This window comes from Physcomitrium patens, chromosome 20 (genome assembly GCF_059467195.1).
Source record: "Physcomitrium patens ecotype Gransden chromosome 20, ASM5946719v1, whole genome shotgun sequence".
Taxonomy (NCBI): Eukaryota; Viridiplantae; Streptophyta; class Bryopsida; order Funariales; family Funariaceae; genus Physcomitrium; species Physcomitrium patens.
This window is the reverse complement of record NC_143429.1, coordinates 2,248,520-2,392,698: the sequence shown is the minus strand read 5'-3', so window position 1 is coordinate 2,392,698 and position 144,179 is coordinate 2,248,520. Positions and strand designations below refer to the sequence as shown.

The 144,179-nt window shown below is 32.9% G+C and overlaps 10 protein-coding genes and 1 long non-coding RNA gene across 31 annotated transcripts; 6 read left to right on the top strand and 5 right to left on the bottom strand.

Annotated features, from left to right (window-relative positions):
• Positions 1 to 40,128: 40,128 nt before the first annotated feature.
• LOC112273005 (tubby-like F-box protein 3) lies at positions 40,129 to 43,914 on the top strand. 6 transcript variants are annotated; one of them, XM_024501297.3, is made up of 5 exons: positions 40,129 to 40,498; positions 41,113 to 41,678; positions 41,888 to 41,975; positions 42,236 to 42,365; positions 42,731 to 43,914. In XM_024501297.3, the coding sequence occupies exons 2-5, from the start codon at positions 41,151 to 41,153 to the stop codon at positions 43,434 to 43,436; spliced, it is 1,452 nt and encodes a 483-aa protein (XP_024357065.1). In that variant the 5' UTR covers positions 40,129 to 40,498; positions 41,113 to 41,150; the 3' UTR covers positions 43,437 to 43,914. The 6 variants fall into 6 exon arrangements, with proteins under 6 accessions (XP_024357065.1, XP_024357060.1, XP_024357064.1 ...); XM_024501292.3 differs by having other exon boundaries at positions 41,110 to 41,678; XM_024501296.3 differs by having other exon boundaries at positions 40,906 to 41,678.
• A 649-nt stretch (positions 43,915 to 44,563) lies between these two features.
• Positions 44,564 to 45,316, top strand: LOC141044584 (uncharacterized). Its single transcript, XM_073529364.2, has 2 exons — positions 44,564 to 44,731; positions 44,919 to 45,316. The coding sequence occupies exons 1-2, from the start codon at positions 44,701 to 44,703 to the stop codon at positions 45,314 to 45,316; spliced, it is 429 nt and encodes a 142-aa protein (XP_073385465.1). The 5' UTR covers positions 44,564 to 44,700.
• Positions 44,781 to 49,006, top strand: LOC112273007 (tubby-like F-box protein 3). Its single transcript, XM_024501300.3, has 4 exons — positions 44,781 to 46,436; positions 46,935 to 47,022; positions 47,586 to 47,715; positions 47,882 to 49,006. Exons 1-4 carry the CDS (start codon positions 45,909 to 45,911, stop codon positions 48,585 to 48,587), a joined length of 1,452 nt encoding a protein of 483 aa, XP_024357068.1. The 5' UTR covers positions 44,781 to 45,908; the 3' UTR covers positions 48,588 to 49,006.
• Positions 49,007 to 59,377: 10,371 nt separating this feature from the next.
• Positions 59,378 to 65,013, top strand: LOC112273407 (uncharacterized). 3 transcript variants are annotated; one of them, XM_024502136.3, is made up of 5 exons: positions 59,378 to 59,498; positions 59,938 to 60,035; positions 60,569 to 60,991; positions 61,505 to 61,716; positions 62,002 to 65,013. In XM_024502136.3, the coding sequence occupies exons 3-5, from the start codon at positions 60,690 to 60,692 to the stop codon at positions 64,620 to 64,622; spliced, it is 3,135 nt and encodes a 1,044-aa protein (XP_024357904.1). In that variant the 5' UTR covers positions 59,378 to 59,498; positions 59,938 to 60,035; positions 60,569 to 60,689; the 3' UTR covers positions 64,623 to 65,013. The 3 variants fall into 3 exon arrangements, with proteins under 3 accessions (XP_024357904.1, XP_090101098.1, XP_024357905.1); XM_090244972.1 differs by having other exon boundaries at positions 60,564 to 60,991; XM_024502137.3 differs by lacking the exon at positions 59,378 to 59,498 and having other exon boundaries at positions 59,848 to 60,035; positions 60,564 to 60,991.
• Positions 65,014 to 66,625: 1,612 nt separating this feature from the next.
• Positions 66,626 to 74,368, top strand: LOC112273562 (ATP-dependent DNA helicase Q-like SIM). Of its 5 annotated transcripts, none has more exons than XR_016498779.1 (16): positions 66,626 to 67,540; positions 68,403 to 68,622; positions 68,826 to 69,084; positions 69,456 to 69,675; positions 69,775 to 69,885; positions 70,113 to 70,780; positions 71,048 to 71,232; positions 71,351 to 71,407; positions 71,656 to 71,736; positions 71,924 to 71,987; positions 72,269 to 72,325; positions 72,494 to 72,577; positions 72,793 to 72,880; positions 73,099 to 73,263; positions 73,382 to 73,456; positions 73,690 to 74,368. XR_016498779.1 is itself a non-coding variant. In XM_073529333.2 (16 exons), exons 1-16 carry the CDS (start codon positions 66,825 to 66,827, stop codon positions 74,050 to 74,052), a joined length of 3,441 nt encoding a protein of 1,146 aa, XP_073385434.1. In that variant the 5' UTR covers positions 66,626 to 66,824; the 3' UTR covers positions 74,053 to 74,368. The 5 variants fall into 5 exon arrangements, 4 of the variants coding, with proteins under 4 accessions (XP_073385434.1, XP_024358257.1, XP_073385435.1 ...); XM_073529333.2 differs by having other exon boundaries at positions 72,269 to 72,353; XM_024502489.3 differs by having other exon boundaries at positions 72,226 to 72,325.
• Positions 74,369 to 78,663: 4,295 nt separating this feature from the next.
• On the bottom strand, positions 78,664 to 85,179 carry LOC112273514 (uncharacterized). Of its 3 annotated transcripts, none has more exons than XM_024502407.3 (18): positions 85,083 to 85,179; positions 84,093 to 84,359; positions 83,703 to 83,772; positions 83,180 to 83,363; positions 82,735 to 82,787; positions 82,440 to 82,528; positions 82,040 to 82,276; positions 81,800 to 81,864; positions 81,555 to 81,615; positions 81,230 to 81,347; positions 80,988 to 81,069; positions 80,761 to 80,833; positions 80,380 to 80,441; positions 79,969 to 80,064; positions 79,537 to 79,691; positions 79,237 to 79,333; positions 79,018 to 79,095; positions 78,664 to 78,893 (listed from the first exon to the last, which is right to left on the bottom strand). In XM_024502407.3, the coding sequence occupies exons 2-18, from the start codon at positions 84,319 to 84,321 to the stop codon at positions 78,789 to 78,791; spliced, it is 1,854 nt and encodes a 617-aa protein (XP_024358175.1). In that variant the 5' UTR covers positions 84,322 to 84,359; positions 85,083 to 85,179; the 3' UTR covers positions 78,664 to 78,788. The 3 variants fall into 3 exon arrangements, with proteins under 3 accessions (XP_024358175.1, XP_024358176.1, XP_090101115.1); XM_024502408.3 differs by having other exon boundaries at positions 84,093 to 84,308; XM_090244989.1 differs by having other exon boundaries at positions 84,093 to 84,294.
• A 13,417-nt stretch (positions 85,180 to 98,596) lies between these two features.
• On the bottom strand, positions 98,597 to 102,282 carry LOC112273527 (L-ascorbate peroxidase 1, cytosolic). Of its 6 annotated transcripts, none has more exons than XM_024502423.3 (11): positions 101,837 to 102,282; positions 101,302 to 101,387; positions 100,891 to 100,924; positions 100,525 to 100,699; positions 100,272 to 100,337; positions 99,972 to 100,020; positions 99,671 to 99,756; positions 99,434 to 99,513; positions 99,210 to 99,312; positions 98,965 to 99,023; positions 98,597 to 98,852 (listed from the first exon to the last, which is right to left on the bottom strand). In XM_024502423.3, exons 2-11 carry the CDS (start codon positions 101,384 to 101,386, stop codon positions 98,837 to 98,839), a joined length of 753 nt encoding a protein of 250 aa, XP_024358191.1. In that variant the 5' UTR covers position 101,387; positions 101,837 to 102,282; the 3' UTR covers positions 98,597 to 98,836. The 6 variants fall into 6 exon arrangements, with proteins under 6 accessions (XP_024358191.1, XP_024358189.1, XP_024358192.1 ...); XM_024502421.3 differs by having other exon boundaries at positions 102,052 to 102,282; XM_024502424.3 differs by having other exon boundaries at positions 102,072 to 102,282.
• Positions 102,283 to 109,566: 7,284 nt separating this feature from the next.
• On the bottom strand, positions 109,567 to 111,060 carry LOC141044626 (uncharacterized). Its single transcript, XR_012216252.2, has 2 exons — positions 110,858 to 111,060; positions 109,567 to 110,712 (listed from the first exon to the last, which is right to left on the bottom strand). It is a non-coding gene; the product is annotated as an uncharacterized LOC141044626 (long non-coding RNA).
• Positions 111,061 to 115,416: 4,356 nt separating this feature from the next.
• Positions 115,417 to 119,066, top strand: LOC112273010 (uncharacterized). 3 transcript variants are annotated; one of them, XM_024501307.3, is made up of 3 exons: positions 115,417 to 116,250; positions 117,011 to 118,141; positions 118,240 to 119,066. In XM_024501307.3, exons 2-3 carry the CDS (start codon positions 117,125 to 117,127, stop codon positions 118,474 to 118,476), a joined length of 1,254 nt encoding a protein of 417 aa, XP_024357075.1. In that variant the 5' UTR covers positions 115,417 to 116,250; positions 117,011 to 117,124; the 3' UTR covers positions 118,477 to 119,066. The 3 variants fall into 3 exon arrangements, with proteins under 3 accessions (XP_024357075.1, XP_024357073.1, XP_090101158.1); XM_024501305.3 differs by having other exon boundaries at positions 116,992 to 118,141; XM_090245032.1 differs by having other exon boundaries at positions 116,558 to 118,141.
• Positions 119,067 to 121,282: 2,216 nt separating this feature from the next.
• LOC112273380 (L-ascorbate peroxidase 1, cytosolic) lies at positions 121,283 to 125,590 on the bottom strand. The gene is made up of 11 exons (XM_024502078.3): positions 125,512 to 125,590; positions 124,078 to 124,163; positions 123,690 to 123,723; positions 123,271 to 123,445; positions 123,019 to 123,084; positions 122,719 to 122,767; positions 122,418 to 122,503; positions 122,181 to 122,260; positions 121,957 to 122,059; positions 121,712 to 121,770; positions 121,283 to 121,583 (listed from the first exon to the last, which is right to left on the bottom strand). Exons 2-11 carry the CDS (start codon positions 124,160 to 124,162, stop codon positions 121,568 to 121,570), a joined length of 753 nt encoding a protein of 250 aa, XP_024357846.1. The 5' UTR covers position 124,163; positions 125,512 to 125,590; the 3' UTR covers positions 121,283 to 121,567.
• Positions 125,591 to 127,912: 2,322 nt separating this feature from the next.
• LOC112273012 (isocitrate dehydrogenase [NAD] regulatory subunit 1, mitochondrial) lies at positions 127,913 to 131,236 on the bottom strand. The gene is made up of 4 exons (XM_024501310.3): positions 130,279 to 131,236; positions 129,368 to 129,607; positions 129,143 to 129,221; positions 127,913 to 128,818 (listed from the first exon to the last, which is right to left on the bottom strand). Exons 1-4 carry the CDS (start codon positions 130,786 to 130,788, stop codon positions 128,544 to 128,546), a joined length of 1,104 nt encoding a protein of 367 aa, XP_024357078.1. The 5' UTR covers positions 130,789 to 131,236; the 3' UTR covers positions 127,913 to 128,543.
• Positions 131,237 to 144,179: the final 12,943 nt, after the last annotated feature.

Below are 144,179 nucleotides of genomic sequence, written 5' to 3'. Positions count from 1 at the left end.
GGCTACTTCATCGCAAGATCAAGACCACTCATCCTTGTGACAAGTTGGACTATTGAAGGCTGGGACCATTTTCTATTTCTGCACAAATCAATCCAGTTGTATATCGTTTAGATCTACCACAGTCAATGAAAATCCATCTAGTATTCCACGTGTCTCTTCTTGAACCATACAAGACAATGGACATACCAAGAAGACGACAAGCTCCACCTCATCCTATAGAAGTGAACAATAATGAAGAGTTTGAAGTAGAAGAAATCTTAGATTCAAGGCGGCGTCGAAATAAATTAGAATATCTTGTCCATTGGCGCGGATATGGTATTAGTGAACGCACATGGGAGCTAATAAAGAATCTTGTAAATGCAGCAAAGGCGGTGGAGGCTTTTCATTGACGACATCCATCAAAATCAAGATGAAAACCTTCTTTATAAAAGAAACAACATCTAGGCAAGATAACATTCTACTTTCAATTCTTATTCGTAGCTTCATTGTAGTAGTGGCGCTCAGGAGATGGAGAATCAACAAGCAGCGGATTCAACTCAAGAGCCTTTATTTGCTGACCTGCCGGACGAGACATTATGATTGTCACAACCTTCAAGACGACGCAATTGAGATGAAGATCTTCAAGAACGACATGTTCTTCCTCGAATAGATGGTGAGATACAACGCGTTTGGTATCACGATTTGGTTGGGACTCCCGATGTTTGGTGATTTTGCTAGAGGTAGGAACAACTCCTGATGGTGTTCCAAATATTCTATTCGAAGGAAGTTACGAAGGCCATAACAATGATCAAATAACTGGGTGGTCTTCCCGCCCTGGTATTGGACACTACCGATGGTTGAGAGGCCCTATCAATCATCTTCGAAGAGAACAGAGATCAGAATATGTGGCGAATACAATTCGTCGCATCATAGATTTTCTCAACATATGATGACCGCTCCTCGTGGAACTCGTTCCTAGAAGGGGGGGTAATGTCACGGCCATAATCATGTAAGCTAATAATTACATATAGAAATAGATAGAAGTAAGTAAAAGTAGGTAAAAGTAAGTTAATTCTATAATATTTAATATGGAAGCTTCCTAGAAACTTCTTAGACGCTGCTTTGACTTCATAGGTGTCTTTAATTGACTTTTTGGATTAGAAACGTGGTCAACAAGTTGGCCATGTGCCACACATGTTATTAGCTTGAAGATCAAGCTAACTATGTGGCCCACACGTAGAAAAACTTGCCTTGTAAGTCAAGGCATGTGCCCTACAAAGTCAACACATATTGGAGGTCCTATAGAACGTCGCCACGTAGCTCTTAGTTAGATAGTATATATAGAGACAAGAGTGAAGGCTTCTTTACTCTTGTCAACTCCTTTCTTGCTTCTAGTCTAGTTTCAAGGATCTTTACTTTTCTTGTCTTTTGGCAATAGCCATTCTAGTTCCTCTTTCAATATATACACTTATTTATATATATTTTGTTACCTCTCTTTGAGTGAAGGCTCACTTGTCTGAATTGTTTTTTTCATCGAGTTCTTGTCCTTGACAATAGATGCCCAATTTTTTTAATAATGATGTTAAACTTACATATCTTTGTATTTTCAATGTAGTCAAAGATGTAAAGTTGTATAATTTTTTTGATAATTAAGTCAAGCTTGTGTACTCTTGCATATTTGGTGTAGTCAAAGATGTGAAGGTACTCAATTATTTTGGCAATGATGTCAATCCAAAACACCATTTCATATCAATATGATTAAAAATATGAAGTTGTTCAGTCTTTTTGGCAATGATATTAAGCTTGTATATTTTTGCATTTTCAACTTAATCAAAGATGTGAGGTTGCTTAGTTCTTTTAGCAATGATGTCAAGCTTGAATAACCTTCTATATCTAATTTAGTCAAAGATGTAAGATTGCCCAATTCTTTTAGTAACGATATCAAACTTGAATACTCTTCTATATGCAATATAATTAAAGATGTAAAGTTATCTAATTCTATTGGTAAATATGTCAAGTTCAAATACTCTTATATATATATTATAGTCAAATATAAGATATTACTTTATTCTCTTGGCAATGATACTGAACTTGAATACCATTTCATATCTAATATATTCAAACATGTAAAGATGTCCAATTCTATCACCAATGATGTCAAGGTTTTTCAAGCCTATAAATACTATATAGTCAAAGATATGAGATTGCTTAATTCTTTTAGCTATAATGTTAAATTTAAATATCTTTTCATATTCAATGTAGTCAAAGATATGAGATTGTATGATTCTTTTAGCAATGATATCAATCTTAAACACTCTTGTATTTTTAATGTAGTAAAAAATGTAAGGTTGTACAATTCTTTTGAGAATAATCTCAATCTTGAATATCTTATTATATCCAACATAATGAAAGATGTAAAGTTGTCAATTTTTTTTGGTAATAATATCAATCTTAAATACCATCCTATAAATAATGTACTTAAAGATGTCATATTATCTAATTCTTTTGGCAATATTGTTAAGCTTAAATATTATTTCATATATAATATTTTCAAAGATGTAAAGTTTTTTAATTTTTTTGGCATTGATGTTAAGCTTGAATATCTTTTCATATTTAATTTTTTCAAAGAAGTCAAATTTTCTATAGATTTAGATAATGAATCTAAATTTGAATAATACTTCAATTTTAGCTGTATCAATGAAGTCATAAACTGCATCTTTAATCGTAGCTTGATCATGTTGTAATATTATTCTAAATAAAATTTAAATAGTATTGGAATTTGAAAAAATAAATTTAAAAAATTATAAATAAAATTACAATTCTTTCATTCCAAAATATTTAATATCTTAAACTTTTCCAAATTTTTTTTGATTTAGCAACTATAATTCTTTACATAATAATTTTTCTTTATATTTTCTTTTAAACTCAAAATTTAGTGATAAATATTTTAAATTTTTGGATTATTCTATTAAAATAATAAATATACTTAGATGATTTATAATATCATTTTTCCAACTTAAAAATTTAATTTTTTTAGTGTTAGAAAAATAAATCTTCTAATTTTAATAAATATTTTGTTATTTTTATTATTATAAGATAATCCTTTTAATTTTAAAATAATAAAATCCAAACATAACTACTTTAAAATTATTGAACTACTAGTCTACTTATTATCCATGAAAATTATATAATATTTTAAAATTAAAATATATTTTTTTCATTGAAATCTTTTTAAAAATATATAAAAATTATACTATAATATGAAAGCATCAAATTTTTAACATCTACATATTAATTAATATTTTTTATTATTATTTCTATATATTTTATTTTAATAAGAAATAATTAAGAACATACTTTAGTTATAAATCCTTTTGATGGCTCTATATTCATGTTCCACATTCTTATGCTCTTATATTCCAACTCACTTTCAAAAATCTTTTCATCCATGTCTTTTAATTGATCATGCATTTTTATATTTCCACCTTTATTTAATCTTGCCAATAATTGATAAATTAATATAACCAATGCAATTTCTATAATTTCTTCTAAAATATTATCCTCATTATTAGTCCATATTTATAATTTCTTTCTTTTAATATACCTTGGAGTTACAAATCACTATCAAATGAATAACTTATGTCTAAAAACATGTTTTTTTCTTCACTTTTTAAGTTATCAAGGCTTATTCTTAATATATTCTATATCTTATGGTCACTTTTCTTTTCATCTCCATCTAAATCTCTTTTCATCTTCAACCTTTGAAAAAACTCTCTTTCAGCATTCCAATTTCTTTTAGTTTCTTAAAAATGCACTTATGACTTTAAAAGTAAAAAATAGGCTATTGCAAGCTTTTAAAATTGTATTTCCAAACTCAATAAGTTCATTAGATAATGTATCTTGGTATTAACATGTTTGTAAAATAAACAACCTTACACTTGTTTCTCCATTAAGTACTTCACTATTTATCATATCAAATTTTACACCAAATTATTTTCTTAATTTTTAATTTTGAGTTGTTACTATCAATATGCTACTATCATTAGTAAACAATGCAATTTTCTTACAAAAATTGTGAAATGGATCTTCATTTGAAAGAATCTTAGAACAATCTATTGTAAATAAATATATATCTGCTTCAAATGGATACAACTTCATTTATTCTAATTTGATTTTCAATACTTTAAGAGCCATGTATAGGATATTACTATAGATATTATTATTATTATCTATAGCTTTTGTATTCCTTCCAATATCAGCCTTCAACATTTCAAAATCAATCAATTTTACATCAACATATTTAGTAGTCTCATTTATTATTTCTTTTTTTACAATATTCAGTAAAAGATTGTCTAGTTTTAAATCTTCATGTGCAATGTGCATGTCATGTAAGTAGCACATTCTTCTTATAATTTGATACATAATATCAAAAAAAAAAACATATGATTTTATTTATTTATTTATTTATTTATTTTTCAATATATTTTAAATTTTTTTTATAGTAATTCCATTACCAAATATAAACTCCTATTTATATTTTTTATAGCATAAGATTTTCACTTCATTATCATCATCTTTCATTTCAAAATAATTTGTAATCAAATTGAGATGGTTTAGATCTACTAGAATGTTTACTTCTCTAATAAAAAACTTATTATATCCAATATGTATCTTTCTTATTGCATACAAAAGTCTCTATTACTTTATTTTATAATTTTTTTTAAAAGATTATTTATTTATAAATTTTATGCTTTTAATATTTATTATCTTTGATAACAATATTAAAGTATCAAATTTTCTATCTTCTGTGTATTATATGTCCTTCAACTTTTATAATTGATGCTTTGTTAATTTGAAATATTCAAAATTTTCATTTCCATTTCTAAAGACTATCATATATAGATCTCTATCCTTACTTTTTAATTTATTAAAGGTTGAATTAACAAAAGTAGTAGAAGTATTGTCTTCAAATGTCTTTTAATTGTGCTTTTTAAGCACCTAACTTGCCATATCATAACAATACTTTAAATTCTAAAGAAGTTCTCTAAAAGTCTGTTTGTTCTTTAAAATATAGCTCCTTAATACCAATTTTAATCTCAATAATTTTTTACTAATGATTCAATTTTGTTCACCATAAAAAATAATTTATGTAATAAAAGTCCATATTGCATTTTATCATTATTTTAAGTGATGAGCTGCTAAAAGACCTTCATAACACAAATAATTTTCTTGCATAGATTTGTATATTATTATTATTATTATTATTTTATGATCTTTCTTTTCTAATCAAACTTATATTCTTTCAATACAAAGTTGATATTTTTAAAAAATATATTCATTGGTATTTTATATGATGTAGTATCAATTTTTTTAATATTATTTATAAATCTTTAAATCCAAAAATTCACTATCAACCTCTAAGCCATTGATAAAAATTTGTAAATACTTCTAGAAGCTAAGCCATTGTTATAGAAATCTAATAAGAAGATTTTAGGAATATTTTAGAAAGATTTTTAGAAGATCCTACAAGGTTTTTAAAATATTATAGTAGGTTCTTGAAAGTTCTGAGAAGATTAAAGAAGTTGCCTAAGAAGCTTTCTATGATTGCTTCATCTTTAAGCAACATAGAAATTTCTTGAGGAGCTTTCTAAGGTTGCTTTATTTTCAAGCAATGTAGAAATTTCTTAAGAAGTTTTCTAATACCTAGTATATATTGGAATCAAGGCTAAGGAGATCTTTAATCTTAACAATACATCTTTTAAAGCTTTAATTTACCTCTTGTGGTTTTGATCTTGTAATCATGTGATTTAATCAAATTCTTGTTAATTTTTTATTGAAGCTCTTCTATTCAACTTCTTATTTGGTCTCTTGTATAGTATATCTACCATAATTTGTTGAAACTATCTTCTTATCAATACTAGAGCTTAATCCTTCTTGATAGAAAATAGATTGCCCCTCTTCTTGAAGGCATCTAAGCACTTTAGAGGTTGCAAAGTATCCTCTTTTAAATTAGTATTATTTTAGATTTTATTTATTTATTTTAAGATAGTTAGAGATAAAGATATTAATATGGTTGTATCTCTTGAGTCTAAGTTAGATATTATTATGAATACATTAAATACTTTAGCTTGTAGAACTATTGAAATTGAAGGATTTTTTATAAGATTTTATGGAAATATAAGACTTAGAGCAATTCAGCTTGTGATGTAATTACTTTCTCAAGCTTCTACATCCAAGGAGGCACCTATACCTCAAGAAGAAAATTCACTTATTTGATAATGTAATGAGTCTCAAATTAGTCCCCAAATTTTTTTTGATGATACATGCTCAAAGTTCCCAGGGTTTACTAACCAAATTTGGTTGGTAATTTTTTTACAATTTGAGTGCTATTCAACAGAGGAATTATAAGTTTGTTTACAGAAGAAGCCTTATCTTGATTTTCTCCTTTATTTGAGAAGAAATCTCTAATCTTGAGCAATTTTGAGGCTTTTTTAAAAGCATTTGAGGAAGCATTTGAAAAACATGAGAAGGCTTGATAGAAGACAACAAAGATTTGCTGATTATGTCAAAGGTCACTCCTTGTATCAGTTTATGTATTTGATTTTAGGTAATTGACTTCTGACATTAATTGGAATGAATAAACAATTATAAGTTAATTTTATTGGAAACTAAAGAATGATACAAAAGACCTATTATTATCATTATTTGATCTTTAAACACTCAATGAAACTATCAAGTAAGCTATGAAGTATAATAATTGATTATTTTAATATTATTAAGAACAATGCTTGTGGATTTTGATAAAATAATGAATTAAAAATTTGTACTTTATTACTTCAACAAACATATTACTTCCATACTCTAGAGCTAAGAATATACAAGTTGATATAGTATGGTTCAAATTTCTTACAATAGAGGAGAAGAAACATTGATTTCAATAAGGTCTATATTTATAATGTGGTGAAGAAGGTCACAAATCAAGAAATTGTCCATAGAAACAATATACAATCAAGACTAAGGGTACAATCATTCAAAAAAATAAAGAGACTCAGCAACAATAGAGACTATGTGGCTAGACATTTCAATACTTTAAATTCATTAAGGTTCTTTTTTTTTGCCCAAATTTCTTATTATTTTATTATATCTTTATTTCTTAGCCTACAAAAACTTCAAAAAAATACCTTATTAAATTCAAGACCATTTGCTTGTTTTTTAAATGAATATTTTTTCAAATTTCATAGAATTCCCTTAATATAAAAGTCAAAACTTGTACATATAGAAATAATAGATGGTCGACTTTTAACTTCAAGTAATATTACTTATAAAAACATAGTACTAGAAATATCATTTGAAAGCCATAGTAGCAAAATAATATATTCAATATTATTAGAATCTCATTCAATTCCATTATTTTAGCACTTTTGTGATTAAAAAGATATAATCTATTTATAGATTTAAGATTTCATAAGATTGGATTTCTTAGAAAATTCCTTCAAATAAAAACTATCAAAAAATTATTGATAACAAAGCCCTTATTTCTTAGAGCAACGGCTTTTATGAAGATGAGTAAGAAAAAAATGCTATTTATTATTTATGCAACTCTAGCTTGTGAAGAAACAAACTTATTAGTAGCTATTCTACAGCAATATAAAGAAATTTAAGATGTCTTTGAAAAAAAAATACTCACATATTATGAGAGCATTAATTGTATGATTGTAATATTGAACTTCAAGAAATAATTCAACCACCATTTGGCCTAATCTACAACCTATCAGAGAACAAACTTTTGACATTAAAAAATTACATCTATAAAAATCTTGTAAAGAAATTTATTTGATATTCCAAATCTCCAATAGATAAATCAATACATTTGTGAAGAAAAAAGATGCATCTTTATAAATATGTATTAATTATTACAGCCTCAAAAAAATAATGGTCAAGAATTATTATCCATTATCATTGATATTAAGGCTTTTGAGGCAACTTGATTAAGCTAAGATCTATATCAAAATAGGTCTCAGTAGAGCATATAATTTGGTATAGATTAAAAAAGGAGATGAATCGAAGACATTATTTTGAACAAGATATGGATATTTTGAATATGATATCATACCTTTTGGATTGATAAATGTTCTAGCTATATTCTAGTATTTAATGAATGAAATTTTTTAAGAATTCATAGATAATTTTGTTATTTTCTATCTTGATGATATCTTAATTTATTCTAAGATTTTAAAAGAATATAAAGAATATATAAAATTAGTCTTATAAAATTTACAAAATACAAGATTTTATGCCAAATTGAAAAAATATATATTCCATCAATCAAAAGTAGAATTTTTTTAGGTCTATTATATTCAAAGAAGACTTGTTGATAGATCCAAAGAAAATTGAAGCTATAATAAAATGGGCAACTTCAAAGACAATACAAGATGTACAATATTTTCTTAAATATGATAGTTTTTATTAGATATTTATCAAGAATTACTTCAAAGTTGCTACTTCTTTCACTTAGTTTACATTCAAAGACAAATTGGAATGAAGGCTTTTCAAGATTTAAAGGTAGTTTTTATTATAGCTCCAATCTTATTGCATCCATATTTTACAAAGGCCTTGTATTTGAAGACTGATGCTTTTGATTTTGTATTAGAAGCTATATTAACATAGATAGAAAAAAATAGAAAGTTCTATTCACTTACATTATATTCTAAAAAAAACTCAATTATAGAAATTAATTATAAAAATTTCTATAATTAATTATTATAAATTTCATAATTAATTAACATATGATATCTTATGATTGTAGATTCTTTTCAAGAATGGCATTACTTATTAGAAAGTGCTATATATCTTGTGATTTTATATACATATTACAAAAATTTAGAATATTTCATATTTGCTTGGATTTTGAATCACTATCAAGCTCATTGGAATATGTTATTATCTTATTGTAATTTTGTGATTATATATCAATCAAAAAAGCAACAAGGGCTATCAAATAATTTACTAAAGAGACTATATCTTATTCCAAAGGCTAAAAAATCAACATTTGATTAATAATATATCACTCTCTTGAAGCTAAAATAATTTTATCTTTGTGATACTTTTATAGTTAGATTTGTTGATTTAAGTTTAAAAACAAAAATGATATAGCATCAACTAAGAATTCATATCATAGTTTATAATATGAAGTAATATCTTAATAATAACAAGTTCAAGTTTGTGGAAGATCTTTTGTATTTTGAAGATTGTTTGAATATTCCAAAAAGACCAATGCTACTTTATATTCTTCAATTTCATCATGATTTTTCAATTGTAAGATATTTTGGATTTAATAAAACATTGGATTTTATCTCTGAAGATATTTGATGGTGTCAAAGGTAGAAGATTATGAAAGGTTTTGTCCTCTTGTGTAACATCTATTTAAGATCTAAGAATTCTTGACATTGTTCTTATAGACTTCTACTGCCACCACCAATTCTAAAGTGACCATGGTCTTCAATATCAATGGATTTTATCATTGATCTGCTACCATCAAGTATATTTGATGCTATCTATATTATTATGGATTGATTTATAAAGATGATACATTTTGTCCCATATAAAAAGAATTGTATTCAAGAAGAAATGGCAAGGCTCTTTTTTGATAATATATATCAACATCATGGCCTACCTCATGACATCATTTCTAATTGACGAAATCAATTTATATCAAAGTTTTAAAAAAATATTTTTAAAATATTGAAGATGAATATCAAAAAAAAATTTTGCTTTCTATTCTCAAACAAATGATCAAACAAAATGAGTCAATAAATTTTTGAAGCAATATTTGTAATATATCATCAATTATTAGTAAGATGATTTGACTTTATATTTATCTTTAGCAAAGTTTATTTACAGTAGTATTTTTCATGCTTTGACTCAATAAATACCATTTTATTTCAATTATAATTATCATTTGAAGCTTAATTTGTTAGATATATTAAAGGATGAAAATCTAGCAATTGAAAATCTTGCAAAATAATTATCATAGTTCCAAAAAATTTTGAAGAACTATTTATAAGAAGCTCAAGATTCTTACAAAGTATTTTTAGATAAATTCAGAAAAAAAATTACTTTTTAAGTTGGAGTTCAAATATGGCATCTTTGACAAAACATCAAGATCAATTGGTTTTGCAATGAATTGAACTATCAAAGACTAGGACCATTTTTATTTAAAAGAAAATCAATTAAGTGGCTTATTGATTGGAACTACCTACATCTATGAAGGTACATCCAATCTTTTATATTTCTTTTTAAGAGGCTTATTCAAAATCAACTATTTCAAAAAAAATACAACCATCACCGCCTTGCATTGAAATAAATAATTATGTGGAACATGAGGTGGAGAGGATCTTTGATTTTTAATGAAGAAGAAGTAAGTTGGAATATTTTATTTATTGATTCAACTACAATATTAATGAGCATATGAAGAAATTAATAGAAAATCTAATTAATGCATTGCAAAAGGTACATGAGTTTTATTGATGCTATCTTCAAAAATCTAAACTTATTTTAGAATGAATTTTTTATAAAGCTATTGCTAAAATATTGTATATAATAAAAAAAAGTAGATTTTAAATTAATGCTCCTTATGGAACTTGAAATTAAAAAAAGATGTGATATTATGGACATCTATTAAAAAGATTCTAAAAATATTTTAAAAATATTTTATTAGATTTTAAAAATTATAAAAGAATCTAAAAATATTTTTAAAAGGTTCTATAAGATTTTTAAAATATTTTAGTAAGTTCTAAATTTTTTTAGAAGAATTAAAGAAGTTATCCAAGAAGCTTCCTAAGATTATTTTATCTTCAAGTAACATGGGAACTTCTCAAAGAGCTTCGTAAGTGTGAGTGGTTTTTTCTCCCCTCACTTAAGTTCAATTTAATTAAATTATAACTTGGATTAAAGTCCAGTATTAACTAATATAGAGATGCAAACCATAGATAAGATAAATAAAAAAATGATATAATAATCACAATTTATTCAAAAAAATAATAATTAAGTCAATTACATATTTTTATGATTTATTTTTTAGCAATTGCAATTCATTTAGGTAAATGTCTTCCACGACTTACCCAATTAAGCTTAAACTCTGAAACTTATGAGTTAGTAGAAAAATAAAAAGAATTGGTACCACACTGGAGTGCTAGTCTAGGGCTTTCCAAAATGATATCAATCATGCAAATTAGAGTTATATCCAAGAAATTATCCATGGATGAAGTTTTGATAGCAAAACTTCATCTAAAGTTGAAAATTCTTTAATAATTAGCTGCAAATATTAAAATTCAGTATTAATATAGAGTTAATTTTTTTAACATAAAAGATAAAAAATAATAATTATTAAATCTAATGTTAAACAATTTTTCAAACTATATGTAATCTTAAACTAAATTTATTATATTATAAACCATTTGGTTTATTTTCTTTAAATTTAATTATTTTCTACAATTCTATAATTCATCAAAATAACATATAATTTTTTAAAATTTTTAAAATTTTAATAAATATATTTGTAAGTTTTTGTATTTATGTTCCAAAAAGAAAAAAGAATAACCACATTAATCAAATCATACTATAAAATACATCAATGTAATTGATACAAAAAGAACAATCATAGAGAGATGTAAGGCTATAATACATCCAATAAGATACCATGTAGGCACCATATTGTGCAACTTGTTATTTAGCTTTGGTATATTAATCTTTAATTAATGCCTACAAAGATCTCCTCATGCTACCTACATATGATAAACTGTAAATCTAAAATTATCAAAGCTACCAAAATTACTATGTTTTATGAAAAAAAATCTTTTTGAATAGATAGATGCTTTGGAAGCATAAATTTATTATTTTTGGCTTATAATATTAGCATAGCTTGACTTTGCTACAAAATTAGGTAATAGTATATTTAAAAATATTAATTTACTATTTAATATAGATACATGATTATTAACTTAGTATATAGCTATTAAAAATTATCTATATTTAGATAAATTTTAAAGTAAATATCAAGAATACTTAAAATAAGAAGCAAATCTATTAGATAAATCTTAAGAAATTAAACTTATATTATGTTTCTTCAAATTAAACTTCATAATAAAAAGATGCATTAAAAATATTTTTACAAAAAATTAAATTAGAATTAAATAAATAGCTTAAAAATATTAAAAATTATAACAAGTTAAAGTATTATAAAATATATAAATTATATTTTTAAATAAATACTCATTAAATACAAAAAAGATGGATTTAAAGATTATAAATTACATCTATAAATGATTTCAAGTTTTATTTATTTATTTATTTATAAATATAATTTTATTAACCATTAAATCAAATATAAGTCTATTTATTTTTTAATTAAGGTATATTTTAGTATCTAAAATAACATCAAGATTCTTTAGCAAATACTACTACAAGAAAGGATGATAATACAGTAAAGAAAATAAGATAGAAATACAATTGATTGTACTATTGTTGCAAAGTTAAGATAGAAGTAGTAATTAGAAGAAAAAATAGGTATTATAAGAATTATTGAAGAGAAAATTTACTCTCTCTCTTTCCATCTATCTCACTTCTTTGAAAATTGGACATTTAGTTGTGAATGAAAACAATATGATTGCTTGTTACATTTTTGGAAGTTGTGCGTGAACAGATTACTATAATTTTTTGTATGTAAATGAATAAAAGAAAAGTATGGATTCATTATCTTTGAGATATTTATAATTTGATTGTATAAAAAAAAATATTATACTAAAAAAAAATATTTAACTCCAAATCTTATGTTAGTAAAATAATTACTAATCATTAATGAAGGTAATTATTGCATCCACTATTAATTAGCTAGCTATGTATTATTTGTGCAATTGCCAATGCTTGTCATTAGTGATTGTTATTTTTGAACTTTAAATTTTATTATTGTAATAAAATATTATGGCTTAAGATAGGAAGTAATCTTATGTAAGATTAAATACTACTTGTCTTGTTGTAATTTCTAAAAAGATATTAAATTTTATAGATTTTTCTTATGAAGCCAGTAAATTAAGATGAACAAAATAAATTATTGAATAAATATATGATGCTAGGCTTTTTAATTTATATTTTGGTATAATAATTTTTATTTTCATGAAATTCACTAGTTTTTTTATTAATCTATGAATTGTCTTGGAGTACATTACTTTGATTGATTGCTAGGAAAGACATTGCATTAAGATAGAATTTAAAAATTTACAAATTTATAGATATGATAGTTACAAATTTATTTAGTATGCTAATAAATATTTTCATTAATTTCAATACTTGGTTGAAGTTCTATAGTTCTATTACAATTAAAATCATTAAATTTTGATTGACAGTAAGCTTTATGATAATAAATTTAAAAATTACAAATTTGATGTCATTTTAGTGATTCTTATCAGTTTGTGGTCTATATGACTAATTCTTATCACAAATTTGTATGACATAACAATTCAAAGAGTATTGCAACATGAATATAATTATTATTTAATTTAGAATTATATATAAAATTACTTAATATAACTTAGTTGCATGTATTATAAAGAAGTATAATTACTCTAATTTTACTTCATCAATAAAGAACAATGTACAATTATTTAACTTTTTAAAGTAAAAAAATATTAAATTTATAACTTTTAATTATAAGTGCATTACTTGTACATTTTTATGACTTAATCCATTTAAAATTATTAATGCTATGCATAGGCATTACTATATATTATTTTTTATATTCAAAGATATGTATAAAAAAAAAGCATAAAGCATTTCAATAAATCTTGTGAATATTTTGTTATAATATTATAAGATTTTAATATGCACTATATTTTAAGATATTTTGTAATATATATATCTTATATAATATTATGCTTTTTATCTTATAATCTTATATATTATATAAGATATATATAATATTATATATATACACAAAAAGAAAAAAAATTATAATGTACATTAAATACATTGATTTGTTTTATTTTGATGTTATATATTTAGAATATATATATATATATATATATATCAATAAAAAATGACATGTAGATTTTAGAATGAAAACTAAATATTCACAATTTATATTTTTTAATTTTACAAATATAATAATAAATTAAATATGTATCAAAAAATATCGATTAATGGAATAGAAATAATAAAAATAATAAAATTAGAGATTTTTTTATGATATTATATAGTCAAATATAAGATATTTTAAATTTTATGATTTATTAACTTATTTTAATTTTAATTTTTTATTTTTATTAATATTTGTTAAAAAAAATTTAGTTCGAAAATTTTCTATTCCATACAAATAATAATTTAGGTTTATTTTTCTATTTATTATATAAATTTCATAATTATCAATAATTTTAAAGATAAAAATAATAATACTTTCATATATAACATTATATTTTACAATATAGAAGTACTATTGTAAGGTCTATAACCATTTTATTCTGTCAAGTCCTAAAATTAAACTTGTAGTTGTAATTTTATAACTATTCAATTTTTTAAAATAGCACTACTTTAACAAAAGCCTAGAATACTACATTCACTATTTGATAAGTGTCTTTGTAAGTTTTATATTAAAATTCGACTAGATTATATGTAAATATATTTATGAATATAATATTTTATATAATAATAATATTTTATATAATAATAATATTTTATATAATAATAATATTTTATATAATAATAATATACGATATTACATTTTTGTAGAATTTTTTTTTATGTTTTTTCATATTTTGTTTATGTATTTATATTTTACTATTGTCTTTAGAAGTATTCATCTTCCTACTACTTGTTCAACTAGTTTACTATTCAGGGATTTTAAAACACCATCAATCTCTAACTACAACCATCAGCAATATTCCAAAGTCTTAGAAGCTTTAGATCGTTTGCTTTTGATGTAAAACAATTATATATATATATAACAGTTCGACCACAATAGTAAGAGAGAGGACAAAAAAAGAAAAAAGATATATATATATATATATATATAATATTATATCTTTGATAATTTGATTATATTAAAATAATTATCTATGTGTGTTTATATTACATATATTATATAAAATAATATTTAAACTTTTTAGTAAATAGACTTATTTATTTATTTATTTATTTATTTATTACATATATGATCATATGTATGCTCATCATATTTTGAATCTATTTTACAAATTTTAGATAAAAAAATCATATATTATAAAAAAAACATTGTATAAAATAAACAAATTATTTAAGATCTATTGGAGTTGGATTGGATTCTATTGACAAAAGAGATGTTAATTCAAGCTATTAATGACAAGATACTTTCTATATATTTCAAATGTAATTAATTACAATTACTTGTGTCAAATAAGTTATTTGTTTATTTTTTTGTTGATAGTAGTTGTAAAAAATGTACTTAAAGAATTTATTATCTTTAATATAATTGCCACTCTCTATCTATATTTCTATTCTTATTCTATGTATGTATAATATTTATTTAGATGATGCAAAATAATCAATAGGATTTAAAAGATTTGATACTTTTTTTATTCTTCAGATAGATTATAGTATTATATAACACCATTTTATTATTAAAAAAATCAAAAGTTAAGGAATTTATTGAAGTATCAGTATCTACTGGCAAACCTAATATATATTTATAAGAGAATGTCTTTTTTTAAAAGCTAAATGGCAATAGATACAAAAAGTTATAGAAATTAAAACAATAGATATTACATAGGTAAAGTTAGTATTTAGAAAAAAAGAAGGAGAAAGAAACATAATTTAGAACTTTAAGTACAATTGGAATAACTACAAAGAAAAAGGTTATGAAATGATTTAATCAATTAGGAATAGATTTTTAAATAATATGTAAACTACTTGTATATACAAATATATATATATATATATATATATATATTAATTATAATTCATCTTATACTATTATAAATTACCATTAAGATTTATAATAATATGTATTATAGTGTAATAATTTTATAATAAAATATATTATAAATATATTATTATTATTATATTTTTAGATAATCTAAACCATAATTTAAGTACTTAAAATTTAAATAAAAAAACAAAATAAAGAAATATATTAACTTTATTTTATGGTAATAATTTTAATTTTAATTTTTTAAAATTTTAAACAAATAATTATTGAAATACTAATATTAATACTATATTAAATTTATTGGTAAATAGACTTATGTAATACATACTTATATGACTAAAATTTTATATGACTTATACAAATAATAATGTTGTGTTAAATTATAAAATACAATATATGATGTTAAATATTTTGAAGTTGTATTAAAATTGTACTAAACCTTACAATTTTACAATATTAAAATAATAAGTATAAATCACTTACATATTGTGCATACTCTATAGAGTACAAATAAAGAATTTACTAGTGTTTCATATTATAATATTTACTTACTAAATAATTAATAAAATTTGATTATTCTCTCCTAAAAACTTCTTTATGCTATATTTTATCTTATACCTCATTGTCTATATTATATTCATCATTTATATATATATACTTATAAAAACATCAATAGTATTATTCTAAACCTATGATATTCATATAATAAATTATTATGAAGAATATAATATACTTTCATCTAATATACAACATGTGTATTATTTTTTTTTTGTTTTAAATTTAGATATGTAAATATTTTTTACTTTGAAAATTCATCTTTAACATAATTATGCAAAGTTTACTTTTAATTCTTATTGATAGATAAGAAATACTAAAACAAACATTTTTTGTTGTAAATATTATATAGATATTTTAAATTTTATTATATATATTTATATAGATATAGATATTAATATATATATATATAGATATAGATATTTTAAAAATTAAAATAGTAATTTTTTTATTAATTTTTTTTATAAATAATTTTTTTGTATTATATTTTAACATAATTTGCAAAAAATAAATATATAGATGCATGATCAAGCCTTTGTTATTGCTTCTAATAGATATTCAAATAACATTCTTTGTAAAAACTCAGTTTGCCATCATTTTCTAGATAGAGTTGTTTTGTGGTCACCCATCTTAACTTAAGAATTGGATATATATATTAAACTATCTCTATTTATTCAAGATGCCCAAATCCTCCTTTTTGGATGTTAGTCAAATATTCATGTCATTGAATCATATCCTTTTTAGAATAATATGCCCTCAAAATGCTAAGAAAAGAAGTTCTAAATTCTAAATCAAGTATCATAAGTTAAATACTTATCTTTACAAAGATCAATTTTGTGACCAAATTGATTATTGATTGGTTTTTTTGTGGTTGATTTGTTTAAGCTTCACACATGTAAATCTCAACCACATGTTGATCATGAAGCTCACCCACATTTAGTATTGTTCTTCAAATAATTTCACAAAGATGTTTTAAATATTTCATCATAACTATCAACGTCTAATTATATCCATTTTCTTTATTAAAAGTAAGAATGGTGAACAAGTTAATTTGATGAGAAAAAATTGTTTTAGACTTGTTGTTCTTGATTCTCTTACTTGGATTGTTTGATTGCAATTGCTAGATTAAATATAGGTTCTCCGAGATGGAAATTGAATAGGATTCAAATTAAAAGAATTTAATGATTGAAGGCTTTACAATACAAGTCATGGATCCCATTATATAGGATCCACTCTTAAAAGGTATGTCTAGTTATAACAAATGTAGATATTAATTTGACTTTGAACAAAGAATAGTTTAGAAACTTTATCCATCAAGAGACTAGAGTGATAATATCTTGTAATTATACATGCAAATTATACTTGCATATGAGTATGTTGGTATATCTTATGTAAGTTTTCCTCACAGTAATGACAAATTTTGATCTTTAAAGATTTTTCTTCCACTATTCATTTAATGGACATTGTACCATTTAAGTTAGTTGAGTAATATATTTTTGCCTATTTCCGAAAGCTATTGGACATGGTGATTACAAATTTCTCCTTGAATTAATTCATAGTTCTTGATAATAGAGTGTACCTAATTCATCTCCGAAAATAAAATATTTTGAAGTAGCACTAGTAAAAACATGATGTCAAAATATCAATTTCTAAAAAAATAATCCAAAATAATTATAATAATTATAACCATAGTTGCAAATAACTACTATGGATTGCAACAATCTTAGTATAGATAAACAATGATTGCAAAATATAAAATGATTTTGGAGATTTAAGCACATTCATAGCAATTTATAGTAGAGTAACAAAGTTGGCGACAAAAGAATTACGTATCTAACTTAGGCCTTGATTAAATTTGATCCTTTTCTACTTCTTTATTTTGAAATAATACAAAGCTTATTTTGATTGCAATTCTATTTCTAAGTATTGACATACATTAAAGTAATGGTTGACTTGAGTTGTATCTTGACATAAGACCTTAGCTGCTAAATGAATGTAAATTTAGTGTACCATACTTAAAAATTGAACATGTTAAGTCATGCTTAATATCTAACATGTTAACTTCATATGAAGTCTTTAAGTGATAAGAGAGGTATGTGAGACTAAATTTGAGAACCATTTTAGATTTGGTGGAACAAGGGTCATAAGAAGTAGAGAGGGTTTGAGGAAATTATAATTTGTGAGTGTTTTATGTGCGCAAATATTCAGTTAAAAAAGAAGTAAACGAACAAAGTTACCACAATAGCACCCTTACATGGACATTACACCGAGGCTGTCATATTCTAAATTTCGCACAGAACTCTGCAACGGTGCAGCCCCGGATTCGACTCCCGGCCCATCCGTGTACATTGCCACGTCATCTGGATGTACGACGCCTCCATTCTGCTCCTCTTTGCCCCACTGCCCCTTCACTTCCATCCCCGACAAACATGCATCCTGCCTGACACCCCTCTCAAAACTCCTCACCCGTTGTATGCGTTTATTGTTTAGAGGAATCGCTCTTTTCAATCTGTATTTGGTTTGTTCCTTGCAGAATATTATTGTTGGAAGGTTGAATGTGGATAAGGGGACGTTTCCATGTGTATGCATGTGCTGTGTTTGGTTGCAGAGCTCTTTCTCCGCTGTAGATTGGGTGTTGTTTAGTATGTGATTATGTTCTAGTGAGGTCGCTCATATCATTGTCATTCAAATTGGCCTTCACGTTAATACGTTTAAGATATACTCATGACGTCCTTTTTCACCATTCCTCAAATTTACGCAAGGCAGGACGATAGTTCTGGACTCTTCCGTGAAGCAGCGTTCGGTATCGCGTCTATGCAGCAGCATGATTTCAAAATCGACTCACAGAGGCGAATGGATTCTCTCTTCTCCTGGAGTAAATTCACAGTCCAGATTTGTGCAGCAAAATGACGAGTCGCAAACTACTGCAAGCCAAGGGAAGAAGTGTACCTCTGCACTGTGTTATGTCATTCTGACAATATCTGCGTACTTTAAGTGTCGCAGAATGTACTCAGCTCCAACTAATTTGATGAGGACTCGCGATCTACATCCGTTCTGATAATTTACTCCATTTCAATCTCTATGGATCGTCCATTACAAATCTTTCCCTTCTGAAATAAGTTGCTGTTAGAATTCACGAGAACCACACTCATTCTGCATCAATTATAGCCATGGCAGTAATAAACGAATCGTACTGCTCCGACTTTTAGACGATCCTTCACGAATGACCTGCTGCTGAACTAATCTTCCAGTAGGTGTGGCCATGATTCTAACGTCAGAATGACCAGGCCAAGAGATGGACAGGCCTCACATGCATGGTAAGTCCCAGACTCTCAGTGTCCCATTCTCAAGATAGTAGTGCTTTGAGTCCTTCCGCCTTTCCACAAAAGGTGAACTATCTTCTTGCCGATCTCTGTCGATAAAGATAATGACATGAACAATGCCTTCTAGTGGAATCCTATCCGAACATCACATCAGCCATATGACGTTGGAGCCTGTCACCGACGCCTCTGGACACTGATACCGCAAGCGCGGTACATGAAATTTACTTAAATCATTTGCCTAACATCGTGACGCGAAAGAGTTATCAGTATCTAAAGAAAATTGCTTGGAATGTGAGCATGTCGTTGTCCTATGCAGCTGAAGCACCTTCACAACCTGTCGGGGGTTTCAGCTGTCGTCTGCTTAGATCTGAATTGGGAATGCCGAATGGTGACATCAGTGACCAGATTCATAACAGTTTATGCAACCTAGACCTTGACCATGTCAACAGTGAGCACCCCCTGATAAGCAAATATCTTCTGTGGAAATGAATCTGGATGTTCTGGATCTGTAAGCTCGTCGAGTGCAGCAATGGCGAGAGGATACAAGAATCGTAGCGTTCGCGTATCGTGAGTGAAAACACGCGGTTAAGAGTAAGTTAATTGTAATGCTCAGTGCGCGCAGGCTTATGGGAATTTGATGGTGGTGATTAATCCGAGTGTAGCTTGGAGAACCCTGTCGTAATATTCGAAGTAGATGACCAACGACAAATGACTTTAAGGTCGATGCTCTAAATGCAATTTTACACGAGTTCACCACTCACGCAGGTTGCCCTTGAATACCCCCGTCACAACCTCAGTTTTAAATTTATCACTAGAAGATAGGATCGGCAGTAGGGGCAAGAGGTTTGTAGCTTTTTGAATAAAGATAACCTGATCCCTCCGTGCACATTAATTCCTTGCACGGCAGTTCTTCGACCATAAAATAAATATCTCTGGTCACTCAACAAGGAGTCTGAGAAGCACATAAATCATTTGATTCCTCTAAAAACACTATCAATTTTAGCAATCGTCGTCGTGGTAGACAACGCAGTTTGCCTACCATTCTCTTCACATCTGTTCGCATTCAACTCAATGGTTGCAATTGAAGCTCGCAAGACGGCATCATTCAAAATCGTTTTCAATTTTGTAACTCAACAGAGGCGCTAATGAAGATCTGAAGATCGAGCCAATCATTTTGTTCCTTGCATTCAATCCTTTCTTGGTCTCTCCATGGCTCCAAAGCACCATTTCAATAGAAACATGCTTGGCTCCCAATTTGGCATGTTCGCTCAGAGAAACATGTCTTCTAGCCAAAGCTAAACCCCAATCAGGCAGCACCAATCCAACACCTCATAGTATGGGCTGACCAATTTGTGAAGTCCACTGCCACAGATGCCCTGACCAGCGCCTCGACGAATTACTACAGTGCAAGTCAGCCGAATCCTCACAGTTATGCAGGCCGCATGGAGGATGGCTTTATTACGACCCACTGAATACGTCTTAGTTGGAATCGTGGCTTGCGGTAGGGAGTAGATCTCCTCACTCTCTACAACTGTCCGCTAAACCATCCTGTTTAGCAGAACACAACATGGACGGCAGCAGTAATAATTCTACACGCTCAGAGGACCTCTGATCGTTAACACCGCAGTCGTATTTCGCTCGTCATCACAGATCGAAAGCTTCTTTATTTCGTTATTTCTCTTCTTTTTTTGGATAATTCAGCAGTTCTATTACAGAATGGTTGGATGCATGATTTTCTATCATTTTGGTCTATTTGTATTCAGCTTTTGTTTTCAAATTTACTATAGTTCACTTTTTAGTGTAGGATGTTACACAATTTGAGGTATTTAGATAGGATTATTCTTTTTTTTTAAAATTAAATTCAATTATATTAATTTTTTTTGTGCTGTTAATGGTTGGAATCAGCATCTAGAGCTCGTGATTCTTTAAACCGTAGAATTTAGTATACCAGAAATTTCCAGGAGCTCCTTTATTGTACTTGACCAATGCAACAAATTTATAGAAAATGATTAAGCAACAACTTTTCATCTACAAGTTATTGCAGAACAAAACTAAATAATTGTATGAAACATCTATAAAAAATAAAAAATAAAAAATCTTACATTACAATCGTGACATACTAAGTAATTCACTTAGCATTTATGTCATGCTTTAATAGATGGACATGTCTTTTCTAATTAAATTTCCATTTAAATATAGATAAAGATGGTTTATGTGTCAATTACTTTTACACTATTCAAGTGAATTCCAATCACTCATTTTTTATTTATTGTAAATATTTTTTTTGTGCTGTTAATGGTTGGAGAAAAGTAATTATATTTGACAAAAAAATGTCATGAAAAACATTACTACAAAGAAAATATGCCAAAAAAAAAAAAAAAAAAAAAAAAAAATCTTTAACCAAGATCATCTGTCAAACATGCCAAGTAATTATACAAATGGGTGATCTTTTAATGGATCTTTTAATGAAACAAGAACACCAAATTTTATTCAAATTTCTTCTGAGATAAATTAATCATTTGATAAAAATCATGTTGATGTTTTGAAACTAGGTTAAAACTATTGTCTACAAAACTTAGTTTGAAACTAATTTTGTATTGTTGTTAGTTCTAATATTTGTTATAGGTTTTGTAAAAATTTTATATTTTATACCTCATTAGATCATTAATAGAATCATGTTGAATAATTTAATGATGTTATTTGCTCCACTTGCAAAACAAAAATTCTAGCTCCACTTACTGTTATACTACCAATTTTATCTTATCAAATGTACTCATTGCAGTCATAAATAGGTACTAAAATTAACTTATCTTCAAATCAAAATATAAAAACATTGTTGGGCAAGGTTTTAAATTTTGTTACAAACAATATTTTCTACATGTTAATTTTTAACCAATTTTTATGTGTTGTTTTAGAATACAAAACAGTTCATGAATTTAATTCTGGTTTTCAATATCCTTAGGTCTTAATCAAAAATATTTACAATAATTAAAAATAATAATAATAAAAATAAATATAAAAACACACACGCTTAATTGAAATATATTTACTTGTTTTGAGGTAAATACTCCAATAGATAGATAGATGTTTTAATAAGAAATCAACTTTACCATCAAAAATAATAATAACAAACAATGTTTTTGACATAGATAATGAAACAAGAGACATTCTTACACATAGAGATGGTTACAACTTTGAATTCACTATATTAGGAAGAAATTGGAATTTTATGAATTATTATAGAATAAAAAGAGGCATTATACATTATGTGCCATACTAATTTTTACCATAGAATTGACAAGTTAAAAAATAGATAAATAGATATATTAATATTGATGTCTTTTTCTTCTTAGAGTTAGTATAAGATATACAATCTAAAATACTATCATAATTATTTGTTTATAAATTAGTAAATTAATCTTTGGCCAAATAAGATACATAGTGAGTATTATTAATTAACAAATTTCAAAGGTGGACACCAATTTTGTTTGAAGATATATATATATATATATATATATATATATATATATGACCATATTGAGCTAATTTGGGCTTTTTTGCATGTGTTTCTTCACCTTTTGTTGCATAACATTTCTACCTTATACAATTCTATGTTGTAGATTATATTTTATTTTATTATATATTAATTGGTTGCTTTGGTATTTTTTATTATCTCTTATTATTCCAAGCTTTCATCAAGTGTTCAAGCATCCAATACCAAGTATTCCAAATGGATAATCTAATATATTGCTATGATGTGTAGCATTCTAATACATCATTGACAAATTAAAGGCAAGACAAATATTGCTTCAAAAACCATTGTTGTTTAAATATAAAATAAGCTTTTGTTGGAGGTAATATTTATGGAGGTATATATTATATTTAATATAATGTACAATATATTATTTTAAAATAGATATAAAGGCTTCAATAATTATTAAATAACTGATTTTTTTATCATAATATAATACAAATTATTGATTAAAAAAATAAAATAAAGATCAAAATTATTTACTAACACCATCCAGTGGATCTTAGACTTCATCAACTTATGGAGCCATGATACAATTCCTTGTCAAACTTGTTGCTTAGAATGGATGATAATATAATGGATGGCTATATTTACTAATATATTTATTTAGATAAATAGAACATAATAGAAGTAAGTAGAAGTAGATTAATTATTGATATCTTATTGAAAATATTTTTATAAGCTTTGTGTACTTTAGATATATTTTTAAGTGATTGAAAGGTGAAAAATTTGGCCAATAAGTTGACCATATATTGTACATTTAGCCACTTGAATATCAAATTGGCCCCATGGTACACATTGTTGGAATATATTATAAATGCGTAAAGAATATATGCAATCTAGTAGAAAAGACACACAATATAAATGATTCACTTTATAATTGAAGCTACGTCCATTGAATAATATATACAAGAATTTGATTTTACTAGAGAATATATATATTTTGTGATACAATGGTATCTATATGAGATTTGGACTAAATTCAAAAATGCTCTATTCTTAATACCAATGCTTTTACTAAACTAATTCTAAATTAGACTTGAGCCAACTCAAAGGGACAATGCTCTTACACTTCTTCTAAGAATGGAGGGAACTAAGAACAAAGCCCTTGCTCTTGCCTTTCTTCCTCCTTTTCTCTCTTCTTCTTTCAAAATCTCTTATAGAAGCTATAGAAAATCAATAGACAAATCTGATAAAAAAAAATTATACTAATATAATATAAGATACACATTAAAAATCTCCACCTTATCTTGTATTTTTTTCTATCCATATGAAATATTTTATCTATATATTCTTTTATATATCCTTCAAATACATATATATATCAAATGCTCTTAATACTGAGTAGATCTAAACAAAACATAAATGTCTCAACATATACAAGCATTGACAATATATATGTAAGATTATATTGTGTATCTATCTTTTGCAAATTCACTTTTCTACTATTAATGAAAACTCTAACTAATTGATGTTTTATATCTATATGCTTTATTTTAGAATAAAATATCCAAATCTTAACCAAATATATTGTACTTTGACTATCACAATATAATAGAACGTGATCCTGCAAGATATCAATCTTATTTATAAGCATATTGAGCCAAATAGCTTTTTTAGTTGCTTATAATATATCCATGTACTCAGCTTCATTGATAAAAAAAATGCTATGGTAGATTATAAAGCTGACTTCAAACTTACAAATCTATCAACTAGTGTAATTATATATCATGTAAAGCACCTTTTTTTATCTAAATTTCTAACAAAATTAACATCAAAAAAGCCTATGATTTGTTCTCCTTTCTCATGTTTTAGATTAAATAGAATATTAGTATTTATAATATTCTATTAATATAATAGAATCCACTTTATAGCTTTTTAATGTTTTATTTTTAGATTTTCTATGTATTTTTTTACTACATTAATTTCAAATACAATAGTTGGTCTTGTAGATACCATTGCATATATAAGGCAATCTATAATACTTGCATATAGAATTACAAATATATAATTCTTTTTATATTCAATCTTAGAGCATTGTACTAAAGACAAAATAAAATAAAATAAAATAAAATAATCAATGTCTTTGAGTTTTTATGCCAAAATATATTGATATTTTTTTCAATATTCTTTTATTTTAGTATTTAAAATCTAAAAATCTTTATATTTCTATAAATATTAATTTTTGATATATTAATACTCAAATTCTTCATATCGAACTCTCTATTCAATTGACTCTTTAGCCTATCAGTATCAAATCTCTTTTGTTGTAATTTACATATTATCTACATGAAGCACAAAGATAATATAATTATATGGAAGGACCTTCTCTATTTTTTTGAAATATAGATAACAATAAAACTTACTTTTGATGTAGCTTTGATTGATTATAAAAGCATCAAAATACTTATATTACTCTTAAGAACTTTGTTTTAGCTTATACATTGATTTTCGCAATATGCACATATAATTTTCTTTTCTAAGGAGCTAAAAATTATTTGCCTCACTCATATAGACATCTTCTTCTAATTCTTTATATAAAAAATTCATAGTATCATCTAACTTCTATGATTCCAGTTTATAGTTCACAACAATAAAGAATGAAATTTAAATGGAAGTAACTTTTACTATAATAAATAAATTTTTATTGAAATCAATATTTTTATTTAAGAATATTGTTTTACTATAAGTTTGGCCTTTTACTTAAATCTTCCATCTTGAAGATGTCATTTCTATATGTTCTATATCCATTTATAACCAATAATTTTCTTTTTTGTAGGCAATCTCACTAAATCTTATATTTAGTTCTTAAAAAGAGACTTTTTCTCTGCTTCCATATCTTCTTCCATCATTTTTTTTCATTTTTAATGACATGTATCATCTATGGCTTCTTAAAATATAAAAGACTCACTATTTTTTAGAATCAATGTAAAAATAATAGTATCTCAATAGTCAAATTTCTTTTATATTACGTTATAAATCATCATCTTTGATTGTTTCAAATATAAAAATATTTGAAATATTTTCCTTTATACTTACAAGTTTAAGGATATCAACCTCTATTTTAAGTACATTAGATATAGCTAAGTCATCTTTTTTAAAATAGTATATATTTTTTAATATAGAATTTTTATCAAACCTCACATTTTTATATATCGCAATTTGATTTTTATTTTGATCTAATATCTTATATCATTTCACAATTATCTTGAAATTAAAAAAAATAAAAAAATAAAAAAATATAGTCTTAGGATCCAACTTGGATTCCTTCTCTAGTTGCATATGGACATATATTAGGCATCTAATAATTCTAAGTACTAAGTAATTTGCAAGACTATCTCTCAAAACTTCCTTCAATGTCTTATAAATGATAGATATAAATAGAGAGAATTTTATCAATATAATTTTTATAATTATAAATTTTATCCAAAAGATTTTTTCTAATCCTATATAATTCAATAGACTTCAAGCTTTCTTTAGCATAGTCCTATTCATTTGGTTTGCCATTCCATTTTACTAAGGAGTACTATGATTACTAAAGTGATAAACTATTCTTTCTACTATGTACAAAATATTATATTCTCTTCTATTATTAGACCTAAGGCACTTCAACTTCCTACTAGTTTGCTTCTCCATCCTTATTTTTTATTATTTAAAGATGAAAAAACTTCAAACTTCAACTTTTTCATATAAACTTATATTTTTTTAAAAAAATCATTTACAAATAAAACAAAGTACAATAATTCAACTTTAAAAGCAATAAGTGTAGGTTCTTATATATTCAAATTTATATATCCTAAAATATTTTTAATTTAATATATAATAATATTAAATTTTACTCTATAATAATTTTTAAATATACAATATTTATAAAAGTTTAACTTCTAAGATTTCATATTCTTCAAGAGGTGTTATATATGTAATTTAAGAAGTATTCTTTGATTCATGTGATTCAAATAAACATGCCGTAATTGAGTAGCACTCAAAGTATTATTTTCTTAGAAAGACACCGTATTTGCTCTAACTTTAATAGTATCTCTTAAAACCTCATATAAATTTCTAATTCTCTTGTTTTTCATTACCATTAGAAATTTCTTAATAACCTTTGAGATTTTTTCCTATATTGATTACTTATGGCCAATTATATCTATTATTCTTAAAGATATTAGATTCTTTTTAACTTTGAAACATATCTAATATCAAACAATGTCCTAATGGTTCTATCAAATATTATGTCTAGTATCAATTCCTACATTCTTACATGGCAAGTCATTTTCTGTAAGTAAAGTTTTACCTTTATATAAACTACAAGTATGAAAGTAATATTTTTGAAAATATACATGATATAAAAAGCCAAAATCAAGAATCCATGCATTTCAAAATCTAATCTTTTTAGTAATGATATTCAGGATATTATTAAAATTTCTATCAAACTTAGTATTATTAACTTACTTAAAAGATTAATTTCTATCTATATTGAATTTTACTACAAGTTATCTTTTAGTACCCAATACAATTGGTGTTGCACAAAAAAATCTTTTATTTTTAGCTACCACAATCTTAAAAATTTCTTTCTATCAAAAATATTTATTTCAAATTTTGTACTTAAAATCCTTGTTGCTATTGCTTATTCTCAATTCAAGCTCTTGATCTAGATTAGAAATCTAATAGTTTTTAGTGAGCACCTCTTTATTACCAAATACTTTTACCATCAAATACCTCTTTATCCTCATTATCTAAAAAACTTGTCAATGCCAATATATTTTTTTACTTAAATACAATATTCTTCAAAAACTTATCAAACATAATCAAGAATACTTTTTCATGGCTCAACCCTAATTGTTCTTTACTTTTGTTCACAAATGCACCACCAAAATAGAATACATCTGCTTTTTGATCTTAATTGCAGTCTATTGTCTAGCTTTAGGTGCTATTCTTTTTGTTGTATCTTTACTTCAAATAATTTCCTTCACCAATTTATTTTAGATATGTTCTAATACTAATTATTAGAATAAAGTAGAAATGCACATACAAAAAATATATGCAATTGAATAAATAAATTGTACAATACAAGTGATTTATTTTAGAATTGAAGTTATGTTTATAAGGAACCACACACATAAATTGGATTTTATCAAAGAGTGCACACAATATGCAATATAACAATGTCTATATGAAAACTAGACAAAATCCTTAAAAAAATCCATTATTAATCATAGTATCTTTACTAAACTATTTCTAAATTAGACTTGAATAGATCCACATGGATGTTGCTCTTATATCCCTCCTTCTTTCCTTCCTTCCTCGGAAACTTCTACAAAAGCTGCTAAAAACCAGCTAATAAAGCTTGCCAAGAGAATTTATAGTCACATGATACAAAAGTCATATCAACACATATGTTGGAAATTTGCCCTAAAAATTACACATGTCTTGTAAGTTAGACATATAGTATATGGCTTATATGATATTGCCATATAATTCTTTAATTGAAAGTATATATAAAGATAAAAATGAACTCTTTATCATTCTTATTAATATATTTTTTGTATTCTATCTTGATTTAAAACTTTCTAGTATTTTTGAATTTGATAGTAGTACTTCTAATTTTAATCTTATATTTAACTTTTAATTATAAATTTTCTATTTTTAATCATATAAGAAAGTATTATCTCTTTTAGATATTTTTATTTTATTTATGTCTTCATAAATTTGAAAAGAGCTCAAAGCTTTATATTTTTGTGTTTTAGAAGTAAGTAGATAATCAACTTCTTATTGTTGTATTTTAAAGGTTACAAATTGCCTTCTTTCAAATCAATTCTTTTTTTTTTATTTTCTAACATTTATTTTTTATTTAAAATAGACAAAACAAATTATAGAAATTTCTATTTGATATTAGAATTTAGAAATTATCTTCTTTTTTATTTGACATTTTTATTTGTTAAATTTATCTATTAAAGAAATAAAATGAAAACAAATTATTGATGCTACACTTTGCAGAAGAGAAAATAAATTTGTAACTTTTGCAAATCTTCACAAGCTTCTTAATATTCTTAGAACAAAATTTTCATATATTAGTAATGTAAAATATAGAAATATTATTTCTACATTTATGAAAAAAGTCAACAATAAGATTCAATATATATGCCAAAAAAATGTGTGATTAAGAGAAGCAAGTAGACCAAGTTTTCAAGTAAATCCAAAAAGTCTTACTATATAAGTTAATATACAAATAATTTAATAAAATATTGAATTGATGTAGTTTATACATAATAATATAAATTCACAATAACTTAAAATCTTTAAATTTCTTTCAATATTTTTGTGACCCTTTTTTAAAAAAATAACCTAGATTGTTGTAATACTTTTGTAATAATCCTCTTAATTAAATGAAAATATATTATTTTAGATTTTAAATCCATATATCCTACAAAAGAAAGCAAGTCAATAAATCACAAATAATATTTTACAATAATATAAAGTTAATTAAATTTATAAAATTAGCCTATTAAATCAACATATGAAGTAAAATTTGTCAAAATTTCAACATATACATTCACCTTCAATAGGTTTACATGAGTTTACTTAAATTCTATTCATTTCTTGCAAAGAGAGAAAATACTTCATTTGAAGGATTCTTAAGATTTTTTTTGAAATCCTATGTCAATTTCAAATCAAAAAATTACAATTCCAGGAACCCTAATACACAAACTTCACATTTACATGCATATACTCAAACATCTAGATGACTCACATATGTATGTATCATGTTTGCATACTCTAACTATGTATTACTGCGACCATCCTTGACATGACTTTTATTGTGTAAATATATGTAGATACATACAATTTAATATATAATATAAAGTAGATATATAATTCAATATATACAAAAAATGATATACATAATATATATTAAATTATAATAAATTTATATAAAAAGAGAGAGAAAATTATATATGAAATAATAAAAACTTTATGTCAGTACAATTTCTTAATCTTATTGTATAATTATTTGTTAGTATATTGCGGTTGAATTTCTTTCATACATATATATATATATGTATATATATATGTATATATATGTATATATATATGTATATATATATATATATATATATATATATATGTGTGTGTGTGTGTGTGTGTATACATAAATAAGAAACTCTGACATTTTATATAATTTTACATTTGAAAAAATAGGAAAATAACATAAAACCTATATCATGATACATTGGAAAGAAATACATGTATGTATTCTTTTACTTATTCAAAATTTTATTTTATTTTTTATTTTTATTTTTTGTTTAGAAAATATCTCCTTTAAATCATGTATATGAACTTCTTTTACTGTTATTTTCCTTTCTAGCATAAAGTATAATTATAGTTATATAATTTTATATTTATTTATATTTATTTATTCTACTCAAATAACTTAATTTATCTAGAATTTTAATTATATTCTTCTATCTTCATTAGTACTAAAAGAAGAATTCCAACAAATATGTATATATTTAATTATTTACTTATTTATATTGTTGATAATACATTAATTTTTTGTCAAGTTATTTAATCTATCATCAAAATGATATATAAGAACATTTAAAAATATATACCTGTTTTATTTATATATATATATATATATATATATATATATAGTTTTTTCAGAATAATATAATTCTTCAAAAAAATAACTTCTTTTACTTTGATTATTATAAAAATAACAATATATATATAGGTGTGTGTGTGTGTTTGTTTGTATGATTTTGATTGTATGCATATTGAGAATTTGATGAAATTGTATTATTTTATTTTATTTTTGAGACATTTATTTTTAAATATATATATATATATATATATTTTAACAATGATATATATATATATATATAACTTTAACTATAACTTATTGACCAAGCTTTAAAATATTAAAGGCTATGTTAAACATGCTACATTGTAAATATAGTGTTCAAAGTGTTGTTTTGTGTAAATGTCCTCTGGACAAAGATTTAAATAAAAATCATAATGACATTGAATTCATAAATCTTGTATATTTCAGAAAACATTCTTCTAAAATCAACAAAGTAATTTAGTTTGAAACTGATCCAGACTAATCTTATGTTGCATCCATTAATAAATGATAAAATTGTAAAACCTCAACCTATTATTGTACTATCTTCTTAAATGCTGCTGAGTTCAAAACTTACCTATATTTATCCAATAATATATATTTTACTTATTTAAATTTCCTTTCCTTTTAAGGTAGAAAATAAATCACAACTTTAACCAGGCATCCAAAAATAATAATAATAACACACAAACAAAATTTTATCTTGTGACTCAATTTTTTGAGAATGTTGTTTACTTTTGCAGTGTTTAATCACATTCTTCAACCATAATCATATGTGTATTTGTATGTACGGTACTCTTACATAAAAAATAAGAATGATTGTTTGGAGGCTTCAACAAAATTTAACTACTTATAATTGATATAAGAAATTAAATTTACTTAAATTTAAAGTGATCATTTTAGTGTTGTTGATCAGCTGTGCATGACTAAAATACTCCATGATCCTAAACCCTAAACAATTTCTGATATCTTGGCACAAATATGAAGATGTAAATTGGTTCAATTAAAGTTTGGTGTATTTCAAGACAAATTTAGTACAAGCTGGCTGAACCAATATTCGTTCATTCATGCTTATTTTGGAAAATTCTATGGAAACCTAACCCTTAGCCTTACATTCATTATATATTTCAAATAAATCATTAATTCAGTCAGCATACTATAATTTTAAAGACTAAAATGATATTGAATGCATCAAAACAACTAATATTTAATTTTATGAAATTAACTACTGCTTTCATCTTGATATTTTATGCTTAATCTATTGCCAAAGGATTAAAAATATAAAAAAATAAAATATCATCAAGTATCCAAAATCAGTAAAGTTTTAATTTTAACTTTTTAAAGATACATATTATACAACATCATTAAAATTTTATTTAGATAATATATGTATAATATTTGGAATTAGATGGTATTTATCAATGAATTACTTCATCAGTAACAAACCCAGTATGGTCATGAATAAAAATTACAATGTATGTGTGTATGTATGCATGAATATATATGGAAATATAAAAATAAATCCAATTTTTTAAAGTCAAATTAGATTGTAATCGACTTTAAAAGATTGCAATTTTATTAATTTAAAAAGGAGAACAAATGAATCAACAAAAAAATATCAATAATGATAATCACATTTTTAGTGCAAATATGATTGAATTATAGGTGTACAATTGAAAGAAAAAAAATGTATGTTGCAAAAAAGAATGTTTTTTTAGGTTTTGTTTCTGTGTGTGAATGTATGTATAAGAATGTTAAATAGACCCACGTTCCTACTAAATTGACCCACCCATCTTCACCATCATGGGAAAAAAATAAAAAATAAAAAATAAAAAAATTCTGGATTCATTTTTTATCATTAAATCTGTAACCATTTGTGACAAAGGTCAAAAGACTTGTATACCAAATATCTAAATTACAAGTCAGTTCTATGATAACTTTCAAAAAGTAGACAACTTCTCAAAGAATTAATTATAGAGGCATCACATATTGATTAACTTGATTTATATTTAAAAAACTTCTTTGTTTTTTCATGAAAAAAAATCACCTTTTAAACATATTTTTAAATTCTCGACTTAAATGATAAAAATTATATATATATATATATATATATATATATATTGTTATAAAATTACCAACTTAAATACAAAGACAACTAGTTCACACCTATAGATTTTACATATCCAATAACTACATCTCTTATTTTATGCATGAATTATAAATAATATAGAATTATCTATGTACCAGCATCTATTTAGCTTAAACTTGTATGTATGTATGTATGTATATATATATATATATATATATATATATAGAATAAATTCAAAAAACATATGTAATTTTTTTATAATTTTTTTGTAAATCTTGCATAAAATTACATAGTAAGATTATTTTGTAGGAATTGAGCAAAATTTGAATGTATCTTCTATATAGTTTAATAGACCAAAGTAATTTTAAGATTGATGGAGTAAAATAATTTAATAATACTTGAATTTATATATATATTTTAAAATTTTATCAAATAAAGAACATTGTAAATACTGAACTTAACACTTTAAAATATTTATTTTACTTCTATATGAATAAAAAAATTAAAATATATAATTCACAAAATGAACTAGAATATTTGTTAATATTTTATTTAAAGCATGAATATCATAGATTGCATGTTTATATGCTCATTGTACATGTGTGTGTGTCTATAAATATATATATATATATATTTATATATATCCCCTTAATTTTCAAATCAATGGTCAATCTCACTATTGATTTGGAAAACAACTTGGGAGGTTGAAATTTGCTGTTGCTCACCAAACTTGCTGCATATGACAAGGCCACAGCAAATCATAGACCAAATCTGCTGCTTTATGCCAATTTTGATGCTGTTGGTCTGCAAGGAGAATGTCAAATTGTCAAAAGCTACTTGGGCTTTGCAGCAATCAAAAGTTGTGTCCCTCACCCATGGTCCCTTACCAATACTTTAATTTTTTTAAAAAAAATAAAAAAAAATAATTAAAAATATTTTTTTTCTTTACTATAACTGTAAAAAAGATAATTTCATGATTCAGTATTTGATATCAAATAATGGCCTCATTTTAAAAAAACATTCTTTATGCTCATGTACAGATTTGTTCCAATGCATGTAACACAATTTTTTAATATATCCCCAGTTTAAAAAATGATTATAATTATACTTTTTCACATTTTAAAGGAAGAATAGATCTATGTTGTCATGCCAACCATGATGACGTGGAATGGACTGCCAACTCAGCCTGGGACTCCTAAGTCCAATCCAGATTTTTCACTTTATAACATGTGTGGAACACATAGCATATTTCATCCATCGATGTGGATGTCGACGTGATAACATTCATCACATGTTTATAACGGAATGAATCATCCGTCTTCAAGAACCGGATAGACCAGGTCATCCATCCATCAGGTCGTGCTGCCATTGGCTACACTCTTTCATGGGATCTGCGTCGCTTTTGAGTGGTCCAAACCGGCGTGATCGACGGTTCATAATGAGGAGTGTCCCCAAGGCCCAGTCCCATTGATTACGCCCAAGGTTCGAAACTCAGGGCTCAAGCTCAGGTGTCGTTCCAGGTCCCGGCTACCAGGTCCTTCGAGGTCCTCACATTCGACGACCCAAATATGATGTCTATTAATAGAATCGGCCATCACCAACATGTAATTCTTTTTGTTCTTTTTTACTGAATTAAGCATGATTTAAAAAAATTCCAGAATATTTTGATGGAAATTAATGTAACTTGTGGTATTTATTTTTGATATATATATATATATATATATAGACTTAGGCTACAAGCACACCTCAAATTGCTATATGCACCCCAAGCCAAGGAAAAATGGATCTGGATCAGCCAATCAGAGGCATTAGGTGTGTGTATAGACATAATGGGTGTGTACATGGCAAATTGAAACATGCTTGTAGTATAAGTCATATATATATATATATATATATACATGTACATACATATATGATGTTCAGTTTTGTATTACAAAAATCATATATACACACATATGGCTTACATTATAAAATTAATCATCAAAAAATAAATGGCACATTAAATGAATATTGATATTTTTTTGTAAAAATTAAACACTTATAATATTTACTTTTTGATAATGTACAATCATTTCAACATTTTTCTTTTAAATTGAAGAACCATAGAGCAGTTCATTCTTACATTTCACAGTGTTAGTAAACAGCGTTACAAAATCCATTGTGTCACTTCAAGTCTGTTTGCATTCCTCTGAAGACATGTAAGTCATGAACTTATTTTGTTAATTACTTCATATGTGCTAATTTTAGAATTTGGCATCTTCTCCAACAACTAACAACTGTTCATTCCAAGATTTTGTCTAATCATCATTCTGTAATGAAGTTATATACTAATAACTTCAATCAAATTACTCTAATCTGCCAATTTGGATATGGGGTATTCCTTGCATCTTACAGGTTTGTTTTTATACTCAAGTTTAAGTTACTATTAAAGTGAGTTCCATTGATTTTTAAAGATTAAAAAAATAACGAAAAGAAAATCAGAAAAAGTTGTGAATATTTATTTTACAATGAAAAGCGAACTTATAAATATAAATATATTTATTATATGAGAATAATTATTTTTAATTTTTTACGTTAATCTTAATTAAGAGCTCAACATCCTTCATAAATGTTTTTATTACTTTCATGGTTTATGCATTCAGAAATTAAGATATTACACCAGATTGATGTCCTTCACTTACAATTTTACTTATCAACAATTTCATGCACTATATATATATTTTTATATATATATATATATATATATATATATATTATCTATTTAACTTTCATGTTTTCTTCATTCAACCTTCTTACTTTTTGATTTGATTTTTTAAAAAATAATACAAAAAATATATACATTGACACTCACATTTTGTTTAAGAATTCTACCCAATTATCATATTTTTATAATTATTTTAAATTCCCTTTAATATTTTCATCAATTATTTTACTAATTAAGTATTGCTATTTGTGAAAAAAAATAGTTACTATTATATGCATTCAGACCTATGTTATTGTTTTATGGTTTTAATTTGTTTAAGTTTGACAAGTGTTTTAAAGTTTATTTAACAAACTAATAAATTTAATAACTAAAAATTTAACACTTTATAATACAAACACTATTAATACAGTTAAAATACCAAAATTAAAATATGTATTCCTTTTAAATAAAATACGAATTCTAATTTTTAAAATTATTTATCGATGATTAACTTTATAAACATCTATTTTTTCGTGTTTCTAAAATATGATAATGATGAAAAAAATTAATAATATTATTAATATTTAAATAAACCTCACATCATATTGTGGGTATATATATATATATATATATATATATATATACGTATATATTCTAAAAATTTAATTTTTTAAGTCCAAAATTTTAATAATGTCTTATGAACAATACTCAATATTTTAGTTCCTATACTAATGACTTTATTTTACTTTGACCATGTTTTGTTTCATTATACTAGTAGCATATGCAAGGTCATACATACCAAAGTATTTGTCTTTATTTATTGAAACTTTTTTACATTCTTTATTTGATAATTTCACTAGATTTTTAACTAATATCTAGTATAGTGTTAATGGATGTTTAGTTTCTCATATTAATGTATGCATTAACTTTTACTTCTAAAGAATCATGTTACCTTATTGTAATATTTCAAAAAAACAAATAATATCAAATTTTGATGCAAATATAATTATGCAACATATTTTTTATTTTCTACAAATTAATTTTCTAAATTTATCTTCTTTATATATATTTTTAAATAATTTAATAATAATATATATATATATATATAATTATAATTATAATTATTTATAAGAAAATATAATAAGCAAAACTAAATCCTTATTTAAATTATTATTTTTTTAATTCTTATATTATACCTTTTATAAAAAAACTAATAGAAACCTATGACATTGGCCACAAATAAAACATTTTAAACTATATGTTGTAAATTAACCTTTTGTTTGAAGCTTTATATGATATGAAATTCCATGTTGTATGGTAGAATTGCATGTAACATGGAGTTTAGTTTTGAGCTCCATGCTTAGTGATCTTGCAGTACTACTCTCGACAATTTGTTGCAACAATATATAGATTTTGTTCAGTCATTGATTCAAAAGTTGAGTTATTGCTTCACTTTTAATAAAAACAATTAGATATACAACCAATCAAAGATGGATTTTGTCTCCTATGGTTAATTCTATTGGTTTATTCTCCTTGAGCTATTTTACATAAGAAATGTGGCTCTAATTACAAGTACATATCAAAATAATAATGACTATGGTCACAAATCTTAATTTTTTCATAAATATCATATAGTTGTAAATCTTATCTTTAACTTTATTTTGTTGTTGTTATCATATGTGTGTGTGTGTATATATATATATATATATATATACGACTAAATTTTTTAAAACATTATACATTGTAATATATATATATATATATATATATACATATATATTTAATAAAAATTTATAATTTTTTTATTTAAAATTCAACCTTCCCTTTAATTTTTTATTACTACTCTTTTTATCTAATAAATTCATGAGATTTACTTTATTAAAATTTTATTTATAAATTCAACAAGTAAAAATTATACTAATTAAAAAATCCATGTGTCAATGAGATTGTATTCTTTAAAACTTGTCTTATGTTGTAATTTTTTAATTTCACTTATTTGATAGTTTGTAATGTAATTTTATTGTCATAAATACTTATAATGCTTAAGTAAATAAATTTATATAGAAATAAGTAGATATAGGTTTGGTAAATAATACATTTCTTGAGAATATATATATATATATATATATATATATATATACACATATATATATATATAAATTGGATCAAGATGTGTTCTTATGTATACAAAGTGGATGTACAAAAATTTCTTATAAATCTTCTAAATATGAAAAGTTGTTATTATAGCATCCAACAATTTTAATAGTCATTTGGCTAAGATTGTGATTTGTAAAAAACATCAATATTATCTTTAGATTAATAAATATATTTTAAAACAAAAATAAGACCATTTTTAGTCTCTACAATGCATATTTTGTAATTGACTCATATTTTTAGTTTTTATACTTCATTTGTATATATGTATATTACATATGTATATATGTTATAATATAATATATTACTAATGTTATAATATATCCAGAATTTAATTAGTATCATGTTAAATGGTTAAAAACCATAAACTTAAATTGCATTAAACAATCCAAAACAATATGACAAAAGCTATTTAAAAAAATAGTATTTTAAGTTTACAGAGATGCTATAACATTTGAATATAGTCGATTCACAAATTTTAACATGCTCAAACTTGTTATTCATTAATTTGTAAGTCTTACATTTTTCTTTAAAGCTCACTAAGAATAATTCTTTTGATCTGGTATATACAATTGTTGTTAGGAATTTTGACATACATGTACAACTCATTCATCTATCCATTGCCTTGCTTCAATTTTTTATAACTGCAATTTTTACTTCTAGTGTTTAGATAGATCATGCACTTTACTATTATAATAAATGAACTAGATTAAATTAAGATTTGAACTCATGCCAAAAAAAATGAATTCGTGGATGCATAAATAGATATTTTTCCCTTTGAATATATATACCTAGATAGACAAACATATACTTCTATTCTTATTGTATAAAACATATATACAGACGTATTCTAATATTTGGGGCTTACTTTTCTTTGGAAATAGTATAGTGAAGAAGTTACAAATATATAATATTATACAATGCAACAATAAATTACAATCGAAACAATCTAACTAGAAATTATACAATTTTTTTTTCAAAGATAATATAAATTAAACAGTTTTAAAATACACATGCATTTTAAGTTTGTTACAAAAACCAATAAGTTCTAATTGAACAATAAAAACAAGATAATATATTATTATGTAGTAGGTGGAAAAAAGAATGCAAATATTTTTTTTGTTATATTGTGTAGACACAATTCAAAAAAACCACTTTATCTTTTTTCTTTTCCATTGTAAAATCCCACTTTCCCTTCAGAATCTATTTGTTTTTTTTTATTCCAACGAAGCAAAACTCCACCAAAATGTCAGCAGGAATTATAATATCCATATTGTGTAGAAATGACGTGGCATGGTGTTGTTTTCCCGAGGACCTCCAACAGGATCGTGGCAACAACATTACTCAGTGCATGTGCTGAGTCAGCCCTAACCATACAAGTTGCCCAAAATTAGCCAAATTCTATTACCACCACGGATGCGTACCAGTGAGATTGCCACCTCAGCAGTGCCACGTGCATTCATTCGCACCCACTCAGGGCTCCCCACACCAGACCATGCCCCGGCTGTGTGAACAGGGTAGTCTATTCATAAACTAGTTTTAAATTTAGTGGCTGCCCTACTCGATTGGAGACTGACTGGCCCGGGTACATCTCACGGGGTCTAAATTTATCACCACATGAGCATTGCTTCTATTATGGCTCCTGTCGTCCCCTTCCCATACAGTTCCCCGATGTGGACAAAGACGACTTCGAATTTGGCCTTTTAGCGCGCAACATTCCATCCTTTTCCCACTTTTTCACGAATAGCTTTTCCAAAAACAATGCGAAGCTTTGAAGTGACTGACCCAGTTGAGAATTTTCTAATGTTATTCTATTTTTGGGGGACACGAAAAGGAAGCCTAGCGTGGTGGGTATGAGGAATGCTGCGAAGTCCTCGTATTCAAGTCTCCCTTCTCCACGTTGATGTCGTATTGGTGAGCTTCATCCCGCTTTATAGCAATAGTGAGTTCTACGTCTCGGAGGTCTCTTCGAATTCAGCTTGGTTTTAGGGTAAGCAATGGAGCTTCGAAGTTGGGCTAAGTCCAAGTTAAAGTTATTAAAATTACAGTCTGATAAGTTTAGTGGGACTTGCTACCGCACATGACGTTCGTTTCTATCAGGTCCAGGGTCCAGTGCGTCCACGGCGAAATTAACCGCGGTTACGCCACCGTGGGTGGGACAAGAGCCACGGCCACGGGCTCGTTTAGGGCAGACGCCCAAAATGGCAAAGGGCAGCAGGTTGGCTTTGGACTTGCATCCCCCCCCCCTTGCTCTCTTTGTGTTTGTGTACCTCCCCTTCCTTCTTCCTTGCTTCGCCATGTCCAGTTGCCTCTGCGTCACTGCTGTCGCCAGGCTGCCCCTTGGTTTCGGTGGATGTTTCCTCAGATCGTAGCTAGATAGATATCTGTAGAGTGGCATCAGAATTCGTTTTGGCTTCGTTCTGCTTGTGACACCGAAAGAACTTGAGGACCTACGGTTGACGAGACCGTGTGCGACGACTTCGAGGGTCGTGATGGGATATTGTAGGATGCGGGAGGCACTTCGAGGGTGTGATAGGTTGGTGCTGGTGGGCGCGTGGAAGTGATCCTTGTCTTGGCACGGTGACATACGTTGAGGGATCACTTCAGGTGAGTGTAAGGGGTAATGGGAAGGGTTTGATTAGAAAGTGGATTTCGACAGTGCACTCTGAATCTTCGTTTGTAGTGGGCTGGAGCCGTGTTTGTGATATCACTGGCGGTAAAGTTTGATGCTGAAGTGAGAGCAGAACATTCTGGTAAGAGTTGTAAAGAGAGAAATTCGTGGAAAGAAAGGACATAGCTCTAGTCTCTGCGGCTTTGATGGTGGTGCTGCGTCTCAGAATTATATTTCGGCGATTGCAGAGTTGGAGTGAAAGGCGTGAATGTGTGTGATATTCGAGATTTTGTAGTCCGAGGATCTAAGTTAGAGATGCTGATGCTGATCTCTGGAAAGGACAGTACTAGACGCGAGAATCACATCTCTTAGACTGCACCTGAAGGTTGATTTCGTGCCCCAGGAGTTTGATGAACGGAATTCACGTGCTCGAGGGACTGAGAGCCCTAAAACTATGCAGTTGGTGCACGGAAAATGAGGGGGATTTCACATATGACGTTTCAGAATTTCGCCGTTGGGGTCATTTCAGCGCACAAATGATCCTTTGTGCCGATTGTGATACACTGGTCGATGCTGTAGCTGAACCATCTTTGATTTTGCGGTGCAGTAGGCCAGAAATAGGGTGGAGGTGATTGCAATGAGGTATGGATGGTGGCCAACGGGTGTCTGGCGGTGCGCGGGGTGCGTGGGTGGATGCTGGTGTGGGTGATCCTGGTGAAGAGAGCGTTGAAGAGAATCTCGTGTGGGGTGAGCGGCTCTGGGTTTCGGGTGTGTAGGTGGGGCATGTCGGGGCGGAGAAGCGGGTCGTCAATGATGCCTCTGAAGAGCCTGATACGGGAGTTTCAGGAGATGAAGGGCGGGAGAGGGGGCATATCGCGGCGGAGTTTCGAGCTGAAGTTTCCGCACCACCACAAGGGGAGGTCGAGTGGGATGGTGCTGGACGAGTCGCAGCTGAGAGTGGAGGCGGTTGTGAAGCAGAGCTGCTGGGCGAACATGCCGCCGGAGCTGCTGAGGGACGTGATACAGAGGGTGGAGGCGAGCGAGAGCGCGTGGCCGGGGCGGAAGCACGTGGTGGCATGTGCAGCGGTGTGCAGCTCGTGGAGGGAGATAACGAAGGAGCTGGTGCGGACGCCAGAGCAGTCAGGGCGGCTGACATTTCCGATTGCGCTGAAGCAGGTGAGAGATAGCGAGCGAGAGAGAGAGGGAGGGAGAGAGCGAGAGAGCGATCATGTGAGGAGATCGCTATTGGATTGTGCAGAGGGTATATGTGCGCTAGGGGCAGTGAATAATCACGCCGGAAGTTTGTTAGCGTTTTAAGATGTTACGCGTTCTTATTTCTGGTAGATTCGATGGTGTTCTTATCTCTATTTTGTTCTATGTGGCAGCCCGGGCCTCGTGAGAGCACCGTGCAATGTTTTATAAAGCGAGATCGAACTTCTTCTACGTATCAGCTCTATTTGGGGCTTCCTCCATGTGAGTTTTTTTTTTTTTTTTTTTTTTTTTTTTCTTTTCCACAAAGTTTCTCTCATTTGTGCTCATTCCTCTGATCACTGTAGAGCGTGGGTCGATTTTCAGTCTGCAGCTCCGTTATTGTCATGCTGATGGCTAATAATGCTCTGATATTCAACAAGGATAGCCATGACCGGCAATTGGTTTATATCAGTTGGAATCAGTGAATATATTTGTATGTAGTTTTTTGGTCTCAACAGTGTTGTTCGTATGGGTTCTTGCAGCTCTTGTGGAGAATGGGAAGTTCCTATTAGCTGCTCGAAAGTTTCGAAGGGCCGCCAGTACCGATTATATAATATCACTCAATCAGGAAGACATTTCAAGAGGAAGTAACACATATGTTGGAAAACTCAGGTAGTTATGCTCACACGCGTTTGTTCTATTCTAATGCTGGAATGTTTTAGGAACATGGAGTACATTTGGAAGCCTTCCCAGTGTGGTTGCTGGCAAGTGCAACTTAAATGCCTTGAGTTGGATGTGTTTAAATGGCAGGTTTACTCTTCCGACGAATTATTACTGAAATCTTTTGTCTTAATATTCTTTAGAACATAAGATTGTAGGCTAGAGGATGTAGACAACCAGACCGCTACTTTATGTTTAGTCACAGCACGTTTACCATAGTGGTTAATTTTGGTTTCTTCGTTGTTAAAGGCAGTATATTAGGTTTCCATCACTCTTTGGGACATACTAACTGTTTGTGTATACCGATGTATCCACAGGTCCAATTTCCTGGGTACAAAGTTCACAATCTACGACAGTCAGCCATCGCACAACGGGGTGGCAGCATCCAACCGCGGGGCCTGGCGTATGGGAACCAAGCAGCTGTCATCTCGTGTACATTCTGGAAGTTACAATGTAGCGCACATAGCTTACGAGCTGAACGTGCTGGGCACGCGGGGTCCGAGACGAATGCAGTGCACTCTGCATTCAATTCCGGCGTGTGCAATGGAGTCGGGAGGCAGCGCCCCGACACCGACAGAGCTAGCAGCGGGCAGTTTGGAGGAGGTCCACGTCCCGTACTCGAGCATCATGTCGTCCCCGCGGTCGAAAGCGGCGGTGGTGGACAGCAGTGCGTTGGAAAGCAGCGAGTTTGTGTCCGGGCTGTTGAACAAGGAGGAACCGTTGGTGCTGAGGAACAAGGCTCCACGGTGGCACGAGCAGCTGCAGTGCTGGTGTTTGAACTTCCGCGGGAGGGTGACGGTGGCGTCGGTGAAGAATTTCCAGTTGGTGGCGGCGACATCGGTGAAGGCGGTAAGTGCCGCAGCAACGACGTCAAGTTCGTCCGCGGACCACGACAAGGTGCTGCTGCAGTTCGGGAAGATTGGGAAGGACATGTTCACGATGGACTACCGGTACCCTCTGAGCGCTTTCCAGGCGTTTGCGATCTGTTTGAGCAGCTTTGACACGAAGTTGGCTTGTGAGTAGGACGTTGTGCAGTGAGACGGAAGAGCGTTGTTATCTTCATTCCTTGAAGTCCAGTTCTTAATTTTTTGTGAATGACTGGACTCTTTTCGTGTGTCTCGTTGGGTCCACTTCACTAATTGAAAGACACTGTGTCGGGGTCCATAGTGCTACGGTTTATTGAGCAGGTTCGAACACCACGATGGTTCCTGCTTGATGGTGGTTTGTGTCGCATAACGCTATCTCATGATTTCTCATCTTACCATAGAGAGAGCGATGTGTACGAACTGTTCTGGTGGCCTCTCAAAGAAATGGACATTTTAGTCACCGTTGAGACTTTGTGTAGGTTAGGGCCTTGTACTTACCAGGTTGCCCAGGTAAGATACTGTCCCTCTCAGCTATTCGAACTGTACATAAGTTAGCATTCTTTTGTTTAGTTTCTGAAAATTACTCTCTAATTGGATGATGGTGTCTTATTATGCCCATTTTTTGTTCTCAGCAACAGCAGTTGCCTAATTTGTTTCCAATTGAATTAACTTTTGTCCTTCTCTTTTTATATTGGTCTGATGACGAGGAGCCTCGCTTTTATCCCTGTCCTTTTTCTTCTCCAATGAGGATGTTCTTATTGTCTTCAACTACATATGTTAGACCTCGTCCACCTTGTAGTCATGCTGCACATCTGTGTAGAAAAAACCAAGCGATCTATTGGTTCAATCCCCAGAGCAATGAGGTTGAGCCAAGGAACTTGTGGTACGTCACAAATTAAGCGTATTTTATGTCAGAATTTGACGGTCATAACATTCAGCTCCATCTGTTGTAAAGATTCCAACAGGGTACGATAGATCACCCAACGAAACCTACATTATCTGTTTACTAACATGCATTGAGTCAAAGAGCCTCTTCCAACGTCACCACTTCAGAATTTCGTGCCACTGTTGGGTTAACTGGGCCGTAAGGCGTGAGGAGTTTATGACTGAGCAGTCAGTCCTGCTTCAGTGCGTCGCTGTTCGCGAAATCCGAGGTAAAGACATCCTCGCTTCCACATTGGCATCTCATCAACAGGATCAATGCGAATTCGTAACCTCAATCCAACTGAAGTGCTGAACTAATGCGTCAGTAACCTGACCCCACCCAGTTGCAGAGACAGGACCCCGAGAATTGCATATAGCACAGATCCTTCCGCCTGGCAAGCGCGGTTTCGATCTGCCCTTTGCAGCAAACAGTAGTTCCTCACCCCCACCTCCTCGAAAAACCATAACAATTACCTCGCTGTGTCAGCAATGTCTCCATGTTGCAGCTCAGAACATCTCAACAGTCAGGTGCAGTGCCTTGCCTGTCTGGATTCTTGGTAAACAACGATTGAACGAGAGTCCAACGTTAGACTCTAAGGAGGTCTTTTACGACTAGGTAATAATGTATTTCAGGTGTATTTGCATCAATCTTTAAGACTCTAGGTAGTACCATTTCTAACATTGATTGAGATTGTGTATAATCCGAGCCATGCAGTAATCACTCAACTTAACAGAGACCAAACAATTTTAAAGGTAATTGGGCGATGTCGCAGCGGAGTTGGGATCAATCCAGCGGTATTACCGTTGGGAGTTAACCAAGACACAATCGTCAACCAAGACGCGGTCGTAGGCCTCGGAAGGGCAATTGCGAAGGAAGCGTATAGCATTGACCCTGCGCCGAAGCTGGCCCTATCATGCCCTACGCCGAAAGATTTGCCTCCGTCTCCCTCTCTATTCTTCCCTACCATCGCTCCACTGCCTCCATCGTGCTTCAAGCTTCCAGCTCTGCCTTCCTGGGGTACTCCAAATACCCCCTTGCAGCACCTTTCGTCGTCGAATTTGGTTCACTGTCGAATCGGAACAAGTTTCCGACAGTCTTGCTACGTTTTGTGATGTTGGAGGGTGTAGAAGCACGTTGGACAGTGACTCCCCTGAAGTTTTCATTCCTCTTGTTGTGGTGATCAATCTTGCCGGCCTACACTATGGGTTGAAGGCAAGCAGATCTACAGGCTTAGGTTTTTGAAGCCGAGTTGAGGAACGTTTGCTTGAAATTTGCGAACCCAGTGCGTCGAAGATTAGATTGGTATTTAGTTTTCGCGGCTTCATTAGGTCTCTGATCCTACAGAGGAAGCATAGAGATCCAGTGTGTTGGTTGAAGACGCTACTGTAAGTGGTGAGCATGTCCATAGACATAGGAGTTAAGTCTATGGACATGGGGTTGTTGAGGAGAACACTGCGGAGGAGATATTAAGTGACCTAGTTCGCAGTTTGCCATGGCTTACAATCAGTACAGAGAATGGGTGGTTTGTGAGGAGCTGATGGGTTAGGATTTCATTGGAAGCCGTTTGAAGGACACAATGTCCTTTTCCACCAATACTAATCGACTGCTAATCGTTGCAGTTAGAGAGTTTATAATTGTACGTGCACTCTGAAATCGGCAGGGTGGGAAGCAGAATAGGGTGGAGGTGCTCGCAATGAGGTATGAATGGTGGCCAACGGGTGTCTGGCGGTGCGCGGGGTGCGTGGGTGGATGCTGGTGTGGGTGATCCTGGTGAAGAGAGCGTTGAAGAGAATCTCGTGTGGGGTGAGCGGCTCTGGGTTTCGGGTGTGTAGGTGGGGCATGTCGGGGCGGAGAAGCGGGTCGTCAATGATGCCTCTGAAGAGCCTGATACGGGAGTTTCAGGAGATGAAGGGCGGGAGAGGGGGCATATCGCGGCGGAGTTTCGAGCTGAAGTTTCCGCACCACCACAAGGGGAGGTCGAGTGGGATGGTGCTGGACGAGTCGCAGCTGAGAGTGGAGGCGGTTGTGAAGCAGAGCTGCTGGGCGAACATGCCGCCGGAGCTGCTGAGGGACGTGATACAGAGGGTGGAGGCGAGCGAGAGCGCGTGGCCGGGGCGGAAGCACGTGGTGGCATGTGCAGCGGTGTGCAGCTCGTGGAGGGAGATAACGAAGGAGCTGGTGCGGACGCCGGAGCAGTCAGGGCGGCTGACATTTCCGATTGCGCTGAAGCAGGTGAGAGAGAGCGAGCGAGCGAGCGCGAACCTGAGTCGATTGCGGAAGGGCCGTGGAAATGAATTTGCATCATGTGGCAATTCGTACGCTGGATATTTGCAGATGCACAGCTTCTGGAGAAAGCTTTCATTTAGAGTAGAAAAAAAATGTTTTTTATAGTGGGTTTCTTGATTATCTTTAGACGCAAGTTATTCGCTCCCTGATTTTTTAAGGAGATGTGAGTAATCTTGCTTTTCTCTTCTGGGATAGGCTCTTCCTGTTATGGTAATAGGGTGTACTGGTTGGTTGTCATTGAAAGTAGATCGTGGGAGGGTATGGTTTGAAGTTATGCGCGCGCTGAAATGTTAATAGTAGAACCATCGTTTCTCTTACCTTGTGAATGAGTTCGTTGCATGTTTGAGCTTTTGGAACGAGAGTGCGTGATTTAGAGTCTTTAATGCCTTGTTGTCTGTATTTGTATCCCTTGTACCCTCTGACCTGGTAAAGTTTTTGCTCCAGCCTGGACCTCGAGAGAATACTGTGCAATGTTTCATAAAGCGGGACAGAACCACTTCCACATATCAGCTCTTTTTAGGCCTTCCACCTAGTAAGTTCCTATAGATCAAAGCTTGAGCCGATTTATTTGTGTTTATGGTTTATAAAATTTATAGATGCTTGGAGAATGAGGCATGCGTGTTGTGCTCATGTCTTAATGCTTATCTGTTATGATTATGTAGTTGCGTAGAAGCAGTAGCCTTTCCTATGTATTTTCAGTTTTGGACCAGTGTAATTAACGAATGCGATATTTTACACATTTTTATACGAAGTTCATTTAGTGGCTTGCATTTTTCTGTTTTGCCAGTTCCTATACATGTTTTGGGTGTGTCGACTATTTGAACCAAGTATTTGAATCTCGTGGTCTTGTTCATCGTGTGTTGTTTTCATGGATATCAATGATGGGTCTTTTTTGACTGCTAGTTCGAATGATGGGATATGAATTTATTAATGGTTATTACTACAAGCGATAAATGTTGATGCCTTACAAGTTTGAATGGTTGCTCTAAATTCAAGCTTGATATCTGACAAGAAAATTCTTTCCCTGTTGTTGGATTTGTGCAAAGTAGGAAATAAGTTTTTTGCTCATTGTGTTGTTTTCGTGCATTTACCCAGCTTTGGTGGAGAATGGGAAGTTTCTATTAGCTGCAAAAAAGTTTCGACGTCCAACCCGCACTGATTATATTATTTCCCTCAATCATGACGATATGTCAAGAGGGGGCACTGCATACGTTGGAAAGCTCAGGTATCCTTAATCCTATAGTCTTGACATCGTGGACACGGATCTTTTCATTCTGATTCGTACATATGAGTTTGCAACTTGTGCTATTCAATCCTATTTTCATCAGCCTGATGATTTTCTTTGGAGCATGCTAACTGATTATATTATGTGTATGCCCGTCTATCCACAGGTCCAATTTCCTGGGTACAAAGTTCACAATCTACGACAGTCAGCCATCGCACAACGGGGTGGCAGCATCCAACCGCGGGGCCTGGCGTATGGGAACCAAGCAGCTGTCATCTCGTGTACATTCTGGAAGTTACAATGTAGCGCACATAGCTTACGAGCTGAACGTGCTGGGCACGCGGGGTCCGAGACGAATGCAGTGCACTCTGCATTCAATTCCGGCGTGTGCAATGGAGTCGGGAGGCAGCGCCCCGACACCGACAGAGCTAGCAGCGGGCAGTTTGGAGGAGGTCCACGTCCCGTACTCGAGCATCATGTCGTCCCCGCGGTCGAAAGCGGCGGTGGTGGACAGCAGTGCGTTGGAAAGCAGCGAGTTTGTGTCCGGGCTGTTGAACAAGGAGGAACCGTTGGTGCTGAGGAACAAGGCTCCACGGTGGCACGAGCAGCTGCAGTGCTGGTGTTTGAACTTCCGCGGGAGGGTGACGGTGGCGTCGGTGAAGAATTTCCAGTTGGTGGCGGCGACATCGGTGAAGGCGGTAAGTGCCGCAGCAACGACGTCAAGTTCGTCCGCGGACCACGACAAGGTGCTGCTGCAGTTCGGGAAGATTGGGAAGGACATGTTCACGATGGACTACCGGTACCCTCTGAGCGCTTTCCAGGCGTTTGCGATCTGTTTGAGCAGCTTTGACACGAAGTTGGCTTGTGAATAGGACGTGGTGCAACTTGTTTTATAACCCATTTTTCCAAATTATTGCCTGTTACAATCCAAGCATCATGCTCAGCTTTCTCAAAAGTCAACCTGTTTTAACTCATCAGACATGTAAGGCATTTCAAGACAGGGAATCTGACTTCATTATTCAAGACAGTCATTTATTTGGCTACTCTTGCTTGTGGAGGAGTTCGTTTGAAGACGGATCTTTCTTGAGGTTCAGTTTTCAACTTTCATCTGAACACAAATTACTGTACACTTTGATGCAAGTAGTTGTGGATTGAATTATAGGGCTCGATTGATAAATGCGTAGGCAGAACTTTAGTCACCTTTGTCTTTCTTAATGGCCTCTGTAAAAGCTTGCCGCTCGCCGCTACGAAAGTCTGTACATACATGATCTCCTTTTTTCTGTTCCCGGTATCTCTTTGGATCTTCATTCATTATTGTTGATGCTGTAGTCCGCTTTCTCATTTTGATATTCTATCGTATCGGCATTCTTAAAATATTCGATAGGGGGTGTAGAAGTCTAATCTCTTGGTTTCATGGATGTCATCTTGCATTTGGAGCTTGAAAATTGTCTGTGTTTCCTCTTTGTCGATATGCCTTGCCAATTGAAATTGAGATTTTGGGGTCTGAGTATTAGTGTGCAATGAATTTATGTTGACTGACTCACTTTTAATCTTTTTCTTCTCATATGAAGGGTTTTATATTTTTGTTGTGTTCCCATATGATTTTATTTATTTTCAGTGTTTAAATTTGCAACGCAGTATGTTTTTACATGGGATTTATTTGGTCTTTGACTGTGACATCAAAGTTTGTGGAACAACTCTAAAAGCGCATTGTTTTTTTCTTTCTTAAATGTCTAATTCCTAAGAAATAAAATTGTTTCATTTGGATACTGTTCTGTTGCATGGATTTGTATTCATATGATTGTTGAATCTACCTTTCTGTATCCTGCATTTCATGACATAATGTGGTTTATAACACCACTGTATCACGCAATTCACCTCAGTGTGGTGTTCAAGCAACCCTTCACCATGTATTTATATAGAAATGGATGATTATTTGATAGTTAAAACTAAACTACCATTGCCTTCAGCTCATAAAGACCCGTGCCTTCACTTCAAGCAAACAAAATATGGTGAAGGCGCCAAATGGATGGTTTAGACCATAATGGGAACATAAATCTGTTTTGCAGATATGAATTATGGTGCAATTCACATTTCAAGGTGTTGGGCAATAAATCACATCTTTAATTGTTTATTTATTTATTTGTTTTAACACAATAGCGAGGTATATCCTTTGTTTTTTGACAAGAGCAGTCAAGTTTTTGTAGTGAAGATTTGCACTGCCAACCCCTTAAGAACTATTTTTGAACACATGGGTCTAATTTAGCCATAATCCAGCAGTTTAGGGTTTAGGGTTGATCATTTGATTATAGAGTTGATGAAATCAATTTAATTGTGGAATCTTTTTTTTTTCTTTTTTTTTCTTTTTTTGTCAATTTGACTTATGTGAGAACGAAAAATTCTACTTTATTGTAATTTTTAAAATTGAGGACAATTTTAAAAAATATGTTTTTTTAATATTATAAATGAATATAATTCACATTAAAGTACTATTTAGAATGGTTTTCTTTGTTTAGACATGAAATAATTAAATAAATATTAATTTAAACAATTAAGCATGTAAAGAAAATCAGTTAATGGCTCCTTGATTTGAATACATTTTAAAGCCATGCTTAAACAATTATATAAAATAAAAAAATTACATACAACTTCCTAATCATGTATTCTTCTTCTAAGTAAAAACCCTCACTATGGTAATGTGAGCAACTAAGTCTTTATTTCCTTCCATCTTATATATGAAGAATTTTTGGTATACAAAGTTGTTATTAAGAAGTTTATAACTTGTTTAAATGTTGTAAATTATCTTTTAATGCTTTAATTAATCTTTTGCATAAGATGAATGTGTGCAAAGTTGGTGTTATCTAAATTAAAAATAATATAAAAAAGTGTTCTTTGTATGCATGTTGTAACCAATCTTCATATTAAAGTTCAAATATTTAAATAAGAATTCTTTAGAATGATTTAAAAATAAATGAATAAATAAATAATCACAAAAGCTCTAAATTCACCAACAAAGTTATTATTTTTTCATATATTGGTAGATATTGTCTCTACAAAGTATCACAATATTCATCAAATCTTCACCTTCTCTTAAAACCATGTTGTATACAACATACCATCTTTATTCAAGTGATAACTTATTCTTTTTTTAAATTTCTTTTGACCTAATTGAATTTTTTTCCTCAATATTTTAATTTAAAATGCACTTATTAAAATTAAAAAATTCTTAATATTCCTCTAAAGACTCTTTTTAAATTTAAAAATGTTCATTTTGTTTCTAAAGATTCTTCATTACTTAAAATTATGTTCATAATTTTTTTTTTAATTTTGATATTTTTGATATTTTCCTTAAAATAATATTTATTAATGTAAGCTGCTTTAAATTATTCACAACATATATATAAAATGTTCAAATATTATAACTTAGTAATGTATGGAAATCTTTCAACAACAATGTGTAATAAGACCAACAATGTGTGATAATAATTTGTTTTTTAAAATTTACTAGTACAAACAAATAAATTACTTTGGTAACATGAATGATTTTTTCAGAAAATAACATTATTTTATAAATAGCACATGCCTCTAAGCACATTGTGTCATTATGTATGAAATTGCACAGATAAATATACAACCAACTTAGAAAAGAAAAAACTACTTATTTGACCTTTATATTCTTAATCAGAGTAACATTAATCTGCATGTTTATTTTTATGTACATGTATTGCAATAGATTACAACTCTTGAATAATAGTACAAGGTGCTATGAATTTGTACCTAAGGATGTTTTAGATTTTTATTTGCTTTAATTTTAAAAAGTTTTTTTTTTTTTTTTTTTTTTTTAAAATAAGATTCTTTAAATTATTTAGTTTATTTTATATTCTTTGGTAGCAAGGTTAAATTAGACATCGTTTGAGTATTTTTTTAAATATATATTTTTGAATTTATTTTTAAAGTATTGATATAAATGTAGGCAATCTTTTAATATAATTTTAGTATTTATTAATCTTAGAAGAAAGTTAGATATAATTTATTATATATAATATTAAAAAAATAAAAGTTGTATAAATATAAAAAAATTACTTTATTATACTTTTATAATAACTGTTGTTTAGAGTTATAACTTCAAAATTAATTTTTTTGATGTTAGAGGTGTCGATTGATAAATTATACTTAATATTAAATAAATTTACACATAAAATTTTAGAATTAAATTTTAAAGTAAAACTAAAATTTGATTTACTTAATCGTTGCACATTTTACTACTGGGGTTATTATTAAATTATACATATTTATATATAGATTTATAGATATAGTATATATAAACATATACTGTTATAGTTATAATTATTTTAAATCTACATGTATATCGTTAAAATACTTAACTGTAATGACTTTCAAAGAATTATAAAATTCACTTGAAATGTTTTTGGTAGTAATTCTAATGCAAACTCATAATAGCATAAAAAATAAAAAAATAAAAAATCTATTATCTTTATTCATTATATATATATATATATATATATATATATATATATTGTTTTTTTTTAATTTTCATGTTTAGAAATTTCTAGGACGTCAATTAAAATAAAATTATATATTGTAGCATCTACAAGATATAATATTTAACCAATGTTTTCTTCTTAAGGTACAAGATTTTTACCAGAAGATACATAAGTTTAATAATCTATTGTGGCACACTTACAAAGTGATAGCATCTAAAAATTAACTTGCATCCACAAACATTATAATATTAGATTAGTATAATGTGATGACTTTATCAAAGAATGTGTCTGTATTATTTAAAAGATTGATTGTTGCATTAGAGACAAAACCCATGTAGTAAAGTAATTTTAAGTTTCTAACATCCAAATTGTTGCATAATATATACATATTTTTTTTATAAGAATGCTACAAACTGGTTAAAGTTGGTGCAGTATTTTTATATACCAACATGAGAGAGAAGAAACCAACCATACATAAAGTAGACTACTAATTAAAATTTGTTGTGATATATCAAATCAATTATCTTATAAATTATTTTAAAGAATTCATATATATATATATATATATATATTATAATACAATGAAAAACCATATTAATATTAATTGTAAAGTAGATAATTAATCTTGTACAATCTTACATGAAGAACATACTCTTATAAAAATAAGAAAGTATTTTATCATGTTAGAGATAGTAGGGAAGATGCATAAAAAATAAGAATAATCATAATCATAATTTTAATAATCAATGTGTTATTTTCTATCAAATTACAAAATTATCTTCCATTTGGTAAGTGAAATAATTTTTAAAAGACTAGGTCTAGAATTTGGTGTACTTTAATATTTTATGTAGGCTAAAATTGAATAGAATATAACATCAACATGATTCAAAGATGACTTTTATTAATTATTGTACAAAAAAGTAGTAGCTACCAAGATGGTAAAGTAACCTTTTAAACATAAAGATGAATTAATAATCTTATACCAATACAGAATTGACTTAAACATATAAAACTTAAAAGCGTTTTAAAGTTGACAATTATATTGAATCTTAATAAAAAAATCTAATTTATGATCTTTATTTGTGAAGGCTGCAATGAATTAAAAAAAACTAAGGTCATTTGTTTCTACAAAAGGAATCAACTTGTACTACCAATATTGAACAATCTTTAATACATGTTTTTCAATTAAAAAATTTATTTTGGATGATGCATATTTTTCTTTGAATATTATCAATGAATTCTTAATAATAAGATGTATGTATGTCTATTAAAATATGCAGATGTAAAATTTATTTATGATCCAACTATATTCAAAGATGCATTAAAATACAATAATACAAAAAATAAGAAGTAACTATAGATAACGAGTACATTTTTTACTCAGTAAATAAAACAATGAAGTTGGATTCTTTTAAGTGTTTGCTTAAAACCAAAATATATGTAATAGAAGAGATGTGTTTTTTATTTTTTTATTTTTTTATTTTTTTTTGTAGAAAACCTCTAGTAAGAAAATTTTAGAAATGCATAAAGTGAATTCTAATGAGATATTTTTGCCATTGGCTAAATTCACCATCATTGGATGTATGCTAGTCATTAGAGCAACATTAGACTTAGAGATCTATCAAATATATGCAAAATATAAGCTTACATCTTCAAAATAAAGACTCAGAAGAAAAATATGTACATGAAATTGTTAAAAGAATTTATGCAAATTTTTTGGAATAATCTTAATCTCGAATTTAAAAAGTTATTTTGTAATAAAAAATGTCATAAAAAGAGTAATGTTAACTAAAATAAATCTCATAAATTTAAATTCCAATTACAATGACATTTATTAAAGCTTATGTATTGAAATGAAATAATTATATGTAGTAATATTTTTTGTATAGATGATTTAATTATGTTTAAAAACAAAGACTCTATAAATATGTTAAATTTTAGAATAAAATATCAGTATAAATTTATAAATCTTATAAATTTTTAATATAGACTTTAAATAGAATTTACAAGAAGTTAAATTAAGCATCCTACTACCATTTTTCGAACTACATATACTCAAGATATATATACGAAATTTGTCAAAAAAAGTTGTATGATGAGACACGATTGATAAATATAATGAATAAAGAATATGATAAAAATTCACATTAAATGTGAAATCTACAATTAAAATTAATTTATTAATATAGACAATGGTAGATATAAGATTAATCTTAAATTTGCCATTAGTACTACAAATCAGCACATGGCTAGATTAGAAGAGAATTATAAAATGATTATAAAGAATAGTATTGGATATTTGAAAGGCACCATGCATCTATAGTTGCAATTTCAAAGCTAATACAATGACTTCAAGAAAAATTCCAACTTTGATTAGATTGGTGAAAAACTTCTTTTTGTTTATTTAAAAAGCATAAGACTTTTGATCGTATTAAATATTAGTTTTAATTATGCAATTTTATTGACTATTTTTTTATTTTTTTTATTTTTTATCAATCTTGATTTTTTTTTTTGTTAACTATATAAATCTAAAAACATTGTTCAAAGAAAAAAAAGTTATATTAAACTAAAAAAGGAGAAAGATAATAATAATAATAATAATAATAATAATAATTACATAGTAAAGAGATAAAATTGTAAAACATTGGAATAGATGTTATCAAATACAAAAGACTAAAGCAGATTGAGGTAACACTGGTGTACAAAAAAGCATTGACAATACTAAAGATGACTTCAATATTAACTCAAAATATAGTTGATAACAAAAGAAACCATGTGGTAGTGTCTTAAAGGTCAAAAGGCTTGTATGCCAAATATCTAAATTACAAGACATTTCTATGATAGCTTTCAAAAAGTAGACAACTTCTCAAATAATTAATTATAGAGGCATCACATATTGATTAACTTGATTTATATTTAAAAAACTTCTTTGATTTTTCATGAAAAAAAATCACCTTTTAAACATATTTTTAAATTCTCGACTTAAATGATAAAAATTATATATATATATATATATATATATATATATATATGTGTGTGTGTGTGTGTGTGTGTGTACCAACATCTATTTAGCTTAAACTTACATATATATATATATAAAGTAAAAATTCAAAAAATACATGTAATTTTTTTATAACGTTTTTATAAATCTTAGATAAAATTACATAATAAGATTATTTTGTAGGAATTGAGGAACATTTAAATGTATCTTTTATATGATTTAATAGATCAAAATAATACTAAGATTGATATATTAAAATAATTGTATTATCCTTGAATTCAAATATGTTTTTTAAAAATTGATTAAATAAAGAATACTGTGGATACTAAGCTTAACACTATAAAATATTTATTTTACTATTATATGAATAAAAAAATTTATGATATATAATTCAAAAAATAAACTAGAATATTTTTTTAATATTTTATTTACAGCATGAATATCAAAGATAGCATGTATATATGCTCATTGTACAATTATATTCATCACTTAAATTAAGTGTATTTAAAGATAGCCAATATTATTTTTTTAATTAAATTTAGAGTTAAAATCATTTATTAATAGCTAGCTTCATTAAATTCAAATAATTATATTAAAAAATTAAAAAAATATAATTTTTTCTTGGATATTTAACTTGACTATTTTATTTTAACATTCTCAATAAATTTGGTAATGACACATACTACTAGAGTAGTTTTAGGTGGCTTTTATAGAAAATAATATATTTTTCATTAAAATGGTTGAATGATAGTATTAATGAAATATTTTAGGTCTTTTATGTTGTATTCTATATATTTAATATTCTTTCTATTAATAAATCTCAAATCTACTAGATTCAATCTAATAGCTTTTGTTAACCTTGATTATATATATATATATATATATAGAGAGAGAGAGAGAGAGAGAGAGAGAGAGAGAGAGATTTTAAAACTTGTAATTATTATAATAATTATCCTTATATTAATAATTATTAGTATTTGTCATTAAATCACATAAGTTATATATTTACAAAATCTATGCACTATTTAAATATTATATATATATATTCTTGTATATAATCTTTTAATTTTATATTTTAAATTGATGATTTTTATTGACAAAACTTTTAACAATACATTGATTGTATTTTAGATACTATCTATCTATTTTTATTGACATCAAATAAATAGCATCATTCAACTAAAAATAAAACAAATAATAAACCATTTATGTTTATTTACAATATATAGATTTTTAAAGATGATTTTGACTTAATTCTTTAAATTTGATATTTTTATCCAATAGTATGATATTATATATTATCTTATTATGTATTCATAAACATATGCTTTTGTAAAGACTAGCATATATAGTATCTAAAAAAAATTAATTTTATCTATAAATGCGGTTTTATAATATAATAGAAATCATTTTATATACAAAATATCTTTTGTTATAGATAGTTAATACAAGACATACTAAATACATACTAAATAGAAAAAGAAAAAGAAAAAGAAAGATAAGATAGCCAAATGTTTTTTTTTTTTTTTTTTTTTTTTTTATGTTTTTAGTTAAACAAAATATCATAGTATATATATATATATATATATATATATATATATATATATATTTGTATACAAATCTCAAATTTTAGTTTTGAATTCCTTTTGATATTTGTAGTAGAGATTTAAAACAATAATAGTATAATGTGCTTATTTATGGTTGTATTGTTTATAATGTTGTGAAGTGAAATCAAGTATTATTAGAATATATAGTAGAAAAATGTTATTAAAATATAACACAATAATATTTTTATTAATGAAAAATAAAAAATAATCTTATTATAATGTATTATAATATATAATGTCAAAATGGCAATGGTTTTAAATAGTGGTATAAATTTTTAAATATTTACTTATAAATATAATAATGTTTTTGCAAGAATTTATAATGATATTGAATAAAATTATTGAATTTTTTTAATAATATTTTTTTAAGTTGATATTTGATATTTGATATTTTGTATGTAGACAATATTATTGTTAGATGATGCATATTATTGTATTAGATATATTAAAGCCTTGGTATGTTATTCAGATATGTGAGATAAAATTTCTATTTTCTAATATGTATTTTGGTTTAAAAAATATTTAAAAAAGTAACAATAATAATTGGTTACATACTTCATATAATTTCAGAAGTGTAATAGTCTAAAAACTAGTAAAGATTTGTACAAATTCTCTTGATTGGAACAATGTATGTTGTTTAACAAATCTAATGACTATTATATTTATATATTTAACATGTTTATGGTTTGGTCTATAAATATGAGGTATTGTCTAAAAACAGTAGATTTTTCTAACAAAACTATAAATTTCTAAAATCTATTAAATAATTTAACATAATTTGTAAATTTACCTAAACAAAATATTGTCAAAAGTTAGAATTTATGATGTGCTATTATCCTAAAGTTAAGATTTTAAAAATAAATCAGTAAAATATTATATTGGAATTTAATAGATAAATAAGAAATATATTTTTTAGGATTTTTTATATATTTTTATTCTTTTATATTATTAGATAATATATAAAAATATAATTTAATGTAACATAAGAAGAAAAAAATAACCAAATCAAATATTTGTAAGTTTCAAAATTTAGATGAAAGAGAAAGAACTTGCAGTAGATTCATTTCAAGAGTTGGATTTTTATAAAAGAATTAAGGAGTTGTATCAATTTCTTTAAAAATAGAAGCTTAAGTAAAAAACCATTTTTTAATATTAGTAATAGTTAAAATTAATATTTTAAGTTGATATAGTTAGACTTACTATAAAATAATAACTTACTTTATGTTTTGGTCTTTCTTTACTTTATACTATCTCCATGAGCAAATGCTTGTAAAAGGGAGATTTTCTCTACTAACTAAGAGACCTTTATAAGGCTTTTGTATGATGGCATTGTATCATGGATTTCTAGATGTAAAGACTCTCTTGAAGTGTTAAAGATATTCTAGCCTTAACAATGCAAACACTCAAATATTGTAACAAAATATAATTATAAATAAAAGTTATTTAAAAAATATATTGGTATTATTAATTATGTAATTATTATTTAGTAATTTTTTTACAATGGCAATTATACATGCATAATATATATTTAAAATTTTAATGTATAGAAATTACTTATTTTTATTTTACTTTATTTTAAAACACCTTCGAATTCTCTATTCTACTTTTTTATTACATCAATGCAAAATAAAAAAAGTTTGTCAAAATATTACTATTATTAGTAAATCTATAATTCATGATTTGTAGATAATAATAGCAATGATTTATGTTGTATTCATTTATTCAATCTAAAATTATATAAAAATTTATAATTTTTTTTTTATTATATCTATAACAACTCAAAGATTCATAAAGGCTTTGCATTTTTCAAACAGTGAAATCAACAAACTTAAACATAAGCAAGATATGTTAGAAAGAAGAGACCACATTCATGCATTACTGTGTTGAATACTTTCAAGATCTACACCAAATTTTCTTTAGATTAAAACTCACAGACTGAAAATAAAATTTTGTAATGTCTAGAAAGTTGAAAACAAAATCATTCAATCAAGAGTGCCAAACTGATTCTAAAAAACTTTCATAAAACAAGACTGTGCTGCTTGTGTCTTTAACAAAAGTAATGATAAAATGTTGAACTTGTAAAAAGAAAGCATGAAAACCAAACAAAAAAGACAAAAATGAAAAAGAAAAACACACATCATTGTACCATTGTGAATAGCAACAACAAATCATGCACAAAAGTAGTTCACCAATACATCAAAGTCTACACAACATCACTTGCCTTTTATTTCAAATTCATACTTGGAGCCGAGGAACAATGTTTGGATACAAGTCATGCACCCCAGTTGTTGGTGTAGTATTTTATTTAGTTGATGTTGCATTATATGATTGAACCCAGAAAGCAAGACGATTCATGGGGCCTTCTTAAAAGAGCTTGAAAAGTCACGGAAAGCCTCACTCATCCACGCCCAGTATTCGCGGCGATCCTTCTCCACCCGGTGCAAGCGTGGAGCGTGGCCTGTCACTGGCTGGTGGGGGCTCCTGTGAACGGAACCTACCTGGGGCGAATGCATCCACGACGCAGGCGACCCGGCGAAACGCGATCGGGTTGGGGGACTGACGAAACCCTAAAACGGAGGAGGAGGAGGTGCTCGGGGCATGAGCAAGCAACGCGAAGTGGGGTGAGAGCTTTCGTTCGCCTGGCACGCTCGAACGATTGTGGGATTGAAGGTTGTGGATCTGGAAGCTGCGACTTCCCTCCCCCCACTGCTGGTGGTGGTTGTGATGCAGAAATCACGCATGTGTACAGCCCCGTCCGCCATCGCCAGTGTCTGTCATTGCTTATTAATGCCCTGCCCCGAGCTAGCTTGCGCTGAATCCGCATATCTAGACGCGCTACTCGCTCCTGAAATAGCGTAGCGTTTAGAGCGGGACGTTTTTAGTAAAAATATTTTGGGCGTCAGGCGTTGGGTACGGTTTACGCTGAGGAGGGTTGTGTGCCTTTGAGAGCGGGTGGGTCGGATTAGGTAGACAGGGAGTGGAGTGGGGTGGAGTGTAGGGAGTCGATGGGATCTGGCCGCGGGATGAGAGTGTCGTGCTGGTGGGGTGTAATCAAGGTGGGGAGAGCGGAGCATTGTTGGTAATGCCGTGCTGGGATGAGTGGTGACAGTGTTGGAGGAGGTTTGCGAGCAGCAGAAGCCGGGGACGGCGAGGCGTGTGGAGATCGTAGAGGATCTGGAAGAAGACAACGACGTGCCGTAATCCAGGGTACGAGGATATTTCTCAGGGTTTAGAGGGGGATGGGATCAATGTTGAGTTTGGTGAGTCCGTGGTGGTGCGATGCAGGTGTTGTGAACGGTTATTTTTTGGAAGAGGAAGAGTCGGGCAAGGTTTCTTCATGATTTTTTTTGGGGGGGGGGGGGGATTGGGGAGGGGTTCGTTGGGGCGTGAGAGGATGATAGTAGGAATGGAATGTAGAGCGTGCTTCAAGCTCCAGATTCTGAGGGTAAAGTGGCACTGGGAGTAATGTGCGTATCGGGGATGCCTGTAATGACCTTAGGTCAGCTGAATGTGGTGATCAGTTTCTGTGGTGTGGCGGGTTCGGAAATATGTGATCAAGCCATAGTCGGCGGACTTCAGTGTTTTCGTATTTGTGATTTGTTAGGTTGGGGTGGATGACATTGGAGCGCTGGTGATTCGTACTGCCTTAGTAATGAGTCGCTGCAACAAACACGCAGTGAATGACATCCGTAGGAAGGCAATGTCCTTAAGAGTTCTCACAACATTCCTTCTCAGTGCAGATGCGGTGAAATTTGTGAGAACATCTGCAGCTCATTATCATCAATGGCCGAATATAGTGTCTTAGTACAGAGAACAGTGCGGAAGTAGTGAGAAATCATTTTGAAAGTTTCGCAATTGAAAATGGAGGATCAGTTCGCCAACATTTTGCAGCGAAACTATGGATTGAAGGCTGTGGGGAAATCAGCATCCTTGGGGCCTCGGTCAGAAGATAGACCTGCGAGGGCATTGGACAGAGGAAAGAGCGTTGGAAGTGGACTTGGGCGTATTAATCAGTCTGCTGCTGCCGCAGTGTTCGCGGCAGGAGACAGCATCGATGCCTACTCTCAAGGACAAAATGGATCGAATAAATCGAGCACCCGACAAACAGATCCGCCATCGACGTATGAGAGTGCGCCTGATCAGGGTTTTCGCGTACCTACTAAGTAAGCAATCTCTATAAATGATATTCATGTTCAATTTATTTTCCGAGCTCTTGTTGTAAGTAGCAGTACTTTTTATTTGCATTGCACATTGTCGTCACGCCCACTTTATTATTACGAAATTTCTAATATCCTTAAGATTTTCACTATTTCCGGTTGGTTGCTTCCGCACTAACTTACTGGGGTATTTAAGTACTAGGTCTCAGAATAGTCGCAGACAATTGTTCTCTGGAGCTCACGAAGTAGTGTTTTTCCGGACATCAATGAGTTGATTGGACGGCTAATGTCTCACCAGTTAAGAATTGGATATAATTTTGAAGCTTGAGCGTTAGCGCTTCACATGAACTGGGCACTTACTGCTCGATAGAATCCTTCTGCCACTTTGTGCCATAATATCTGTCACTGAAACCGTGCACTGAAAAGATTCGAGGGTTTACAGCTCTCGTTTTACGGTGACAGTTGGCGTGGCTAGGTTTAAGTTTAACTTTGCACTCAGTATGGCTGTTTATCTTTCAGAAGTACAATTGTGGGAGGATATGAAGAGGTTTTTACTGGGCCTAGATCAGGTCCTGCTTCAAGCTCAATCTTAGCTGATGTTTTGGATGGTAGCTTCGGCAAATCAACATCTCGATCTTCTGACAGCCCGTACAGCGAGGATATTCCTGCCGTTTTCTACCAAAATAATTCAAGTCCAGACGAACGTCCTTCTCAAAATATTGAGGAGCAAGGTATGCACCCCAATCTTTATATTAAGTCCGAAAGTTACGTCCGAAGTTAACAGCTAATCAGAAACTTCTTGTTGTCATTGATCGGTTCATCCTTCTGTTATCTTCATCTGGCTGATTCCAGTCTTGCGTCCTTCTTGTAATCCTAGAGCCACTTCTGGTGTGCTTCGTTTACTTTGCTTGAATGCTCTTATGCCATGGTTTCTAACGTGTAAGTGACGTGTCCAATCAGTACTTGATTTGCGAAAGAATGGTTTTTGATTTTCTTTGTTTTGACGATTTGTACAGAAGCCCTAAAAGATGATATTGTGAGAAGGCCATCTCAACCTGAAAATGGGAGACGGTCTACAGAAGAAGAATTCTTAGATTCTCTTGAAAGAGAGTCTAAAATCAAGAGCCAGGCTGGATCAGTTCCCAGTTCCTATGATAGTCCCACGTCGCAAAACTCTAAATACATTCCATCGACAGAGTCTGACAGCCCTCTGAAAGGCAGTTTTATGAGAGGATTCGGACGCTCTAGAACGGCAGGAACAGCGCCACAATCCACTCCTAATGTCGGAGGTTCCCTCTTTGAGACCTCACCTGGAGAGAGGGCGAGTGGTTCGACTGAAAGCAGGTTGAATTCTGAGTCAAATCACATGACAAATTCAGCTGCATCATCCCTTTCCATGGATGGTTCTGAAGCAGAATCCATTGGAAGAACGGATTCAAATACTGGATTCTCGGCACCCGCTTCAAACGACCCTATTTTTCCAGATCTCAATGAGCCTTATGTGCCTTCTAGCACAGATTTGCCCACAAAACGACCCAGTCCGCTTAAGATGTCGAGTTCCGAGCCAGACTCTGGAGGGATATTGCTCGACTCATTGGAGACGTTTCCCAAAACCCCGAAAACCCCTGCGACTGCCAGCACGGAGCAGAAGGATTCTTCCAACTCAGGACCTGGTCCTTTCGCTCCGGACTCTCAAAGCTATCCATCGTCTCATGGAGTGAGTACGAGTGCAGAAGAAGGTGTACCTATTCGAAGGGGTTTTGATTTAAATTCTACTGAGAGTCCTACGGCATCTCCTTCATTTGCACTCAGGGGATCTCGCAGATCTACACGCATTGATGTCAACCGTTCTAATGGTTCTTCGCCGAATATTGATGAGCCCCTTACCAAGTTTGAGGTGAACATGCCCGCAGCTGGAGGGTCTGGAGAATCACGTAGAGCTCGGAGGAAGCAGGAGCCATCAACTGAGGTATGGCTTACTGTTGACCAAATTAGGCTTCTTACTAAGCCCTCGCCTTTCCCACCCCCATCTAGACCACCTCCTCCACTGCCTCCTCTTGCAAGGCAGTATTCTGGCTCCGACAGGCATCACTCTAGTAACCCAAAGTCCTCTGGAACTCCAAAACACCAACCCAGCCAGCCGTCACAATCCTCTGAAACGGATAAGTATTCTAGTTCAAAATCACGATCTTCTGGGACTGAGAGATCTCATTCTAGTCAGAAGGTTCAGCCGCGTGCAGAAGTGGAAAGGCAGTCTTCTAGGCAACCTAGTTCTGGAGAAGAGAGACCAAACGGGAATGTAGAAAAGCAGGCTGGGAACAAGGACGACTTTGTTTTGCCAGAAATCACTATTGTCGACCTGGGACCAGAGATCAAACCATCTAGAGAGGATAGGCGGAGGATGCGCGAGCAAATTGAGAGAGAGCGTCGTCGGGCTAAAAGAGAGGAGGAACGCCTGAGGGAGAAAGAAAGGTTAGAACGGGAAGGTTTGAAGGATTCAATTTTCAGGGATACAGAACCCAACGGCGGCAGAGCGACGTCTCGGCCGAGAGAGAATAGGCGAGAGAAAGTTTTTGATCCTAAAGAGCGTTATTTTCATGACCCAGCAACCAGGAGAGAAGAAAAAGATGTTCAGCACCGTGTTCTCAGGCAACAAGAGAAAGAATTTCAGGAAAGATTAGTTAAGCAAGAGGAGGCAAAAGAAAGAGAGAATGAAAGGTCGAGTGAAAGGCTGAGGAGGTCTCAAGAAAAGGCAGCTCTAGAGGCCCAGGAGCGTGCTGAAAGAGCAGCGGTGGAGAGAGCTGTGCAAGAAGCTCATGAGCGGGCAGAAAGAGCTGCTCGTCAAAGGGCAGCAGCTGCGAGAGAGAAAGAACGCTTGAAAGAGGAGGAGAGAGAGAGAGAAAGAGAGAGGGATAGAGAGGAAGAGAAGTTGCGGGATAGGTTGAGGGAGAAGGAAAGAGGACTTGCTGAACAATTACGCACCAGAGACAATTTCCGTGCCACCAGTGAGCCGCGTCAAAGACTCTCTGTCTCTGTCAATCCACCTCCGGGAGGACTTTCCAGATTTTCCTCTGGTGGAAATCTTAACAACTTGTCAGGAACACCAGAGACACGGAAGTCGCCTTCTACGAAGAGGGGGGTTGACGATTGGACAAATCTCTTCACCCAGCCTTCCTCTGGTTCAGAAAAGTTTCAGGAGATTCCAGGAGAGCCAGCAGATAGGAGGAAGCTGCGTCTAGAAAAGCAAATGCTCATAGAAGAGCGGGCTGCCAAAGCCTTACAAGAAAAGAACATGCGAGATCAAGCGTTGCAGCGCGAGCAGGAGGAAAGACAGAGATATGCAAGCACATTGGATGCAGATGTGCGGCGCTGGTCTGTTGGCAAGGAAGGCAATCTAAGGGCTTTGCTTTCCACCTTGCACCTTATGTTGTGGCCAGAATGCAATTGGAAGGTTGTATCTATGTCAGATCTCGTATCTGGACCTGCTGTGAAAAAAGCCTATCAACGAGCCATACTGTGTGTGCATCCTGACAAAGTCCAGCAGAAAGGAGCGAATGTGAAACAAAAGTACACTGCTGAAAAGGTTTTCGATCTCCTCAAGGATGCGTACGCAAAGTTCAATAGTGAACTGTATTGAGTCATTCACTTCATTATCTTAGTGAAACCTCAACAGGCACTACCTGGACAGCACCTTTGTTTTTACAGGGACATTAGCACCTGACGCAAGTTGTGGGTGTTGTTTGAACACAGTGCTCTAGCTTCTTCCCTTGCTGTAGTAGTCAGCTAATGAGCTCTTCCGTACATTGCTGAGAAGGGCTCAATTAATACTCTTAGCTTTATTGCCTTTCTTTTGAGACTTTCGTGCCTCAATGAGTTTGTTACGGGTAGTGCTGACCTAGAATCTGTGGCACGCCATCCCGTTTATCTCTTATTATGTGAAGCTTCTGTATCCGACTGGTGTGTGGGTAATTAGAAGCTCTAATGTAAGCTGGTTCACCTTGTGAAATACTTGCCTTGTGCATCGACTATATGTGTCCAATCTTTGCCTCCGAGAATGTAATGTTCTGGCAAATCAGGATTGATAACTAGTCTGGATGCTGTTGATAACACGAGCCGGGATTGGCCAATACGAAGACCTTAAAAATGGTTCGTTGTTGTCTTGTCTAAATAATGTTCATAACATGATGACTTAACTGCTTGAAACTGACCCTACAACTGCTCACCATTTAGGAGTTGCGAGTATCCAAGGTGAATACAATGTAAAACCATTCAGCACCCAACTGTATTAACCTACAAAATGCTAAATAATTTCCAATAAATTCAATGCAAGGACAAGGTGTCTCTTCTATTTCCTTCATTCATTCTCTTTTTCTTTTTATATTAGAATTCATAAACAAACACAATTTACAAAATTCCGCATGCGGATATAAACAAACTCGATTTGTATTGAGTTCAACAGTCCCAGACACAACTATTACAAATACCTCTTGTCCCTAAATAAAATATCTTACTGAAGATGTGCGTTTTTCAGAGGCTTTTTCCCATAATATGAAGACAATAATTGAATTGGATGAGTTAATTCGAATAAAGGCGATTGTTTTTACTGGTTAATGACTTCAGAGGCTTTATGGACGGATAAACGCTCAATTTCGAATTGACTAAAGGATGAATATAATTAACGACGTTCGTTCTTCTTGTGGTGATCTAATACAAGAAGGAACGAGAAGCAGGGTTGCACCTCAGTGCACTGTTTTTTTTTTTAATTGTTTTTCTCTTCGCAGCTACTTTTCCTCTGGAAGTTTTTAAATTGTATTAATTGCATAGGTCTACTCATCCTCTCGATACCTAATTATTTCAGAACTAGCGCTTCTTTCACCGGATCCTGTGAAATTTTTACGAAGTTTTCGACCCGATGAGCTTGCTGTTTCCTTAAAATCCATGCGGTGGCTCTCAGTGAAGCATAGGTTGGTTTCGATGCTGTTCGCATTGTGTGTGTCCAAGCGGAAGCGAGAGCGTGAAGTGGTTGATGAGTCTTTCAGAGCATTAATTTCGTGCTGGGTTGGATCATTTGTATGCGATCGTAGCGTTTGAAACTGGATGAGGGAAGTGGGCCTTCTTTTGAACTGGGAGTTGGTTGGGGGAAAATTTTCCAGAATCACGAGTCTGGTGTTTGAGCTTCTCCTGAATCGCACAGCCTCTGGTCTTGACCTTGCTGTCCGTTGATACAATGTCATCACCTTTTATCTTTGGGATTCGCAATTGTCTTGGAGTTGGTAAAACCCGTTGCTGGCAACTTCAACCTTTTAAAATCCTTCCGGGAGATGCAGGTGTTCTGAATTTCTTCGTAGGCAGTGCGCTTAGTAGATGACTCGAAAGCAAATTGATAGAGTCTTTCTATGTTTTGAAGGTTTCATCATGTTGGAAGTTTAGGTCATGTTATGGTACAGCTGGTTATCGTGTTGATGAGTTTGAAGGTTCAGAAACCATCCCCGGGTCCCAGACTAGTAATGTGCTGCTTGTTGAACAACATCTGATGCAAGTTAGCAGGCCCTAATGACCTTTACATGTAGTCGGTTTGGATCAGGCTTTGTGCCTCTGCAATCGTAAGTTCAACGTGTTAACAGACAATTGTGTTCGCAGGAAATTATAGACGTGGAAAAGAGTACCTCGTGCGTCCCTGTATCCCGAGATGGATAGTATTATAAGTTGCTCAAAGATTTCTGTATCATTTTCCAATTTACCAACAAGGCGGCGACTTATCACTCTCACTGGCATGGAGTCCAGAATATTCTCCTAAAATGCCGTAGTGGTAGATGAACATTGTGAAGCCTCGATCGAAATGGAGGCCGCACGCCTTACACAGGACGAAATGGTTGCTCAGCTATTGTCAATGGGATTTGATTATTATTTGGCGCTGGAGGTAATAAGCAACCCAAATCTGGGCTCTCTTAATGACATGGTGGATTTTTTATTAACTGAAGGTTCGAGCCGCTATGTGGAGTGTTGCCTAGGGAAACGTAAGAATGTCTCCAACGATTTGGAAGAGATCGACAGAAAGAATATAGTCAACCCCAATGATGGGTCCTGCAATCTATGGCATTTCAAAGAGGAGGTGAAAGAAAACATCAGGGCAGCACGTTTTGTATGTTCGAACGTAAAAGTGGAGCCTATGGAAACTTCTTCGATCCTGTGTAGGACAGACGCCATGAAAACATCAACAGAATTTTGCGGTGATGCAACGGAACAGATGAGAGAAAATGGTGGTACTAACAATCAGGGGTTCTGGGTGCAAGAAGGTGCATGGGGAGGGTTCAGTGACGAGGTTTTTGATGAAGAAGAACCTCCTCTTCATCAAAGTGATGCAGCTGAGGAAAACATCATCACTCATGTTGTTGTTCCAAGCGTACCGAGAAAGAAGTTGGTCATCGGGCATTCCTCTGAAGTAGTGTGTAAGGGGACAACGACTGCAAGAAGTCGAACAAGTGTTTTAGAGAAGTACAGCACAGATATTGCATCAAAAGAAGCTGACATGCAACGAGAAGAGATGTTGATCAGGCAAGGAGAACTTTCAATTCACTTTGATAAATTTACGTATGGGATGTAGAAGCTCGCGTTCAGATTAACAAGACGCAGTTCGAGCGCGCAGGCAAGCCCTTGTAATGGACTTGTGCTGGTGTCCTACTTAAAAGTCTTGATGCTTTCAGATGTTACCAGGAACTTTGGGTGGTGATGAAATAACGAGCGCAATCTATCATTATTGATGAGCTTAGAATTGTGCATAGAACAAAAAGAGTCATGGAAGGTCATCCTCCAATATTGCTTTCATCGAAAGATGCTAGGAAGCGGATTGCGGTGGGCATGTCTCCTGATTCTGAGGTCATCAGACCTGAGTATTCCTCAACTGGCGGCGAAGAATCATCTGTGTATTCCACCGCCGATCCGATGTGCATGAAACCAATTCAGATTGTGAGCCTTCAAAGTGGTAGACGTAGTAAAGCTTTATTCAGCAATGATTCCTGTCTCTGTTTCCCATCTCTATGATGTGTTGGTATTTCCAAGGATGTAAAACTTCGTGAAATAAGGGTGTAAAGAAGGATTCTGATGAAAGTTGTGGGGTTTCATTGTCTCTATTTCCGTCGTTTGCACTCGTAATTGACAGATAGTCTGATTGGACTTCCTGGTAATCCATGGACTGTATAGAGTGATGTCTAGTATCTTTTTGCTGAAAGTACTTTGAGTTTCAAACGGGAGTCAGAACCTATGTTAATTATTTACTTTGAAATATTCTGTCAAACTTGTAATGAATATCTTAGATCCCGTTTCTCATAAGCAAGTAGAGAGTTACATTCACCGCATATCCTCCTCTGGGTCTATGTTACGATTTTTATAAATGAGGAATTTGTGAATTATATTGCAGGTGTCAGAAAGCTATGCGTGTCAAAGGAGAACTTGTGGATGCTGAATCAGCAGTGGACGTGAAACCCGTCATAGAGAACAAGCATGTTTTGAATTTTGGAGGTAAACTGAATCCAGCCGTTGACACAGGATCTACGGGGGCTAAAGCTGAACCTTTGGAGACCGAAGATGTGAAGCCACGAGGTTCGGAATTACCCAGAAACCGTTGCAGAGAAGAACAGGTACTCTTTTACTCTATGATCATCCCTAGATTACTGAGAATCCTCAACCTCTATACTTATATGGTCATTATGGTTATACTAAGCTTATTGTTGCAATGTTAATGACGTTTAGGTCTTGGACCAGTAACCGCTGAACGTGCATTCCAAGCCATATGTTTCATAATATTGGTTACTCTACAATTGAAACTTGCAATTGTGCACAGGAAAACTGTACTCAGGTGAAGAGAAAGCGAGGATCTATACTTGATCCAGATGGTCTAAGAGAGGGTGGTCCTTCCAAAACCTACATACCTAGCAAGTTGAAAGGTGTTACCATCCCTAAGGTCGAGGATTGGGAGAAAGCAGCTGTTACAGCTTTACGGAGGTATTTTGGCTATCAGGAGCTAAAAAGTTTCCAACGAATTGCAATTGAAGCATGGGCCGATAATCGTGACTGCTTCGTTCTTGCTGCTACCGGCTCTGGTAAGGCATTGGTATCTTTATTGATCAGTTTTGTTGAATTGATTCTTATGTTCAGTACAAACATTAGTTTTTCAGAACTACACTCTTTATATGTACCTTTGCTAGATAAGACCCAAAAGCACAGCCTTCCCTGTCTGTGATCTATTGGGCGGTTTTAGCTGTGCCTAGCGAGTCGCTACTATTTTGAACAAGCTGCTTTGAGATATCACTCGTTTTCACAACTAGTCTGGTTTACTCCTATGTTATATGGATATCCGTTAACATTACAAGGTGTTTAGTTTCCAATGATTTAGTACCTCTATGTTCAATCAGCATGTCATTTTTATCTAATGGTTGCTTTCACTTGATATTCTACCCGTTATATATTGTAGGGAAGTCATTATGCTTTCAGCTCCCAGCGTTGATGACCGGGAAGGTAGTTGTAGTGGTTTCCCCACTTATCAGCCTTATGCACGACCAGTGCTTACAGCTAGCGCGGCAAGGTGTGTCTGCTTGCTTTCTTGGATCTGGCCAAGTTGACAAGACAATTGAGCTTAAAGCCATGGCTGGAATTTATAACATTGTCTACGTCTGCCCGGAAACTCTTCCAAGGTAAGAGTACCATCAGGTCCATCACTTTGTTTCTGTGCTTCATAGATCGAATTTCAACTGTTAGAGATACATGTAAACCCTGAGAAGGTGTGTGGGCAGGCTGGAAAGTTGTTTGCAGAGCCTTGCTCGGGGTAAAGGCATTGCTCTCTTTGCAGTGGACGAGGCACACTGCATTTCCAAATGGGGTCACGACTTTCGTCCAACCTACAGGTAAAATATGTTTTGAGTCTTTGAATAATGTCCAAACAATAATAAAATGTTGTAGAAAATTCTTTGAAGAAATTTCTGCAAATGCAACACTTTGTTGAGCAGTCCATGCAACTTGTGCTAGCTGTTTAGAACTTTTCAGTCTTGCTAAGAGGTTGTTCTCTGACGTCAAACACAGATCAGCTCTGAAAGGCTACATTATTCTAATCATAGCGTTGTGTTGATCGTAGGCAGTTATCTATGCTGAGGGATAAATTTAAGGTCGGCGTCATTCCGGGACTGAATCAACAGATACCCATAATGGCTCTGACTGCCACCGCAACTCCTTTTGTGCGGGAGGATATCCTAAACTCCTTAGGAATAGCTGCTGGAAATCCAAGAATTGTGCTCACTACCTTTTTCAGACCTAATCTTTACTTTTCTGTAAACCACAGTAAAACAACAAAGGTAACATCATATGAAAATGATTTTGCATCTCTTATCAATCTCTACACCAGGAACGGCGATAGATGTCAGCGAGTAGCTTCGACATCAAAAACAAGTTTGCGCAAAGAGAGTAACAGAGTAAGCTCAAAGGATGATAACTACAATCTGAGAATGGGTCTTACTGATCTAATGGACAGTACACAAAGTAATGAATGGCTTAATGCTAATAAAAACAAGGTCCTTGGAAGAAATTTGACTCATAACGATGGCATAGAGGATTTAGTTATCTTGTCTGACGACTACGAAGACGACGACGAAGACGACGAAGACGACGACGATGACGACGACGACGACGATGATGATTATTCAAGTGCGGAGGGTGATGCAATTAAGGACAATGACTGTGATGGTTCTCGTCTAACAACTCAGTTCTTGGAGGACGAAGACGAGAGACTTGGCGGTGATTGTTTTGGTAAGTTGTAGTCTTTTCCTTGATTGAACTTTCCTCATCATTGATTAAAACATCCCTTTGATACGTTAAATAAGTACATACTGTAACGGTGTTGCTGCAGCTGTGATTTTAGTTTAAAGACATTTTAATGCTCGTAGATGCTTCATACCTTCCTTTCTAGAACGAGAAGTGTGCACTTAAACATTAATGGCACATAACTGCACTGAAGTGCGTAGATACCTGAATGAATCATTGTTGAAATTTTGGACCGTCAACCTTTTCTTGCAGTTGAGTGTGGAGAATTTAGAGGTCGTGCTGCTGCACTTAGGGATTCTGCTGGTCAAGACAATGGAAAGGCAACAGAACTGGGGGAAGGCCCCACCATTGTTTACATGCCTACAAGAAAGGAAACTGAGACTCTTGCAAAGTTTCTTTGCAGACATGGTGTCAAAGCTGCTGCTTATCATGCTAAGGTAATGTTACGAGGACAAGGACCACTGTTCGCAAATGTTTCCTATTAATATCCATGCTATTACTTAAAAACAAAAGCTTCGGAGTACCAAATGACTGCTACTGTTTTTTCTTGTCCAGTTACCTAGGACCCATTTGAGACAAGTACACGAGGGATTTCATGGAGATAATTTGCAGGTCTGGATAGCCTTGACTTCTCCATTAATTTGTATTGATGGAGTCTTGTTCAATTCCCGAACTGGCCACCAATGTCGGCAAGTTTGACAAGTATTTAAGACTAATTTCACTTAATCTTCATAAGCCGAAAGCCTGGCCGTACTCGGCCACATATTTGGGTACTGGTCAGCTGGGTTAGACACCACCCTATTTATCTTTTAACATCCCTTTTTTGTTTAGATTTTCTTATTATGATCTCATGCTGGCAGGTTGTTGTTGCTACTATTGCATTTGGAATGGGAATCGACAAGCCAAATGTGAGACGTGTGATCCATTATGGCTGGCCTCAGGTTGGTAAATTTCTCTTTCCGCCAGCTTGTTAGGACGACTTACAGTCAGATGTTATTTCCGAGTGTTGTTCCCTCCAGCTCTATTACCTTCGTAACAACGAACTATCTCTCTACATTCAGAAGTAGTGTGTCAGCTGTTTGATTAACCTCAGGAAGACATGTTCTTCAATTTATGTATTTGGAGCAGAGTTTGGAAGCATACTACCAAGAGGCAGGTCGAGCTGGTAGAGATGGTGCTCGTTCAGATTGTGGTACATTCTTTAGAACTAGAAAATAGGCATTATACTGAGCTCATTCGGTTACAATGAAACGCTCTCTCATGTATTGTGATCATTTTGCGTGTGAGTTAGATCTCCTGTATGATTTTTTTTATTATTTATTGCAATGCTTTTGAAAGTATCTGAAGCTGGTTGTTCTCAAATAGCCTCTGAATGGCGTCCTGCGCAGCATCCTTGTTTTCTTATTGGGATCATTTTCTGCGATTTGCAGAACTATTTGTTGACATGACTGTTCTGCCTTCATTGCTGCCCAGCCGCCGAGATCCTGCACAAACGAAGCATTCACTTGAAATGCTCTCGCAATGTTTCAGGCACCAATCCACCATTTTCTTATTTATGGTACACGTCTTGTCAAGTATGCATAAGGGCTATTATATCCCAATGATAGTGATGACTATTTTGTAGCAATGTGGTGCCAGACATGTAATGAGTTCTGTGGAACATTCATATATTTTTACTGACTCAGGTTTGACTAGCAGGTATGCCATTCAACAAGATTGCTGCAGAGTGCATACGATACTTAAATACTTCGGTGAAGTTCTTGAGGGTGGTCTATGCAACATGTAAGTATCTCTTGGCTCTCGATAATTCTGTTTTAGAAGTGATCACTCGTTTATCGATTCCTTCGATTCCACCTCAGGCATTTAAAATGAATCCTTCGATTCCGCCTTCTTCTGGTGTGATGGTTGTCAGTTGTTGAATAAAATGTGTCGTACCTTTTTAGTCCGATTTCTTGAAGAGTAATCGAAAAAATTGCGGTGTATCGGTTTCATGTCAGGTGTGATGTATGCCTCAAGGGTCCACCACCTGCTCAAAATCTGACTAGAGAAGCCGTGCTGCTACTGACAGCAATTGCTGCCTCTCAGGTGAATCCCTCCCTGGTGCATTTGCTAAGTTGTCCTTTAGTCCCTGCAATGAACATTTACTTCCGTTTGACGAGCAGGTGCTATTTGAAACGTTCATCCGAAGCTTCTCTTACGCAGAACCATTAGTAGCATTCGTAGCTTGAGTCTAAGTCAGAGGCTGAACCACGGATTTGTACTGTTTTCAAAATGATCTAATGTTGGTTGTGCCAACAACGCAGACGGGAGGTACTGCCTTAGGAGCTAGTGTGCAACCAAGAGAGAGAGCACCAAGAGGAAAAGGGATGACAGGCAGGGCAGGACGAGCAGGAAGGACAAGTAGTACTTCATCAGTAGCACCTAAAGGACTGTCTATAAAAGACATTGTGGAACAATTGGAAAAACAGGTGAGGGTTGTTCAATCATTTTGCCATATTGCCAGAGAGACAGTACTCTTTTAGGTTGCTAATTATCACGGTATCAGTTTCCTAACAGAAACATCGTGGGAACGTGTTTGTTGGGCAGGATCCATCGAAGGATAGATTATGGTGGAGGGGCTTTGTTCGTATACTGGCTGACCGTGGATTTATCCAGAATGCCGTGAGTGCCCTTACACCTCACACTTTGCTCGCACGATCCTTCATGGCTTGATAATAACCAAAACTTTGATACAAATCATTGGCTAATAGTTTCCAAACTGAAGGATACTTGGAACTACGATGTATACTTCACCTTCATTAAGCTCTGTTCCATCATAGAGTTCCTTTGCTGAACACTGTCTATGCTTTGATATTGAAGTAGTCTTTTTTAATACCCTTGCAACATCTTTGCAGGCGTCAACAGCCACAAATAAATTGGTAGTGCCCACAATTAAATACCCTCTCCTCACTCCCAAGGGACTTGAGCTCCTACGAACACCCAACATAACAATAGCTTCACAACATGTACATCGTCTTTTGGTTTACTTAGAAGGTGACATGATTCAAGCTTCGAAAATGCCAAGGAACCATAGAACGTCAGAAGAATCGAGGGAATGGGGAAGAGGATGGGCTGACCCGGAGATACGGCGGCAGCGTCTCAGCAAGCGTGGCAGGGGTCGGAGTCGTAGGAGGGGTAAGTCTCGACAGAGGCAGCCAAAAGCTGACTCTACGACTGTGCGGAGTCGTCTTGCAAATAAGTTGGGTCTCAAGAGATGAATATAGAGCACTCATTTAGTGGTATCTTCATGCATTTGTGAAGCTATTCGGACTGGCATACCCCGAGCTTTCGCAACTGTTCACTTGATCCTTAAGGTCTGAACAAAAAATATTCTGGTTTGGATATTAGAGACCCCCAAGGAAAATATTTCGGATGTTATTAGAGTATCCGAATAATGTTTCTATTGCGTCTCCAACACAACCAATAGGAGGAAATATGACCTTATTCAGCCGTAAAATTTAACTATCATATGTTTCTTAAGATTCAAGGAAAAGAAGTCTTCCAAGATTGTGTAAAGAAACACAAAAGACTCAATACCATGGTGTGGATGTGTCACAGAATTGAAGTGGGATTGCTGTGAAATAGTTGCGTTGGCACTTCAAGTGTATGCTTCGAAAATAGTTCATTCTGCATCGTAAGCATTTGTTTATAGGTATTTAATGTTCCAGCATATCACCAAAGTAAGTTTTATTTGTTTATTTGCTTATTTGAGATTATACAGAATTTAAGAATTTTTGCAGGTCAGAAGTTAAACCATAAAAATTGAGATAATTATAAACTCTATTTTAGATTCATTGTACTTTTACTTATTCAGAATATAAGTTTTCTTTTGAAGCTATAACCATTTAAAAAATATTGAAAAAAAATCTTTAGTCTTAAAAGTGACGAAAAATTAATATCGTATTTATTTTGTATAAAAATAATATTCTCGGCTAATTTAGACATGGTATGATGTATTTATATAAAATTGAATAAATACTCAATTTCAAAAAAAACATAAATTAGAGGGTGTGATATTAAACATATTTCTTTTTTATGTATATAAATGTTTTTTTTTAATTACCTTTAACTTATTTAAAATTACACAATCAACATTTACAAATTTAAATGCATTCTTAAAAAAATGGTATCAAAGCATGTACCTTGAAATTTTAATAATATACATTTAATGTGTTTATTTTAATTTATTTAGTATTTTTATTTTTTACCTTTTCTTTAATTTTTCATGCAATTAATTTAAGAAACATGTTGTAAGCTATGCATTCTTTGTGGCCTATACATTAAAAAATAATAAAAAATAAGAATATTTCTAAGAGTTTTCTTCAAAAAGAATTGCAATCATTTATAAAAGTAGCACATAAAACCTCAACAAAAAATAAAATAAATTCAAAATTTCAAAAAGACAAAGAATAATAAAAAAAAAAAAAAAAAAAGGTATTAGTCAAAGGGCCTTTATCAAAAAATTACAAAACTTGTAGAACATTCTAAGTCCATCATTGGATTTGTAGATCTTCCAAATAGCAAATGAAGTCAAATCAAAACTTACAAAATCCCATTCATTTGCAAAATTAATTCAAAATTCAAAATGACCAAATCCTCAATATTTACAAATATGTACACTTTTAGAATAATTAAACAATATCTTTTGAATGGAAAATCCACAAATAGACCTATTATTATTTTCTAAACTCTATAAAGACCCTTTTACATGATTAGGTAGATCCTTTTACAGTCAAAACTCTATAAAGATTCTTCTACATGATCTAAGTCGAAACTTTGAAGCCCAAATCAAAATTGATATATCTTACAAACTAAGAACTTGTAGAGCAAGTTATTTATAATTTTGAAATTAGAGACAACAAAAATAAGGGAGTAGGTTTAGTCAAAATCTAAAAATAAGGAGTTCAAAAATCAAAGACATTAATGGAATTCTAAACCTTAAACCCTAAAATAAAAAATAAAAAATCCAAAATCCAAACTTCTAAATTCCTAAATCTCAAACCATGAACTATAAAATCCTAAATTTGAATTCTAAATTCTAAATTCTAAACTTGGCTATAAATTAAGGGGCTTTAAAAATTAGGGATATCTATATAATCCTAAATTCTAAATTTCTAAATTATAAATCCTACAATTTTAAATCCTAAACTCCTAAATCCAAAATTTTAAAATCTTAAACTCTCAACTTCTAAATTTTTAATGCTATTAATGAAAATCCTAACTTTAAAGTCAATATAGATTGTTATCCAAATAAAGATCTTATAGAGCACAATATTTATTCTTTTAGAATTACAAATCTTATAAAGAAAGAAGTAGATTAAGTCAAAATTAATAAATAAATATATATAAAAATAAAAATTACCTATGTAATTTCAACTCATACATTTTAAATTTTAAATTTTAAACTTTTAATTGATTCTAGAAACTAAACTTGTTAGATAATATGAGTGTCTTTTTATAATAATCTTTGTGTTTAAATTTCTTTGGTATGATCTAAATCTAATCTTCTTTGATTTACTATCATTCTTGTACAATTGTATTTAACACATTTCTTATCAAGTCTTGATTTTACAGTTTTCACTAACTTATAAGACTATTATCTATTGATTTTTAACTTATTTTAAGAAAATGCTTTTTAAAAAGGCATTGACCATTTCTTTTAGCAATGATGTCAAGCTTATAAATCTCTTCATATCAAAAGTAGTCAAAGATGTGATGTTTCCTAATTGATTTGGCAATGATGTCAAGCTTGAGCATCCTCCAATATTAAATGTAGTAAAAAATGTGAGGTTGTTCTATATATTTGGTAACAATATTAAGCTTTTACACAAACTAATATTAAGATTTTTTAAACCAAGAAGACTTTCCATTGATGTTGATAATGATCTTAATCTTATAAAATCTTTTAAGTATCTTCAAACAAGTCATAAACTCCAATTTATTTAGTAGCATAGTTAATTTTGAGCATCCCTCTAAGTCAAGTTCTAATAATGTAGCAATTTTAAAGATTAAATTTGGATTTTTTTTTTTTTTTTTTTAAAAAAAATTAATTACTAGACATTTAAATTCTCAAACTTTTTCAAATATCTTTGTCATTTGGCAATTGCAATGGTTTGTCTGCTAATTCTTTTTTTAATTTATATCCCCTTTGCATGTCTAGTAGAAAATATTTTAAACTACGAAAATGCTTTATCAACACATAAAAGATGCTCAATATTTTTATAAAAATATTGGGTGCAAAAACACCAACATTGCAACTTAAAAATTGAAGTGATAAAGAAGAAGCACCTTTTATTTCACTAATATTGTTAATGTGTATGTTCTTATAAAAAAATCCTTTTAACTATCAATCAATACAATTAAATACACAAAAAAGTTTAGAATTTCTATATTAGTAATATACTTAATATATACACAAATCTAATTATAATAAAAGATTAATTTATTTATATTATAATTTCACATCAACATATATCTAAAAAATATAATAAAAATTACATAATATAGAAATAAAAAATTCAACCTTTAAATTAAATTATATTTTATTTTATTTTTATTATGCCATTTAGATAATAAGTAAAATTATCTTGTTTGATAATCTATGAAATAAATCTTCATTCAAGTGCCACATTTGTGTGTACTTATATTCTATTTTCTTTTCAACAATGTTTCTATCATGTGTTGTAGTTAATTATGTACTCTTATAATGCCATTTTTGTGTACTTTTATCAATAATTGGTAAATCAATGTATCTAGCATTAATTCTATATCTTGTTTATATATGTTGTTTTGACTATTGGCCCACATTTGCAATGTTCTTTCTTTTGACATGCTTTATGGACACACATTATTAAAAAAGAAACAACATATGTCCAAAAACATATTCTTCTCTTCAACTTTCAAATTGCCTAAGCTTACTCTTAATGTCTTCTAAATCTTGTAGTTACTATTGTTTTCATATTCATCCAACTCTCTTCTCCTTTTCAACTTTTATAGAGCTCACTCCCAATATCTCAATCTCTTTTTTTTTCTTAAAAATGCTCCCATAACTTTTAGACTCAATGTTAGACCATTGCAAGCTCTTAAAGTGTTTTTATCAACCTCAATAAGTTTGTTAGACAGATTTTTTGGCAACAAGAATGAATGACAAAAAAAATTATTCTTGTTTCTTTGCCAAGTCCTTCAACATTTATCTTACAAAGTTCTTCATTACAATGCTACATTGCTTTTGAATTTTGAGTTGTTGCAGTTAGTATGCTACCATGGGTAGCAAACATATCATCTATAGGCATAATATCTTCAATTTGACTTTGATACTTCATATTGTCAAAGACCAAGAAGGTTTTGTTCTCCATCAAAAATGATTTCAATATTTCTTGAGCTTCTTTTACATCTTTGGATTCTGGGTAGACTTTAAATTGATCTAAAATATTACAAAAAGTTGTATGGCAATCACTACTAATTTCAATGCACTCAACATATGTGAATTAATTATACAATTGACTAAAATAAATTTATAGTCAAGTACCAACTTAGAACTTGTTGGAATCTAACAATATAAGACAAGAATCAGTTTTTATATCGGCTATTTTAGTTCTTTATGCACACAACAATGTTGGGGAAATTCCGTATGAAGAATAATGATGTTGTGTGGGTATTGGGATTACAACTAGTTACATGGCCCCTACATCCATACCACATCCATACCATGCAGTGTCCCACATTTCCTCCTTACGACTTGTAGACTCTAACCATGAAATATACAAGTTTACTATTCTACATCGTCTCTACAAGTCAAAATAGAAGAAATCACATTTTGCAGCCTTAGATTGTTTCTAAATACATTGTGAGAATATTCAGCTCGCAAGAAATTTATTGACTCAAATTGAGCAAGATAATTTCTAGATCCAGTCAATAATTTGACCTTCAGTAATCTGAGAATAGTAGGTGTGACCTACGCAACATACTTCTGCAGGGCGGAAGTATCTAAAGCCCCGAACTCCTTAACGGCTGAAAGGACAAACTCTCCCAGCTTCTTTGTAGCTTCCATAGACGGGCCCTGTAAGAGAAGAAAATGGAATGTAGGGTCAAGTTTACACAATTTAGTGATGAAAGGTAACAGGAATGTATTTGCACAGAACAGAATCACAGCAGGTACTTGGTAGTAGCATAACAAATTTCACCTCGATGTTCAACGGCAGAACAGGATCATGTAGGGATAATCGAAGCAGAAACCATCCTCCATACCCAGAGACACGAATCTTTAGGAATCCAGGCACACAAAAAGTCAGGCCACTAGTGTCAGTATCTGATATCAAATGGTCTGCCTATCTAAACAAGTCAGGCCAACAAGCACACAATTGACATGCTGCCATCAATTAGATGCAGTAGTAGGCACCTACCCCTTCATGGTTAACAGGTGCTTTCTTCAAATTTGCATCTGAGGCAACCAATTGATCCAATTTATCCAGGACTTGCTCTCCATATGCTTTGAAACCTCTGGCCATGTCAAAGTGATTATTAATATTGTATATTACGATATCATCACATTCCAATCGCATTTAAACTTACGCTGATTATATCAGTTGCATAAAGTAACTCAATTCAGTGATTTATGTACCTATAATCTTGGATAAAATCATTCGAGGTTTAAATATAAACAAGGGTCTCTATAAAAGATTGGAGTTCAAAAATCAACTTACCCTGACCCAATATCAGGATGAGATTGATCAATCTTGAACCTCAACTCAGAAGAAATGGCTGGATCTTCCAAATCCGCAATAAGATCGGAGAGCACTTTACTTCCAGATGCCTCTCCCGACACCTTTGCGGCAGCCAGTTTAATCAATAATTTCACCTGCAAATAATAATTTGGGTCAGTGAATCCATGTATCTGTACATTACTTATCCAACTCGGATCAAAAATCTTGGATGAAAATCTTATTTTTGAAGCCAAAGGCTGGTGGTGCGTCTTAAGTCCTTGAGAAAGGGAATCGACGCACAGACACAAATTATATCATTCGCATTGCGGAACACGGATAACACTTGACAGTAATGTACCACTGACAACACGAATCCACTGGACTTAAGTCTATGGAAAATTTAAAACAGTAAAAGAAAGCTAACATATTCACCATCAAATATGCACCATCGTCCAACCAGTGATTCTCCTTCAGGGCACCATGTCCACTGGTTTCGATAGCCAAATGAGTCTCTTCTCCAACCGTGTTCTGTTCCACGAATGACAATCAGCAGAGAGTCCCGGTGATAAAAAGCATAAAAGGAAAGTCTAACACAATTCAGGTCTTTAGCTACATTAGACCCGACCTATTCATGACAAGCGAAATAGAAGTCTCAATTTATAAACGACTATCCGCATAAATGTATTGTTTTGTTGAGTAGCGTATGCTAGCACGAGGAGAAAGGGAGTAGAGGATGTCATGAAATTTGATAGCCAGATCTCTACTTCGGTTAGAAAAAACTAAAATACTTAATGTGGAATAACAGCATTAAAGTACTTTGTAAATCTGGTGATGTAAACTAACCAGCCGAATGCCTTCATCAATGACATTCTTATAACCCCTCTTGAAGCGATGATGTTTGCCACCTATTCCAGTTCAAAACGAAACATCAGAACAAACAAATCTGTAAGGAAATGAGAGATATTTCGATGGTGCCAAGCAACAGCAACATTTAAACCAAGTAGTTGATTTGAAATGCAAGCAATACTTTATAACGTAAATAAAGAACCCCACCTATCATACCGATAATTGCTAATGGTGAACACCAATCCCAAAGCTTCAAATTCAAAGTAATTTATCGACAAAATATTCTTGTGAAGTCCATTTCTTTCGTTTTGCAAATTACCAACGATCTCATAACACATCAATGAACATAAGTGCAACAAACCTCGTCATCGAACTTACCCAGTTTCTGTTCAATGAAAGTCGTAAGGCCATCCGAGGTCACACTGTCTGTGACAATAGTGGTTCCAGGATGCTGATTATAAAACACCACAAATTAAGTTTAACCACTCTGAGCATGTATACGTTCTACGAAAGCCATGTTAACTTTTGATGTGATAGACAAAGTCGTTAATTTCTTCACCGCTGTAAAATGCTTTAACATATCAGATATCTCATGCTAGTTTTACCTGCTCCAACACAATTGCAGCCAGAAGAGCAATAAGGCGGTTGCGATTCAACTCTTTCCCACTGGAATCTACAGCAGCAGCCCTGCAATATAATACAAAGAAATATGTGATTATTAAAAAAATAAAGCCAGTATGTCAATTCAGTGAGCAATGAAAGAGGATCCACCACGTCATCAATGAGAGTAGACCACATGAATGCGTGAAGGAGACAAGAAGATCCAGCAGAAAGGTTCCAACTTTACCTATCAACGTCAGTGTCAAATATGATGCCCAAATCTGCTTTTTGGTCTAGGACGGCTTTGGTAATAGACTCCATTGCCTTCTTATCTTCAGGATTTGGGATGTGATTTGGGAACATACCTGGTTCACATCAATATTTTTAAGGTAAAATTAGTGAGCTCAAGCTACATCGGAGGACGCAAAATACCACTGACGGACATTAAGACTTTCAGTGATAGCTACTGCATGAATACATCAATATTGTGACACAAATATGCAAGATTCTAAAGAACTTAACTACTGTCCCTTTTGCACAGTTTTACGCAAGTTCTTGTAACAGAAACCTACCATCAGGATCCAGGAATTGACTTCCAGTGGTAACTGCCCCCAAAGGCTCCAGGACACGCCCCTATGCATACATTCAATCAAAATCCAATCAATGCACACAGCAGGTAGAAGCAAAGTAATGGCATCAACACAAAGTGTCAGAGAATACTACCAAATAGGTGTGTAAAGAGATTCATCAGAGAGTAAGAGCGATAAACATCGTGCTTGTGCTAAGCAGATCCTAAATAATAGAATAGCTCGCTTACTGCGAAGAAGCCGCCTGCCCCATTCCCTGCGTCCACAACTATGTGAAATCCCTCCAATGGTCGCTCTGTTTACCAGTAATCAAAGCAAAATTTGTTAGAGAAGCTCCAAGAATAGAGCACTGCTGGAAAAACTTAGTTTCTTCGATTCAGAGATCATGACGGTTTTATAAATGAACAACTTAGCTTGAACCTTCATTAAATATTCCCTTCAAAAACAACTGGAGAGAAATTAAGTCTCACCAACTCCTCCAGCTCCTTTGCGAACGGCATCTACAAGATCAGCAGTATACTGCTCCATGTAATCAACAGAATGCACAATTTTGTCTGCTACAGCTGCTGCCGCCTCTGTACTTTCATTAGACATCACATGGTAAATCTTCTCTGCTCTTGATAAAATATCAGTAATATCCTTCTTGCCAAGGCCTCCGTCACTAGTGAAGAACTTCAGCCCATTTCTGTTGTAAGGAAGGTGACTTGCTGTACAGAGGTAAATGCAATAATAAAATTCAGCCAACTGAAAATCTTCACTAAAACTTCATGAAAAAGGTTTACACAACTGGACTAGGCATACACTAGTGTAGGCTATCGACAACCAGCGTCAAAATTTTCAAGAAGAGAAGTCCTCAAGTGGCGTTTGTACCTGTAATCATTATCGCCCCTTGAACAGGACAAAAAAGGTCGTCTCGAACTGTTAAGGTGCTATTGAACATCGCTGGTGTTGATGCCATACTGTTGGAAACACCACAACCTAAGAAATTGATCCAATTTGAACTTTATACAGAATTTGACATGTCTAAAGTACTGGTTAAATGCAAATTTGACCTGCTCTGAGCGTATTGAGTAGACCACAAACCTAGCGAGCTAGATTCGAGCAGCATCCCAACTACATATAAAAACAAAGTTCATGTTGTTATATTTTGTAGAGATAAACATACCCATATTCAATGACATCCAATCCAGCTCCAGATATTCCTCGAGCTACGGCACTCTATACAAAGCAAACCACAACTGTTAAAGAACTTTCAACTTGGCATTGAGCTGCTGAGAATATTACGAGAAGCTGTTCTCCATACCATAAAACTTGAGAAGGCATCTTAATTTGAACAGCAGATAATAACGGAGTCCACTTTCAGTCTAAACAAGTAGCAACCTTTAAGGTAAAAGGCAAGATTAGCACTAGACATTATGACTTTTCAATCGACTGTTCACATCTTCCAGAGTCTATAAATCGATAGATCCCACAATTATCTTCATTCCTACAAATCGTACCAGCCAGTAGCACAAAAATGAACCGCAAAGCTCGAAGCGCAGCAAAGGGAATCTATACCAGTCTCGGAAAACATCGAGAGAAGATCTGAGATAACCCCATTTTGTTTATACCTGAATTGATTTAGCAGATACTCTTGAGTCGGTTCCAAGTGACACTCTAAGTTTCGTAGAGAAGTCAGCGTTCTTCTTATCAAGAAGCCACGCTGCAAATGCAGCACCTATAGCCTCAGCAACAGCTTCCGTAAGATTTACAGGTTCACCTTCCACACCATCCACTGCTACTCCACGAATATCACTGTAGTTCCAGAATTCAAAGACTGTAAAAATTTTCCGATGGTATGCTCTCGTATGTACGCATTGCTATGCGATTACCACAAGTCATAACTTTGTGTCCACATGATCAAAATCCAAAACTTTAAGGTGATTCAACAATGTAAGAATCCAGATTAAAAATATAAATAAAAAGGAAAGAAGAAAGAAAGAAAAGCATACACATAAATAAATAAAATAAAATAAAATAAAGCATTTCCCGTACTACACCAGGTCAGTGAATCACTGGAGAGGCTTGTGAAAACAATTATTTGACACACTGTATGCTTTCCATACACTGTAACAGGGAGAAAACATCATTCACCTGCCATTCTGCAGTTTCTTAAAGTCCACGACCTGAGACAATGTTGATTCACTTCCGACAGAAACAGCGGCTGTTCAGACGCAGTAGAGGAAGAATATGAAACATTTAGTTTTCAAACCTCAAAGAGAAGTTGCACAAATGGGATTGATGAATCATCTCCAGTTTCAAGTTACTCTACGAATTTGCCCGTCAATGAATTTTGTACATTCAAGTGATTGGACGCTAGTTCTATCTTAGCCAGCTTTAATAGCTAGAACTGACACATTGGGTGCATAATGCAGATCACAAAAATAGGTGAGGCAAGTAACTGAATGCGATGGCTGTAGTTCCTTTGTGTGCTCCAAAATTAAATTCAATTATAAAACGTATTTAAGACTTAAAAGAACGTACCTCGAGTCTCCATTGCCGTTCCTGGTCGACGAGATAGTAAGTAAGTCGAATCTATATTGGTATTGACCTTCTTCCCAACAAGCTTCGTTGATAGTATATTCGACCGCAAGAAATATGAACCTTGGGGATGATATTTATCACTACTGTTTTTAATACATGCGTCACTCTGACAGAGAAAAACGTGTGAAGGCGGCTTACACAACTGCCACACAGAAGCTGCACATAACATGAGGCTGGGACTCAAATACTGAAGCTGATGAAAACCTCCTGCAAACAAAAACCTCGGTTCCAGAGCCAGTTCCAGACTAACTGAAGAAATGATGAAATCCATTCCACGTCAATTCAAACATGGTGATAAAAAAACAGGCCGAAATCCAAAAATCAACTGTTGAATTTAATTCTAAAATCTCAAACCCTACACAAGAGTTTAAAACAAAATAAAACGAAAACCCTGCCGCATAACTTCGAACAAATAGTTCCTGCTTTTCTTCCTTGAATACCACCGACAAACACTTACTACTGTTGATTCACCAAGACCGCTGGTCAACTCATCCAAATAAACCCATACAGACCATTGAAAAAACTGAGACAGCAATATGAAGTCACTTGATAAACTCTCACGCGTGTTTTTAGCCTCCGACACCAAGATACCGAAATGCTAAAATCTTCTTCGAAAGGCAATGAAAGGAGCCATTCACTACAATAGCTAACCACACCTTCAAATGGCCATTCAAATACCACAACAAAACAATACACTAGCATAAATGTCCTCTGAAAATCTACCACGCTGAGTCAAGCACACCAAAACACACGATACCACACCACAAAACTGCTCAAATCCTCGTACAACGTCCTCGAATCTCAACTGATTGCACATTCCTATACACCAATTTAGTGAGAAAAACGGAAACGACGAGTGGAATTAACAGATCATGAACAAACTATACTGCCGGAAAACAAGAAAAAGGTAAAAAGAGGGGGTAATAGTACAGGCCATGGACGCCGGGGCTCGAGGGGAGAGAGCTTCAACGCAATCGAACCAAACCGCAAGCTCACTCTTCTATTGCTCTGTGTCTGGATCGCTGATTCTCGATGGCACTGAGTGCATGAAGGTGAGGGAAGGGAAACAAGGCAGGGAACGTCGGGTTCACACAGCTTGGATCTCTTAGGGAACTCCCCAGGAACGAAAGGGGCAGACGAGGATACTTTGGTCTCCAGCGAAGATTTTTTCCAGCCAACTTTTTTAAACGTTTCGTCCGCTTGCCTAAAGTTTGAGGGTTCTGTAATGGGAGTTAAGTTTAGGGCAGCGAAAAAGTAATTCTCCGTTTGTTGCATGCCTTGCCAGTTGACGGTGGCATGCAAAATGTGCGTATGGAAGAATTGTGCCCCCCTCACTGTAATAAAAAATTGGCCATACTACTTTGTCAAAATTTGTATTATTATAGGATTTAAAAAGGTGTCTATTTATGTGTGTATATGAAAAATGTTTTTTTTTTAAGGTTATTAGACTCTAGTATGTAAAATATTACCTTCTAAATAAATGAGTTTATCATTAACTTTCAACCATCAACTAAATCTATAGAATCTATTTAACAAATGTTATTGTGATATTCATCTAATAACTATACATCCTAATATTTAAGATAAAATTTAATAAATATGTTTTAAATTCTAATATCATAGGTTATAAGTCGTTTATTTAATTATATTTTAAAACATTAATTGTGTATCTTAGAGAAGTCTTCTTTGTAGAATAATAAAATGTACATGCATGCAAAAGAGATATATAGGAAGGATATGAAGTAATATAAATATTTTTATAATAGCTTCTGAATACAAAAATATTATGATGCATTAATACTAAATATATTCTAAAGTTTAAAAACTTTGCAGCAATTGTGGAAACAATGTGCTTCAAAGCATTTATCTTACATGGTATCAAATAAAAATGCCTTTTTTCTTCTTTTCATTCAAATTTTAAGATTTTTTTTATTTTATAAAATAATATTTTTCTAATAGATAATAGCTATTATAACTTTTTAGAATAGATGGATCATAAATTAGGATAATTAAATATATATTAATTAATATAATACCATTCTAGTATATTTTTAGTTTTTTAATATTACTACCATATAATTTCAAATATGTATTTTCTTATTTTTAAATAATTATTTATTTTATTTTATTTTATTATTTTATAAAATCATAATTTAATTTTTAAATATACATACCTATATTTATTATTTTATTATTTTATTATAATTATATTAAAATTTAAAATATATTTTAAATTTTAATAAAATCTTACAATTTTATTTCTTTTAAATAATATTTTTACACATCTTTATTATAGTAAATATTTAAGATACTTTCTTGTGCTTTAAAACCTTTTATAATTAAGTATAATTATTACAAGTATTTCTAACCTTAGATTTTCATTAAAAAAATTATGATATAATTAAATACTTTCTTGTACTTAAAAAGAATAAATTACATCCAACAAAGACATTTAATGTGCAAGACTTAGTGTAGTAGAGCTTTAGAAAAAAATTATGTTAGTTTATTATTTTGTTGTGGTATTTGAATGGCTATTTGAAGGTGTGATTATCTATTATAGTGAATGGTTCCTTTCATTGCTCTTACAAAGAAGGTCTTAGTATTTTGATATTTTGGTGTGAGAAGCTAAAAACACATGTGAGAGTTTATCAAGTGATTTCATATTATTGTCACAATTTTTTCATTAAATGTCTTTATTGTGTAACCTCACAAGTTACACTTGACATAGATGAAAATACTACCAAACTCCATTGGTAGGTTTGAAGACATAATTTTTGTCACACAATGTGGCATTGGATGCTATGCTACATCAAATGGATGTTAGTCCATGGAATTTAATTTAAATTCTATTAGTATTAAAAAATCTACATTCATTAAGGACCTTAGATAAATTAACCTTAACTTAAAGGTAATTTAAGATTTGGAATTATACAATTAATGGCTTTTTTAAAATAATATTATTATTATATTAAATCTTATGAAAGCATTTCAAGAAAAGAGGCTTTAAGCTGCCATTTGCTTAAATATAATGGTTTATAATTTAATAATGCATTGATTTCTTTATATACTTGCACTTTTAGATTTTTTCTTTGTGAAGTGAGAGATAGCTTGATTATGTTGTTTATAGATGTTTTTATTTTTCTTTTAATATATATTAGTAGTATATTTCTATGAGGTGTGGTTTTCATATTTGATAATGGTATGTGATATTGGATTTGTATCAAAAACAAGAACTTAAAGAAGATATATAAACAAGGGAAAAATAAATCAAAGAGAGATGAAAAATTAAAAATAAGAAAGTAAATATATTTAATAAGAAATTAGAATGGCTATTGCCAAAGACTAAAAAAAACTAGAGACTCTTGAAATTAGAGTAGAAGCAAGAAAGGAATCGTTAAGAGCGAAGAAGGCTTTATTCTTGCCTTTATATATATTATCAACCTAAGAACTATGTCGCAATGCTCTATAGGACCTCCAACACTTATCTAATTTATAAGATACATGTCTTAACTTACAAGTCAAGTTTCTTATAAGTACATCACATCATTAGCTGGTACTATAAGCTATTAATATGTTATTATGTAGTAATACAACCATATAGTAAAAAATAAAAATATAGATATTATTATAGAAGATCTTAATAAAAAGATGTAGTAGAAAAATAAGAATAAAGATAGAAAGGTAATAAAAGATTTAGTTTTAATAATTTTTTTTATAGAAGAAACTTCTATTTACTTTGTAGAGGCATAAATGAGCCAAATAAAAGTAAATGAGATAAGAAATTGATATAAGCATGTTTAAAAAAGAATTAACAGTTGGATAAAGCAAAACTTACCTCAAATTACCAAAAATTAATACTTGGAAAGAACCAATTGTCAACCTAGATCAAAATTAGACTTTGAGGCATAAAACTATGCATATATAGTGACTTTGAGGTTCTTTTGTAGATTATAGAGTGAGATTTGGAAGCAAACTTGAAGAAATATTTTTAAGTATTGATTTTATGCCAATTGAATCAATATTGAGTTTTTAAAGGATTTTTAAAATTAGTAATTTTCTTAGTTGGTTTAGATTTTGAAAAATATAAATATGTTCACAAATTTGAAGGTTTCTTAAATTTTATAGTGTATGCTCAATTGAATTTTGGGTAATATACTGGTGTATTAGTTATAAATGTGTGTGCAAATTTTGAGGTCAATTGAACAATTAGATCAAAGTGTGTAAAGATTTTTGTGGGTTGAAGTCTCAAAAATTGGAATTAGAGGGTTAGTGAGTGTTTCTAAGATCTTCAGTAATTTGTCAACTAGATTGAAACAAAAAGTTTTTGTATGAATACTAGACTTGAATTCTAACATCTATGTGAAATTTGAAAGTAATTCAATGGTTCAAGATGGAAATATTAGCACTAGAAGTTCAATATTCAAGTTGGAGTAGAAGGCCGTATAATACCTAATTGGATTATCTTATATTTCTTTCAATTGATAAGTACAATAAATTTCATCTTTCTTATGTTTGTTTCTAACTAAGATATTAAAAAGTGTGCAAATTTTGAATTGATATCATTAGTTTGATCATTAATTGTTGAGGTTCTATTTTACTAAAAGATTTGATTTAAGGTTTGTCTATAGTTTGTTTACGGCTTAAGATTTTATCTAGGTTTAGGTTAGAATTAGGATTTGCTTAGGATTTGATTTAGAACTTTACTAAGAATTGATTAGAGTTTATCTAAGATTTGTCTAGGATTTAGGATTTTATTAGGATTTGATCTAGGATTTGGTTAAAGTTCAATTAAGATTTCAATTAAGATTTGATCTAGGAATTATTTAGGATTCAACTAAGATTTCCATTTTTAGATTATCTTTAGGATTCTTATTATTTCTTTAAAATTTTCTATTTCTAATATTTTTTAAGATTATTATTATTTCTTTAAAGGTTTATTTTATATTTCTTTAAGATTTCTTATTATTTTCTTTGAGATTAATTTGAAATTCCTTTTTAATTATTTTACAACTTCTTTTAAATTTATTTTAAATTTATTAAAGTTTTATTAGAATTATTAAGGTTCATTTAAGTTTTATTTAAGATTCTATTAGATTTGATAGGATTTTTCTTCCATTTCTACTTATCTTCTACAATTAGGTGCCTCATACATTTTTAAGCAAGAACACATGTAATACAATAACACGAAATATTTAACTAACTTATTGGCAAAGTTTTTAACATATCAATCACCTATTGATATGTATAAAGATAAAATTGTGTCTATAAAGCTTCTAAAAAGTATTTCCACAAGATATTATTAAATTAACTTAATTTTATCTATTTCTACATATTCATATTATTTAATTAATTATAAGTATATTCATGATATTATTCTCTTTTTTAGGAACAATTTCCACAAAAAGTAGTAATCACACATTGAAGAAGTCGAAGATGCAGTAAATTATATTTTCCACATACTTTTATTGTTTTTTCTTTTGAAAGTAGTTGATAGGTCTTCTTAATTATTAATAAAGTTTTATTTCAAGATGGAAAGACCACTCTATTATTTAATCATTATTAAAAACTTCATAACTTCCTTCAACGAAAATAATTGTAGTACTATTAGGAATCATTCCTACCTCCAATAAAATCACCAAACAATAGAAGTCTCTTCTAAGATTGTTATACCAAATGCATTGTATCTTGCCATTTATTTGAAAAAAAACATGTTATTCTTGAAGGTCTTTTTTTTTATTAAATCATCTTAAAGGTTGTAATAATTATAATATCTCATCCAGTAAGTCCACAAATAATGATTCTTGAGTTGAATCTGCTAGCTATTGATTTTTCATTTCCTTTGTGTAACAAATATACAAAAATTATAAGCAAAGATAGAAGGTTGGATGAAATCTTTCATAAATTTTAGTTCATTTATAGCAAAGATTTATTATCCATCATCTTCATTTTAATGGATATTGTCAATGAAAAGTATTAATCTTTATTATTGCATTTACAAGAATCTATATTGGCTTTTATGTACATTCATTAATATCATATCCGTGCTAATGAACAAGATATTTTAACTTATTTTGGCATTGCCTTGAATTGAAGACTTCTTCTACCTTGAATGCTTTATTATAATCCACTTCCATAGAAAAACGTTGCATTTATCTTCTTCCTAAGATATTCAATATCTAATATGGCTTAAGAAAAAAGATATAGAATATAAGATGGATCTCCATAGATTGTGATAGATGTAACCAATAGGCAATATGATTGATTTGTTCACAAATAGGAAATGGTCCTAGCTTACAATAATCCAATTTGTCACAAAGATGGTTAATCTTCATATTATGATAAAATAATCATACTTTATTACCAACATAGAATTAAGGCTATTCTTTATGATATACATCCACATTGGTCTTTTATCATTCTTGAGCTTTTTTTAATTATACCTTTATTGTTGTATAGAACTTAGATAAATAATTTGTCAAATTTTTTATTATACAATTATTAACTTTTGAAAAATCAAAAGCATCAAGTCATAGATTCTAATTATTATTAATAAAGAAATGTGATTGATACATAGAAAAATATGTCATATTATTGTAAACAAACTTTATAAATAGAAAAAAAATTGTTCAAATATCTTGTTGATAATTAATGGTACATTTTAAATATTGCTCTAAAATTTAATTTACACACTTCATTTATCCATCAATTTAAAAATAAAAAGATGAAGAAAACTTTATATCCATCTTTAGAATCTTAAAAAGATTTTCTAAAATCTTGATACAAATTGAGTTTTTTTATTTAATATAATATCTTTGGGCAATCCATGATAGTGATGAATGTTGTCAAAGAAAAGCTTAGCCATATTTTTACTTGTGATAAATTTTATATATGGTAAAAAATATATTATTTTGATAAAATAATCTATTATCACAAATATAGAATCATACAAACCTAAGACTAGAAGATTTGTGATAAAATCCATAGAAACAAAAGACCATGGTTGTTTTGAAATAGATAATAGCTAAAAAAGTCCATAAGATCGATTGCGAGGAGTTTTGATCTTGAAAAAATATCACATGATTATACAAAGTCTTTGAATGCCTTTCACATTTGAGGCCACCAAAAATCTCTAGATATTAAATCTAAAGTCTTGTTATATCCAAAATATTTGGCTATTGGCAAGTCATGACAAGCTTGAAGAATACATAATTATACTTCATCTTTTAGAATATATAATTGTCTTTCAAATTAGAATAAATTTTTCTTGAATTTAAACTTAGAAGTATTATGAAAATTAAAAGAATTGTTCTTAATATCATGAATAAGAAGATTAAATAACACATTTAATTGAACTTGCTTAATAAAAGTTGAGTCAATAATTATATTAATTTCATTGCTTAAAGATGAAAATATTTTTATTTTAAGAGAATCATTCTTTGTTGATTAAAAATTTCATCTCTTTCTTTTGGTATAAGATAAGAATATCTAAAAAAAATCATCTAATAAATCTTATTATTTTTTAGTTCAATTAATAATTTTAAAATGAAATTTTAATAAGAACATTCTTCAACATGCTTGGCAACAATTCAAAACACATATCAACATGAAGTACTCAAGGTTCTTATGATCCATATATAAAATGATAGAACTTAAAGCATCTTTTAAATGATGATTTTATTCTTGAAATGAATCCATAGTTACAAGAAGCTCTTTCTTATAGATATCGTAGTTAATTTTGGATATTAAAAATTTCTTAAAATGAAAAGATATTAGAAGGAACTTGCCATTTGCTCTTATTTGTAACAAAACAACACCTATAGCAAAATTTAATGTATCTGTTTCTATGATGAATGCTTTGAAAAAATTGATAAGATTGGTGCAAAAAAAAAAAAAAAAAAAATGTTATCTTCAAGGTTTTAAAAGATGCTTCAATTTCTTTGCTCCATTAAAGTTTGTTTTTACATATCAAGTATATAAGAAGAGCCACAACTTAAGAAAGTTTTTGATGAAGATTTGATAATAACTAGCAAATCTTAATAAACATTACACATTTTTTTTATTGTTGTTGGAATCTTTCAATGTAGGATAGTTTAGACCTTCTTAGAATCTATTATAATGGCATTATTTGAAATGATATATCCTAAGAAGTCAACTTGAGTGGTGTAAAATATATACTTTTCCATCTTAGCATATAATCCTATATCTCTTAGTTTTTGTAATAAACAACAAAGATAAAGTTCATGTTCTTTAATATTTTTAGAACAGATCAAGATTTTTTCCAAATAATAGACAAAAAAGTCATCAAAAAACTCAAAAAAGACATCATTCATTATATATTGAAAAGCAATTGATGCATTCATGAGTCCAAATGGTATGACATTATATTCAAAATATCCATATTTGATTCAAAATGTAATTTTTCATTCATCTTTTTTTTTCATATATATCAAATTTTATGCTCCTTGTAGATCTATTCTTATAAATCTTTACTTAATTGATTTAGTCAAAAAGTCCTAAAATAAGAAGTAAAAAGTACCTATTTTTAATAGTAATCTTGTTAAGTCTTTAATAATCTATCCACATCTATAAAGATCCATCTTTTTTCTTTACAAACAAGATGGGAGCTCATACTAGAGATTTTCAATGATATATGAAGTTTTTGGCCAAGTTCTTGTCAATATACTCTTTTAGTGCAGCCAACTTGTTCTGCAATAAATTATAGATTAGTCCAAATGGCGGTTGAGCTCTTTTTTAAAAGATCAATTGAATAATCATAGGATTAATGGACTAAAAGAATATTTGCATTTCTTTTTCAAAAAAATCCTAAAAATCTTGATACTAGCTAGAGATACCACTTGACATCTTTTCACCATCAAAAATAAAAGTGGAATATATACCAAAAGATGATCTTTCTTTTGCTGCATGCATAAAAGTTCTTGCACTTATTAATAAAAACTTTGATATATTAGACTTATGTATTTCTATTTCAAATATGGAATTTTAGATTAAACTACAAAAAAAGTTAAGTTTATGAAAAATCCAATTTATTTGAAGACTATACTTTTTTAATCATGATAATTCTAAAATAAGTAGATTAAAAAAAGATCTTATCATATTAAATATTACTATATTATTACAATCTTTAATTGCTATATGTAAAAGAACAATCTCATAGATAATATCTCTAGAAGATAATAAACAACCATCTATGATTTCTATGTGTATAAGTTTAATTTTCTTAACTAAAAATATTTCTTTTTTTTGACAAATTCTTTGTCTATAAAACAAGTTGATGTTCCTAAATCTAATATGGCAAAGACTTTTTGATTTTTAGGTCCTAAATATATATCTATTGTAATATAAGATGAGGGATTTGAGAAGAGAATAGGACCTTTACTAGATGTTGTTCATGATTTCAGCCACATGATCTTTATTGTAGCTAGAGAAATTCATTTTTTGATATATTTTCTTTTTTAAGAGACTTTGATTCTCATTTTGTGATTGAATTATTTTTTTAGATAATATTAAGCAATATATTTAATTTTTCTATAATATATGTATAAATCTTCTTGATGACATTGAGTCTTTTCTTGCTCAACGAGAGATTTAAAATATGTCGTGTCAATTTACATTAGTTCTATCTTTGACAAATAAGTTTTTAAAAATTTAAGAGTTATTATCATTACTTGATTTATTCTTCTCCAGCCAAATCTTTATTCTTAATATCTTTCAAATAGCCAATTATTATATGCAATGGCTTAAACAATAAATTGTTTTAATAAATCTACTTTTGGCATTGTCAATAACAAATCTTTAATATTATTGTTTAATTCATATTAAAATTGATTGATTAAAACTTTTTATTTCAATCCATGTCATAAGTGAGGTTTTGGAATTCAATAACATATATGATGGCTAATTGTGATCTTTATTGTAAAGATAAAAACTTGATCTCTGCTACTCTTTCTTAATCACTTTCTCTAAATGTAGCCATCAACACTTTTAGAGATGAGTTCAAATCATAAATTACTCATGAATCTTTTTCTATCAAAGATGCAAACCAAGAGAGAGCACTTTCAAATAGAAGTGTATCTATGAACTCAATTTAAGTAAATCCATCAGAGTATTGAAAATGATGTAATCTTAGATAGAGCTTGACTGATGCAAAAATTCTCAAAATTTTAATCTTGTTCCATCAAATTTCTTGAGCATATTAATCCTTATCTCTTTCAAACTTGTAGAAGTAAGACTTCTTAGATTTGATGGTGAGACTGATCTACATGCTTCTCTTAACTCTACAACTTCTTAGCTTAGATTCTCGACTTCTTTCATAGCTGTAGGAATAGTACATCTCTAGTTGGCATTGGTGATGTAAGAAATTTCCACCCTAAGTGTTGACAAGCTCATAAAGATCTACAATAGTTGCAAATCTATTTTCACTTCTACCAAGTATAGTATCCATGTTTTTTCCTTCTATTTCAAATAACTTAATAAATTGACAAGTCAAATTAGAAGAGAATAATCGACATCCTCTAATATCAAATGAAAATTTTTTCAAAAAGAAAAATAATTCACTCTCTTTAAAAAAAATATTAGTATTAAAAAAATAAAAGTTAGTTCAAAGTAGGTAGTCTACAATCTTTGAAACATAATAATAGAAGTGAATTAATTAATTTATTTCTAAAAATAAAAATAATAATAAATTAATACTCTTGTTAATTTGTAAAGGACAAAAATTCAAAGAAGATATGTAAACAAATGAAAAATGAATCAAAGCGAGATGAAAAACTAAAAATGAGAAACAAATATATTTAATAAGAAACTAAAATGGCTATTGCCAAAAGCTAGAAAAACTAGGAACTCTTGAAATTAGACTTGAAGCAAAAAAAGAATTGACAAGAATGAAGAAGGCTTTATTCTTGCTTCTATATATACTATCTACCTAAGAGCTACATACAACATTCTATAGAACCTCCAACACTTGTTCAATTTGCAAGTCACATGTTTTAATTTACAAGGTAAGTTTTTTAAAAGAACACTATATTTTTAGCTTGTACCACAAGCTATCAATATGTGTAGCATGTGGCTAATTTGTTGATAAAGTTTTTAACCTATCAATCATCTATAAACATGTATAAAGGTAAAATTATGTCTATAAAGCTTCTAGGAAGCTTTGCCATAAGATGTTGTCAAATTAACCTAATTTTTCCTACTTCTACCTATTCATATTATCTAAGTAGCTATAGGTATATCTGAGATAATTTGTTATGATGAAAAATTATAATTTATACAATAATTTGTACCTATTGGCATATATAATTTTATCACATACAAGAAATTAGTTTTGTGTGGTATTCAAAATAGTTTTTGTCTAGACATTCACTTCTACTTAATAAAAAAAAGAAAAACTATTGCATGTGTTCAACCATCTAATAATTTTTATAAAAACTAGTTAGAATTTATTATATTGTGTAGTAGAAATTGCATAGTAAAAAAAATTATAAATACATTTTATTTTATCTATTCTAATTTTTACATTAAATTTGGTTTTTTCTTAAGAATAAATTTTCCATGAGAAGGCTTTAGATTTTTTATCAAAAGAAGTTTAGTGGCTAATATCTCTAACAAGATATATATATTATATCCAAATATTGTTGTCTTTAATGTGTATAGACTAGTATTTCTTCTTCTTAAGTTTAAATGGAAATAAGTCTAATATATAGTTAATTTATTTGACAATAGAAAAATAAGAAATTACAACTATTTTTCTAACATCTTATTTTCAAAGTCCTTATTCTTTACTCTTTGCAAGCATACTATCCGTATATTGTGGCTAATGGTTTTTTTGAAAAATTATATGCTTTTAGATGTGATTTTATTATTATGTATAAATATATTTCAATTCTGATGGTCTATTTATAATCATTGTATTCTTTTCTATATGCAACCTTTTAACACAAAAATATTTATACAAAACCTTCTTACATTAAAATGCTAAAAATACTTTAGATATTATAGGATAAATTTGGGCATTTCTAACAAAATAATTGTATGTATTGAATTTTAAAAAAGTAATAAAATAGACTAAATAATACATCTACCTTCTCTTTTTTTATATTTTGGAAGAATTTGTGTACCTGGGTGTGTTTATAATTAAATGTTGTGGTTTTAACATTCATTTATTTTAGACATAAATATCAAAATAAATATCTTCTACTACTAAAATTTATAATATAAAATTTTTTTTGTCTATTCTTTAACAATAAATTGTCTTTACTTGTTATAATGTTATATATAATAAATACTTGTGTAATTCCCTCCAATATATCTTAATTGAGATGTTTGTGATAAAAAATATTTTAATTTTTTTAAATAAAAAAAATAAATTATAGAATTTATTTTAATTTTTAAGTATTACTTAAAATTTAAGAGATTGTATAAGTTACAAGAGTCTTAGTAAATAAAAAAATCATAAAATAGAGTTTTAATATGTCTTTGAAGGAATTACTTTAATTTATTTAGTATATTTTTTTATTTGTGGTAATTTATCTTTAGATTTTGAAACCAATATTTAAAATAATATTTTACCAAGAATAAATTTAAAACTTCAATTTAGAAGGAATAGCCCCTTAAGAAGTTTATTAGAAAGACTTATGGTCCAAGTTAAGTAATGTAGCTTAATTTCTAAGCTTTTCCAAACATTTCCTAGGATGCCACTTAACATAACTTAGTTTCTAAGCTACCTACCAAATACTTCTACCAAGCTAAATTCTTTTGATATTTAAATACATTACAAAGAAATTGGAGAATTTTGCAATACCCTAAGACAACAATAACCATTATGCTCTTTTTTATAATGCATGAAATTTTTTGAACTTATTGAAAAAGCTATCCTAAGAAGCCTAGCTAATACAACTAGCCCAACACTATCTTGATTTCCCCTAAAACCTTAGTCATGTGTAAGTGCCCTTGCAATTACTAAAATAAAATTCATAGGAAAAGAAAAGTACCTATTGGTTTTAGTTATCTTTAAATTTCTTTAAGAAAATAGAAAAGAACCTCATATTTAGAAGTTCAACATATCAATTGTTTAAAAGGGGACTCTCAGAACTTTAGGAAATATTTGTGACTTTCCATACAACTCATCGGTTATTTGCAATTTTTGACAATCTTGCATTCATTCTGTTCCATTACAAATAAAGAAATAAAGAAATAAAGATTTATGCTAGAGGTAAACATCAATATATGTTGACATTAGATATTCAAACCATTATTTGAAAGTTTACTTTCACTTGAATGTTCATACATTCAACTTTGTACAATGTACCTTTCAGATACGTAAGTGCAGTGTGTTCTTCAGGAGCAATACTAAAAGGTTTCACCCAAAAGAGATTTTGTACTTCTCGAACTGAGTGTAATTGTAGATTTCGAACCAGTACAACAATGATATTAATGAACCCTAGGTCCTTATTCCTGATATAATAATTAAGTTTGAATTGTTCTACATGTCTTTCCGAACATTTGTACATATTCATAAATATTGTAAACATGGAAAAGTTATTTGGATTAAAACGACATTACTGCACATATTTCGGTGATCAACTTGTCAAGTTCTCTTCTACTAGTCAACTAAACTCAATATAGAGAAAAGTTCAGGATGCCTTCACACACCAGAGAGTTCACCGTGTTGTCTACATGAATTGATGTTTCTACATTTCAAACGAGATAATTTTGCTTTTCAGATTTCTTTCAGTGCAGAATACATGAGTTACAATTGTTACATGCCTTTTACATTCGTTACTTTGTCCGCAGTACTTCTAAGAAGCAGACTGTGTTATCCAACTCAGCAAAACTACTGGTACGAATGAAAAAAGTAAAAACAGAAGTCAATTTGTACAAACCGGTGTTACGCTAATGTTACATTTAACTTATCATTTCTAATTATGAAGATTACGGACTTCAACTTTGGCGCATGTCTGCACGATGACAACACATAGGCAAAGAGTTCATATTGGTTCGTTTACAGAAAATTTTGAAAATTATCATTAAAGATCTGTCAATCTCAAATACCTTTTGTAACATATTGGAGATCTGTGCATTCTCATATTCATGCCTTATCCCCTATCATGCATGAGTAACGACCTGCCAACTACTTTTAAACCGCTTCCTACATGGACACTAAAACCTTCACTGTCAAAATCATATAAAAATATAACTTTTCACTACAAAACTTGGATCACCAAACGTCAAAAAACCCATACCACTACAGCACCGTTGAAACCAGCCACATTAATCAGGTACAAGCAACTCAGGCACGACACCGACCATTATGCACGTCTGCACCAAGTCCAAGTAATCCCGACAAACACAACAATACCAAGAACGCCAAAAGAAAACAAAGCACGCAACAAAACACAACCCAACATCAAACCCAAAATCGAAACTAAAACAAAATCGAAACCTTTCAAAAATAAAATAAAATGAAATCCCGTGTTCTGTTCGATGAACACTGTCATCTTCTTGCACAGCCGACCCTATGAAAACACGCAATATCTGACCCCAATAAAGGTCCCCGTTCCAATATCCGCTCCAGCGCACACATCCAAATTGCAGGACATCTCCAGCCCGTTCGCCTCCGACATTCCCCGCACTGCAGCTTCAAATTGAACGACTCTACCTCGTACTCAAGCCTCGGCAAACCTGCAGAGCATCAAGGATCTCGCCATCAAGGATCATTTCTAGAACAACATAAAAAGCCCAGGTTCCACAGACCTTCCGATGCACGAACATCTCTACAACGACACCCACTCACCCTAGCTCTGACAACTTCATGTGAGACTCGGCGTAGTCTTCGAAAAACTTGTCCTCGTCCTGTCACACCCCACAAGCACCACTCAATACATCATCACCGCCACCAACCTTCACCAATGGCACCCGGACACCACCCTCTCAATCCGTTCTACACTTAACACAGACTACCTTAAGGCGATGGGCCCTATGCTATTCTGATTTTTTCCGACACAACCACGTCACCACCAAACAAAACACGGCACATACCTTCGCGTACAACTCAACCAACTCACGAGTCTTCGGCTCATCCAGCAGAGCCTTGTCGGATGGCAGCATGATCAGTCCATCCTTCTCTCCCTCCAACAGCACCCTACCCACGACCATGTCCATCACAATCATTAGCCCACATCCTCAACGATAACTCCATCTCACCCACTCGCATCGCCTTCATAACCCACCCACCGGCCTGCATCAATTCACACATCACTCACTGGAAGTACGAGTTGTCGAATCTAAGGGGGTTCGGCGTCCATGCTCCCTCAAATCCGGACCGGTCCTTGTGGCACCTCCCCTGCAACACCGCACACCACCAACATCCACCGCTCAGTCACTGCACCCACTCACCCTCCTCACACCACCCAATTCACCCACCGCCCCTTTCCCCAAACCTTGCACCATTCCACAACACCACCACCATCTCGGCACTCCCGATTCCCACCATGTCCTACCAGAGTGTGTGCACCCGACAGCACCACAATGTCTTTATCCGTCAACCCCATCTGCTTCGTGAACACGCATCGGAGGTGATCCAAACCTGCCCACCCACACGCCCACCAACACGTCACTTCCACCAATATCCTCCCCCTACCCCTTCACATGCCTACTTCACCTGGAAGCCGCACACGACAACCACATCTAAACTCCTCTCATCAACACAACCCGCATCCGGAAACTCGTCATCCCTCCTCACACCCAACAACATCGCCCTCACATCCTCCAAAATGCACCTTACACCACCCGATTACGTACCCTTCGTGGCGTCGGGAAGCCGACCCTCCACGGGGCATGTCTCATGATCCTGCACACACACACCACATTCACCACACTCGGACATCAGTATTAAGTCCCGCTTCGCTCTCAACCATCCCACGCTGTCCCCACCTTCTCACTTCCACCCGCATCCCACACGTCTACGTCAGAACCCTTCAAGACTCACTCCCCAATCGCCACTTCCCCTGCTTCTCACAACATCACAGCTTCACGAATCCCGCATTCGGGAGCAACCACCAAAACTCGCACTTCTCCCCGAATGCCCAGCCAGGCTCTTACCTTGCGCCCAGGGTGAAAAGGAATGGTGGGCCCGCCTGTCACCTCCACGGCAACGACTCCAGCCAGCTGCAACCGCATGACATCAAACCTTAGAATCCAACCTTCTTCCCACTCCAATCCCAACACCTATTCCTGGAGCTCCCCACCTCCTCACTCATTGCAGTGCCTGCAACCCCCCCCCCCCAATAACGCTGCTGCAACCACCTAGCCTACTTGGCCCCACCCATCGTCAAACCCGCTTCTTATTCATTACCGTGTAAAAGTCAGCGTACGACAACTCCGGAAACTGCTCCTTGATGGGCTGCAGCAGATTCACTGCAATGTCCAGCCCCGCGTTGGCGCCGTGCGCAAGCTCCTGCCCGAACCGGATGGTTCCAAGAGGACCTCCTGTCTTCGACTCCTGATCGTAAGTTCCCGACCCGTGCCATCTGTCACAATCACAAATCGACCCTCACTCATCACTAACATTCCATCCCCCATTTCCACCCGCCGCTGCGCTCCCTCTAAATGGCATTCTGCTCCGAATTCTCAACATCCCATCATAACTGGACCACTTTTCACACGGCACAAATTGGACATTCACTCCACCACCCAAATATGCAAAGCGTCACCAACTTACGCGAGACGAAGGATGATGGGTGCACAGTTCTTATCTGCAAATCCACCCAACCCACACCTTTAGTTCCAGCGCCCACCAATCCACACCAATCTGAAACATCCTATGTCATACACTCCTCACACCCAACGCCGCCGGAGCCCCGCCACCGCAAGTCACAACATGACACGCACAGATTAGCTATAAAGAACTTCACTACGTCCAGCATCGACTCATACCGACGCTGCTAACAATGCTCACGGTTACTGTTTCTTCCATCAATTTGGCCCACTGCACGATCTTTCAACCTCCATCCATGCCCACGTCCGCAACCTCAACGGCTGCTCACGAAACTGCCACACATCTCATCTAACCACTACTTCCTTCCTCATCCTACACCTTGCCACGCCGGCCTTCAACCACGTGCATATTTACCTGCAATCAGCGCGCGCAGCTTCCTGCGAGCTCTCTCGATGTCCAGCAGGTACTGCTCACTCACCTTCGGGTAAGCCTTCGCCATCCTGAAAACGTGCAATCACACAATGCGTCAAAAACATGCATAGGACCTTCACTCCCTGCACTACAACACCATGAACTTCAACTATAGCTTTGCAGACGTAGTATATCAACAGACGCGAGAACGGCATACCGGCAGACCCCAACAATGCATCCCTCTCACCAACTGGTCGCCACTCAACAACTGAGATCAGAAATGCACTTGCTGCACGACTTCTACTACCTAGAACACAATTTGCCGCTTTAACAATATCCATTCTCTCAGCACGTCCACTAGCACAGAGAAATGTATCAACGCTCTCCAAACCGGACGACTGGCCAGCACGACGTGATCAGCAAACCCGGTGTCGCCTGGACAGCCGCAGAATGCTCAAAGGTGCAAGATAATGCACAGCAAAGTGACATGGGAACACGCCTGGACATGGACTAACTGACAACACTGGAGACACGATACCTTGCCTCGAAACATCCAGCTACCACCTCGCACCCAGATCCCTACTCATATCTCGAGACACACCATTCTATCTTGCACAGCCTCGACTGACACAACGATTGCGCAGACCGGGCCAGATCGTGATACCACTTTGCCAAACAGGCAGAAAGACCGTCCTTATGTGGTTCCACACAACGCCAGTCTCTAGGAAACCGTACACAGAAAAATAAACCCACCACTTCATGTCCAGCTCTACCTCAACACTCGCCACAATCACATGTGACAGCCCCTTCACCGACTCGCAATCACGCGATGCGCTCCCCGAACAGTCAATTCCTCGCTAAAAACGTGCAGAATTTATTTTTAAAAAAAACGACACAGATTGCAATCAGCGTACCTGAATAACAACAAGCTTCTTCGGCACGCGAGGAAGGAGATAAGCGGAGATGCTTGGAGCAAGGGCAACCAAACAAACAAACAAACAATAGAGCAGGGGGTCAATCAATTAATCACACGACAAGCACACGCGCTGTCGATCACACTCACCCCCCCCCCCCCGCCTTTAAAAGTTTTCTGGCGTTACCTCCTCGATTCATGCGGCGGTACATGAACACTCCTACGCCGTGCAATGAACGCGATCCTCCTGTTCGAACTTGCCCAGCGGCGTTCGCCGTGGGGTGGTGGTCCGCGGAGTCGCCGCCGGCCTAGGGGAGCCTATAACCGTGGATCAGAGCAACTGCCAGTGACGGACCGCAAATTGAAGACGCGGCGGAAGTGCGGGCTGTTGTCGCCACCTTCAATCGTTATCGGAACTTTGCCGCACACACACAGAACGAGAGAAAGGATTGCGGTATGGATGCACCATCGCCGCCATCTCGGAGGTTGTTGGGTCGACGGTACTCGCAACACCGGCGGGTTTCGAGGGAGAAAGCCTCGTTCAATTACCCACAGCTTGCTCGTCTCGTCTCCTCTCCCTCCCTACATTGTGCGTACGAATTATAAAACAATTCCAGTACAATACTCTCCTTAGTTGTGTATTTAATTATGTGAATAATGTTATATCTTGTTTATTCAGTACTTCTTAATCTTTTAACTTGTTGTCTGTATATTCTTGGTGTTTGAGCATAATCATTTATCTTTATTAGAACCCTTTTTTTTTCTTTTTTTTTCTTTTTTTTTTTGTAATAAACAAGAAAATTATGTCACTTCTTACAGGATAAAATTGCATCATGTAGATTGTATGATTTTTAACCTCTAAGTTTTTTCTCATTTTATTTATATTGTAAATAATCCAACCAAAAGAGGGATTCTTAGTACACATGATTGAATAGCTATAAGTTTTGAAATAATTATATCTATTTAAAATAAAAAATGAAAAACATGAGCTTCTGAAAAAAATAATCTTAGTTGTAAATAATCAGAATTTATTCATACATATTAAAAGAAAAAGTAGAAAAAAAACAAAATCTAACCAAGAAACTTTTCTTTTCATGAAATACAAAACAATCAACTATAAAATATTTAAAATTAACATAAAGAACTGAATATGAAAAATATTATGAAATGTAACCAAAAGTCTTGTAATATACTTAGAAAATTTTAAGTTTCTCTATTTACTCAAGGCTTAAAGATAAAAGAACAAGAATAAAAACATAAACTTTAAATTTTCAAATACAATTAGAACCACCATCTTTTGGAAAATTTATCAGAGTGTATGGATAAAATTCACTCCTCTACTCCAATTCAAGGTAGCCTTTCTTGAATGTTCTTCATAATTAGTACTATGATTAAGAAACACAATTAAGGAAGGAAAAAAATGTTAAACATCAATATATATATATATATATATATATATAATAAAAAACAAGATACGTTTTATTTATTGGATTTAACTCAATAAATTATTAAATTAAAATTTAAAAACTATAAATACTAAATAATTATGAGATCTATTTAACAATACTAAAAACAAGTAATTGGAGTTACCATAAGTAATTAAAATAGATTATAAATTTGAAAGTAAAAAAAAAAGAGAAGTTAAATAATTGTTAATTTTTTTCTTATTCCCATATACTAAACCAAAGAATTGAGCTTTATGTTGAATCCAATAATAATATTTTTGAATCCTTCTTAAGCATTTAGTTCTTTCATAACTTAATGAAATAGTTAAAAGTTAATCAAAATTTAAAATTAGAAGTAAAAGATATTTATGTTTATGCTAAAAAAAACAAAATATTTCATAAAAAAGACAAAGACTAAAATCTTAAAAATACACATTTTATATTGTAAATAAATAAAAAAATAAATATATGATATTTTATATAGAAGAAATGAAATTACAAAACAATAAGTATACTTTTAAAATATATATGTTTTTGGATTTAAAAGGAATTCATCCACAATACATTTATTTGACTATATTATTTTAGGATTTATTTTTGTATAGGTCATTTGTCATCCTTTAATTATCATCATTTAATCTTCGATACAAATTTATTTTGGACCTGAGAAGCATGTAATAAATTTTTTTCTTATTAGATTTTAAATTACTAATTAATTAATATTTTTGATAAAAGACACAATAACCATAACTAACATCTTTGGTAACAAAAATTAAAATATTGTATGTTAAATTCATAGATTTTTTTGTATTTTTTTAAATTATTAAATTATTATAATAAAATAAGTAATTCATTAATAACAACTTATTAATATCAAATATTATTGAATCCAACACTAAATAGATGATATTAAACCTATTTTGATTAAAAATAAAAACATCAAATTAAACTAAATATCAATTGATTTTAAAAATATTTATATTATATGTATATAATAAAATATATTTTTACATATAAATTTAGAACATGAAATTTCCATATGTTATACCAAAACTATTTGAATAGACTGCAAAAAAGAGTTTTTTTAATAATATTTTTTATAATTAGAAATCTGTAAAGAAAATTAATCAAACACAAATATCAAATAAGATAACTTTAAAAATATATAACGAAATATTTTTACAAAATTATTGACCTTATAAATGTATAATTGACTTCAAAAGTAAATTCAGCAAGTATTTGAATTAATATATAACCTACTTTAGATTCATACAGTCACTCTTAAGAAATACTAATTAAGGTTAGAAAAAATTTATAATTGAAGGAGATACTGTAATTTTTTAAAATTTACAAACTACTATCAAAAAGGTATTTTTGAGCCTTTACTTGCTATATTAAATTTTAAAACAAAACTTACATAGAATATATTTGTTTAAGCAATCTTTTTAAATCTCAAATTTTTATTTTTTATTTATATATCTATTCTTTTATCTTTCCTTGTTAACAAAAAAATTTAATGTAAAATACCACATCAAATTACTGATAAAATAAAACGGGTATCACAAATGAGAATTGATATTAGACATTATTGCAATATTTTATTATTTAAGAAATGTTTAAAAGCCATAATGTATTATAAATTAATAAAATTCACGTAACATATTGATTTTTTTCAAGTAGATTAAATGTAATAATAAATTCAATGTATTAGATTTTCTTTTTAATCCAGCTAAAATTAATATCAGTATTAAAACCCTATTATGTTTCATTTTTACAAGCAAAATAAGTCATTATTATATTTAATAAAGAGATATATAAAAAAATAATTTTAGAAAAAATATTCGTTTGAGAAAAAAATTAAGTTTAAAAGATCTTTAAAAATCTTCTATTCTTGCCTGAAAAAAACTTACATATTAAAAGTTTTAAAACAAATTGCAATTGTTTCATTAGATTTACCCTTTTGAAATAAAAAAAGCATATTTTAGTTAAAAAATAAAAAATCCTGATTTTTCTAATATCCCTTGATTAACTTGATTCAAGAATGCTAATACATCTATTTTTTTTATTATTCTTAATATATTAATCTTATATTAATTTCATAAATTTAAGTTTAACAAAAATCATTTTGAATATGAAAATTCTTATTAATTATTTTCTTTATTTAATTAAAAAAGTTCAAAAATTGTTCCAAAATAAATTAACTCTCTCTCTCTCTCTCTCTCTCTCTCTCTCTCTATATATATATATATATATATATATATATATTGAAATTTAATTTAATTCTTTAAAATTAATTTCTGAAAGAAATTGAATATATATATATATATATACTTTTGATCATTATTCTATTTTTTGGAACATCTGGTGTTATTTGGTGCTATACAGTTAGTATTTATTTAACAATCTAGCATAGAAAGGTTGTAATAATATCATTTTAGTTTTGAAAGTTAAAACTCTATACCAACTAAATTAAGTCTAGTCTTTACTTTGATATACAATTACTTTTTGAGGATAATGTGACAAATTCCTGTATTATTCAAGTAAATAAAAATAAGTAGAGGTAGTTAAAAATATTTTAAAAAGATGATAATTTTCTATAAAACTTTAAGGAAGTTTATTAATTTAAAATTAAATATTTAGATTATAATATCTATACCATGTGGTGGTTAAAACTTCTTCTATAAGTTTCTTATTTTAAAGAAGTCGTGTTGAAAGCAATGTACAACTTGATACTTGAACTAAAAGCCTTATGGTCTATAAAAGCCTTTTAAAAGGCTTTTTTTGGTGGCTATTCTATACAGAAGTAAGGTAAAAGGCATACTTAGTATTTTGGACAACTTATTTGTATTCTACTTTTGGAACAAGTATGTCTTATTTCTTTGTGATAAAAACTATTAATTATAAATTTGATATAATTTTTAATTTTTCTTTCTTGTTTATTTCATTTTAATATTCAAATAGTATATCATCTTTTCAAAATTTTATCTTAACTCATTTCTTTGACATATTCTATTTTTTAATTAAGCCTATTACATAATTTTTAAGACCCAATATAAATAAAATAATTAAAATCCTTTATATTTGAAATTATAAAATTTATATTGAAAAGACATAAGTGGCATATGAATCATTTTTATTACAATAATATGTTTTTGTAGATATAATTATTAGCTTTTAAGAAAAATAATATTTAAAAATACTTAAAATATAATTATTTTAATATACTAAACTTATTAACATGGATGTTTTGCTTTGCATTAAACATCTACTCATTCATTAATTCAATGTCCTTGTATTTTATTGTGCAAGTATACTTTATTTTTAAATAAAAATTATAATGTAATCTTACTTATAGTTTTTATCAAAGTTATTAGTGTAATTAAAATGAGTAATATATATATATATATATATATATATATATATTTAAAACTAATGAGGTTTCTTAAACTAGATTTTTTTTATAACTAATAAAAAAATAAAATGAGCAAAGATTAATATAGATAATAATTTATCTTTTATAAAAATCAATTTTATAAAAAAATTGAAGTTAATATAGTAAATAATAATACTTTAAAAATTGAAAAGTAAAACAAAATAAAAAATTTAAATTTACTTGAAAGGTATTTTATATATATAGTCAAGGACTTAAACCTCATCAAGACTCATAACAGCCTAAAGGCCTTAGTCTTATCCTTTTACTTTCTTCTAAGGTACAAAAATTTGTTTAAGACTATTGCATCTAATTTCCCAGTAATTGTTGTTCATCAACAATTATTGTATATTTTAATATAACTATTAATTTTATATATTTAATTATTCTTTGATTTCTAAATATAGAAGGTTAATCTAAAGAATTTAAGAAGCTTTTTAATTTTATTCCAATATTTTATAATGGTCTCTAAATGTTGGTGAAATGATCATTATAAAAATCTTCAATGTATTTTAGAAATCTCTAATAAATTCTTTAGTATATCTCTAAAATATATATTTGATTTATTTTAGTATTATATTTGTTAAGTATTATGTATTAGTTTCTAATAAATATTATGTATATATATATATAAACTATTTTAGACATTCGCTCAAGAACTTAATAAGAATCATTAAAAAGAATGTTTTTTAAAGTAATGATAGACTAGTTAAGATAAGTACTTCTTAAACTTATTAAAATTTTAATTTTAAGATCATCTTGTTACAAAACTCTTATCACTTGATGAACTTTTTGAATATTATTTTATACTAAATAATTATATTAAATCTAGAAAAAAAAATAACATAACTAAAATATTATTTTTAATAAAACCACCCAAGATAGTTGCAATAAAGTCAATTATGTTTAAATGGTAACAAGGTTAAAGAATACAAGATTTAAATGATAACAAGGTTAAAGAAGGTACATGTTATTAATATATTGTAGATATTGGTAGTATGTTGTGAAATAAAGCATGAAGTTGTAAGGAGGTAGTATAAAACAATATCTTAATGAGAAAAGAAAATATAAAAAGGAACACGAAACAATAAGAATTTTATATTATGAGCAAGAAAATAAATATAACAAAAGTCAGAGTGTAGATTTAATAGTACAAGATCTCAAGTATTTTAGTCTTTAATGAAGAAAACATTTACATGAGAATCTTAATAATATAGTTGGACTTATATAAAAATTGATGGATTGATAGATGGACTAATTTTAATCTTTTTAAGATAATTTTAGATTCAAAAATATATATAATTATTAATAAAAAAAGCTATCTCAGATGATATAAATTTAAATTTATTTATATTAATTTAAATTTTATATTATATTTAGAATAAAAAATAGGATCCATTTTAATGTTATATATTTGTTCTTATTTTTTAAAAAATTACAAGTTTATTTCATATCAATCTTTTGAATATTGTACTTAATATTGTCTAAAAATGATTTTGATTGCTGTTTAAGTTTTATATTTGGATTTTTCATATTATTTTATTTTATTAAAATAATAATAATAATAATAATAAATTATGAGGTACCTGCAAAACTTAATGTAAAGGCAGGTTATGATAATAACCTATTAATAATTTGAACAATAGTGAATTAATATTGTTCTAAAAGACTGTCTTTTATAATAATGATAAAATCAAAAATTATTACTATACATAAATGTGTAAAAATATTACAATATTATTATTTTAGATTTAAATTTTAATTAAAAATAAATTAGTTATTCTTGGTTATTGAATTTATTCAAAAAAATACATAACAATTGAGAAAGAAGCTTTAGCTATGATTTATATTCTTTACAAGAATTGCTATTTTTTTTTATCTTTATTGCATATTATTAATATACCTTAAAAAAAAATCAAATACCATATTGTATTGCAAGATGGTTCTTATTTTTAAAAAAAATTATAACTTTATAAAAGACTATAAACTAAAAAGATACTTAGTATAGTTTATTGCCTTTCTTACTTAGCAAATAGAGAGTTGTTTATTGGGATATACAACCAACCTCTTCAAAAAATTCTCTTTTATATTCAATTAAAGTAACTATAGTACGTGGTATTGTATTTAAAAACTAGAATCTACTCACTAACATATTAAACAACAATCAATGGATGTTGTTGTTGAAGGCCCTTCTTTTTAAACTGTATAATAGAGTGTGGTATAAAGAGGTCAAGACATGATAGTAGAACAAGTCTTTAGCTTGTTAAAAGCAAAGCCTATCCTACAACCAAGTATATTATAATATCATTAATAAAATAAAATTAAATATATATATATATATATATATATATATAATCTTCTAATATAATTATTCAAAAAATTTATTTATAAATTTTAACTTATTTTTTGTTTATGAATAAATATATACAGTGACAAACAAAACCGAGTACAAAATCTGAAGTGCCAACTTTCAAGAGCAATTACAGAAATTTCAATGACTGCTTTATAAATCTGAAAGTTACATGGAATAATACACACAGTCTTGTACACATGTACAAAGTTGCACATCAAATTGATAACTAAACATCCTTCTACAAAGTCAAATCAACAACTATGTCTTGTACTCAGTATTGTTCAAAGAAAATCTTCAAACTTCAATATTTAGTCCAATAACCTTTTGCTTCCAAAACAGCTGAAATCCTTCTTGGCATACTTTTGTATAGTTTCTCACAATCTTTTGCATCAAAACTAGGGTAAATACTACAAACATTCTCTCATAATTCTTGAACACCTCTTGGCCTTGGAGTGACCTGGCTTAATCGCTGTTTGAGAAGGGCCCAAAAATGTTCCATTGGATTCAAATCTGGAGATTGAGCTGGCCATCGAAGGAGCTGAAATGGGTGTGAAGAGAGCCAAAACTGAACACTTTTTGCTGTATGTTTGGGATCATTATCATATTGAAAAACCACCTTAGTAGGATCTAAGTTGTAATTCTGTGTGGTACTTTGCAAGTAGGTTTCTAAATTTTTTTTGTACAAGTGTTGCTCCATTCTACCTTCAATTTGATACCAAGCACCCGGCCCAAAAGCAGTCATACAACCCCAAATCATAATTGAACCACCACCATGTTTGATAGTTTGACTAACATGTTTAGGTCCAGGTCGTTCTCTTTCTCTCAACCAACACCAAGACCTACCATCTGAGTTGATTAGGTTAATCTTTGTCTCATCACTGAAAATAATCCGTCTCCAATCATCAACGGTCCAATTTTTGTATTTATGAGCAAAACTCAACCTTCCAAGAACATGTCTTTTGGCAAGTAGAGGCTTCTTTTGTTGCACACAAGCACCCATACCATCTTCTCTCAAACCACGCCTCAAGGTGATGTCTGAGAAGTGTTTACCTGTTTTTTCTCGAAGTTGTTTTGCAGCTGCACTTGCCGTTTTGAAACAACCAGCAGTGACAAGGTGCACACCAAGTTGCTTCTCTTGCTCTCCTAAAACCTTTGGACGTCCTCCTCTTTGCTTTTCTATTTCACCACTAATCTCCCTCCTCAGATGAGCTACTGAAGACTGACTCATTCCAAGTGAGTCTGCAACTTTTCTTGTAGAAACACCACTCCTAAGCTGCACCAATGCTTAGTGCTTCAATGATTCACACAATCGAGGCATAGAGATACAATTGACAAATCAACTTCCACTATAGATAGTACACAACAAGAGCAACACAACAAACAAAAAATGCCCTCAAATCTTGCAACAAGGAGTGTACATTAAAATTTCGAAATTCAGCAAGAAGAAGCAACCAAAACTGAGTACGCACGTCTGTGTGCTTCTACAACACTTTTCTCATAAACCCTACCTCAAATGATAATGAGATTTTTCATCCATGTAGAAGACTGGATGAATACACACAATAAAAAAGTAATTCTATCAATTGACTTATGTGTCAGTTGGAAGGATCAATGAACTATGAGTGTTCAAATTTTGTACTCGGTTTTGTTTGTCACTGTAGATACATACAACTTTGTTTTAATTAAAATTTTAATTTTTTTATTATATTTAATTTTTAAAAATAATTTAAATATTACTTTTAATTTTTTATCATAATTTTTATTTAACTTGAAAAATTAAAGTCTTATTAATTAATTAATCTTCTAAATTGGCTATTATCAGACGATTTGTATACACAGAAGCCCACTTTAAAAAACTATAATTTAAAATCCTTACAAAACTCCTGTACTTGGTAGAAAATAAATCCTCTTTTAAATCATTAGCCTTTTTGTAAAAAGTAGAAGACAAGAAAAAGCTATAATATATTCAGTAAACTTTATTATAATACTAAACATAAAAAAGTTATATCTCAATTTTAAAAAGTTATAATACAATGACAATCAATTTTAATAGATATGTAATATAAATTCTTAAATTCCTGTAAAAATACAACTTTTTGAGATAGGTCTGTTGCAGATTCAAGCAAAAAATATTATATATGCGATGTAGGAAAAAACATTAATCTACCTCATTTTTTTTTTTTTTTTTTTTTTTCTCAGAGCTTTTTTCTATTTTTTCTAAATATTAAGCCAACTAGGTAAAAATTTTAATTTCAACCAATTGTTAGCTCTGAAAGTTGTGACTTCTAATATTTTTTTTCTAAGTATGAAACCCACTAGAATCTTGCATTCATGTCACTTAAATGTATATATCAAATATTGAAATTTAATAACAATAATAATAATACTTCATTATTTCTAGCAATCTGTTGCAAATACAAATCAAAAATAAAAACCAAGAAATTAAATTACTTTGGTTTCTTTAATTAATGTCAAGATTCAAATAACTCTTTGTTTTTTTAATTTTGAATTATAAATTATAAATTCAACAAAAATAAATAAGTAGAGTTTATTTCTATTATTATAACATATAATACGATAATAGATAATAAAATTTGAAGACTTCCTTCTGATTTATTATAAAAAAATGTATATTTATAAATGTTAGACTTATTCTATCCAATGAAAGAAAATTCTAAAATTTCATAATTCTTTTATATTTCAATAAATATTCTTTAATTTTCTTATTTATACATGTTCATTTAATATTTTTATTTGATTTTTTTTATTCCTATAAATGTATATTAGACACAACTACACACACAAAAATTATAATAGAGTTATATTATATTACTATTTTCAGGGGTTTTTCCTCACTACATAACTACTGGTGCTATGGTATTTGAGTACAATATCGATTTTGGCTACTATAAAGCATAACAACTTAACTCGTGCATCAGATCAAGTTTATGAATTTTAAATATACTATAATTTTTAATCGGATATAAATTTCCAGAATATTTTACATATTTTAGGGTTTCAGAGTTATTAAAAAATTAGAGTGATAAAAATGTGCAGAAAACATATCATTTAACTATAATCACCTCCATGCTTAACTAAACCTATTACCTGACTTATTGAGTCTTCAAATATATTTTTGAATCTTAATTTTTAAACTACAGTATTATGCAACTACCTTGCTTACAAATTTTGGTACAATTTAAGAATGACAGTTGTAGTTTCAATTTTTTTTGGAGGAAAATGCAGTGAAACATACATGTGCAGTTTTTGATTGGCCCATTAAAACCTATACAAAATAACCTGTTTTGTAGCAAACATTCAGAGAATATTACAAGTATAATAAATTGATAACATTGAGAACCAGTCCTCTAAAGACACAATAGTTACATAAAAAATAAAAAAATAAAATCTTTAGGAAAACACAAATAAATATTAACCAACTACAACAATTCAATTCAGTCTTACCAGAACAAAGAAAAATTCTCATGAATAAAATAAATATTCAAATGATAAAGTCCACAAGTCTATCACCATGTTCTAAAAATATTCTTACATGTGTTGAACAAGCATCTCGATTATACATAAGGTATTGCCAATGTCACCACAATTTTTGCTACTACTACCGCAACTTTCCACCCATTCGATATAATTTTTTAGTTTATTTTTCATTTCCAATCAAAAAAATTGTTCAATCAAATAGTTTGAAAGGTATTGGATAAAGAAAATTTGATTGGTTTAAAAAATATTTAACAAAAGTGACATAAGGTGAATGCGAGTTGTGGTGGGAATAGCAAAAATTGTATTGACATTAGCAATACCCTTCATATATATATTGTAGTTGAAACCTGTGCCATTGGCCATGGAAAAGTTGTTTACAGATAGTAAATTGGAGGTCTCTCTGGAAGTCTTTCGGCTGGTTAATAATTTCTAGGATTTTGGGTTGATTTTGGCCAATGAGAAGGTTTCTTCATGTGTTTGTCTTGTAATTAAGCTTCCTTATATTAACTAAGCTTATATACATCAAAAGAATAGTATCAAAACAAGATAAATTTGGCACTCTGAGCACCAAAGAAATACCATGAAGAAAAAAGCAAATCAGACTAAATGTGGGTGAATACTACAAGTTCCATTTCTACCGAATAAACTCATTCTTCATCCAAGAAAGTGGCGCCAGACATTCATCCAGTGCAGCTACTAGAGTCCCTTCAGGTTCAGAGGGTACAGAACCCTAGAATGGGCTCACCACCAAAATTTGCCATCTTAATTAATAGCTGTGGAGTGAGAGCTGCCACTGCCACCCCGGATTCATTGCAAAGAATGTTGATTTGTCCTGGTTTTGCTCCCACATGGGGCATCATCACCACATTCATTGCCCAGCTTCCCTTACACTCTTCTCCTTTGTACACAGTTTGTCAAAGTGGGCCAAACACTCTAAACGGAGTGATACATATATATATTCCTGAAAAATTAAAAGAAAGTGAATGACCTAATATTAAAAGCTAATAGCATGTTCTTTCACCATGTGGATGCGTTGAAAGTGTAGGAAACCCATTGAAACAGAGTCCAAAATGCTACTTATAAATTGCAGAAAATGAAGAAATGAAAGTGTTGAAAAGAAGTCACATAAGAAGGGAATGTGGGAGGATAGTGGCTGTGGAAGTAGGGGTCAAGCTCAACAAGAGCAGGGTAGGGCAGGGCAGGGCAGGGCAGAGAATTCTAAGCCAAGCATGTGAAGAATATATGTACCAGAACGGAGCACTAAATCACAATGGGACCAGACCTGAGCATGAAGACAATGGGTAGCAGCCAAATTGAGTGGCAGAGCCCCTGGCCAAGCCCAGCACAATAGAGAGCTTCATATGTGTCCAGGCTCATGTGCCCAGTTTGCTCTGCTCTGCTCTGCACGGCCTCACCATCAAACCCTCTGACTCCCTCTACATGATGCTCATCCTTGGCCTCTTCTCCTATTAAGCCCCGAAATCTGGGCTGTTTCTGTCTCAACTTTGGATCTTAGCACCTAAAGTCAGTCTGTACGAAATCATGGCCAGTATATCAATGTATACCAATTTCACACACCATGATTGTTTGCTAAAGCAGTAAGGTTTTGTGTGCCATAAAAGGATTATGTGTGTGTGAATATATATGCATATATATATGCTTGTGTGTGTGTGTGGGGGGGGGTATATGTGTGTGTGTGTGTGGATAGAAAGTTGTGGTTATGGTGGAGAGTTGTGGGACTTAGTATAGAGAGCTTCAGGATGTGACGACGAAAGCTGAGGAGCTCTGATGAGGCTGCAGGCCTCCAGCCCTGACCTGCTTTGACAGTATGGTGACAGACAGCCGCTGCGAGTGCTGCTGCTGACAGAATCCGCACCATTTACTCGGTCGTCAGAGCTTGATGAGACCTGAGCTTACGCGCTGTGGTGCTGAAGGCACGACGAGTTATGAACTCAACGGCCCCAACCTAGAAGACGTCATAATATCAGAGAGGGAGGAGAAGGAATGGAGGTGGTGGTGGTGAAGCGAAGAGGAGGCTTGGTCAAATTGTGAATGGGACATCCACGGCGGCCGATCAACAGCACGCAACTTCATTGACTGTGATTGCACTGACGGCGCACTCTCCACGACGGGGTCGCTTCATGGCTGCTGCCCTGCATTCCCACTTCGAGCATTGTCTTGCGGATACTTTCCTCGCCGCCTCTTTTGCTGCTGCCGCTGCTGCTGCCGTCTCCTCCGAGCTGTCCCCTCCGAGCTGTCTCCTCAGCGTCCAACGCTCACTCTCAAACGGTCCCTTGTCTCTCTCGGGCCTTCCTCCACCATACTGGTCACGGCGCAAGCTGTAGTTTCTAGCCATAATCTGTCTGTGTGTCTGTTTGCCCCTCTCTGCAATAGCTCACGCTGCACGCTCTCGGGGTGGTGGTGCGGTGTGTGTGTGTGTGTGTACGTGTTTGACACAGATCACTTCGTATCTCTTGTTTACAATTTTGGGTTAAAGAATCGAGGGTTCAAGCCTTTGACACACTCAGTTGTAGAACTTTTTCCGGGATTAAACCTGACGTCGGATGGGTATTGCTGCATTTTTTATTCTTCTTCTCTGTGCTCGATGCAAGGCGTTTGGTTTCATGGACACAGTGCAGTGAGTACGACTCCATAAATTGTTATTGATTGGGTCGCTGAAAGTGGTGGGTGTGAGGGCTAAGTATTGATTCTTTTTCGTGTTGGTGAAGTTGATATACATTGTCGATTTCTTCTGCGAGAGAGACAATTGTGCCTTGTGACGACGATGTTTTGATAGCTGCAGTGACGACACCCTTGCTCGCTTTCTCTCTTTCGTCTATAACAATATTGTGGAGTTGATTTTGCCGAATTGGAAACTTACTAAGTAGATTGAACTAGAAGGCTCGAAGTGTGCATGGTCGGAAGCAGTGAGCAGCGAAACGATATTGATGTTTGGTTGAGTTTGGTAATTTTGGCTGGTCTCGAGTGAGCAGAAGGGTTTTAGCTGCTTCTGTCGTGACGCAGTAATAATCCTCTTCGGTTATCCATTCTTGAAATTCGATCGAAAGTCAGGAGAAGACGCGGAGCTGGCTGTATGTTTTGATCGAATCGCTGATTGGTGGTAGTGACGACGTTGATAAGGAGACTTCCTTACTTCCTGTTGACACACACTGAGCTGATTTTCACAGCCTCGTCGCCATTCTTCTCACCTCCAAAGGGTTCTTTAGTTACCTGAAGTTGAAGTTGAAGTAGACTGGCGAATGCTAGTTAACCCAACTCAACGTCAAAACGACAAACACCTCTAGTACTGCTGGTAAGTTCGTAAACCTTCAGCTCATGGACTGAGGCTCGTCTCAAGTTATTTACCTTCTGGAAAGTAACAAAAATAATCACTTCATTTGTACATTGCAATGGTAAAACAATCAAGTGCTTCATGAAGCAATGAGTATCTGGCCGTGATCTTGAAGCTCCAGGCCCCACATTGTTTTAGTTGATGAATGTTCATAGGTTAGAACTTAAACTACTCCTGTTGAATGAAGAGATTACAGTTGGTTGAGTTCTTCCCCAAATTGAATACAAATTGCCTTCACACCCTTCTCTTTCCTTTTTTTCCATGCCAGTGGAATCAGAGTTATGGTACCTTCAGCTGTTGTTGGGAAGGTTACAAGTTCTGCAGCTTGGGTACAAGTCCCAGAAGAAGCTGGTTGCCTGAAGCTGCTAATACGCATTTTTATACCCTCACATGCCCACCCCTGTAATTGGGTCTTGCAATGATGGCAGTGCAAGCGATCAATCATACTCTGTATCCTTCAGCTTCGATAAGTCTAGTGCTAATGGTGTCGTATTAGACCCCAAGCACTTGTTTCTTAATAAAGTCACTTGCGACATCGCCAACGCCTGATTCTACGACCAGTACCGCAAAGTAGAATCGATTTCTGCGAAATTGATGACCACCTTACTTGCTTCACAAATTGCGAAGTGTTTGCCTGAAACTTTTCCATTGAAGTCGAGCATTGGTCTTGACCGGGCGGTCGATGTACTGATCCACCTCCAGATTGTTTTCATGTGCGCAGCGCTGCCTTTGACTCTGTTTTAGAGGAATCAAGCTCGTTAGAGTGAAGCTAGCGAAATCGGGCTTGAGTGCAAAGGTATTTCCAACTCCTCCGATTACACCGAATCAGTGAACAATGACCACACCGGGATATGGAGAATATCGAAGGTCTTGCTCATTTACTGTGGCGGTGGCCCTCACCATGGTAATCACATATCTCCTCCCTCATGCGCACGCTCAGCTTCTGTACCCGATCGACATGCTAGCCCTGCGCTCCATCAAAGCCTCCATGAGCGATTTACCGGGCGGAAGCTTCTTCTCTTCGTGGGTGTTCGCACTCCGGATAAACCCCTGCCAATCCTTCGCCGGGCTACAGTGCATCAAGGTGGGCAGCTTCAATCGCATATCATCTCTCTCTCTCGGTCCGCTCTCCGCCGGCACACCAGGTCTCACGGGATTTCTCCCTCACTCCCTCGGCAACCTCATCTACCTCCAAACACTAACCATCTCCTCAGGTGCTCTTCGCGGCGCCGTCCCGGACAATATCGGGAACCTTCAGAGCCTCCGCACCTTCTCCCTGGGCCCCAACTATCTCTCCGGCCCGCTTCCATCCTCTTTCGCAAACCTCCGCAACCTGGAGACTCTTCAGATACGAAAGAACCAGCTTGAGGGACGAATCCCGCCCGGGATCAGCAACCTGTCTTCACTAAAAGTCCTTGTCCTCTCTGAAAACCGTTTGTACGGTCCAATCCCGGGACTATCACAAACCTCTTTGATTCACCTCGACGTAAGCAACAATTATCTCGCAGGGGGGCTTCCATTCCTTCCAAGCTCCCTCCAGTACCTCTCCACAACCCGGAACCAGCTCTCGGGAGGGATCGATGCCGTGAAAGTTTTAACCAATCTCGCTTATCTAGATCTGAGCTACAACAGATTCTCGGGAGGCATTCCCAGCGCGGTGTTCGAGTTCCCTCTTTCCTTCTTGTTGCTGAACCATAACCAGTTCCGGGGGGCGGTGGACGTGCCGGCGGAGGTGAGGATCTCCGTGGTGGACTTGAGCCACAACAAGCTGAAAGGGAACATCTCGCCATATCTCGCAGGAACGACGAACCTGTTCCTCAACAACAACATGTTCATCGGAACCGTACCTCAGGTGAGTCATTCCTCTCAACCTCCTCTACTAAGAGTTTCACTCAGGTTGTGCTTCCAAGCATCGAAAATCTCATGTTGCTCAACCGGCGATGCACTCAGGACTTCGCAAGCAAGATGCAGGAAGCGACGCTGCAGTCGCTGTATCTCCAGCACAACTATCTAACCAACTTTGGTGCGCTGGCGAGCGCGTCCCTGCCGCCGAGCGTATCAGTATGCTTGCTATACAACTGCTTGGTGCCGCCGCCGCAGTCGCTGTGCCCTCCCAACGTCGACATGCCAGCTTCTAGACCAGATTATCAGTGTCTCGATGCAAGCTCTGGGCAGCCGGGGGACTGATCTCAAGCCGCCGCGATCCTAGACTTGTGTGCAGCCTGTCGACGCCGACTGCTGCAGCAGCGTCTCGATTTTTGTGCATACATGGATCTTGATGGTGTTATATTCCGGTAGCTCCTGCAGGATCGACCATGTGGGAGCTCGCATCAAGCATCCAATCGCATCTGATCGTGTAAAGCATTCTTTTCCTGCTTCTTTCTCTTGTAGAAAACTGTACTCTTCCGTAGATTCATCAGCCTGCTGTTGTATGCTGATCGGCAACCTAGATGTTTTTCGATCAGACCCGGCTTTTCTTTTCCAATCTCGGAATGAACGAGATCAGGATAGTGCGATGACTTGGTGAATTTGGATCGTTTTGTTTTGCTCCGAGTCATCATCCTCAGAATACGAGAAACCTCCACATTTAGTCTTCAAGAACCTTTTGACCGAAGTGCAGTGTCGGTACAAATGTGTAGTCTACCCCACACAAGCTTCACACAGGCAGCTTCATAATTCACACGATAATGTTGAATCATAGGATCTTTCTTTTCCTACATTTTTATTGTTATAAGAAAATTCCGACAGTTGGGGCTGCCATTTTTTTTTGTTTTAAATCGTGTGACCTTCATGATAGAATCTGCTAAAAATGTACAGGGAAGAAATGTTTGAAATGTGCCGCGCACATTGTTAAACTGCAACTCGAGCTTCGTAAACAATGTTGTTTACATTTCACCATTAAACTTTTGAACAGTTCTGCGCAAAATCTTGCAACATCTTTGAGTCTAAAAATTTTATTTCCTCTATTTCAAATCCTCCAGAATAGTAGCCGTAAATTTCGAAGAATTTATGTTCCGATATCTAAATAATATAAAACAATTCCAACTTACGTTGATATTTACAATATATCTTCTCACACAACTCCTTAAACTAACTTATGTTAGCATTTCATGTTAAAACATTTATTCTTTCCTCTAAACTCAATTGGGCTAACTCTTAATGCATCCCACACTTTAAAAATTACAGAATTAACATTTAGTACCTCATATTAAACTTATATCGAACGTGAAGAAGAAACAACAAAAGTTACCACACATCAAAAACTGGAGTGAGGATGAAGTATCTCATTCCAAAATAATAATTAAAGAAATAATTAAATTTTAATCAACATTTTATTGATGAAACTATGTTTTCTATTTCTAATACTGTCAAGATGAATACAATCAAATCTCTTTCTTTTTTTCTTTTTTTTTATAGTAATCACTGATATGTTTGCCATAGTTCGTAAAAGTTAATGATATTAATTTGAACAAAACATTGATACTACTAAATAACCTCAGAGATGATTGCGTGTTTTTAAAATAAGTCATATTTTTTTTTTTTATTTCTTCAAAGAGTAAAATAGCTTTAAAATATTTATATATCTGATCTTTGATGATACAAGAGTAGTTCTGTGATTTGTTTCTTTGCTTTTAATATATAGAATAATATAACCATGTATTAAAAACAATAAGCAAGTTCATATAGAATTTTAATTTCGTAATGTTATTTTATATAAACTAGGAATTAATATTTAATAGAAAACTTATTACTTTCTATAAATATATAAATATTTTATTTTGTAATCTAAACACAAATATAAATATAAAATCACCATAATGTTAGTCCAATATTAACAAAATTTCAAATGAAATATAATTAAAATAATTTGTGGAAAAAACAAAAGCTTCACATGAACACCATAGATGAGTCACAAGCAAAATTGAGCTTTATGGAAAGCAACAAAATGAAACAATAATGTTTTATACACACTTGGTGCATGGGACTGAGAGTTTGATTTCTAATAGACTATTCGACATTCTTAAGTAGTGCATTATGGAGTTGATGGTAATATGTTATATTTTTGCAATTTTTGCAACTGGTTTAATGAATGCATAAACACACAAAGGTACACCACTGGAGACAGGTTCAATCAATTATTTCCACATGAATGTAAATTTCTTTGGATGGATGAATAAAGACAAACAAATACATCCTCTGGCCTTCATTATATAAAATAGCGCTTTTTAGTTTATTTGATTAGTGCAAGAGATGTACACCAAGAATATGTATGTATATGTATATATATACATTGCCCAACAGTCAGTGAGCGAGAGTGCGTTCTGTTCAGCAAATTGTGAAATTATTTCTTTATGGAATTAATATAATAGTGGTAATGGATATTATATTGTTAGCAGGGTAGATCTGCTTGAAATATGGATGCACTACTTCGATTCATTTTATCACAATCTAAGTAAAACAATCCTTTGAACTGCACAAGCACACAGTATTCGACTAATACCTTCAACGTAGCTGCTTCATTTGATGTATAAAAATGCTGCTATGTCATAGACGACAAAATAGTTTTAAAAGTCGAGTTTCACAGGTGCAAACATGAGTGTGTACCTTCGTTCATATCTTCCTACAAAGAATGTCTAAAAAGATACTAGTGTTGCAGTATGCTCAAAATCGATATTATACAGTTTTACACGACATTTCTACAAATCAGTATAAAAGGCATTTGAAAGTTCCGGTGCAAAAAAATACCATTGCGGATTGAAATGGAACTAAAACAAGTTGTTCCGCGAGCAAATTTCAACTTACAATTCAGAAGATTCTGATCGGTCAATGCCAAGTGGTGCGCATCGGAAATTTCCAGATGACAGAGTTCACCCAAAAATGTACCAAGCCATATCCTTCCTCACACGTAATAGATATACATCGAAAAACTAGATGCACAATCCAAAAACACCAGATATAACAGGGGAAAATCCACAAAAGTTGGAAATGAGGATTATTCTAAGATGAGCTGGAGTTGAGGTTTAAATTTATAACCAAGATCATACCCAGGCAGTACCTGGATCTAAAAATGCATCAGACAGAGAACTAGTCCAGGAAGGTAATCAATAACAAAAGCGATATACTAAGATATTATACGCTATTCTAAACCATCCGCATCCCTCAGAAAAATGAAAAATAAGATCGGCAGGGTCCGTTCGTTCCTTTCCACAACATTTATCGCCTCTCGAAAGACGGTCCTCGTGAAGGGACTCTTCACACGTAGAATAGGATCAGGCTTTCACGCCTCGGCAAATCTAGAACCAAGCCACATCAAATTAATACACAGCAGAAAGTCAATTGCAGACCAAAAACAAGAAAGAACCCAGAAACATATTCAAGTAAGAAAGAAGCACGCGAGGCTTGTCAACACCAGCGAACTCACCCTAGCTCTGACAACTTCATGTGAGACTCGGCGTAGTCTTCGAAAAACTTGTCCTCGTCCTGTCACACCCCACAAGCACCACTCAATACATCATCACCGCCACCAACCTTCACCAATGGCACCCGGACACCACCCTCTCAATCCGTTCTACACTTAACACAGACTACCTTAAGGCGATGGGCCCTATGCTATTCTGATTTTTTCCGACACAACCACGTCACCACCAAACAAAACACGGCACATACCTTCGCGTACAACTCAACCAACTCACGAGTCTTCGGCTCATCCAGCAGAGCCTTGTCGGATGGCAGCATGATCAGTCCATCCTTCTCTCCCTCCAACAGCACCCTACCCACGACCATGTCCATCACAATCATTAGCCCACATCCTCAACGATAACTCCATCTCACCCACTCGCATCGCCTTCATAACCCACCCACCGGCCTGCATCAATTCACACATCACTCACTGGAAGTACGAGTTGTCGAATCTAAGGGGGTTCGGCGTCCATGCTCCCTCAAATCCGGACCGGTCCTTGTGGCACCTCCCCTGCAACACCGCACACCACCAACATCCACCGCTCAGTCACTGCACCCACTCACCCTCCTCACACCACCCAATTCACCCACCGCCCCTTTCCCCAAACCTTGCACCATTCCACAACACCACCACCATCTCGGCACTCCCGATTCCCACCATGTCCTACCAGAGTGTGTGCACCCGACAGCACCACAATGTCTTTATCCGTCAACCCCATCTGCTTCGTGAACACGCATCGGAGGTGATCCAAACCTGCCCACCCACACGCCCACCAACACGTCACTTCCACCAATATCCTCCCCCTACCCCTTCACATGCCTACTTCACCTGGAAGCCGCACACGACAACCACATCTAAACTCCTCTCATCAACACAACCCGCATCCGGAAACTCGTCATCCCTCCTCACACCCAACAACATCGCCCTCACATCCTCCAAAATGCACCTTACACCACCCGATTACGTACCCTTCGTGGCGTCGGGAAGCCGACCCTCCACGGGGCATGTCTCATGATCCTGCACACACACACCACATTCACCACACTCGGACATCAGTATTAAGTCCCGCTTCGCTCTCAACCATCCCACGCTGTCCCCACCTTCTCACTTCCACCCGCATCCCACACGTCTACGTCAGAACCCTTCAAGACTCACTCCCCAATCGCCACTTCCCCTGCTTCTCACAACATCACAGCTTCACGAATCCCGCATTCGGGAGCAACCACCAAAACTCGCACTTCTCCCCGAATGCCCAGCCAGGCTCTTACCTTGCGCCCAGGGTGAAAAGGAATGGTGGGCCCGCCTGTCACCTCCACGGCAACGACTCCAGCCAGCTGCAACCGCATGACATCAAACCTTAGAATCCAACCTTCTTCCCACTCCAATCCCAACACCTATTCCTGGAGCTCCCCACCTCCTCACTCATTGCAGTGCCTGCAACCCCCCCCCCCAATAACGCTGCTGCAACCACCTAGCCTACTTCGCCCCACCCATCGTCAAACCCGCTTCTTATTCATTACCGTGTAAAAGTCAGCGTACGACAACTCCGGAAACTGCTCCTTGATGGGCTGCAGCAGATTCACTGCAATGTCCAGCCCCGCGTTGGCGCCGTGCGCAAGCTCCTGCCCGAACCGGATGGTTCCAAGAGGACCTCCTGTCTTCGACTCCTGATCGTAAGTTCCCGACCCGTGCCATCTGCAAGAAGTCAGAGCAACAGCTCACTCACTGAACAAAAATGAACTACCAACTCTACCTCGCACTCCGTGTGAGCCCCTTCCGAACTCCATTCTAAACTCAATTCTCATCATCCTGTCCAAACAACACATTTTCGCCAGAAACGAAATGATGTAAAACCATGCGAATTTACTCCAGATTACAGTGCGCGATCACATTTTTTAAAAACAGTGTAAGAAAATAAAGCATTTGTCGCAAAACTTACGCGAGACGAAGGATGATCGGTGCGCAGTTCTTCTCTGCAAATCAACAACATTGATACCCTTGGTTAGAACGATCTCCCATCCGTAGTAAACTACCGATGGCACCCCACAGGTCCGTAACCCCACAGCTACTATCAATATTATGACGCAGATCGTAGAAAAAGTGTCTAATGCGTGCAGCATCAACGCGCGCCAGCACTCACAAAAATATGCTCACACCTTTTACTTATTCAACCACCTATGCTGTCGACTGCACAACATTCCAGAATTGAACCATACCCATGTCGACAACCTCGACTGACCCTCAATACAATTACACGCGCATTATCTAATGACTATCTCATTATCTTAGAGCTTGCCGCGCCTACCTTAACTGACGTAACCTCTTACCTGCTACCATCCCCCGTATCTTCCTGCGGGCTTTCTCAATGAGCGCAGCGTACTTCTCACTGACGTTTGGGTAAGACTTCGCCATTCTGAAAATGCATAAGAAACAAACATGTTCGACACGTTCAAATTTGGTAAAGTTTTGACTGTGTGCAATGCTACATAGATTATTACCTTTACCTATCGGCAAAGGGAGCCCTACAGCTTCGACAACTTCATTCGCACCAGGAACTCGATCACTAACTAATTGACATATCACAACACCCATGCCTGAGATGAGATGTAAAGCTCCATCATCATCCAGATGCACTATTGAATGAAATGTTGTAAACTAAAACATGGTGCATAAAGATTCGAAAACGAACAGAAGAGAAACACACTTAGTCTACTTCTCCTCAGAGAAGCAAGTAAACATAGCACTAATCGTCGTAGCATTTCGCCACAAGTACTGCGATGATGTTCAAGAAGGCCTTCCCAGAAGTGATTCTTGGCTTTTATCCTAAACTTACAGAACTGCGATAGAAGCAAACGCAAATACGCACATCCCGAGTAAACGGACCGGTCAACAGAAGATCAGAAGAACCAAACCAAGCATTCTACTCAACATAATATCACCACTCCACATGAGATAAGGAATGCCTTCGCTATTAAAAAAAAAAAAAAAAAAAAAAAAAAAAACTGCGCGTCACATATTTGAGCTTCCTCTTTCAAGGTATTCCTTGAAACTACGTAATAAGAGCGATGGCGAGATCGAAACCTTCCAATATTCCACATACAACACTCAGGGGTTCAGGTTCCAGCTACAAGAACTCCCGTAATTTAACCTTCAGACACGTAGGAGACGAGAAGGTATCGACGCACTACAAATAGGAATTACTAGAGAGCATAGAATAGTAACACAATCCGGTGTCTGAAGTCCGAACTCAAAATAGCTAAAAGAAGGGAGATGGCAAGCACACAAATATAAATGCACTGAAGACCTGGATGAGGATACCACCGCTTCACCTAACAAAAACATCGACCTAGCACCTCACATCCAACGCCCTCTTATCAGTACAGGACGCTGGTCCCGTAATGCACTGCATATTGACTTACAGGACTCTAACTTACACCCTGACCCGAATCACTAATATCATAAACCTCACAAAGATCTGGCCAACGGGGCACCGCGACAGGTCAAACAGGGAGGCAGTCGACGAGACAGTTAAGAGTAACGCCGCTATCTAGAGAATCACCGCTTCATGTCCATATCACTTACCATATCCTGGTACTACAAACGATTAAACGCAGACACGCCAATGCGCGCATTCACGCAACTTATTTCCCAGAGCATCTATTACTGACCAAATACCGTCAAGAAACCACTCGAGACTTGACCACAGGAAACGCTGACAAAGAGATGATTTAATGTAATAGCACGCGTGGTAAGGAACATACCTGATTCACAAGCTCCGACGACACGCGAAGAGTATCAGACAGCACTCCGGAAGCTATGGCAAACTTAGACACACGACCAGCACACGAACTCCTTTACTCTCCTCTGAGCCCCTGCCTTTGAGCATCGAGGTGCGACGCATTGCGCGTCGACGCCGTTCAATGTTTCAGATCCAACGGCTACGAAGGGAATAGCCCTGTGGCCGTCCGATCAGGGGCACCTACTTCCGCGTTCCCAGAGGGCCTAGAGACTTCCATTGGAGGTTCTGTCAGATCCGCCGTCCGATATCGCGAAGGCTGCTATTCAACGATGAAGCTCGCGCAGCAGTTTCCTTTCACCGTCGGATCCGCCTGCATCGACGGCAACTGGTGGCCTCGTGATTAGTGTACACACCATTGGTTGCGGTCGAATTTCAAAACTGTTTTACGGCTTCATATTTTCACGCACAATTTTTTTTTATTAAAGTTGAATATGTAATCCACTCGGCTTATGTTTTATTTCTATTTTTTATTTTTTCATATTTTTTCCATTCGAAACACATTTAGTGAGTTGGTGACGAAATTGCACTAGGCCTTGTTTTGTACAGTAAGCGACACCTAGAGTTTTTCACCATGTGGTTAAACTATTCCTCGTCCACGATGTACTAGAATAAGATGGAACAATATCTTTACAATAGATTTTCATCAAAAACTTCTTGTGTCAAGCGCAACTTTGGTTACGATTCTAATACGATTCTAAAAGAAGTCTCCACTAGTCAAAGGGAGGAGACCCTTCTTCAGTTATTCTTGCCACATACGATGCATTAATTTGCCTTTTTAACCGTTTGTAATCGAAATAATGGGTCACAAGATTTCATCTGGGCAAAGAAGAGTCACAAATGAAATCCCCCCACTTTCAACCAATTACAATGGTTGAAACATTCAAAATACAATAGGAAATCATTTGCTTGGTCATCTACAAGTAAGACATAACAATAAATAAAATGTGAAATGATGCTCAAAATGACCTCAAAATCAGCCCTGTATTTATTTATTTTTCCAAATCCAATTGAAAATCATGATTTTTTAAAAATATAATAATAAAATAAAATCGTATGTTAATCGAGATGAAGCTGTAGAGGATATTGTGCCAACAAAATGAAGAGGCCAAAGGGGAGGCATCTGTTCCCAATGGCAGAGAGCGAGCGGGGAACTTGAGTTCCCTATGAATGTGCAGGAACCTAAACCACCAGTCAAATAGGGTGGCGGAACATTTGGATGAATAAAAAAGTAATAGGATGAACGAATGAAACGGGGGCAGGCAAAAGGGTGGCTGTGCTCCACCCACACACCCTCCCCTTTGATTTTGCTGCCCCCTCCACTTTTTTCTCTTTGTCGGATATCCTGCCCTGACTGCCCGTAAAAAGAAAATAAAAGTTATAATTTAAAAGAAGACTTTACGAAAGCAGAAGGAATCAGAAGACGGAAAGAAAAAGAGAAGACGTTAGAAAGATAGAAGAAGGTAGAGTTGAAATTAGACTCAATTATTTCAATGTGAATTTATTTATTCACTAATGGATTAAGATTTTTTTTTCTTTCTTTCTTATTTTTCACTAGTTTATTTATTTGAATTCATTTGGATGTGAGATTTGGAACGTAAACAAGAATAAATCTCCACTTGCTATGAACTTTGGTGTTTAATTCAATTGGTTCTTGCGTGACAAGAGTTAGTTAATTGTTTTTCTACTTGATTGTGAAGGTATTCTCATTATTGTTGAATAATATTCACAATATTTACAGAATATCACACAAATTGGGTTCCATGGAGCTTGATGTTACAACATGCAATCCCATGTTAAAAAGTGTTGTAGGTTAATTACCAGAGATTGAATAACGTGCAATGTGGCACCACATTATTGTTTACCACAGTATTTTTATTTATTATTTATTTTTCTTAAAGATTGATTTAAAATGTTTTACATGCACATTTTCATCAAATGGTAAAAAACAAAATTTGATATATTCAGTGTTTGTCAAAGTTGTGTTTGCAAACGATCAATGAATTTATAACAGAAAAAATATACATACATGGGAAGAGATTTGATTCTGCCGTAGTACATCACAAAAATATCATCAAATGAACATAATTGCAAAACATAATTACACAAGAGAACATTGTCATTAACGAAGACAAATTCAAATTCGCTTTTAATTTTACCAGTTACCAAGACGATACGATAAGATCTTCCCAAAAGGTTTCATTTTTAAAGTAAAATACAATAGAAATCATTGAACACATAATTGAACATAAATTTGTAGAATACTTTTAAAACTTCACAAGGATTCCATTACAGGTCCTACATTCACAAGCCATTTTGTTGCACATGACTCAACACTCACACAGTTAACAACAAACAAGTTGAAATTTGACTCCAAAAAACATCTGCAAGAGCTTCAAGTTTATTGGGTTCCTTGAGAATCACAGTAAGATTAAAGCCACAATTGATTGATCCTCCGAGTTCAGACCAGACCCCAAAATCACTCAAACACAAAGACAATACATCTTTTTCAATGGTAATCCTCCAGCAGACTCTGTGTTGTGTGAAATAGTATGAAAACCACCAGGAAACTGACAGAAGTAATACGAAAGAAGCAAAACTAAGTCTAGCATGTCTACAACGTCGAAATTGATAGACAGCAGCAACCTTGGCGTGGGCTGTGCCATGGAGCCCAATGCTCCCACTTTTCACATGGCTTTACTAATAGATATGACTTGCCGCTATAGCCAATTCCACTGTTTCTCATTATCCAGTAATATCCTGAACCTACTGCGTGGCTTTTTTTCTGACCCATGCTCAGCTAAGTAGAGGAAGTTCCACCATTCATCAAAGATTTAACAATAGTTGGTGAGACAGTTGTTTAAGATTGAATCACGTACTTGTAAGTGGAAAACAAAAAAAAAAAAAAAAAAAAAAACTCCCCATGATCTGAAGCTGCTTCGAATAACCATCAGCTGGGTGGCTCCTGAGGATAAGAGTGAGGAAGAAAGGAAGCAATTAGTTCAGCTTGCTAATGACAGCATCAACTACATCTTGGGTAGAGCTGGTGCCTCCGAGGTCCCTCGTGCGGAATGTTCCCTCCGCTATCACGCTCATCACAGCTTGCTCCAACCTGTCTGCGAAAGATGGGAACTGTAGATGCCGCAACATCATGGCGGATGACAAGAGCAGTGCAGTGGGGTTGGCACTGCGACCGGCTACAAGTCTTTCGTTGCCGACGTTACCAGCAGAAGCTCCCTGCTCGAAAATTGCGTGTTCGGCACCCACGTTGCCTGCAGGCAAACACAAGCACTCATCCGCTCAAAACATGAAAAACTAAGCTGCAAACGTGGCCTCACACTCTACGCACTCTCTCCATGCTCTCTGTGCAGAGTGACTAAATTGGAGGACCTGGAATCCTTCGCAGGGATAGAAACTCACATAAAGATAAAATCCGGCACGTGAGGACACTGCGGCGTTTCTACGCGGCAAGTTTAGCGACATGTGGGTGTTTGGAGGTGCTCCAAGTGAAAAAGAAATATGTACTAAGTCACTACAGTCTTTGATTATTTTGAAGCAAAAGTTATGAGATATTATAATGAAATGGAGTAGGGTACCTCCAGGCATGACTCCAGTTCCGCCTGCAATACCAGCTGCAGTATTGGCCACCAGTGTTCCATACAAATTTGGTGTTACCTGGGGGAAAAATACACACAATAGCACCAAGGCAAACAACTTGAATCAGAGTTCCAGCTGATGTCACAGTAACATCAAGTCATTAGCATAAACACTGCCAATAACTAAAAGTCGGAGAAAATTGAGCCTGACATACGAGAACTTACCATGACATCAAATTGTTGAGGCTTCGACACAAGCTGCATACAGCAATTATCCACAATGACCTCGTTATACTTGATGGCGGGATACTTTTTGGCCACCTCACGACAAGACTCCAAGAAAAGACCATCTGCAAGCTTCATGATGTTCGCCTTGTGCACTGCTGTAACCGTCTTGCGGTTGTTAAGATATGCATATTCAAAAGCATATTTTGCTATGCGCTCGGAGCAGAATTTTGTAATCACCTGACAATTTTGGCACCATTAGGAATCTCATCAATCTCATAGATGGCAAGTAGGAAACCTGCAGATACGATCATACACATGACACTGACAAGCCCTCTTGCGACCAAAAAACGAAATAAAAAATCACAAAAAATCAAAAACAGAGACACTAAGCAGTCACTGCCAAGTATTGACATATGAGACTACAGTGACAGTTGTGCGATCCTCGTCCAACACCTAATCGCGGAGTTTTCCAGTGGAGCCCCGAAAAGTCGAAAACTACGAAAATTATATTCCGAGGACAAGAGAATGACTACTAAAAAAACCTCCAAGATAATGACCTAGGCTAGGTTAGTCAATTTTAGACATAAACATTTCGGAAACCGGGATTACTCTAAAGCTTATGAACGAATGCAGGTTGCTTATCAGCGTGCTTCTTATGATGTACCCTGGATCCCAATACCACCAATCCAGACAAATTCCCGTTGCATCGATTCCACATCCGAATGACCTAAACTTTACTGGATGTAGAATATCATGAAATCAATATCAGACGAAATTATGGAAGCATAACATGAGCAAAGAAGAGACTCGATTCACAGATGCATCATTGTCCATGTTTACAAATAAATAAATAAATAAATAAATAAATAACTCATATCAATTCAAAAGCAGGTGAATGAGATAGGTACTTTCAGGCTCTCCACGACCCCAGGGACGACCTCGTGTTCAAGACCAGAGTACTCCCCCTCTGTGTTCTCCCGAATTACCACGATGTTGACATTGTCGTGGCGGGTCTTGAGGCCCGGTAGGTTGAAACAATGAACAAGTGACGCGAACAAGTCGAGCTCCTTCCTTAACTGCACATTCAGAGAGCTAACGCCTCCCCCAACAGGCGTAGCCAGGCCTCCTTTCAAACACACCTTGTTTCTGCGAATGCTGTCCATCACCTCATTTGGCACCTTGTCCATCTTCCCCGACACCTCATACTCCTCAAAATACACCGGCGCGTGCATCGCCTTCATCACCTGCACAGCAACTCCCGTCACCAAGGGCCCAATTCCATCCCCTGGCAACAACGTCACAGCCCTAGGCCTCCCGTCTCCTGGGCGCGGCATGTACGTCACGGTCCTCCTCTGTTGCGACCTCAACAACATCTCCCCCATCGCTCTCACCCCTCTCCTCCCCCCAGTCGCCGCCATCCCTCGAAACCTCAACCGCAACAGCTCCTCACGCGGTCACTTCCACAACGATATCCTCAAAATCAATCAAAATTCAACCGACTATCCACGGCGGCATCTCATTAGCACCGTGTCCAGCGCTTAAAAGCTTCACAATCTCTCTGTCCTGCTCCCTCTCCACTGCTTAACCTCGATCCTCTTGTCGAACTCCGCAGCTCTCACATTCAACAAGAGTGATCACCGAGGCCGACAATGGAGCGAGAAATGCAGACGAATGAGCGCGACGATCGAGGTGGGTGCAGAAATTTCCCACACAGCATTGGAGTGCGAGGAATGTAGACACCAAATTGTACAGAAAACCGAATTGAATTGCAGGAAAATGGAGGCAGAGAAGCTCCAACGCGGCGCGAGAAGGCGAAGATGATCGGAGGCAGAGAGGCCGAGGCAGCGCAGCCTCACTCACTCCCCCACGCGACTGAAAGTGCCCTCCAAGGGGTCCAACAGATTCCCCCAGGTCGGGTCCCGCCCCATCCCACCCGATCTATGAAAACTGTCCTCGAATCTACCTGCCTGAAGATTCTAGATTCTCTGTCTATATATATTACTATTTAAAATTGTATATATTAATTATTTATTTTAAATTTTATTAATAAAATAAGATTTACATTGAAATCTAACATTAGAAATTTATTTATTAATTTAGTAATATTAGTCTAATATTAAGGATTTAAGCTCTAATCTATATATATATATATATATATATATTTTAAATTGCATTATGTAAAGGATCAATGCATTTTGCCTAAAATCATATGATAACTATTGTAGTGTCATAAATTGGGACTACAACTGATTATGGTTTTGGCACTTGCTCAGAAAGTTGCAGCATCAGATAATTAAATAGATAAATCAACAAGCATTGAATCCAGACTAGTTTCAAGATTGCGTTTGTAGTATTTAGATGAAGATTGTTGTGCACTCTATTGTTAAGGTAGCATGTTTACAACAACCTTTGTCAAATGATATGTATGTTGTTACATTTTACTATTTTACTATTGTTACATTTTACTACTTCACAATGTTGACTAAGTTAGAATTATTGAATTATTTTATAGTCTTAATTGATATTTAGGAGTCTTTATATTTATATATATATATATATATATATATATATATATAATACAAAATGAACAATGGTATATTAAAGTAATGCTTTAATACATCCAAATCCATAATAAAAAGATGATGGTTTAATGGATACTTAATAGGCTACCATCATTATTATATTACAACACCTATACGGAATAAATTAATTTGTACTTAAATAGTATACAAATATTTTACAATTTAGTAGTTCTATTTATTTACAAAAAAATTCAAAAAATATATAAAGATAAATAATATCTTTGGACATATTATCTCATCTATTCACATTAATTAAAAAAGTGTATTATACATCAATATATTAAAACAACCAAATCACTTTAACCTTACACTTAGAACTTCATAAATTCTTCATTCCAAATAAAGGTTTGATTCTCCATCAATAATCCTCTAACATTAATTTGAGCAATTAAAAACCATATGATATTCAAATTGTGAAGATATCTTGCTCACTATTAGAAATCTATGCTTTGCAATGGAGGTACTAGAAGTGCATATAATACAAAAAATAATGACAAACACCAACACAATCTAAATCAAAGAATATGAAATAAAGAAGATCTAACTAGGAAAAATCATTTAATCAATTATACAGTACACTATCTAAATCAAATCTTAACAAGCAAAAATAATACTCTTCAAAAGTTTCTAAATCTAAATACAAAAAATATTATAATTTGATATCACACCTAATATTAATGCCACATCAACAAATTCATATCTTCTTTGACAAAACATTCTAAACAAATCAAGACTTCAATGTCAATAATAGACACATCTACCATATAATTCAATACATATAATTTTTAATAAGATTATATTATTACTATTAAATTATTGTTAAAACTACTTCTTTAACTTAACGAATATTTATTTAATTTTTACATCTTAAATTAAAAATCTACATACATAAATATCATTATTTATTTTAACTAATATTATTTTCTACATCTAATTACTTCATTCTACAATCTCTAATATATTACTTAATATTCACACAAAAAATACATTCATTCATCAACATCAACTTCACTTCATTTAATGTATGTAGGTTATATCATTTTTTGAAATGGTTCAATATAATATATATTTTCAAGCATATAAACAAGCAATCGCCACTTTAATTCAATCATAATAATATGCTTCATCATAAAAAAAAAATAGTCATTTGTAATAAATAAGACTTTTTCATATTATACATAATGTAAAAATTAGATTACAACAAAGTATTACATATCCAATCAAAGAAAAAAGAAAAAAGAAAAACTAAATCAAACCAAACCAAACAAAGTAGCAACTCGATTAAACATAAATTCTAAAAAGTCAATTACAAAATCAAATTCAACAACTATCCAATACCTCAATAAAGCATGTGACTTTGCAACTTAAGCTAATGTATAAATCCTCATCAAAAAATGCATGCAAACAAGCTACTTTTAATCTGAATAGTCCAAGTAAATTAGTTATAATTTCAAGTAATATATCAACTCAGCAAATTTGACCCTAAAGATGGTATTTTCAAATACTTCTTCTTACACTATAATCTAATCTATTACACTCATAGAATAGTCTTTCATCTAGCCGAATTTAGACAATTATCTATTACTGGAAAAATAAGCAATATAAAGAAATCTTTATCAACTATCTGTCAAAGACATGAACTGGAAGATGATGCATAAATCAATGAAATCCATGTCAAAAAAAAAGTGACAATATAGAAATAAAGAAGTACGTATATTAAAAAGAAATTGGAATGGCTTATTGCCAAAAGACAAGAAAACTTGAGACTCTTGAAACTGGACTACAAGCAAGAAAGGAGTTGACAAGAGTGAAGAATGCTTCACTCTTGTCTCTATATATATTATCTAATTAGGGGCTACGTGGTGATGTTCTATAAGACATCTAATATATGTTGACTTTGTAGGATACATGCCTTGACTTATAAGGCAAATTTTTCTATATATATGCCACATAGTTAGCTTGTTCTTCAAGCTACCAAAATGTGTGGCACATGATTAACTTGTTGACCAAGTTTCTAACCTAAAATTCAACAATAGATACGTATAAAGTCAAAGCAGTGTCTATTAAGCTTTTAAGAAGCTTCTTTAGAAGATATTATAGAATTAACTTATTTTTACCTACTTCTATCTACTTCTACCTATTTATATAGATAATTACTAGCTTACATGTGTATGTCGATGACATTATCCCCTCTTCTAGGAATGCGTTCCACAAGGAGTGGTCATCATATGTTGAAAAAATCTATAATGCAACAAATTGTATTTGCCACATACTCAAATCTTTGTTTTCTTTGAAGATGGTTGATAAGGCCTCTCAACCATCGATAGTATCCCATACCAAGGCGAGAAGACTATCATATTATTTGGTCATTGTTGAGGCCTTTATAACTTCCTTCAAATAAAACATTTGGAACACTGTCAAGAATTATTTCTACCTCTAATAAAATTACCAAACATTGAGAGTCTCTTCCAAGGCCATGATACCAAATGCATTGTATCTTGCAATCTATTCAAAGAAAAACATGTCGTTCTTGAGGATCTTCATTTCGATTACATCATCTTGAAGTTTGTGACAAATGTAATGTCTCATCCGACAGATCAGCAAACAAAGGCTCTTCAATCAAATCCGCTAGTTATTAGTTCTTCATTTCTTTAACATCACAAATACAAAGAAGGTACAAACAAGGATTGAAAGTAGAATGTTATCTTACCTAGATCTTGTTTCTTTTGTAGAGAAGGTCTTCATCTTAATTTTGATGGATGTTGTTGATAAAAAACATCTACCTTCTTTGTTACATTTGCAGGATTGAAAAAGTCAAAACTATCAAATCGTAGATGATAACCATAACTAGCAAAGAAAGGTGTTTATTTTATAGAAGAATATAATGTGTTATTATAAGCAAACTCTACTAATGGCAAAAGAGTTGTCTAATCATCTTCTTAATAGTTGATGGTACATCTTAAATACTGCTCCAAAACTTGATTAACATGCTCTATTTGTCCATCAGTTTGAGGATGGAATTTTGAAAATAGTTTTATATCCACTTTTAGAATCTTGAAGAGAGTCCACCAAAATCTTGATATAAATTAAGTTCCCCTATCCAATATAATATCCTCGAATAAACTATGATAGCAATTAATATTATAAAGAAAGAGTTTAGCTATTTCTTCAACTATGATAGATTTTGTACATAGTACAAAATGTGCCACATTGATAAAACGATCTACTATTACAAATATAGAGTCATAAGAACTTGAGATTGAAAGATCCATGATGAAATCTATAGAAACAGAAGACCATAGTTGTTCTGGAATGGTTAATGGTTGAAGAAGTCCGTAAGGTTCATCATAGGGAGTTTTTGATTTTGAATAAATGTTGCATGACTGAACAAAGTCTTTCACATCTTTTCATATTCGTAGCCACCAAAAATCTCTAGATATAAACTCCAAAGTCTTGTTATATCCAAAATGTCCTGCTACTAGAAAGTCATGACGTTGTCGTGTTGTAACACGAGTATACAGTGAAAATAAAAAGAAAGAGGAATTTTATTAATATTCAGTTACCTCGAATATTGGGAGCATCGACCAACTCCAATACAAATACTGAGTGGTCAGGTTCAATCACTCCGTTACAGTCAGCCGGGGCATACTGAAATGCTCCATTCGATTTCAATAACGGGAGTCAGCAGGAAGAGAAGGACCAATTCACACGACGGGTTCGAAGAGCCAATTGGATCCAATTTCGAGAATCCAATCCGGGTCCTCTTATCCAATATGAGACCTGAATTGGCCGGTCAACCCAATGCAATCTAATTACGAGAAATCCAGGTCTTACTATGGGTCTTAGCCAATCTGACGCGAGGACCAATTTGACCCAATTACGGGAACATCCAGGTTACTACAGGCATCTTTCCCAATATGGGACCTGAATTGGTCGGGCGACTCAATGTGGTCCCGATTACGGGGTTCGATTCTGTTTCAGGCTGTCCTGTTCTCTGTGCCATTTCAGGGAACGTTGTTTTCGGTAAATGGATTTCTTAAAGGTAAAAACGGAGGAGAAAGCTCTGACGGCGAGAGCCAATTTTGGATCCAAGCTTGACGGCGAGAGCCAATTTCGGATCCAAGCTTGAGGTGGGAGCCAATTCCGGATCTAAGACGGAAGATTGAAGAAATTCAGAGGATAAGGTTAGGGGGGATATAGTTTTGAAAGGGGGTTTTTTTCTCTGGGGAATCGGGGGGAGCTAGTTTTCAAGCTTTTGCAAGGTTACTAGTTCGGTTTTCATTGGAGGTTTTTGAAGATCAAAGGGATTAGAGAGAGGAGCTTCATGCTTTGGGTCGGGGAAGGAAAGACAGAGAATTTGGATTTTTCTTCTTCGTAGAGTTTTGAGAAGGCTGAGGCAATCGCTGCTGAAGTCAGTATTGTAATGGTGAATCGAGATTTTTAATGAAGTGGGTTTGAATACTCTTGACTATTTTGTGAAATCGAGTTACGTCTGTGATTGAAGGATTAAAAGGGCGTCTATAGGATTGAGTTTGCGGAGTGAATGAAATTTATTGGGTTAATCTAATAAGACAGTCAGTGGATACAAGATCGTAAGTACAAAGCGGTATTGAAGATTAACAGTTTGGGTTGTTTGGGATTCTCTGTAACGTCTAGAGACCTACCGGCTGGGGCAAAAAGGACTTCGACAAGCAGTCGAAGAGCATCCATATAGATTTACGGTACATTGTTGCAGTCGTTTATATTCTAGCAGTCAAAACTGATAGACTGCTTGACTATCGACGAATCTCCATACTACCTTCTACAGCCAGACGCCCGGCGCGTTCTCGAGCAGGAAAGCACGTAATACGACAAAAAGTGGTGAACCCGACCTGAAAGCTTGAGGTAGAAGGTATTGGATTTCGGTTGATTTTATCTTTATTTTTATGGAAAACGAAAATAAAAATTTTGAAGGATTTTTGGGAGGAGTTTCTGGTGGGGAGTCTTCTAAAGGACAAGGTATGCACATGGATCCGTCTATTGCTAGTTTGTTTCAAGCCTTCTCATTATCAATGCAGCAACAGCAAAGCAATGATCGAAAGGAAGCTTTGGCAACCAAAGCATTGCAAGCAGTGGTCAATAAAATTGATCAATTTGATGGGAGGAATATTTCAAGGTATTTAAGATGTTATGTTCGTGAAATGGAATTCAATCGGGTTTCTGAGAAGAAAATGGTTGCACTATTTGGACTTGCCACGATACCGGAGATAAGGGACCACATTACATCGATTACGGATCGTTATGGGAATTCATGGGAGGATTTTTCACATACATTGAAAGACGAATATTTCTTGGAAGATGCTGATCGCGTTACTAGGAAGCTGTTTCTGGGATGGATTGAACGGCCCAATAAGAATTTGCAAGCAACAGAGCTACTAAGGGAATTTGAGAGGCAGTACTCTCAATTATCGAAGGTAGAAAAATTGACATTGGAGCCGAACAAAGTTGATCTATTTCTTCAAGCTGTTGATGGAGAATTACAAGAGAAATTAGAATCCCTTCTTGAAGACAAAGAAGAAGATGAAGGATTGACAACGAAGTGGAAGAACGTTGAAGATGCGGTGGGGTTGCTTATAAAAAAAGAAAGGAGGAAGGATAGGAGCAATATTCCGAAAACAGTACAAGCACCCAAAGCTCCAGTACGTACAACACCACCAACAATGCCTACAGTTCAACCTTCGACATCCTTGTCAAAGAAAGCAGATATGGGTATGGAAGAAATTATACGAGGAATGCGAGATCTTCAAATCAAATTGGCAAGACTTGAAGAGAATACTTCTATAAACAATTTGAAGAATGTTTCAAAACAAGGATATGTACAAAGATGCATTTGGTGTGATGATGCTTCACACACTAGAAAAGATTGCAATGAATTTAATAATATGATACGGCAGGGAATTATTTGCCGGAAAGATGGGAAGATAGCATTGAAAAATAGAGAGGATCTTCTTCAAACCAATTTTGGCAAGGGAGGAATGAGAGCATTGGTTCAAGATTACTTAAAGGAGCATGAAACAGTAGCACGAGAAAGTGCAAGTTATGGTGCTAGAGTAGATGATGAAATTGGTAGAAGTACGGAAACTAGTGAGTTTTGGGCTTCTGCCGTTTCTACAATGCAAGAAGGGAAATTACCTCGAGAAGCATTATTGAGAACTGCAGCTACAATACGAGGTAGAACATGTTGGGAGGATCCTGTTGAGTCTCTTTCAGTTCATGCATATATTGCTAAGAGCCAACATGAAGCTTTGATGGAAGAAAAGAGACGAGGAAATTTTGATGATACTAGAAAAGGAAATTCTTTTAAGAGGCAAACTCAAGGAGACAAGGCTCGGGAGGCAGCTTTACAAGAATTGCCTGTAAAGGATACCTCATCATCATTGGGAGAAAAAACAATGGAGACAAAAGATAAGGGCAAATCAATTGCTTATAAGCTACTTTCTGACATTGAAGCGGCAACAAATTTGAAAGGGGTGTTGGAAGAACATATATTAAACGCTAAGGTGGAATTCACATTGAAAGAAGTCTTGGGAATTGCAAAGAAAGAGATTCATGATGTTATCATTAACAGCATTAACCGAAAGAGGCAATTAATGGGCAAAACTGGAATGAGTCATGCTATTGATGCAAGAATATGTAGAGATGAAGAAGAGGTTGATATTGGTTACAAGCAACCAACAAATGAAAAGAATGGGTATAATCAGCGAGTACGTTTCGAAGATTCTAGTGACAAGGAAATGGAAACTTTGAGCCATTATACTCGAAAGCATTGGGCAAGGGCAACTACTGAGGTATTGGTGAAGGTAGGAGATATAGAAGAACCAATAGTTGCTTTGGTCGACCATGGTTCTGAAATAAATCTCATGTCTAAAGATCTTTATAAGAAGCAAAAATGGCCAATTGATATGGAACATGGATGGGCAATACGAGCAGCTAATAATACACGAGGTGAATTATATGGAGCTTGTCAAGATGTCAAAATTCGGATTGGGGATGTTGCGACGGAGCAACATTTCTTCGTTCAAGATACAACGTCTTATCCGTTGATTTTAGGACAACCTTATATCACGGCAACACGGATGGAAACAAAAGTACTTGACGATGGTTCTGCTTATGCAAGGGTACGGAGCGAAGATGGGAGGAAAGCTGTACAATTTCTAACAGTACCTCCTAACCATGAACGGAATCGAGATAGGTTGAGGGAGAAACCATTGCCAAAGATTGTTGAAGGATTTAAGGATTTTGGGGAGGTACCACTGTAAAGCGAGATTATGGAGGTACAAAAGAGGAGATACTCTCGCGAGATGAAGGTGCCTTTGATGCGAGTTTTATTGGTATATTGGAGAATGGAAATATTATGTATAAGAAAGTTGATGATTTTAAAAGAAAAGAAAGAAAAAGATTATATAATATTGAAGGACAATTACACAAGATAAGTGCATTGCAAGAGGATGAGAGGATTTTGGGTGTTTATGAAGAAAATAGACTGAAAGATTCATTGGAATTGATTACATCTATTGGGTTAGGAGATAATGATAAGATTGTTGAGATTCATTCGAGAGAGGTTTATACCATGCTGGAATCTTTTCAAGCACCAGAAGTCATAGTAGAGACGAAATATAAAACGGCAGATAAGAAGGTAAAGCCTGTTGCCGGACCATTACCAGAGGATTCTAAAGAACAAATGGGAGAAGCATCAAAAGAAGCAAGTTTAAGAGATCCAATGAGTATTGGACATCAGTTTACTGAAGAGACTTTTGAAGAATTGAAGATTGGTTCTGATGGTTCTTTATTACCGGAAGAAATTACTTGCTTCAAAAAGATGTTGGCTAAACAAGGTAGATCGTTTGCCTTCGAATCTCATGAAATTGGGTGTGTGGATCCAAATATTATAACACCTATGGTTATCTTCACTGTACCGCATGTACCTTGGAATCTAAGACCGATTCCAGTACCGAGGGCACATTTACCTAAATTGGTGGAACTATTGAAAAAAAAGTTAAAGATGAAAATATTGAAACCTTCATTTGCGCCGTATTCTAGTCGATGGTTCACGGTCCCTAAGAAGAATGGATCACTACGGTTTATTCAAGATATGCAACCGGTGAATGCAGTAACTGTCAGGAATGCAGGAATTGGACCTATTGTGGATGAATTTGTTGAGGCGTTTGCTGGAAGGGCGATCTATTCAATGGGTGATTTGTATTCAGGTTATGATCAATTTCAACTTGTCGAAAGAAGTAGAGATGTGACAATGATGAGGACACCGCTTGGATTGGTTAGAATGTGCACTCTTCCTCAAGGCGCGACCAACTCAGTTGCGCATATGATGAATGGGATGAATAAGGTATTGAGAGATTTTATTCCAAAAAAGACTATGCCTTTTCTGGATGATGTTCCTATAAAAGGGTGCAGAGAAGGAGACAAGGATGAAACTTTAGATACGAGGGGGTGTCGCAGATATGTTGTTGATCATATACAAGATTGTGAAAAGATTTTAACTCAGCTTGGAGAAGTTCATCTTACATTATCGGGTATGAAGTCCGTATTTGGAGTACGAGAGGTTGTAATTGTTGGACATTTATGTGGATCTTACGGAAGAAAACCAGATCCGACTAAAGTTGATGCAATTGGAAGGATGAAAGAGGATTGTGATTCTTTAACAAAGGTTCACAGGTTTTTCGGTGCATGTGTATTTTATCGAATCTGGATCCCTCATTTTGCTCACATAGCGGATCCATTATATGAACTGTTACGCAAGGGTTACCGATTTAAATGGGAAGAAAGGCATATCCAGGCAATGCAAAGATTAAAGAAATTATTGATGTCACCTCCAATATTGAGGAAGGTTGATTATAAGTGCAATAGACCAGTGATTCTTACTGTAGACGCTAGTCCAATTGCCGTTGGATGGGTTGTGGGTCAAGATGATTCAAATGGGAGTAGATTTGCAGTTCGTTTTGGGGCAAAAGTTTTAAGTATTTGTCAGCGTGCATATTCGCAAGTCAAAAGAGAACTTTGGGGAGTCGCTTCGGCTATGAAAGCTTAAAAGGACTATTTGATTGGAGCAGTAGTAGTAATTGAAACAGATTGCTTGCCATTGCTTAGAATGATTATTAACTGTTCAACGCCAGATATTGCAATGTTGAGATGGATTGCTTATATTAAGTCACTAAATCCAAAATTTAAGCATATCACTGGGAAGGACAATTTAGTAGCAGACATGCTATCTCGAGCAAGATACGAGAGGGAGGACGAAATGGTTGAAGATATTGATGATGTCGGATTGAAATTCTATTCAATATCAAATCTCAACGGAGAAGACAAGCTATTTCTTGAAGAATCTTATGAAGGAGAATTATTGGATATTGGTCATTATTTGAATACCTTGACTAAGCAGGGGAATTGGCCTACAGAAAAATTCAAACAAATAAGAAAAAAAGCATATGGATTTTTACTTCGAGATGGATTCTTATGGAAGAGACCGAAGAAAGGAATTGAGATGCCACAACGAGTGATAGGTAAAAGGGAAGAAAAACTAAAATTATTAAAGGAGTTTCATGATAGTTTATGGGCAGGGCATAGAGGAATCTGGGCTACTTTTGCTAAACTCAAGGAACGATATTGGTGGAAAAATATGTATCGAGATGTGCTCTCATTTGTAGAGTCATGTGAAATCTGTCAATCGTATTCTAATATCCGACACCGAGATGGTCTTCATCCTACGTATCCTCTGGTTATTCATTTTAAATGGGTTGTTGATTTGGTTATTATGTCGGTTGGGTTATGGCAGATGAGATATTTGGTTTTAGCTCGTGAAGATTTATCAAATCTAGTAGAAGGAAGAGCATTGAGGACAAAATCTACAGAGGGGATTTGTAGGTTTTTGCTTGAAGATGTCATTTGCCATTACGGGTGCGTAGGAAAAATCACTGCAGATCGTGGAGAATTAAATGCACAAGAAGCTCGTAAGTTCTTTGAAAGATGTGGAGTTAAACTATCACTGACTACTGCTTATAATCCAGAAGGGAATGCAAAAAGCGAACGTGGTCACCCACCGATTGTGAAAGCATTGGTTAAAGCTTGTAATGGGAAAGTTAAAGAGTGGCCACGGCTTTTGTCATTTGCATTATGGGCTGATCGAACAACACATAGCTCGGTGACAGGATATATGCCAGTAGAACTTATGACAGGTCAAAAACCAATTATGCCGATTGAAGAAAAGGTACTTACTTGGAGTATGCTACTATGGGAAGATGGATTGACAAGAGAAGAACTTCTAGCTATTAGGATTCGACAATTGGAGCAAAGAACGGAAGATGTCCAGATAGCATTGGGAAGGTTAAAAAGAGCAAGGTTACAAAACAAGGCGCAATTCGATAAGCAACATCGATTGAGACCAAAAGCAATCGAGGAAGGTGACTGGGTACTTGTTTATGACAATAGTTTGGATAATCAACATAGTACTTTGCGGAAATTTTCAAAACGTTGGTTTGGACCATATGTGGTAACAACTGTTCATGGTAATGCGACTTAGTCATTACGGGAGTTAGATGGTACAAAATTGAAAATATCAATTGCAGGGAAGCGAGTAAAAATATTTAAACGAAGACACACAGAGATGAATATGGAAGACCTTAATGAAGGTATAGAGATTCCGCAGCAAGAAGATGAAAGTGATTTGGATAATGAAGGTGACGAAGACGAACTGGACAAATACGTAGAGGATATATTCTGAATCAAACAGCAATTGGGTAAATTGGTGCATACCGGAGGATGCACAAGTTCAAAGGGGGTGGATGTCGTGTTATAATACGAGTATACAGTGAAAATAAAAAGAAAGAGGAATTTTATTAATATTCAGTTACCTCGAATATTGGGAGCATCGACCAACTCCAATACAAATACTGAGTGGTCAGGTTCAATCACTCCGTTACAGTCAGCCGGGGCATACTGAAATGCTCCATTCGATTTCAATAACGGGAGTCAGCAGGAAGAGAAGGACCAATTCACACGACGGGTTCGAAGAGCCAATTGGATCCAATTTCGAGAATCCAATCCGGGTCCTCTTATCCAATATGAGACCTGAATTGGCCGGTCAACCCAATGCAATCTAATTACGAGAAATCCAGGTCTTACTATGGGTCTTAGCCAATCTGACGCGAGGACCAATTTGACCCAATTACGGGAACATCCAGGTTACTACAGGCATCTTTCCCAATATGGGACCTGAATTGGTCGGGCGACTCAATGTGGTCCCGATTACGGGGTTCGATTCTGTTTCAGGCTGTCCTGTTCTCTGTGCCATTTCAGGGAACGTTGTTTTCGGTAAATGGATTTCTTAAAGGTAAAAACGGAGGAGAAAGCTCTGACGGCGAGAGCCAATTTTGGATCCAAGCTTGACGGCGAGAGCCAATTTCGGATCCAAGCTTGAGGTGGGAGCCAATTCCGGATCTAAGACGGAAGATTGAAGAAATTCAGAGGATAAGGTTAGGGGGGATATAGTTTTGAAAGGGGGTTTTTTTCTCTGGGGAATCGGGGGGAGCTAGTTTTCAAGCTTTTGCAAGGTTACTAGTTCGGTTTTCATTGGAGGTTTTTGAAGATCAAAGGGATTAGAGAGAGGAGCTTCATGCTTTGGGTCGGGGAAGGAAAGACAGAGAATTTGGATTTTTCTTCTTCGTAGAGTTTTGAGAAGGCTGAGGCAATCGCTGCTGAAGTCAGTATTGTAATGGTGAATCGAGATTTTTAATGAAGTGGGTTTGAATACTCTTGACTATTTTGTGAAATCGAGTTACGTCTGTGATTGAAGGATTAAAAGGGCGTCTATAGGATTGAGTTTGCGGAGTGAATGAAATTTATTGGGTTAATCTAATAAGACAGTCAGTGGATACAAGATCGTAAGTACAAAGCGGTATTGAAGATTAACAGTTTGGGTTGTTTGGGATTCTCTGTAACGTCTAGAGACCTACCGGCTGGGGCAAAAAGGACTTCGACAAGCAGTCGAAGAGCATCCATATAGATTTACGGTACATTGTTGCAGTCGTTTATATTCTAGCAGTCAAAACTGATAGACTGCTTGACTATCGACGAATCTCCATACTACCTTCTACAGCCAGACGCCCGGCGCGTTCTCGAGCAGGAAAGCACGTAATACGACAACGTCCTTAAAAAATACGAAATTGTGCTTCTCA

Excerpts from the sequence above, each read along its gene's own strand:
- LOC112273005 (XM_024501297.3), top strand. The coding sequence starts at position 41,151 with ATGGTGGCCAACGGGTGTCTGGCGGTGCGCGGGGTGCGTGGGTGGATG. Across the intron at positions 41,679-41,887 it reads TTCCGATTGCGCTGAAGCAG|CCCGGGCCTCGTGAGAGCAC; the intron begins GTGAGAGATAGC and ends TCTATGTGGCAG. Across the intron at positions 42,366-42,730 it reads ACATATGTTGGAAAACTCAG|GTCCAATTTCCTGGGTACAA; the intron begins GTAGTTATGCTC and ends ATGTATCCACAG.
- LOC141044584 (XM_073529364.2), top strand. The coding sequence starts at position 44,701 with ATGTTGCAGCTCAGAACATCTCAACAGTCAG. Across the intron at positions 44,732-44,918 it reads CAGAACATCTCAACAGTCAG|TAATCACTCAACTTAACAGA; the intron begins GTGCAGTGCCTT and ends CGAGCCATGCAG.
- LOC112273007 (XM_024501300.3), top strand. The coding sequence starts at position 45,909 with ATGGTGGCCAACGGGTGTCTGGCGGTGCGCGGGGTGCGTGGGTGGATG. Across the intron at positions 47,023-47,585 it reads CTTTTTAGGCCTTCCACCTA|CTTTGGTGGAGAATGGGAAG; the intron begins GTAAGTTCCTAT and ends GCATTTACCCAG. Across the intron at positions 47,716-47,881 it reads GCATACGTTGGAAAGCTCAG|GTCCAATTTCCTGGGTACAA; the intron begins GTATCCTTAATC and ends GTCTATCCACAG.
- LOC112273407 (XM_024502136.3), top strand. The coding sequence starts at position 60,690 with ATGGAGGATCAGTTCGCCAACATTTTGCAGCGAAACTATGGATTGAAG. Across the intron at positions 60,992-61,504 it reads GGTTTTCGCGTACCTACTAA|AAGTACAATTGTGGGAGGAT; the intron begins GTAAGCAATCTC and ends TTTATCTTTCAG. Across the intron at positions 61,717-62,001 it reads TCAAAATATTGAGGAGCAAG|AAGCCCTAAAAGATGATATT; the intron begins GTATGCACCCCA and ends CGATTTGTACAG.
- LOC112273562 (XM_024502489.3), top strand. The coding sequence starts at position 66,825 with ATGGAGGCCGCACGCCTTACACAGGACGAAATGGTTGCTCAGCTATTG. Across the intron at positions 72,578-72,792 it reads GAGGGTGGTCTATGCAACAT|GTGTGATGTATGCCTCAAGG; the intron begins GTAAGTATCTCT and ends GTTTCATGTCAG. Across the intron at positions 73,457-73,689 it reads GTGGATTTATCCAGAATGCC|GCGTCAACAGCCACAAATAA; the intron begins GTGAGTGCCCTT and ends ACATCTTTGCAG.
- LOC112273514 (XM_024502407.3), bottom strand. The coding sequence starts at position 84,321 with ATGTTATGTGCAGCTTCTGTGTGGCAGTTGTGTAAGCCGCCTTCACAC. Across the intron at positions 82,277-82,439 it reads AGGGGCGATAATGATTACAG|CAAGTCACCTTCCTTACAAC; the intron begins GTACAAACGCCA and ends ACCTCTGTACAG. Across the intron at positions 81,865-82,039 it reads CAAAGGAGCTGGAGGAGTTG|AGCGACCATTGGAGGGATTT; the intron begins GTGAGACTTAAT and ends ACTGGTAAACAG.
- LOC112273527 (XM_024502421.3), bottom strand. Across the intron at positions 100,925-101,301 it reads GCTGCGCGCGCTGATTGCAG|ATAAGAACTGTGCACCCATC; the intron begins GTAAATATGCAC and ends GTGGATTTGCAG. Across the intron at positions 99,313-99,433 it reads TTCGACAACTCGTACTTCCA|GGTGCTGTTGGAGGGAGAGA; the intron begins GTGAGTGATGTG and ends GGTCGTGGGTAG.
- LOC112273010 (XM_024501307.3), top strand. The coding sequence starts at position 117,125 with ATGACCACACCGGGATATGGAGAATATCGAAGGTCTTGCTCATTTACT. Across the intron at positions 118,142-118,239 it reads TCATCGGAACCGTACCTCAG|GACTTCGCAAGCAAGATGCA; the intron begins GTGAGTCATTCC and ends CGATGCACTCAG.
- LOC112273380 (XM_024502078.3), bottom strand. The coding sequence starts at position 124,162 with ATGGCGAAGTCTTACCCAAACGTCAGTGAGAAGTACGCTGCGCTCATT. Across the intron at positions 123,724-124,077 it reads GATACGGGGGATGGTAGCAG|AGAAGAACTGCGCACCGATC; the intron begins GTAAGAGGTTAC and ends GTTGATTTGCAG. Across the intron at positions 122,504-122,718 it reads GCTTCCCGACGCCACGAAGG|GTTTGGATCACCTCCGATGC; the intron begins GTACGTAATCGG and ends GTGGGTGGGCAG.
- LOC112273012 (XM_024501310.3), bottom strand. The coding sequence starts at position 130,788 with ATGGCGGCGACTGGGGGGAGGAGAGGGGTGAGAGCGATGGGGGAGATG. Across the intron at positions 129,608-130,278 it reads GGGTCGTGGAGAGCCTGAAA|GTGATTACAAAATTCTGCTC; the intron begins GTACCTATCTCA and ends CAAAATTGTCAG. Across the intron at positions 128,819-129,142 it reads AACTGGAGTCATGCCTGGAG|GCAACGTGGGTGCCGAACAC; the intron begins GTACCCTACTCC and ends GTTTGCCTGCAG.